A 144,179-nucleotide genomic window follows, 5' to 3' on the forward strand; every position below is an offset into this window, starting at 1 on the left:
TTCTGGTTCCAGATAATTATCTACATTTTTAAATGCTACTGACTTTTCCTCTCCCTGCCCCCTCTGAAATGCATTCAAATGTTTTTCCTGGGGGGAAAAAACATAATTACGTAACTTCTGCTAATGAATCATTAAAAAAAAAAAAAAAAAGACAATCTTCCAGGCTGATAAAGATTGATTTTTCCTGCTGGAAATCCATGAATATGGCATCTCTTCATGAGAAAACATCTTCACTCTTGTACAGAACTGAACGAGCAGTTTAAATATTGTGCAAATTGTTTTGTTGGCATGCATAAAAAATAAACACTTGCTTCAGAATAGATCATTCTCCCCATTGATCTAAAATTGATGAATGGTTTAATATTTGGCCTAAACCTTCTTGCGTCCCAGTTTTTTACATGCAGAAATTGAAGATGCATGGCATATAAAATGCATTTTTTATATTAAGAAGTTAATGACATCTAATTTCAGATGCTGATTTGACTTGGACCAAAGCCTCAATCAAGTCCTCAGAAACTTTTGATGCATTTCCAGAGAACTTCAGCCCTAATTAACTTTTGGACCTTAGCAATGTAATCTATGGTAAGAATGTTGGACAGGAAGCTGAATTATGAACCAGTAGGCACTATTCTTCTCTGGAGAAGTTCAAATTTGCATAAGACAAGTCTATGAAAGATAAGAAGTTTCATCAGAGAGTTTATTCTTGTCTAACTGACGCTTTCCAAGACTGCCTCAGAATTATTTTTTTTAGAGTCTTAAGAACTCCCAGCCTGTTTTGTCTGGTAATACTTTCCTTGTAAAAGAGGTACTTATATGCTGATTTCAGTGAAAAAACTGGTGCATCAGCCATTCCCCTTTTCCATCCAAGTAAAGTATGAAGGAGCATCTCTAAGAAATTTGTATTGCTTTCTTCTATAAAACGCATACTGAGTTTTTTAGAACTGTAATGAAAAAGTTTTATTTAGAAATGTAGAAAGACTACATCTTTTGGTGCATCTTTCTGATGAAGAGGTGAATTTGGCTGCTATATGTTTAATGGAGCACTAAAGAAAGAAAAGGCATTATCTACAATGTTTTGGGCAAGTAGTTAGTAAAACTTACTGTCCCTTTGAAAAATAGATGCATGAAGCTTTGCAATTTATGAGCACAATTGAGTCTACATGGCTAATAATAGCAAGTAAATCTGGCATAATCCCACAGATATGATACATAATATATTCTAGATATATAATTGGCATGTACATAAAAATGGTAATCAGATACAAAATATGCATTTAGTTTAACAAATAAAAATAGGAGTAAAACTGTTTCTCTATCTAGGAAACAGATGGAAATAAAGTCGGTATATGTTTCAATCAGAAACATATTTCTCTGTGAAATACATTATGAAATACAATATTATACAAAACTGTTTCCATTATCTAAGTTATCAGTGCTATGATTTTTATAAACAACTAGAAATAGTTCTGTAATTGTCAGCCTTAGACTTTGCAAAAATTCAGTGTAAATGAACAATGTAAATGATAATTGAGGGCTTTTCCTGAGATGGAAATAGAAGATATCATTGCGCACTTCAGTAAAATTTGTATTATTCTTCCCTTGAACTTTGAAAACAAGTGAAAAACAAACATTTTGACTTCTTTTGTCTGAGTGGCCTGAAGCATTCCTCCAAATCTAATGCATTTTAATCTGAGTTTCCTTTCCCCATAGATCTGATTTTCCAGAACTTTATAATCCTTAAGAGTTTCACTTACAGAAGTACTGTGTTCATAATACCATGGTATCTTCATAGCTTTATTTTTGCTCTTTCCTCTTGCAGTTTCCATTATCCAAAGACAATGAAGCTTCTCATTTTATTTCTCCAGAGGAGGGAAGGATCCTGGATCACAAAGACCTTCTGTGCTTTTTCAGATAAGGATAAAAACATGGGTGTCTAGAGGCAGGATGGTGGTCTTTATAAATTCAGGATCAAACTTGCAATAGTCTTTACAAGAATAAAATCTTAACAGTCAGGGATGTAAATACGTAATGTGTTTCCTGGTGTTACATTTTGTGGTGTTACCTGCTAGACAGACATCTGACTTGCTTTGAAGTAGGTGTATGGAAAGTTTGCACGTCAGACATCAAGTTATACTTTCGCTTCTTGGCGACTGAAGGACACGAACTGTAACATCACTAACTGTGAGACAGAGGCCCTAATGAACCTGTGTGAGAGCCTGACCTGCCACTGCTAAGCAAGAGAATTCTTACATCAGTGGTCCGTGGAGTAGTGCAGAGGCAGGCCCATCGGGCATGGCACGTATTTGTGGCAAATGTGGGGTTTTGTGCTGAAGCAACTTTCAGGTTTTTAAACAGCTTCCTAGGGATCTGTCGTGGTCTCTTGTGTGTTAAGAGCCCTTGGAGTTGTTCAACATATGCTCCAGAAGTAGCATATAAACACCTCGGTTTGCTAGTCTGGATTTGAGTTGTAGGGCAGAGAATTTCTGAAATTTATTACTAGGTAGTGCGTGGCACATTTTTTCTTTCTATGCCTGATCTGTAGAGGGCGTATGTCTGTTACAGCCCTGTTCCCGGGAACCTGGCTCTTTTAACAGTCATTTATGCTCGCATTGAGTTGCTTGAATCTTTGGCTGCTGTGAAAAATAGCACCTCTTACACAACCTTTGAAATTGTAATTAAAAAAAAACATTGACTAAGAAGGCTTCATTTTTAAGTTTTTCTCAAAATGTAACTATGCTTTACATTAGTTCCTTACAGAGCTACGTAAAAAATCCTATAGTACAGGCCTTTGAATGATTTGCCTCTCATTATATATGAAGATGCCGTCATACTGTGTCTGCAATACAAAACGTGCCTAACACACTTAGTATTAATAAACTTGTTCAAGTCTAAAATACGTGAAGTTTTACTTAAGCTGGCTCTCACTATTGTTTTAGATCTAAGCCATCAGTTTGACTGAATATCTCAGTAGCCACTGCTACATATCAAGACCACACATCGTGGCCAGTGCGTTGCTTTGCTGCCAAAGTTGAACACTTCGGAGAGTGCAGTGGGTTCAGCAGCACTGATGTGAAGCTGTGCAATGTAATTCTGTTTCAGTCCAGCAGCGGAACTGATTTCGAGCGTGCACGCTGGTGGCACGGAAGAGTCGGTATTTGCACAACTTGATTTGAAAGAAAAGGGTGCAAGTAGGCAGGTGAGTGGTGCACTACCACGTGTCACAGAAACAAGGGGAAAAGTCTCTAAAAATCCCTGAGAATGTTTTTCAGATTTCATAATGTTTACCTTGGTGTTTTTATACAGACATTGCTAATGCACCTCCTATATATGAAAGAGAATTTATCAATAGTATAAAATCACACATTTGTACAGGTTGAGGATATCAGGGGGTTGCTACTGGTACTCATTTTTTTTATTAAGTATAAAGTTTGGTAGGGTTTTATTGTAGTACGTATATTCTCAGAAAAGAGCATATGTTTATGCATTGTGGTTTTTCTGTAGTTTCTCATTTAGTATTGCTATTTTCTCTTAGCATGAAGTAATTTATATTTTTACATCTGCTCAGAATCTGAGTTGGATGAAATTCTGAAACGGTAATCGTTCATTGCGTTTGCATTGATACTAAGGTAAAGAACATTTTGGGATACCATTACCAAAGGCTTGTTGTGACAGCAGTATAAAATGGCCAGGCTGCATAGTTTCACTGCTAAGTGAATGCCATTTAAGTAGCGAAGGACCAATTCTTGGAAAATTTATCCTAAAAGTAAACCTGACTTTACAGAGTAGGGCTGTGCAGCAGGAGGCTCCCCCTTTTGCACAAGATGCATCATTTACAAGATGCTGATCCCTTACCTTGGCAAGGTCCTGACCTGGAAATACAAGAGACCGTGTCCTCGCAGCCTGCGTAGTTACCTCTCTGAAGCGTAATGCTTCCCCGCAGGCAGCACCGTGACTTCAGTGGTGGTCTCCACCTTACAGTTGTGGCACAGAGCATTTATTTTAAAACTAACAGATCCAATAGCCCTACGGAGAGCACACCTCCACAGAGGTGAGAGCCGTGATGAGAGCCGTGCTGGGCATCAGCCCCGCAGCCCCTTTCCAGCGTAGTTCAGCAGCGTGTGGTCATGGCCCTGCATGGCAAGGTCCTGGAGCTGAAACCGGCCACGCTCACTTCGCTCGAGTTCAGCTCGCGTTCCCCTCCGGTGCCAACGCCCCGAGGGACGCATGAGGCTCCCCTTTTCCCCTTTTCCTGCTCCCCGTTCCAAGGCTGGTGTCTCCATTTTTTGCACAGCTTATACTCCAGCTCCATGGGGCAGCAAGTATACTTGTATTTCTGTCGTACTCTACATTTAAAGGTGATAAATTGGGTTACAAACCTAAGTAGGATTTATTTCTGTGAAATTCACAGTGTTGTGATCTCTGCTGATGTTGCACCGAAGACCAGCTAAGTAGCTTGATCAGTCACACGAGGACAAGTTCAAAGCCACCCGAAAGTAAGTGAGTGCTTATATTCCTTCACTGTTCTACAAGTATCGCAGTTTATCCCAGTACAACCTGCCTTCACAGCAGGTGGGATGAGAGTAGCGTGTCAGCAGGTGATAGACTGGGGCTGCAAGGTGGAGGGAAACTGGGCGCCAGTTTGCCCGTTAGCACAGACAGATGAAACGTGCCTCAGAGACCAATTTCCTCTCTCTCCTTCTTGTCCTGCTCATCTTTCTGTGCACACTCACGCTCTTCTGGTACCGCACACCTGCCCACGCAGGGATCCTTGCGGGGTGTGGAAATCCAAGGTACCTTCCAGTCACGCAGCCTGCCGGCGGCTGGGGTCCCGCAGCGCTGCCTCGCCTTTCTGCCTGTGGGGAGGACACGCTGCTTGATGGCTGCGCTATGGAGGAAGATGATTTCGACAAAGCCTCCGCCATCCCGTTACCTCCGCGAACCCTCTCCCAGAGGTTCTGTGGCGATCGGGCGAGTGCCGCGGAGAGCAGCGCGCCCCGTCGCGCTGCCGGGCCGGCCGCCCCCGGGCCGCGGCGGCTGCGGGCTGGCCCCCGCGCGGGGGCCGGGGCGGCTAGTCCAGAGAGTACGGTAGGGCGCGCCCCGCCCCCGCCGCCGGGAGCCGGGCCGGGGCTCGGCGGCCACGTCCCACGTCCCCGCACCGCGCCGCGCCGCGCCGGGCCGGGCCGCGGGCGATGTGGGCGGCGGGCGGGCCGAGGGGCGAGCGGGCGGCGCGCCCCGCGCCCTGACCTCCCGCGCCATGCGGCTCTCCTGCAAGGTGGCGGCGGCCCTGCTGTGCCTGGGCAGCCTGCTGCTGCTCTATCTGCTGGCGGGCAGCTCCGCCGCGCCCCCGCGCCCGCCGCCCGCGCCCTCCGCGCCCGCCCGCCCCGCCGCCCCGCTCGCCCGCCGGCAGCCGCGGCTCAGCCGGAGCCCGCCGCGGAGGAGCCCCGCCGGGGGCAGACTCGCCAGCGCCAGGTAACGGCGGCGGCTCCGCCTGCGGGCTCCCGGACGGCGCCGGGACGCGGGAGCTCGCCCGGCCCACGCGTGACCGGCCGGCGCCCCCCGCGCGACCGCCCCCCCCCCCCCCCCGGTCCCTGCCCGCGGCGGGGAGCCCGCCAGGCCCCTTCCCCCCAGCTCCGACCCGCCCGCTGTCAGGCGTGCTCAGCCCCACGCGTGCCCGCGCCCCCCGACCCGTGGGTCCCCTCTGCTGTGGGCCATCCCTGGCGTCTCTCCGCCGCCCGCTCCTTCGGGCACTTCCCTTTCCCAGACCGTTTTTCCCTGGCCCCTGCGGGTGAGTGGCGATTAGGAGCCCTCCTGCCAACTGCTCCGGCTGTAGAAGCATGAACTGTTTCCCGTGTGTTTTCACTTGGAGCGTGGTTGCCGGAGATGCCGCGAAAGTGCGTGGAGGTGTTCCCTCCGCCTCTGGTCCCTGCGTCCGAGCGGGGCGATGCCTCCTCCGTGGGTCTGTGCGAGGGCGGCCTCCGAAATAGCTGCTTTTCCATTAGTTTTGGCCTTGTTTTGAAAGCTGACGTGGGGAATGTGGTACTCGCTGGCTGGAGTCCGTGAGGAGCTGCTGTCAGTCTCGGGAGCTACACTGGGGCGAATTTTTCATTAGTGCTACAGGGAAAAGAGAAGGCGGCTGGCTATTTCTGCGTGGTACCGCCAAGTTCCAAACTTCGAGGCACCAGCGGATTTTAAGCTGTTGAGCTTTTTGTTTTGAATGCTTTTTATATGTAAATTCATTTAGCAGAACTTTAAAAAAGAGTTGGAAGTCATGGTGTGTTGTGTCCCCTCTTGCACCACCTTTACAGGCAGAATATTTTTTAAAAAAACTGTAATTACTTCAGAAAAAGATACGGGCAGCATGCTTTCGGTGGGTGGAGGACTGCTTCCCCCTTCGCATTCCAACTACATTATGGTCAGTGTGACCTCATATATCTAATTAACTTGGTATGTCTTTGTGTCTTTGATTCATGATTTCACAGAGATGTTCTGAATGAAAGACTATTCCTGTTTTTTGAGCTCTTATTCCTTAACTTATTAAAGCAGTTGGGTTCTTACAAGCATTGTTACCCTACTGAATGCAGGAGATGTTTACTGTGGCTGAGAATGGATCATGGATGGAATTCAAATGCATGTATTAAAGCAGGATTATTTCCACTAGCAACTGTACCTCCTGAAGTCATTTTTCTTTAAGGCATATCTCTGCGATTATCATGGAAATCAAGAACACTGAAGGAAGGAGCCCAGAAAGTATGAAACTGCTAGAAAGTGTAAACAACTGTTACATTTTAATGAGCTTTTCAGTGAGCATCTTCATGTTCCAAAATTTGACATTATCTAACTTTTCTATTATTTATTGACTTTGCAAGTACTTTTTATGAGGTCTGCAACACAACAACAAAAAAAGAGAGGAATGCTGTATTTAAACCATGCCTTTCCTTCAAATTTTTGTGTGTTTGTGGGGTTTGGTTGTTGTTTTTTTTTTCCCCTCACATCTGCTGGCAGGGCATGATCCTGCACCATGATTGGCACCAGCAGGAGTCTGTGTAACTGAGAAGCACAATTCTGTGGGTCCAGTTCTGCCCCTTGCTGAAAGATTCTGTATTGTGTTAGTTACTACTAAAATAAATTTTATTTAAGTGAGGGTATCCATAAAAAAGAGGGTTGGGGGGGGGGTGTGACATGACGTGGTCCAAGTCGAGGAGATGCTTGCCTTCTTGCAAAGGCAGAAATACCCACCAACGGGTGCCATTCTGGAACGAATCACATCCATTCTCGCATGGTGAAGACATCAGGTGTGGGATCTGCTTGGCTTAAAAAGCCTGGTCCAAAGTGCACTGAAAGCAGTGTGAGGTTGTTTCCAGGGGGCTTGAATTTGGAGTGGAAAAAACAGACAATGATTTAACTAGTTATTCATTTCAGGAGTCAGTATCCCCATTGATTTAATAGGCTTTGCTTATGCATGTGCTTATAGTGAAGCACATCCAATGTAACATGCTGAATTGGGGTTGTTACTGCCTATTCATTCCTATAATATAAATAGTTATTATTTTAGTTTCTCCTTATGAGCAAAGGAAGATTTTTTTTTTTTTTATTTGATGTGAGAGATCACATATGATCTAACTGATTCCTTCAGGGTAATAAAAAATCTGATTATGACTGTGTAAGACCTTGTGATCTGATCATGGTGTATGTGTTTATATGTAGACTGCATGATTGATTCAAATAACCTTAGTGAAGTTTTGTCTATGTGAATGTAAAAAGTTGTTTTAAGTAGTTTTGCCAAGTTGATTTGTGTAGTTTCGTCAGAAGAATGCAAAGTTTTGGCCTGAACTCAGAAATAATCAAAGGCGTTATCTAGGATGTGCATTCGCTTTGTAAGAGTCAGTCACGTTGCAGGCAAGGTGAATTGTAGTTTAACTGGGATTTTGTAATAATACCGCTTTCTGTAGTCACATGATGATAATAATAGAATACATTAGTTTTTAAGTTTTAAGAAGCGCAGGTTTCTTCTAATTAAAGTAGTTATATGTGGTAAAAGCTTAACTTAGTCACATATCATTAGCTGGCTGGTACCTAGCAAATGTTAGTAAATAGATTCATGTGTCCTGCTTTGGTCATGAGATAATTTTGGCAAATTTAGATGAGCATTGCATTTAAGTTTCTGGTTAGCTTTGAAAACTGATTTTTTATGGTGGTTTTACTGATCCTTCCTCTTGGAAGTAGCAAGTCCTATGCCTTCAGTAGGATTTTTTTCATATGAAGAATTATTAGTATGTGCCAAACCAATGTGTGCGGAGTATCAAAAAGCAAAAGGGTTCTTTTACACTTGAAGGGCAGATGTGACCACACTTTCTATTAAACCAGCGTGGCAAGGCTTGGGAAGTGAACCTTTGCCAGCACATTTAGTTCCCTGGAAGTAACTTTTCCAAAGCAAAACATCTCTTATATGGCAACCTGTCAAGATACTTTTTCTTTCTTTGCAGCCTGTGTGCACGCACGTGCAAGTTTGGCTGGAGTTTGATAGCCTCCAATAACATGCTGAAGGCCCAAATACCTCATCCTTGTCTAACAAAGAACCCACTTGATAAAAGAAGAAGATATAAACATCCATTCTGGTTTTGAGTGTTTTTCTTCCCTTTCTCTGAGCGGGGGAAAGAGGTTGAAGCTTCAACAATTTTTTGATTGTTAGCAGCTACAGTCAGTTTCGTGCAACTGCACTGAAGTGAGAAAACTTTACTTAAACACATTTAGAGCCTTTCTAATTTATATTTTAAAGTGTGCGAGAGAATGTGTTTCATATAATGGAGCCACTGTTGGGACATTGACTCAGTGTTGACTGTCAGGAAAGGAGCCTATTTAGTGAATCACCAGTTTTGATACATTGCCTAAATCTAACCTTGTTTATGCTGCAAGAGTAAATGAGATCATAATATGAAGGAGGTTTCAAAAACTAACAACTATATTGCATTTTGTAAGAATCTGCATGTATTATCTTTCTCTCAGGAATAAATTTGAAGGCTTGAATAGATTAGCAGGCTCTGTAATGAGATGGGAATTCATTATTTTGAATGGATCTGGATTGATTTAGACAGGTTTTGGGTTAATTATGTTTGAGACACTTTGGCTGTGACTAATAAGAAAATTGCATGTAATCTAAACTTTAAGACCTAGAAATGTACACTATTGTGCTTGAGCACTCAGGCTTCTTCTGCTATGTCAATACCCATGCCTGTCAGAAAAAAATGTATGCAGTAAATAAAATACTATTGGGCAACTGGATGGGAGTTGGTCTGTATGGTCAGAAGGCCTTTGCTATAAACATTTTATAGTGCTACATCTTACAAAGTCTTTCTTCAGCTGTTTCATAGGGATGTATTTTGCAAGTATTCTGTGATGCTTTCTGTAGTGCTTAATCTTAGGCAACAGTGCTTAATTTTAAAGCCATATAATAGAACAGCAGGTAAGGGAGAGCAGGAAGCAATTTTCTCTGAACAGATGGGTAAAATAGGGAACAGAGCAGAGTTTGACATGTTACGTAAGTTAGATTCATAATATATTGACAAGCTACACTTATGTAGTGAAATTAGAAGGATATCAAGACAAGAAAGACCTTGTGTACAGTTTATTTGTTCTTGTCAAACATTAAACTTTAAGGCCCAGGTCACGGTATTGTTTTAGATGCATTTAAACATTTAATTTAAGTCATAAAATCCACTTACAGACTCTATCCATAACCAATAAGTTGGACTATAAATGAATGAATGTGCATATGAATGTTAGGAAGAATTGGCTAATAATAATAATTGTAGTACTTTGTGGATCTATGTGCTTTTTAATGTGCTTGGAAGTCTCCTGAGGTAGGTAACTTAAAACTGTAACAGCTGTTCCCATTTTACAGGTAGGACAACTAAAGCATAAAGAATTAATGACTCGCCCAAAGCTTTGCAGGGGCTGACTTACTGAAATAGAGCCAAAAACGGAGCTCACGTACCCTTCAACCAGTACCTGAGTACTTTTCTATGTCAAAAGTCTGTTAATGTCTTAGGCTGATAACCTAGCACTATAGTCTTTCTGGCTTGCCAGCTGTTTTTTATTCTATGTAACAAATTTTATCCTTTGTACAATTTACCACAGTACTAACATACTCCATCATTTAAAACAAAGTATGCGTCTTTCATCTGTTCCATTTGTTGTATTGTCTAGTAACATCTGAGCAGGTAGTGTTTCGGAAAACTCTTAGCTTCCCAGTATGTTTGCATCAACCACTGGTAACTACACGATAAACAAACATCTGGAATTAGAGGAGATAGACTGTATTGAATCAGGATTCAGTGTGTACCTTATATGAAACCTCAGCTTAAAGAAGGCCTTCCATTAAGCAGTAAGAAGGCTGTTTGAACGAGAAGGCTCCTGGTGCCCAGCCCGACCTACCCCTGGTAGAAAAGAAGTGGCTGCTCCACTGGTATGAGCTAAGTTCTAACCTCCAGTTTCTCTCTTGACAGCACGTGGTGGAGGCCCTCTTATTTTCCAGAGGGGATCCAGATAAACCCGCATAGCCATTTATTCTCTGTAGAGCAGAAGCATCCTAGATGCTGTTGGTCAAACTGGAACCGTTCTGGTTTGAAGACTCTGGCCATGTCCTGCAGATCTTTAAGATGAATATCCTTGCATCCAGATGTTATTTCTGCCCGTCCCTTCCCTCCCTTCCTGCACTGTATGTACGTGCATGTATAAACAGAGGAGGGGAGTTGTTCTTTGCTGTAATCTGCTCCTGTAATCTGCTCGTTTGCCTTCCTAACAGTTCCTTTACACCTGCCTGTTTTCAGACTTTTGGATAATCATAGTAATTTTGTAAAGGCTAAGCTAAAATTGCTGTTAAATGCATCCTGCTATGGCACTCTTGTATCTCCCTTTCCACCTCATCTTTCTTCCCTCGGTCCTCTTGGTTTCCGTATGTACTTACAAAAAAGATGGAAAATGTTGTGTCTCAACATTCTTCTGTACCTCGTTGCTGCTCTCCTCACTAACTGTTGCCCTCAGTGTCCTGGACTGCTACTGAGGTCATTCAAATACTACCTTGTGCTCCTTTTCTCGGGGATTTTTATTCCTACTTAGGCCATTGCAGGCTCCTGAACCCCTTCAGCCCAGGCCTTCAAGACTCGCAATTACTCATCTCCAAGGCTCAGCTTTCTCCTCCACTCTCTGGGGCTGGGAGGGTGTCTGTGTTGGCAGGCGGGATGTCTCTTGTCATCCATAGCTCCCATGGGCTTACAGGGCATTCTGCTTTCATCCAGGGTTGCTTCTGCTGAGTCTCTTCATTGCAAGTGCTTGTCTACATATACTGGATTTTTCACTACAAAATAGCTGCATAATGGAGAGTTCACTGTGGCTAAAATTTGCAAAGAAAAGGTGTAGGGTTTTGAAATGATGCCGTAAAAGCTTAGAGTTTAGTCCCTCTCCCAGTGAATTCCATTGCCACAAGCTATATCAAAGCAGTTCTCATCCTGCATATGGCTTGATTTAGAGACGCAATTAAGAGGAAGCATTAAAGAGATAGGGAGAAGGGGGGAAAAGGGGAACTGTGTGAGCAGCTAATTATTCACTTCAATAATTCAGTGGTTTTTACACTAATAGGTTGGAAAGTAAATACCACTTCACATAGATGTAGTATTCCATTATTTATACACTGATGAAATTGGGCTTTAATTAAGACTAAAGCCTAAGACTTTAAACCCTTAATGAAACATGTTGCTTTGTATAGTCAGTAAAGTACCATTGGCTGGTATTCCTTAACACAGAAGTGGATTACTCTGTAGTATAGAGTGCTGCTGTTAATACAGAGCAGTATTTTAATGTCTGGAAAAAGATAATGACAGCTTTATTATCTGTCATTTTTCTCTTTATTTAGAACTTTTGTTTCTAGTATTAACTTTAGTGATTAATTGTATGTATGTAATTGTGTGTGCTAAGAAGAGGCAGGGATTGATGTTCTCTGTTCAGTGATACGTCAAGAACTGGTAGTGATCTATGATTAGCCTTTTGAACTCTCCTATAATGATTATGATGCTTGTAATCTAGTTGCTTTGTCAGCACACATCCATCTAACGGAGTATAAATACGATCCGTGTTGGAATGTGAATAGAATACGGTAGAAGCATTCCTGGAGGATGTGATTTTACCTCCATACTGATGGGGGGTGGGGCACACAAATCCAAAAGGCCATATTTTCAAAATGTCTTCAAGTCCCCGAAAGAACCCTGATTTTTCTGGCTAGCAAGTAGCTTCAATGTGCCTTTTACATGCCGATTCCCCTATAGTCTGGCTAAAACTTATTTAAAGCTCGCACAGATGGGTGCTAAGTGAAAAACCCATAGTTTGGCCCTTGACTGCTTGTGGAATATAGTCTGATTCATCTGGGACATGTGAATATGTTTGTTTTTAAAAATCTCTGTTTTAGCAAAATCTCAGGGATTCCGTCGGGTGAAATGGAGAGCAGTCCTTTGAAACTATGCCAGTACCTTCAGGCCAGGATTAAGGCATGCATTTTTAACAACAAAATTAATTAACTGTTAGAATAATTTACATATGGATGGAGTGGATTTTTTTAAAGTATGGATGTCTTCTTCCAGTCTAGCCAAAAGTAATGGGCCTGGTAATGAAGTTACTGGATGTAGTTCTGTAATCTGCATTGTGTTAAAAAGTTGGCTGGGTAGTAATAAGTCCATTCTGGCTTCATAACCTCTAAGCAGGAAAAAAAAAGCTATCATTTGCACAGAGCAAGTTGTCTCGTTTCAGGTGCTATTGAATTAATTTCATCTGTGTATGTAGTGCAGTGATTTATGCAAATCCAGAAATGTAGAAATAACAAGGAAATTTCTGAAAATAGTGTATTTCTTTGTGTTGTAATTTTAACACTCTTGATTTGTACCATTGACAAAATTGGCATGACACTTGCATGTTTTGTGGGTATCTAATCAGAAAAAAACCCTCCTGCTCCTCTACATAATGAAGGGGAAGAAAAAAACCCTGATATCTATTAATGCGGAATTCTCTTCGTGTTTACTTCGGTATTTTTGATATGCCTATTTATGATTTTTCAGGAAGCCTGGAGAACAGAAACATTCAAAAGAGCCTTCATCTTCGCAATGCATGCATCTGGCAGTTGTGGCATGTGGGGACCGGCTGGAAGAGACGCTAATCATGCTGAAATCAGCAGTTCTCTTTAGCAACAGGAGGCTCTGTTTTCACATTTTTGCTGAGGATTCCCTTAAGCCTGAATTTGAGAAGAAGGTGAGTTTCTTTGTCATTTTGTAAATAAATAATTTAATTATAAGCTGCAAATCTCTGAGCAAAATTACATTGAAATCAACAAGTAGCAACTAAGCACTTTTTTACTGTGCGCAGTTTATAAATTCCTTATGGATGCATTTTTTTTTTTTTTAAGCTATATAACGTGTAGTGTCTAATTCCTCCCCCCATGTCTTTCAGTTAAAGGAATGGCCTTCCTCATATACAAAGAAGTTTGAATACAACATTTACCCAATAACCTTCTCAGTAGGAAATGCTCAGGAATGGAAAAAGTTATTCAAACCATGTGCTGCCCAGCGCCTTTTTCTTCCGGTAAGGCACCTGGATTTCTGAGTAGGTCGCTTCAGGAAACGGTTAATTCCACAGAAAGGAAGCTTTGCTGGTGTAATATTAAAACCATTTTCAGGCTGAAACATCTGTTTAAAGATATTTTAATCTGTGCTTTAGCCACTTAAAAAAACAAAACAGAAATCCAGCCTTGCTGTTTCTCCCGCTAACAAAGAATGTGTGTTTCTTATTTGTTTCTGGTTCCATTAGCCTCTCAGACTCTTAAGACTCAGTGCGAGAGCTCTTTCAGGGGAGATGCTTTCAGCGTAGATGCTTCATGCCTTCCATAAATAACATTCTTTTCAGCGTGCAGTCATCATATCCTCTTTTCCCACTATCTCCCTTTCCATATGTTAGCCCTTAGACTGATGCTTTCATCAATCCCTTTTCCTTGAGTTTTATTTCTTTTTCCAAGACTGTCAGATTTGCCCGTAAGGTAATAATTCCAGTGTGCTCAAAGTCAGAGTTCATGCAAGAGCCCTGTGTATCCTGGGATCTTCAGGTTCACTGAAAATTTGTATTCTTTACTGTATAATACAGTGTCATAAACTTGGAAAATATTTAAGGATGCTGGAGAGAAAGAAGGTGTTGATAACAATTTTGCATATGCAGAAATAGCAGAAATTGAAACAACTTTTGCATAAAGCAATTTCTGTGGAATTGAGAACATATCAAAAAAATCTTGTACATTGCTATTGACTGGGGTGACTCCAATAAAGTGACACGCTATTCACATGATCCAGATTTCTTCATTGCTGTCTTATGAGAAATGGGGGGACAAAGAAATCTTTACTTTCTCAGATGGAAACAATCAGGAGACAGCTGCACGTCCAGATACGTAGACTGAATACATATGTGAGAAAATATGTGCTGTCAGCAGTTCTGTTTATCTGCCATTTAGGGGTAGACTATCAAATGCACAAAGGCCAGAATGAGCTGAAAGTAACTCCAACTTCAGCAGGGATCCTCTGTTCCCTGAGTAAATATTTATATCACCTGGAAAATAATCCCTAAGCGTTAGCTTGTTCAATCCAGATTGTTTGTAAGGATGTACTCAAATGAGGTTGTTTTCACTGGGTAAACACAATTCTTTGTTCTTCCTATTTCTGTGGTATTTTTTGTCATTTTGGTAGGCTCTCATCACGGAAATGGTTTCCCTTTTATTTGTCTGATTTATCTGATGACAGAAAAGGGTTATGTATTCATGCTGATTCCTTTAGGCTGGGCAGTGCTTTTTTGGTTCCTTTTTTGTCACTCACATGTTGCCAAAGTTCTCCAGTAACTTCTTGTAAGGAATATTAGACTGTTGCATGTTATCTTAGCAAAACTAGGAGGCAGCCTGTACTGTAAATGTTTGTTTCTCTTGGGGCAATTGCAAAATGTTGTGTGTGGTCAGGCTGAGGTTTACGGCTTTGAATAGGAAGGGTTGTCCAAGAGTAGTTGCAGCTGACACTAAGTTGATATGGATATAGTAAAGAAAACAAGTTGTAGTAATAGCTGAGGTGGCAAGTGTCCAGTTGGACTTTTGGTACTCAAGTTTGCAGGCTGGCAGAACCTTAGGCTGTTCCTGGGTAATTTCAGCCACCGTTATTTTTATCGGTGCTTGATAACTAGGTTCTGCTGTCCCCTTTGAATGAGACAGCACTTCAGAAATTCAGTCTGCACACAGCAGGAGCAGAGGGTTTCTAGTGTTATTGTTTAGAGAACTATTTTGACTTGTATTTTAAATAAATACCAGCAGGATGTCAGTATGCTTTTTTTCTTATCCTTCCCTGTCCTAAGCATTTTCTCCTGCAGCGGCATAAAATGTGACTGGATTTAGGGGGGACTCCAGGAGAGCAGTAGCTGAGTTTATCAGCGGTTTAGCCCTCAGTTGTGCCAATTGTCTTGCTCCTGATAATGCTAAGCCCGAGTGGAATGTGAGTCTTTGATTCACAAGTGCCTCTCCTGCCAAAGAAATCTTTTTCCTGCAGCACCAGCAGGCATGTGAAAGTGGACAGGAGGATAGGAGGAATGTGTTCAGGGAAAATTGTGTCAGAATCTTTCAATGGTTTTACTCACTGATAAAACCAGAGCTATGGGATGTGATCCTGCAGCTTGTAGTAATGAACTGTTTTGTTCTGGGTTGATCTACACATTCCCAACTTGTTGAATCTGCTCGGGTTACTGAAATATTAAAGAAGACAGCATCCTACATTTCGTAGAGGCATTCTGTGCCATCTGATCATATGTTTGCTGCTTACATACAGGGAGAGTAGATTGAGCCTCCATGTAACCCCACAAGTCTAAACCTCTCGCTGCAGTCTACTACAATAACCCCATCGAGGGGATTTGCAAAGGCAGAATAAGGAAGATGTGGATCTTAACATAAGCACAAAATGAAACTTGAAAAATAAACTAGGAGGGTAATGCTCTCAGCAATCACTTGAAACTGTTTTGTAATACTAACATGGATGTTAAGACACCAGGTGAAAAACTGTCTTCTGGTCTCACGAATGTAGCATACCACAGAGCTGGCTCACAGCTGTCTCTATATTGCTGAAGTGATTTTGGGATTATTTTAGTTCTAATAGTAACTAACATTTAGAACTCTTCTCAAAACACTTAATCTACTTAGGAGCTTTTAAGGTAGATTAGCAATATCCCTGTATTATAGGTGTCCTCTTGAGTACGCTGAAGTATCCAACCCAGTGGATCAGTGGCAGCACTGGGAATAGATGCCAGCACCTTTATCTAGACAAAAGTCTCCGTCTCTGTTGTAATTTGAGTTAATTCCTTACTACGATTAAGTTTAGTAACTTAACTTCGTGGTACGGCTACATTAGCATCAAAATTTGTGATTTGTCCCTAATTTTGGATAAAGCTCTGATAAATTGCCATGCTAGCCATTGCAAACCATTAGGTAGCACAGCTTCACAATACACCAATATGTGTTTACACAGGAGTGTGTTATTACTTGCCAACCTTGCTAACACAGGGAGAATCTATGGAGACAGAAGTTGTGAAATCAAATTACAGATAATTGAGTATTTAAGTGAAGTGTCAGGCTAAATATAGCAAGTTCTGTGCCGAACTTTTTGACAGATTTACTAAGAATGCTCTATATAGCTGCAAGAAAATCACACTTCTTTTAAGCTGTAAGCGCCTGTAGAGTGAGGAAGAAGACAAGCACAGTCACGCCATATTCCTGACCATTCGTCTCAAAAATCACAGTCTGTCAGGTATGTCTACATGGTTTGTGCTAGCAAGCATGAACTCAGACTACCAGATACAGTCTTGGATTGCTTATGCTCCAGGTCAGATGCATGTCATTTTTAACCCGCGGTCGCGTCCCTCTGGTTAGCCCTCCTGGCAGGCTCGGCGCGCTGCCAGCCCCAGCCATGCAGCGCCTGGTTCAGCTGGAGCAAGGTCTCTGGTACCACAGGCTTGCCTTGTGGTACTCAACTGCTGTTGACATTGAAAATCAGCAGAGTCAAAAATTCATTGTCTCCTCCTGTATGCTTTTGAATAAGTAAAAGCTAAATATTATTTTAAAGGGCTGTGTAAAGCCTAAAATATTTTTTTGAAAACTCTTATTTAGTTTGGGAACAGAGCTACCTGAAAGGAGTGAGACATTGGGAATGCCGGAGTTATTTATATGAAGTTTATCCCCAGTGTAACTCCAGTGAAATCCCGGGAGCTATGCAAGAAACTCTTACAGCCACAATTTCTGAAATTACATTCCTCTACCTGAGGTGAAGTTACATGCACAGCCAGAAGGGGATGTGATCAATTCAAAATGTCATGTGTAGGTTTTAAATAAGTCTTAACGCTTCACATATGAAAGAGAAAAGTGTGAAGGGCTTAAAGGAAGTAGCACAGCTTTTCTTTTAGCCTGTTGGGTGTCACTGCAGGGCAAGGGAAGGAGAGGGAAGAATCTTCTGACAAACCAGAAAGGAGAGCATGTGAATCCTGAGTGGAGGAATACAAGATGGAAAGCATGGGGTCAAATGCTGGTAGGCACCCACTTCACAAAGAACTGGAATACCTGCTTGAATCCATTTATATATAGGAAAATTATTACAGTCCATTGACTTCCACAGACTTAAATTTATGTGTATATTTAAGGTTGCTGAAAGAACAGTTTTCTGCGGGAAGAAGCAATGCTCTGGCTGTCACTTGTGCTTGGGAGGAGTGTCTATATGCACCTATTAAACTTAACCCGCTGCTGGAAAATGCCTGAACTTGTCTCTCCACCAGGGCACCCTTAGCAAAAATCTTCCGTGGTATACAGTGTGCTGCGGATCCCTCAGGCAGAATCTAATAGCTTCTGCTCTCTTTGTATTCATGGGTTATTTCCTGCCTCAGACTAAATTTTAGGGTGATTGGTTTTTTTTAATATATTTTGATTTTATGTGACTTCATATAGTAGGTGCCTATGAATTAGGGCTTCTAGGTGCTGCAGAATAATATACAATATCCAGGATATCCTTAAGCTGAAAAAACCTTTCTTCTTTTCTACTGTCTGTCTGCTATTGATTTATTCTTAAAGTAGCTGTCTTTTTTTTACTTGTTTTTTTTTTCAGTACTGGACTCCAGGATACTTAACTTTTGCAAGTATTTACCTCTGAGCTCTTAGTGTGTTATTGAACTATTTGTGTCACTCATTTATTGATACTTCCACATTCTGTTTTGTATTTTTTGTGGAAAAATGGTGTATTGCTATAACCTTCCATCCAGCAGAGTGATCTGGATTGTGTTGGACTTGTTTACTTGGAGTTTCTTGTAAGCATAACTTTTGTTTAAAATGCAGAGACACTTGCCTTCTCCTGCTTGTCCTGCTATGTAGGAAGAACATGTAGTTATCATGTCAGAAATACATGTCAGGAATTTGTTAAACTTGGCTAAATGTCAGTCTGAATCTGAAAGTGTTCAGTCAGGTGAAAAATCTCATTTACGTCCGTACTCACGGATTTGGTGTCTTAGTGGATGCCTGTTGAGCATGCTTAAAGGTAATTTTTTCCCCCCACTTATTCAATATCTTAATGTTGTTCACTCTATTTCACAGGTCATCTTCAGTCACAATACATTTCAATTTATGTAAAATTCAATTTCTTTAGTAGAATTTATTGTTACCTGCATAAATAGGAGAGTTTGTCATCAGTATCATTGCGATTGGATGAGAGAGTGATCGTTCTGTTCCACAGCATGGTGAAAATCAATAGCCTTTTGGATTTGCTTTTCAAAGGAAGAAAGAGAGAGGAATAGGGCTTTTGGCTGAGACCAAAGTAAGAAAATTTCAGTCCTTCAGGAATTTTTGGGCAGTTTTAGCGAATAATGAAGAAGAGCAACAAAAATGCAGTTGGTCAATTTTAGCTGATGGTATTTATTACTTAACAAACAACCTTACAAATAGCTGGTGCAAACATCAAGGGAGTTTTCTTGGACTGTTGAAGCACTATATAATTTGCCTTATTAAAATTAATGAATGAGCAGGTCGGGATTTGGATAGCCACAAGGGGGAACATTGTCAACAAGAATAGATTAAATATCCTGGATCTAATTTACAGTTTGTACCCTTCTGACTTGACTAACTTTACTGTGGTTATTCCTGATATGGAGTCTGATAACAGAGATCAGAATCTGACCTGATGAGTTTTAATATGACATTTCTATTTACCAAGCAAATTTTGTTCTTCAGGAGGATGCATATACCTTTTTGTGATTTATAGGGTTTTCTTAATTAATGTGAAACATTTGTATATATTAATACCGAATATAAGTCTCCTAGGAGCACAAGGTTGTAATAGGAAAAACAGTCATTAGAAAGGCATGAGGAAACATGATACCAAATGGAGATGACGAGTTTTCTGTTACACTAGCGTACCCTTTCTGTCTGTGGAGGAAGTTGTATGTTACATCAAGGTATGTGCTAGCCAATCCAACTGCGGGATCAGGATCCAAATTAGCTTTTGTGACTGCTGGTGAAAGCGTCTTTCATACACACACAGAGCAGCAGATTCATAAGATACTATATAGTATATAATTTTCAGTAGCAGTCCTTTCACAATCTTTGCTACACCGTGTGCAAAAATTACATGTTTTTTACAAATGGTTAATTTCTTTTGTACAACAATACCACTTACAGATCTTTAAAAGAACTAACAAAGCTATGTAAACATATATTCTTCGTGTTTTATTTCTGAACTGATACTAAATAGGCCTTGCAGGCGTTTTTTGTTTCATATGCAGGTATTACTTGTTTCATATGAAGGTTAGAATCCAACTTCTGTGGTCTGGTAGCTGTTTGGCTGTGCAGTTAAAAAAAAACCCAAACCAAACCAACCAAACAAAAACCAGCAAGCCAATACCTGATAACTGTTGTTCCTGTGTGTAATTACATTTAGCTGATAAATCAATAACCTCTTTCAAATTATCGTTTTAAAATAAAAGTACCTTTTGCCAGTAATCTTCCTTTTTGTTGTCTATTTGGTTTCTTTTTCTTCTCTTCCTCTCCGTGCTGTGCAAACACAAAAGGTCATTTTAAAGGATGTGGATTCTCTCCTTTATGTGGACACTGATGTTCTCTTCCTGAGGCCCATCGATGACATCTGGCACATCCTGAAAGAGTTCAACTCAACACAGCTAGCTGCTATGGCCCCAGAACATGAAATACCAAAGATTGGCTGGTATAGTCGATTTGCGCGTCACCCTTATTATGGGACAACTGGAGTCAATTCTGGAGTGATGCTAATGAATTTAACACGGATACGCAACACTCAGTTCAAGGTGAGAAGAAATACAGCTGTTGCAGAAACTAAGGATTGATGTATTTTTCCCGTCTTGTAAAACTTAATATAAAATTACATAAAGTTTGTAATATAAAGAATCTGAAAAATATAGAATATATATAACTGGATACTAAAAGCAATTATAGTGAAAATGATCATTAAAACAAGTGAAACTTCCTCAAGAGGCTGGAGCACTGAGAACTTGCAGATGAAGCAGTCTGTTAGTGGTAGTAAAAATGGCTTCTTCAACATTTCCTTTTCCATTGAAAGATACATGAAAGAATAAACTCAAGGATCTTCAGTGCAGTCACTGTATTGTTTTTAAAATGGGGAAGCTTGATGTAAATATCCAGAGAAATTGGTAATTTTTTGCATCTGCTGTAAATAGACTTTTGTATCCTGCTACAGATCAAGTGACTCCATGAATTGATATAAATGAGAAGGGAACATTTTCAGTGACACCTGACATCTCCCCTCTTTTGCGAAAGGCCTAACTTGGAAAATCTCTGTTTGCTTCATTGAGCACGTATTCTCTAATCTCTTTAAGTGGTCTTGTTCCTCAGTCAAGGCCTGGGGTTTCCTATGCCGTGACAGGAACAGCTTGAGTGAAAAAAGCCCTTGCTTTTAATATCATAATTCCCAGGGAAGATAATTTTTTGTCTGCATTTTTCCTCGCTTTTATACCTCAGTTTTCACCTTGTCCCTGCATTTTTGCATTTTTCCACTTTTTCTCCCTCCTGTTGCTCAGAATAGGAAGGTTGTGAATAGCAGGAGCTGACATCAAAGGCAGACCCAGGAGACCTTGCTTTCCTGTTTAGATAAACAGCACAGTCAGCTCTGCTGTTCCAGCCCTATCCAGGTCTAACATTTCTTGTCAGTCCTTCATTTTTCACCTAGGTATCTGACATGGCTTAGCAGAATTACAAATATGTGGGTGCCACACTCTGAGTGATAAACCACATCGCTGTTCACGGTATTAACCCATTGCTTCTGTTTTTCTGCCTTGCAGAACAGCATGATACCGAGTGGTTTGACTTGGGAGGAAATGTTATATCCATTATACCAAAAGTACAAAAATTATATTACATGGGGAGACCAGGATTTACTAAATATAATTTTTTACTTTAACCCAGGTAAGTAATGATTCTTGGAGTCATGATTATCTGTGTTAAGAAAATTTCTTGAACTTGAAAAATGAAAAAAAAAGCGCTATTTGTTATTTATAATATGCATAATGTACTCTGGCATGAAGTTAATGTGTAAGTGCACCTAGGATTTACAACCTATGAAAATACTTCTGAAAGTGGTGCAGGTAGTGGGGCTCAGACTTGGTTCCGCTGAATATGTAAATCTGTTTTCTGGAGGTTCTGAGAAAATAAGGAAGTATAACATTAATGATCAAATGCAGGAATGAAGTTCAAGTTGCATGTGTGCTTAAGAGTGTCACTGGACCAGAGCCTAGCTGAAAAAGTGTTTTTGTTTCATATGTTTATCTCAATGTGAAACTGCCAAACTTTCTCCAAAGCTATGCTCTATTTTTCTGAAATTCAGCTGAATTCTGATATTTATGCAAATGAGTAACAAAGCTAATATAATAAGAAAAGGGACACAGCCATTGAAGTATCTCCTCTGAAACTGTTGCCCTCCCTACTTTCGCTCCTTCACTGAAAGTTACTTTTTGAGAAAGACGCTTCCAGCCTCTCAGCTATATGATCCAGGCACCAGGACGGTGTCGTCTATATTCTACTGTTCAGAATTGTGCATTTTCTACTCTTCTGTATTCTGCGGGCTCTGGGACTATGACGAGCTGTGGAGGCCTTCAAGTCTCTCGAAACCTTGTTTTCAGAGAACAGATGGCATGACCCACCTGTCCTAGTGCGGACCAGCCTGACCAATATATATGCACTTGTCAGCCCAGCAAAATGTCATATCTGATTCCTGCCTGTCACTCTTGCACAACGCCTCTATAAACAACTTGTAACCTTTTTGGTTTGTCCTTCATTTCCTCTTGAATTGGAGTCATATTCTCATGAGTGTGTATTTCCACGGAACTGGCAAGTTTTGGCATCTTTATTTTAAAAGGATGTGACTTCTTCCACAAGTGCTGAGGCAGTTTCTGGAAATTCAGCCCTTTGTAAGTGTTTTGCACTGATCACACAGAATTAACTTCAGGCACTTCCAAAAACAGTAACATCTGAGAAATGCAAGGATTTCAAAACTGTAGCAGAGTACGTGCTTCCCAAAGAAGCCGAGAACCTTATTTCATGCTTCTGAATATGCCGAGTACCCATTCTTATTTGCTTTTCCTTGTTTCCTGTGTGACCTTGTATTCCCTCAAGTGATCATAAGAACAGAGTAAGTTTGGATTTATCTTTATTTATTCTGTTCCCTGTTCTTTTTCTCTAAGGAGTCATAGGGTAGGTAATTGGATATACCGAAATCCAGGCAAATAAAAGGAGAGAGCAAAAGCAAAGCAATAAGCTAACATCTGTTTACTGCAGACAGATGTCAAACATCAGTGTCTCTGGTACACCATGTATTACCCTCAATTGTAGGGAAAAAATCAAGTGGAAGAAATCTTCATTATGAAATCATAAATTAATTTCCAAAAAGAAATTAATGTTATGGGAATAGGATCTACTGGAGGAAGAAAAAGATGAAGCTGGATTAGTTGTGAAGTCAAACTCAAGCTGCTAATTTAAGCATGGAGGAAAAAAACAGAGATTGCAAAAATAGGTTAATTTTGTGATGAGAGCATTCTGTATTAAATCCACATGTTGAGACTCTGTTCTGCACCATAGTCTGTCTTTTCCTTGTAACTGGTAAATAATTTTTTATGAACTACATAACATCAGACTGCACAAGAAAAGAAAACAAAGAACTGGATATGATTAAAACAGAAAACTAGACCTTCCTGAGGTTTTAAACTGCTGGATTGTTGAGGCTGGCCTGGGGAGGAATCAGTGAAGACTGCTGCAGGTGGGTTTTTATAGATGCAGTGCATTGGCTTAAAAATACACAGAACTGTGTTACCTGGGGCCTGAAGAGATGCACCCTTTTCCCCATCTCTGAAGGCTGTTCTGGTGATTAACGGATCTGAAGGCTCGCAGAGCAGCTAGAGCTTGACTTCAGCCGTGACAGCAAAAAATGCACAAAAGCATCACGGTGAGGAGAAGATCAAGAATACTCAAGTGACATGTACGAAAGCTAATAAGCACCTGATGACATCCTCTCCCCATAGTGACCTGCTGATGAGCTGTACTTGCAAACATCTGTTCAGGGTTACCGAAAGGATCCCCCTTAACTGTAACAGGGCTTGGATCAGGCATTCCAGCTCTTCCTGCCCTTTCAGCAACACTGGGGAGCAATTCTGAATGTGTGATAGGTCAGACTGAATGGAAACCACTTACAATCTACCCTTTCTGGAGAAGTCTCCTGCTAGAGAGGCCTTCAGGGAAGAAATGTTTCAGAAACTTTTTCTCCTACGTCTTCAAGAAACACACAGGACCAGCTGCAGACTTCCTGGGAAGCTAAGAAAGACCGAGTGGAGAATTTAGTCTTCAGTGCTTCTGACGTGAGCTGCTGGCATAGTGCAATGATTTATTGTACTCCATTTCTGAAGCAAAAAGGTCACAGGGACTGGCGTGATTTATTGTAAGCATATTGCAAATACTGTGAGTGCATAGAGAAAGTTTAAAAAAAAAAAAGTGAGAGAAAGGAGGTTACAACCCCTTTTGAGAAATTAGGCTCATCTTTAAATAACCTGAAATTAATGGATGACAACTCTTAGGACTGTGCGTAAAATACACTACCTTTTATACCCTGCTGTATCTCAGTATAACAAATTGTCATAGCCTCAGTGAAGGCTTCAGCAGCAAACATTGGATATACTTTGCAAGCTTTCCCATGCTGTCTCCAGAAGGATTCAGGATTTTGCATAACCCGCAATGCTGTGTGTGCTTCCCTAATAATTTCTGTAACTCCGGAAACTTCTTACTAGGGCAGGGGCCCCTGGATAGTGCCACCTGGTGCATATACTCTCTGGGTTTATTCTGTCACTTTTAGCTTTGTAAAATGCTCTCTTGGTTTATGTTTGCACCCAGTCTTTGTGTTGCCTTCTCTTTCTGTTAGCTCAGGTCTAACAGTGCTGAGATACGTATAGTCATCCCCTGAGGAAAGGAAGCTTCTATGTCTAGCTGCTGCTTGGGATATTTGCAAAAGAAGTAACTGAATTTTTTTCTGATCATCAGTCGCAGCTTTTTTACAGAAGCATGGTTTAATTTATTGTAACTCTTGTTTGATGTGTCTTTTGTTTTTTCCTCCCATCTCCCCTGACCGACATTGGCAGAGTGTCTCTATGTGTTTCCATGTCAGTGGAACTACCGGCCCGATCACTGTATGTACGGAAGCAACTGTAAAGGTGCAGAAGAAGAAGGTGTCTCTATTCTGCATGGAAACAGAGGTGTCTACCATGATGACAAACAGCCTACATTCAAGGCACTCTATGAAGTCATACGTGATGTAAGTTGTCTATCTCGATAGAGGCAGTCCTTTTATTTCAATGTAGATTACTGCTTTAACTGGGTCACTCAGACTGCTCTTCCAGCAGATCAGGCTGAGCATAGTTGTGCTTTGTGTACACCCATCAGACAAAATAACAAGGTTGCTTTGGCCTCTCCTGTCTTACTGCATGCGTATATTTGAGATGATTTAAATGATTCTCCTTCATATTATAGTAAACTTCTAATCAAAAAGGCTGATAAATTGGTTTTGTATAATACTGGAGGTGGAAAAAAGTGTTTGAAGGGAGTTCTTCCTGCTGGTACTGCAGCTCTGGTCCATAAATACCCAATGAAAGCTTGTCCTCCCTGAGCACCTAGCGCCTCTGGGCACACGGAAGGCAGAAGTTTGCATGCAGACACAGGTCCGTATTTCCACTCCGAATGTTGAATGTGTACAACTCCACTCTCTAAAATATATGTTTCCTTACAGTATCCCTAGGTTGGTAAACCTCCTTTAAATACAGACTCCAGAAATACAGTTTCTGGGAAGTTGGCTATTTCAGGTAATATGCCCAGACAAACTTTTCTGAGAGCGAGCACTCTCAAGCAGACCAGTGGTTGAAGTTGATAGGCTTTGATGGCACTCTGGGAAGGTGAGGGACAAGTCATTGCCTACCCGTATAAGGTTTTCTCTTACAGAAACTTCTAAAATGTCATTTTTTAACTAGTGAAAACTAATAATTCTTTTTTTTCTTTTCTTTAGTTTCCATTTGAGGACAATCTCTTCCAGTCTTTGTACTACCCTCTGCAGTCTAAGTTTCTGGATACAGTGCACACTTTATGTGGGAGAATTCCACAAGTATTTTTGAAGCAAATTGAGAAAACTATGAAGAAGGTGTATGAAAATCGTGTCATTGTCTATTTGGGGGCCAACCACAGATACTAAATGTAGCTATATTTTTATGCAGAGTTTTTCATTCTTGCATCCTCCTCTCATGAAGCATATAAATGAAGAGTATGACCGCTTTTACTGAAACTCAGACTTAAAATATTTTCCTTATCCAATTTCCTAATAGCCCCTGAAATTACAAAACCAGAAGAAATCCTAGAAGTCTACCTAAACTGTCCTTTCTTAGGCCTTTTGTTCTCTTCCTACATTTCTCTTGGTTGCAACAGGGAGAGTTGATGATTCTTACTTTTATTTGATGAGTTCAGTTTGGTTATTTGTTTAAGAACAGCTGTATTCACTGTAACTTTTTTGAGGTTGTGCAAAAGCTTGTACTGAATTTAGGCTTAACAAAGAAGTTACGGTATCAGCTATGTAGCATATAGGGAATATAACTCTTGAAATGATAGGGCAAATATTCTTGACTGTAATGAGAATGCTGAATTACAGAAAAGATCACTCTTGTGATAGGATGAGTTAAAATTTACTGTAGTAAAGGGAAAGTATTTGCTTAAAATGGCACTTCTGTCTGAAGGTACGTTACCTGCTATTCTTCACATGTAGGACCTAAGATTTCCCGTACTTAAAAAGATTAGGGGAGTAGAAGTGCCTATTTACTTTGTATTTTACAGCACTTTTTGTCTAGTGGTTGTCGTTTTTCCTCTCTGCTCTTCAGTAGTTTTGTGAGGGCTTCTCATGAAGGAATTAGAAGGAAAATAATTACAGCATAAATAGGAAAACAGTGTACAAGACATGGGAGGGGGATGCAGTGGAAGCTGTGGCACCTGGCCAGCTAATGGAGAACAGAAAGAGAATCCTTTCTGGTGTGGAGTACAGTCATGTTCTTCCCTTCCAGTCTCTTAAGTTTTAAGAATGTATTCCCTAACTTGGTAATACTAATTACCTTAGACACAGTCCAAGAATATTGTGAATGAAGAGTACAAAACAGGTACTATTGATCTGTTTTCCTCTTTAATTAATCCTCTTTAATTGCTATTTACTGCACAGTAACAACGGTATGCCATCGAGAACCGTTCTTCCATCCCTGTGTTGGGAGACTGAGAATGCTGCCCCTGACCCCCGCCTTTTCTGCTTCACCAGAAACCTGGGGCATAGACATGTATTTCTGCCTGGTACTTTCGTTCCTGGAAGTAGAGTGTTTTATGCTAGGATCATAATGAATAGCCTCAAAGTGAAAGAGGACACAAGATGGCTTTGATGTTCATTTAAAATACTTCATTTAGTTTAGATTTCGAAAGTATGATGATCATGTTAGGATATGCACAGACAAGAGCTTATTAAAACTCGCAATAGCTGAAAGGTGCTTGGGTCAAGTCACTGGGGAATTGGAAAGCGAGGACACTCTTAAAGAGCAGTGATACAAGAGCAGACTCCCAGAGGGCATTTTCTAAGTGTAAGCCCTGAGGGGTGTGTGTAGGTGAGTGCTTGAAGAAAATGGCAGAGAAAATTATGTTACTTTTCAAGTCTGTTCAGCAAATTAGCCATTACTTGGAACTACTCGCTCCTATATCTAATAGGCAAAGTAGGAGAGGGGTGAGGAGTGTGAGATAACATGAAGCTTTTCTCTGATGAAAGGAAAACTGATACAGATTGTCTATCTTGTACATGTAACATACATTTATTAGAGATAAATATTTGGGGTGTGTGGATGAGGGAAAGGATATGTTTCCTAAGTTAAAAAGTAGGATTTCTGAAAAATTGCAGTTTTGGGGGTTTCTACCCTATTCAGTAAGGGCTGATGCACAGTTTCATAAGAAAACAGTCTCCAGAAGAAAGTCCTTTCAACTTGCACATTCCTTGTATGGCAGCTCACGAGAGGAGGGAAAATACAGACCTTGCTGGCATCTCAGGCTGCCAGATAAACAGGCTGTGCACAGGATGAAGTGCCAACAAACTTTTTCCGAACACTAGAGTGTGAAAATGTCTGTGACACATCCGTGAGCATGCTGTGTGACTGACACAACATGGCCAACAGCATCACTACAGAGTCATCTGAGTACAGGAGGTGTTAAGATACAGGCTTGGACTAAGGGGCGTGCAGTCTTGGTCCTAGCAATTTCACTGCCGGTCTGTGCTAGTCCTCATAGGCATGACAGACAAACAGAAACGTCTGTTGTTTGCGCCTCTGTGTGCTGCAAATTCTGATCAACAGTTTGTGCGTGTTTCTGGCGTCTTTGCCACATAAGTGTAAATTGACATGCAAAGGACAGAGGCAGCTCTGCATCTGTTTTGATTGAAAGCCTGGAATTTCATAGTGGGACCCAGAAAGGCATTTAAACTTAAGTGTAAACATTACTGTCTCTCGCAACTTGCCTTAGTATTTTTTATTTTAACTGAAGTTTTAGTTGCCACTTAAAAAGAACAGTACGTTTCTAGCTAGAGAGGAAAGTTTGAAAATGTAACCCAAGTGAACCTTGAAGACTTCCAGAACCAGAAGGCAATGAAAGGAAAAATTCAGCATGCTGTTTTAAAAAGTTTAAGATAATGTAAGCCGAACATACAAGGGGTAAACCTTTTCGGCTAGCAGTACTGAGAACTTGTAAAAAATACTAGTTGCTTTTTGATCTTTGTTTTCAAGTATCAGGGTAAAGCTGACTGTAGGTCAAACGAGGACAGATGAGACGCACGCTGGGCACTCTGAATTCCTCATTTCTATGGTATCTACAAGGCACAGAAAGTTGCAGAGCAAAAGTTTTGTTGCCCAGACAGTTGCAACTCTGGTGCTAAGGCTCTGAAGTTCAGGAGGGTGTGATTGTGCAAGCTATGATTCAGCAGAACCCTGCAACTATGGGCACATTAAAATGAAGGAATGGAATTCATTACAAAACAAAGGCATTCTTGCATATAAAATGATTAGAGATTAAAACAGTGCTTTTTATGTTTACAGGAGGTGCTACATTAGGTTTAGAAAGAACTGTGTTATGTTCTCAACAGCTATTAAAATATATTAAGTATATGCTTTAACATGAAGACTTTTGTTAATGTAATATCAACTTGCAGGAAGAATGGGGGAGGTTCCCCCTTGCTGTGCTTTTTCTGAGGAAAAAAAGCTATAATTTGAGCTCTCCAAAGTGTTTTAAAACAATTAGGTAACTTTGATTTTTTTGTTGTTAGAATTATTAATTTATATTTTATTACAACTTCCAAAACCATGTTATATTTTGGTTTTAACAGTAGTTGATTCTAATATTAATCTTATTTAGAAACGAGTTTTCATTCATTTCGTATTTCATACTTGTGGTTAATTATCCTTCATTTATTTTAATAACGGGATGTGTAAATACTTACATAGACTTTATATCGTCATTTCCCCTTCCTCTCATGTACTTTAGTTATTTTCAATGGTATAATGTAACCAAAACACCTTTGCTAATGTAACACCTTGAGCAGTGTCATCATAACACAGGGGGAAAACCAAAATAGTTTTCTTTAAATGAACGGAAACTCCAGCACACGGAACGTACTGATAACAAAGGAGAAGAATGCCCTGTCACACTGAGAAGGAGACAGCAGGGTACGGCCCAGAGAACTGGGCCCGGGTTATTGGAGCATAAGCCCTAACCCAGCAAATGTTTGATACTCTGAATTTTGCCTGTGTAGTCAGTAGGCTTCTATGCAATGCATAAAGTTAAGCATGTAACCAAGTCCTTGCTGTATCAGCGTCAAATATTCAGGTTTTAAATTTGCTATGTTATACTTGAACTTGCTGAAGATAGATAAATAGGGGCTTTATGTTAAGAGCTGCTGAGCACCTCCTTTTAGCCCAAAGCCACTGAAGATAAGCGTCAGGCTACCAGTGCGCATTCTACAACAACGAACTGCCAGAGAGGGAAGCATTTGGTTGCATCATTTATATAATGTGAGAGTTTTTCTAGGCTATTTGCCCGCATATTACAAAGCGGGCTTAGATAGATAGCTTCGCTATCGTTTCACTTACAGGTGGAAACTGGAAACTGCTCTCTGTGTGTTTGTGTGTGTGTGTGTGTGCGCGCGTACACAACAGGAGCGTGCGTGTAAGGAATTCTGTACCTTTTCGCTATGACTTAATTGCTTGTGTATTTTTATTTGACAAGTGCACCAATTGTTTATAGCTCCCAAGGAGGCCTAGCAGTGCATTTCTGTGTTAAGATCCTTTGGCTTACACTACAAATAAATGAAGTTTTAAGCAAGCTCTGCATTTTGATAATTTTCTTTTAAATATAAGATTTTGTGTATGCGTGTGTACTGGGTCTGGTTGAGATGGAGTTTAGTATTAGTGATGTTATAGTGTACGTATACAGAGTATGTCTGCATCGAGCAGAGAAAAATGTTCCTCGAAATTTTACTCTTACCATAGTGAGAGAGTATTAGATTGGATATGTTACTCAAAGAGACAAATACATACATTTAACTTTCTTCAAAGTGCTAATGCGTCATGCTGCAACTCTAGTTGTGTTACAGTGACCATAGATCAGAACGTGGTCTCCCAGGAAACTGAAGTTGTACCTTTTACTCTTACTTTTTACTGTTTCTCCATTATCTTCTGCTCCTTAGAGGATTTGGTCATTTAACATCATTTCCCTTCCCTTCTTCTTGTATTTAATTTTATTTCTTTGACACTCTTGTATGGTCACTGCTGCAATGTCTTTGGTTTTGCTGCGACATCTCTATGTGACAGAAATTTGTGAGCTGTCTATTCAGCCAAGCCAGCTGTTCACCTGGTGATGAAATTTTTTTCTCACTTTCTCAACTTCCTTAACTGTATGGGATGTTGGGCTCAGTCACACTCTCTTTGAAGTCAAGAATAAAACTCCCATTGATATTCATGAGAAAAGGTAAGGCCAGCTGTAAAACAATAGTACTCTGTACGGCGCTGCTTCGTCTCTGCCCTGGGAGGTGTGTGGTTGTGTGGTGGTCGGTTACATGTTCCATAACCAAACTGGTCGGTGCCCTTCTGATCCAAGATTTTTCACTTGCAAACGTGGCTTCAGTCAGTATTGTTGTGGGGAGAACACACAGTTTTTCCAGGGTACAGGCTAAGCAGAAGTAACACGGGCACAACAGCAACCAGGATGGGCGTTTACCTGCTGCTGGTGACTCGGAGGAAGGGACCTGAACCGTGATTTCTCACATCCCCATTGCCATACTGCTGGATTCGTTACCTCAATCTAAATCTCGTTGGCTGCAGCTCTCTTGCTTGGAACAAATAAACTCTTCACTGAAGCAAGGCCTTGGAGCTCGGTTGCCCACAGCTGAGGGACCTGCGTACTGGAGTAGTCTCTTTCTCCCCTGCCCTCGCTGATGTATGCACATGGGTAACGGTGGCTCTGACTCCAGGAGACACCTCGTCGCAGTCTTGTGGAGCACGAGTCTAACTGGAGCTCAGCTAGGGTTTTACATTCATCCTCCTAAGTGTGATCCTAGTGGAGATAACTTCTCTGCATGTTCTGTGACATTTAGAGCTGGGAATAAAGTACCACTAACTGAAAAAAATGTGAGACTTAATACTAGGATAAATCTTGACACTTCATCATCTTTAGCACAAGCTGTTGATCATTAAAATAATTTCCTTCCCACTGCTTCAGGAAGAGATTCCTCTCCTAGGAATCGAGTACCTGTAACCACAAGGAGCCAACTTTCAGAGAGTGTTTTGCTCCTCTCCATCAGATACAGTCAAATACGATGCTACTAAGTAGACACTAAGGTACCCATCCAGAGACGGTAGCCATCCGTGGACGGCACAGGTCCACGGGCTGTCCCCCACACTGGGCTGGAAACATTCCCCCGTTGTGCTCGTGAGGCGAGTGCGTATCTACGCTGGGATCCGTACAGACTGCAGCCTCCCGAAGAACCATCGTTGGCATGAGATGAGGAATTGCTATTTGTGCTTCAAAAGAAATAGCAATGTTTGGAAATTTTGCTTTCATTCTGGATTGGAATAAAAAACAACCTGTCAACACTTCCTTTGAAATGAAAATTGATACAAAACACCAAAATGAGAATCAGCATTTAAGATTAACAAAGCACTTTGTAATGTTTTCTTTTGAGGTAAAATTTTGTTTTGACTTTTACATTTCTATAAATGTACCATAATTGCTTATGTTATTTTGTGAAAACTACAGTATAGTCCAAAAAATGTGTAACAGTGTCTTAGAACTAAAATATTTTGGTCATACTGAAATAGCGATGCTGAAATGACATGGCCCTTTTTTTAAAGAAGTGTCATCGGTTGACCTGTTCCTGCAGGAACATCTTTCCCGAATCCTTCAGGAACAGTTTCATTCCCTGCTGTGGGGGTTAGAGCTGTGCAAAGCCGGCGCCTTCCCTGAGTACACACCTTTAGAAAAAGATCTCCCTCCTCTTCCGCTCTACGCTTCTCAAGGGCAACTTGTTTTGAATACTGGCTTCCTCACACCTGAGGCTCCAGGTGAAAAAACAAGTTTGTTTTTAATATCTGAATGATCTTGTAGTTTGTAGAGTAGTCTCCGAGAAGTGTTCTGTCCTAGGGAGGGACTGGGAGGAAGGTGTGAGAAAGCAGCTTGGAAACGAAGCTGCACTGGCGCTGGCTTGCCACGGGCTCTTGGAGTAGTAAGAGAAAATATGTGGGGCCTTATGTGTTAGTCTAGGGGTTAGACGCTAACTTAGGTAAAGCCTAGAATGCTTATCACATCTAACTCTTCCTTTTTTTTTAATCTGACTGTGAGTACTCTTTGAAAATAAACTCCAACTCCCACAAATACCATTTTTATGTTTTCAGCCTTTTCTGGACTAAAGGCACGACATGGGAGCTGTTCTGATCTTCTGATACTCTCAAGTCTTCCAGATCTATTAAAAGCCTATCAAAGATTTTTAGTCATTTTCTCAGAGGAGGGACATAATTTGTCTTGAAGTGGCTATGATGTACCTTAAAGAAAAAACAAAAAACTTTTCCATTCTGAATGGTTCAGAGACACGCAATTTTTTAGTGTCATTTTATTGTACCACACTTGAGTTTCTGCAGCTATAAACCAGAAGTCAAAACAAACAAACAAACAAACCCCCTAACATCCTTTTGTAAATCCTTTGATGTGTATTGATGTACAGTATTTTCTGAAGATCCAAGTGGGTCTCAAAACATAGGATTTTCCCCATTTTCTTATTATCCTCACTATTCTTTGCTGCATCTTGCTTGCTTGGTATTGTACTGAATCGCTACAGATTCTTTCAAAGCACGCTAATCAATTTTAGTTCAAACTGAGTTGAAATACCTTACAAATTGCTGTCACACATCAATGAATGAAATTAGTGTAAGTCAGGTTAGGTCAAGGGTCTCCAGGTACCTAATCTAGGCTTCATTATTGAAAGCAGAAGTATCTGCTGGTCCTACATCCTCCATCATTTCAATCAGTATTGGGCCTATTGATCTGTGCCCAGGGGCTGGACAGTCGATAATTCTGTGGAAACTTTCAAAGGTCTTACAGCCCTAAACCTCAAGGATCAGGTTTTGTTGTTTGTTGTGGAGTTAAAGACCTTCCAGGGCAGTGAGACAAACTGGCCCAGCTGAGCCGAGACGAGGAATCCTCCGTTCCTCTGCTTTCCCCACGTGCTGATGCTTTTTCCCTGCAGGAGCTGGCCCGGCCCTGCCGCGCCAGGAGAGCCGCTGATGGTGTGGAGAGCTAGCTGTGCAAAAATAACCTTTTTCAACTGGATCGACACGAAGGAAGGAACAGGAAATGCGGGAATGCCCTTCTTGGGTAGTGCACGTGAATCCCTTAAAGATCCATCAGAATCGGCAATATGATATTTTCTGCCCCCTTTTTTTTTGTTTTTGTCTGCAAAGAGTGTGACACAATTATGTTGCTGTCACTTGGTTTCTAGTTCTAATTTTTGTTGGTATTTCAGGAAGATGAGAATGTGGCAGTACATATAATTATGCTATATAACTTAGATGTTACTTCTGCGTCTTCCTTCAGGATGGATGAATATGAACGTAAGTCTTATCGATGCTCAATCTGAGCTTATGATGTGTAAGATCAAGTAAGAAAACGGAGATTTGTCCAAGCGCATCAGGCAGAACTGGACTCATTGTAGGCAGGACCTGGTCCTGCTCTCTTTGAAAACTCTCAAAAAATATGGTTTGCAGAAGTTTAAAAGAAATCTAAAATGTAAATCTGAACAAGGCTTTGTGTAAGTTTAGTGCAAGAAGAAAACCAAAATCTGGATTGGAAAACAATTTCTCATCATTCTTTAGTGAAATGTTTCAAACCATCATATCTCCTTTCCTACCGAGGTGATTTTTTGTCATTGTTGGTTCTCAGTAAATACTCCACCAGCAGCACTGGGAACTGACACAAAATGAAATCATACTCTCTGTCTGTTTTTATTACAAGGTGTGCCAAATAGCGTACAAAGAAGAGTAATTATCATTTCTGTTTCACGAATGAAGAAACGCAGGTAGGACTGCCTAACTCATTTGCTTGAGATCCCACAACAAATCAGTGATGAAACTACCTACAAGGTTCTGTGTATTTTAGGATTATACTTAAATGTTTCTCCTTTGAAAATGGAAGGAAAAGATTACTTGCTGTGAATTGAAATATTTTTCAGTTAGTTAAGGAGATGTGGGTTTCAAAACATGCAAACCTCCCCTAAGCTGAGCTTCATCCTAAAATGCATTTGAAATAATCTTTGTTACCATACAAATATATGTCATTCGTGCGCTTTCTTTGCTTTATTTCCATAGAAATAATTGCGGTTTGTATTTTGTTCCTGCTCCGGAGGAGATGGTTTTACTTTCCTCAGAAACAGGTAGATATTATTTGCATATGTTCAAACATTTTCCCTGAAACAACACAAAAAATACAGCGTTTGCATTAAATCTACGTCTGTCGTTGAATTTCCAGGACATCTTGATGTCAAAGTTCAATGTCTTTTTTTTTGGGGGGGGGGGGGGGGAATGTTCAATTTTAAACGGCTTTCCTATAGAAACCAAAAAGGTTTTGGAAGTATATATTATTTGAAAAACTGGTCTTTTTTTCTCTAAGGGTGTGTGTGTGTGTCTTTAAAAATGGAAAGCATTTTCTCTTACAGCTCCTGTGGTAGGAGGGTAGGAGGAGAAAAGACAGAATGTGGCTTTATTATTTACTTTCTGTAAGTTGCGGAATTACTCTTTTAAAAATGAAAGATTCCTGTCTCTCTGAAATACTTTTTCAGTGCAAACAAAGAGTTTTTATAGTGGGGCTGGTAGATTTAGGCACACATTCTCTATCAATGAACAATATCAAAAAGAGGGCTTCAAGAAAAAGAAAAAAATGAGACCATTTCTGGTGTGTCAGTGCATGCAAGGATTTGAAGGCATACTGAACTGTAAAACTGAAACTTCTCCATGAATTAGAGTCAAGCTTTTCCAGATCAGAAGCATTGCTTTCCACAGCCTCCTAGTATCTTTGAAACCTTCAGTCATATTGTCTTTTTTTATGATTGTCTGTGTTCTGTCATTTGAATTAAAACCTCTTTCAATGCAAAGATATTTTTCACCAGCACATAACATTTTGTCTCTCTTCCAAAAGTTTTGGCTTTGTCTGGCTAGCAATAAGGAAGCAGGCCTGAGCCCACGAAGGGCAATGATTCAGTTAAGCTTATTGAATGGAGTTACTGGCAAAGTGGCAGACTTAACACCATTGTGCAGTGTTTCTTATGCATCACGCATATACCTGTGTAAACTATAAAATGCTGTCGTTTTTTAGAGTTAAAATAGATTTGCCATCTAGTCTGACCAAATGGAAAGAAGTAGAAAAGCTGCTCAACGATGAAAAGTCAATGTTAACGTACAGTTGGTTCACTTCTTGTGGATTCTTCCACAATACGAAACAAAGATCTTCCTTCAGCGTCACCCCCAACATACCATAGTGATAATTTATTTAATATACTAGAGATACATGATAAATGCTACACTTCAGAAAAGTCCACTTTTTTTTCAAAATAAGAAATAAAAGGATCAGAATGAAACCAGAGGCGTTTTGCCCTATCAGGTAAATCCTGCAGAAATTGTCCTATTAGCTTCTATCTCACTTTCAGAGACGAGATCTGAGTGGTGGCCCCCAGCGGCTTTACCCATCCTGAGCGCAGGGTCTGTGTTACACAGCAGTGCCAAGGAAATGTGTAACTTGCAAATAGCAAAGGTGCCCAAAGTCACAGGGCTGCGAGCACGCCTACCGCATCATGCAGTGCAAGAATCAAACCTCACTTGTTATTTTATGAGTGCAAAGAAGTGGCTCTAAAGTGCTTAAGAAAATGATTGAGTGTGTTTTATTCTATTACAAACTGTTAACTTAGTTTTGCATTTCTGTACAGAAGGTAGTACAAGAATTTAGAAAAAGCTTTTTTTTTTTTATTTCAGCAACTTGCTTTTTTAGTGAAGCAATGATATGTTGTCCCAGTTTTCAATAGTAATTCTAGGTATCTTGGGAGCAACTGTATTTTTTTTCTGTTTTGAAAGAACAGGCTAGCAGCACACCTTTTCAAATTGACAATTATACAATTATGGGCTTTGTTTTGTTGGGTTTGGTGATACCTGTAAATGGAATGAGATGTTGCTTAGGGTGATTGAATTTGCTCTCCTAGGGTTTTTTAAGTAGGTTGTGTCACTGCAGTAGACTTCAGTATGCATGTTTATGCCCCTCTAGGTTTGTGTTGGCTGGTGGGATTCTTTAAGAGCAATCATGCTGGGAAATGCAGTTCCTCGGGAAGAGCTGAAAATTGAGAGCATGTGACCAGCTCTGAGAATTATTACAAAGAGCAAGCTGTGCTGGGGATGTGAGCTAATGGGGTATCTGGGGCGAAATGCAGTCAGCTGGGGTATAGAAGTTATTTAAGAGAAGCTCTGCTCTAGGAAAGGTCTGGTCTCTGCTCTTCTGAAGGTTGCAAAGGTAAGCTAGTATTTTTGTTACTTTAACTGGACTTTGATACCTCTTTTAAAATAATAAAGTGGAACTCAAGGAAAAGGACATAGGCTAACCTGTAATCTGATTCTATTGCCCTTTTCTGGTGTTGGTGTATCTGAATACAGGCCTCAGTGTTTCTGGTTTCAGCCCATATCCACTGCTTGCTGGGAAACCTTCCTGTCCTCTGCCAGCTCTTTTCTCAACACAGCTCTTTCCAAGTTGAAGAGATTTTTCACTGATGTTTTGGGGGAGGATATTGTTAATGCTGTAGAGAGCATATTATTGTCTAATTATAACAGCAAACTAATGTAGTTTCAGTTAATATGGATGTCCAGTGCTAGAAAGGTAAGCATGCTACAGAAGGCTTGAGGCAGGGAGGGTCATGGTAGCAGAGCTGCAAGGGCAAGATGGCCAATAATGAAAATAGTTAACAGTGTCCTTGCCTCTATGATAAACAAAGTGGTAAGAAGAAAAACAGCAGCTAAATTCACTATGGTTTTCATGCCATCTCATGCACTGGGGTTTGTTGGTTTGAGTTTTTTTGGGTTTGTTTGGGTTTTTTTTCTCCCCTAGAGGTTTGGGCAAGTTATATCTTCTTTGTCTCTCTGGTCATTTGTTTGGTTAATGGAGTTAATGATGCTGGCTGGCTGCAAGGGAACATGTCACACAAGAAACACGTACAAGAAAGTATAAGTGCCAAGGCCTAAGTATTGTTGTTGAGATTTCTCATGTAACTGATGTCCAGTGGGGAATGCCATTTTCCTTTTAAGAAGCTGAGAATCAATCCGTGGCACAAAAACTAGCCAATTCCCTTGTGAAACACTCAGAAGTAGTAGCACTCCAAAGTTGCACTTAAGCAAACTTCTAGCTACTCATATTTGGTCAGAGAGAGCCCAAAAATACTAAATCCGAGGTATCTGTACCTGCTGTAAACTATTTTTGAAGTGTATAGAAGAGATGCTTTTCCTAAGCTCTCTGTCGTGCCACGGCACAAGAGTGCAGCAGCTCTGCTCTCCTCACGGCTATAGCCACGACGGCAGCTCAGCTCTCCGCTCAGGCTGGAGGGGTGACTCGGCCCCCTCCTCCCACAGGCCGGTTGCAGGATTCCTACCATTAAAATCCACGTTTGGCCCTGTCAGGTGCCTTGAACAACAAGGCCTGTCCCAAAAGGTCCGTTTGTTAAACCCTGCTGCCGCTTTTCCCTCAGCCTGCTGACCAGGTAGAGGGGCTCGTGGAGGTTTGTTAGCTCCCCTCTACTGGACCACAGCCTTCACGAGGAACCCAGGACTTTCTTTGAAAGGTCTACTTATCTTAACAAAGGTTTTCACTATAGTATGAAACAATAATTTTGTACAGCACATCTGTAAATATGAAACCTTAAATATCGTTATTAGTATTACGTAGTCCTCCAGCAGACAAAGACTTGAAAGAGTCTTGATTTTATAAGCCATACATTTATAAAATAAAAGTTGGGGGTTTTCTATGATGCAGTTGCCAGTGGAGACCATTAACTGCACATCTTGTGGATCCTTTCCTGCATGATAAAATCAACGCAAGGGGTCAGAGAAAGCAGCTTGGGGCACGGGAATGCTTGCTATGGGTGCCAAGTTCGTCTCTTAGCCATTTGTGGTGGTCCACAAACTGGATCATTTTGCCGTGACATTAGTAGCATTTCTAAGAAATGTGGCCACGTCAGAGGTTTTCTGTTGTCAAGTTGGCACCTGGGAGAGTGGAAAAGTGAGTACGGCCACTGGCATTACGATCTTTTTAGGGACTCCTCTGAGACGGTAGAGCAGAGTCCGCGTTTCTGCTGTAGGCAGCCGATCCACTCTGGCTTGCGATCAGCCCCGTGCTCTGCCAGGCCGACCCTGGCCCAAGAGCTGCAGGGGACGGAGGCTGGACACCGCGCACACGGTGCCTCGGGAGGAGGCTGGGACACCGTCCAGGTCTGTATCAGGATTTTACCTAATCGTAAAGCACCGCAGATGTGCCAGCTCACGTATGCCTAGAATAACAGTTGGCATCGATATTTGGCTACCTTATTTACAACTTCCTTTTCGTGTGTGTTAAATTAGCGGTTCCCTTTCCTTCCAGGAACAACCATCGCGCATCCCTCAGCCCTACCCAAGCGTCTGGGGCCAAGCAGCCTGTCCGCGGCGGGCTTGCGCAGGCCAGGGGCGACGTTGGCCGCTCTCCACCGGGCTCCCCTCCCACTTCGCTTGGGGACCCCTTCCAGAACAGAGTGACAAGAGGCTGCCTGGACTTCACCTCCCCTTCGTCAGAGTGGTGGTGAGAGCAGGGATCCTCCCCAGGGACGCGGGTCCTGCGTGCCGGGGGAGAGCGGCTGCTGGGCTTGAAGGTGCACAAAAGGGTGGGAGAGGCAGGTGGTGAAGGAGGGGAAGACAGCTCCTCCCGGAGAATAAAAGGGGGGCAGGCATATCTGTGCGGGAACAGGTATTAGATTTGAGGGTGGGGGAAGAGCAGTCGGCCTCAGCCTGAGGCGGGAGGAAGGCGCAGAAGCTCCCTGAGGGGCCGGGGAGGCCCCGCCAGTCAGGCAGGAGCTCCGCGTTCCCTTCCCCGAGGATCTGCCTGGCGGGGCCGGCCTGAGGAGGGCGGCAGCCCCCGGCCCGAGCAGCAGGAAGGCTGCGGCTGGAGGCGGCCCGGCTGAGCCGCCCTCGAAGCCGCCCCGCCGCCTCCCTCAGGGCAGCCCCGCCCCGCCCCGCGGCCCCGCCTCCCCGCGCGCCCCCGCCCCCCGGCGGGAGGGAGGGCGGGCTGTCGGGGCCGCGCACGGGGACGGCCCGGGCGCCATGTTGGAGGGTTGCTGAGCCCGGGGTCTCTGTGTGTGCGCGGCGGCTGGAGCCCGTTTCCTGCGCGGGGCGGGGGGGGGGCTGGAGGAGGGGAGCAGCGCGGAGCGGGGGGGGAGACGCCCAGGCGGATCATGGATGTCGAGAGGCTGCAGGAGGCTCTGAAAGGTGGTGCCGGGGCTTGCCGCGGAGAGCGGGGGGTGGGGGGGGGAGCGGTGTCCCCACGCTGAGGAGGAGACGGGGGTCTCCCTCGCAGCTGAGACCCTCTCGGGGGAAGGGAGCGCCCTTCGCTGAGGGCGGCGGCTCCCCTCCGCCGGGGGCGAGGGTGGGGGTCCCCGTGCTGTGGGGAGGGGGGCTGCTGGCGTGGGAGGGAAGGGGGTCCCACGGAGCGGGGAGAGGCCCGGGGGCTCCCTGTGGGGAAGGGGAGGGGAGCCGCTGGTCCCCGCTGCCCTAGCGATCCCCCCGGGCTTGCTCTGGGCTGCCTGAGGGGGAGCGGCAGAGGGAGGTTAGTGACCCCGCCGGCCCCCCTCCTCCTCCAGGCCCGGGGCTCCCCTCGCCTGGAGTGCCCTCGTCGCCCCCCGCCTGTCCGCCTGCCTTCCCTCCCTCGGCCGTACCTTTCCCTTTTCTCCCTCCCCGGTCCGCTTCTGTGCTAGCTTGCCTTGCTGGATGCAGCCCGAGGAACTCAGCCTGTTTCTCTGCTGCAGCTGCTCAAAAGAAGTTGCAAATCAACTTTTGCCACTCAGATGCATGCAGTTTCTCCACAGGAAAATATTAAGTGTTTTACAGGGCTGGGAAGCTGGTGGAGCGCTTGGGAACAACTAAAGCATTGTGAAAGCATGAAAATATTTTTGTGGGAGCTGTACCGATCGTTAAAGCAAATAAATCGCTAATTAGTATGAATTTTTATTCTGTCCTATCTTCTTTTACCATTCTTTTTGTCATTCTCGTACCAACAGATTTTGAGAAGAGAGGAAAGAAGGAAGTGTGTCCAATACTGGATCAGTTTCTTTGTCATGTTGCTAAGACTGGAGAGACTATGTAAGTGTGACTTTTCTGGTGATCTTCAGTTGTAGCTTATAACACTTCTGCGTTTTAAGTCAGTGAGATGCTACCTGGGTTGTCTTTTTGTCTGTAGATTGCCTCCGTGAGCTAAATAAGCTTGCCTTAGTTCCCATTTAATTTGGGATGGATTAGTCTTGTTTGCCCGTAGTTAGTTTTATCTAACAGGGAGACTTTTTGTATAGGCTTTGCTCAGAGGTATCTGTCAGGTCTTATTGATCCTGCTCAATACAGTAAACCTGTTGCTTTTTCTGCATTTTATGTGACATTCAGTTTTTTTAAAGGGAGAGTTTAGCTCACTGTTGTAATGTCTCTTGCATGCTGTTGTAATATCTGTTGTATACAGTATCTAATAATATTATTTACCTAAAGATATGAGTGGTTTAGATTATTTCTTTCTAGTCTTTGTATACCATGCTGAGTGATGATTGTGTCTAAATGCTTTTGATGAAGAGGGGAGAATCAGTAGGTGCGTTCTGCAGGGGAGACGTATGGGAACTAACTAGCTGCTCTGAATTTCCGTAGTCGCTCGTTTTTCAGCTGGCCCCAGAGTTTCACTTTTCCTGGACTTTCTTTCACAGATCACCCTCGCGGATTCCCGTCCGGAGGTGTGAGGTAGCTGGAAGGAGCCGTGTTGCACACTCCTTGGTGGGGATGAGCGCTGGTGCTGCGCTGGGTGACTTCCTTGCGGGATCACTATTTGGCAGGAAGGGGAAAGGCTTCCCTGGGTGCGTTGCCATAGAGTTGCTCACTTTCTGGCTCCCAGGCTGTCTCCTTGTTTTTGAGGCCTAGTGCCAGGCTACAGGCTTCAGCAAGAGATATGTGCTTTTACCAGTGTTTTGTTAGCAACCAGTGATTGAAGGGGCTTTGTTTGGGTTTCTAGTATCCCTCTAACTTGTAAGAGGTTTGTAGGTTTTGGTGGTTTCTTTTTTTTTTTTTTTTTTTTTTGTAGCTTGCTAGTACTGCTTGAATTAATGGTTTTGAAAGAAAAACAAGTTCTGAAATGTACTTTGCTCTTTGAATAGAAGGCTTTGGCTCAGCAGAAGTATACAGCTGTAATGCTTAATATTTTGTTCTAGTACTTATTTTAGTATGGGCTTACTGTGGTGTGTTTTGTCTGTATAATACGTTGAAAATATTTTTCCTGTTCTGAAATATTTCTTCAGGCTGTTTTTATTGTTTCTGCCACTATTACATATATACCAAAGAAATTTTAAAAAGTGATTGCACAGGGGCAAGTTCTTGGGAAAATTCTTCCCTGTGTGAAACTTGGAGAACGAATAAACTCCTGATTTTATTTCCATTTGGGAAATGTAGTTTTTTTAATTATTATTTGAATGTTACAGACTATTGCTTAAACCTGAACTGGTATCTGTCATTTAGAACTTCATGCAGACCTTGGCCTTCTGTGTTTCCAGGGTTTTCTTTGGCTTTTTTTCAGGTCTGTAGTTTTTTTCAGCATTCTTGAACCTTTCAGTTGCATTAAAAAGCATTGGATGTGAACATCAGAAGTATCTAATATAATCTGGAGACAGACATGGAACTACTGTTCCATAATGTTTAATTTGCTTCTCATTATCTACCAAAGTCTGTATTTCTTCATCCAGTATGCTTCTGTTTTCACTGATGTTTTATGTATCAATGTATCAGGAAAAAATGAGTAAAAATTAAAATCTCATGGTAAACATTCATGTAAAGATTGGTAATATGTGTTATAACAACTTAATGTATTTTTAAGCTAGTACAGCTTGACCACTGTAAAAGTGTTCCTGAATACACAAACCTACCAAAACCATGTTAATTCAAAATGAGCTAAATATTCTTCATTTCCAGTTATGCAAAAGTAACTTCATTTAATAGAAATCTAAACCAGTAATAAATAGATTGCCTTGGAATGAGAAGATGAAATCTAAAATAGTAGTTTGTAGTGACATCTATTAGGATTTTTATGAAGTTCAGAGTTGTTTGGAGAAAAAAAAAATTGTGAAGTCAGGGGTAATTACACAAATGGTTTGCAGACTTATTTATTGAAAAACAATGAGTCTTATTCAGTCACAGCCTGTTACTTTAGGAACAAACAAAAAGTACCCATGTAAGTGAGGACCAAGGCAAATGAGGACAAGTGAAATGTGAAGTATTTTTGCTTTGAGTTACTGTTGTTTCTGGGAGAGTTATATAGTGTTCATGGGGGTTCTCTCAGCTTTTTAACTTACTCTGTGATGAATACTGAGTTTTAGGTGATATACTGCAGGCTACATCCTGGGTTAAATGTAGTGTTCTCACGCCCCACACCCCATACCTCTTCTGGACATAGTTGCGGCAGATCTTGTAAACAATTAGTAAACTTAGTTTGAAAGGGTGCTAATGAAGTAAATTAAAATGACTTTTAAGGTTCTCATCAGAGCATGATCGTGACATACATAGCTTGTTGAACAGACTGAAAGCATGGGCTGATGTAAGGCCATTGGGTACCTCCCTGCCCCCATTTGTTTCACTGTGCTTATTCATCTGAGTGAGTTACGAACAGGTAGATGCAGGTTTAGGTTAGGCTGTAATTTTACTAGTATTTCTCTTGGCAGCAGTCTTGGCTAATGCAGCCCTTGTGTCACTGTTCCCCTTGTGCTTGTTCAACTGTTTATGTAGCTGCATGGTATCCTAGAGCAGGAAACTGCATGCAGTTGTAAATAACTTTCTTTTTGGCAGTACTGTTTTTTAACAAGGTTCAGTTCATTGATCCAGCTTGTTTTGTCCATGTTAACTGGTATGTCAAACCCCAGCGCAACTGAAGAGGCGGTGCAGGGGAGGAACAAAGAGTGAGAGTTGTATAAGCCAGCACTGCAACTATGATAAGGCTCTTCAGAGTGTGTCTTTATTGTAATTAAGAGTCTTTTTCATTTACAAGGAAGGTCTGGAATAAAAATGTTGCTAAATTTGGTTACATTATCAGTGTAAACTTAGTTGTGTTATCAATACCTTGCAGTAAAAGCCTGATCATATAATCACGTGTGTTAACTTAATCTATTTGAAGTTTAAGCTATCTTCTTGTGCAAAGTTAACCATTCACATAATTGTTCGCGAGGTTATGCCTGCATTTACAAAAGCCAGTCTAAACTGCCTTTATTATTAAGTGAACAGAAGCAAAAGCTTGATTGCTTGGCTACTTTGAAATATTTTTGTTTCTTAATGGGTGCTGTGGTAAGACTTAGCCTTCGGTGAAGTATAAAGTTTATGGTTCAACCTTTTTTTAATCTTGTGTTCAGTCTTAGGACTTTTTTTCTTTTCAGAGGAGTGATGTACTCCTTAATTGACTTGGCTTTTTACTAAGATACTAACATGGAATTTCCTTAGTGAGACCAAGTATAGTCAGGGAAGATCATTATAACCTCTGTTTCTCTAGTTTGTGAAAGATCAGTGCAACTTGCAAAACTGAGTAAAGCAAAGAGATAGGAAATTTGTTAGTCTTAATACTTCACTGTATCTGAAAGACTTCTTTAAAAACAGGGTGTGTTTGTGTGCTTGTTCTTTGCATAAGAAATCCACTTAGCTATTTTTTTCTGAAGTAGAAATGGCTTTAAGAGATAGTACAAAAGTCATAGCACTACAATTCTAGAAGTGAAATTTTTTTTTTTTGTTCTTGTGAAGAATTCTTGAAGAATGGATATGAAGATCACTTATCAATTGTGATCTTGTGTTTTGTATTTAAAATATGTTTTCTCTTACCTCTCAGGAAATTCTCTTGGATTTAAAATCTCTCTACCCCTTCAATAGCAAAAATGTTTCTAAACCATTTATTTAGGTACTTCACCAAGAAAATCCAATTTTGTTGGACTGGAATGGAAAACTAGAATTTTCCTTTGGTTCTAAAGTTGAAAATAAAACTTAGAAAACAAAAGCAATCAAAAATTTTATGTTAATTTTCTCTGCATTTCCCCCACTCCTGCCCTGGGCAGGCAACCTATAAAGCACAGTTTTAATGGCTTACTATAATGGAAAGTATAATACAGATGCTTACTGACAGTGAAGGAATCCAGAAATAAGTAGCAAAGTACCAAAATCTGGAGAAATACAGTATATAGGCAGAAATGATTAACTGTAAAATAGTTCTAAGATTAAGAAGAGAACACTGGCCTGGCCAGGATGTAATGCATTTATACCAGTTCTTGCTCTGAATGCAGTATAAACAACCATTAAAATACATTCTGGTTTTATTTCTTTGGGTAGTCAAATTCTTTCCTCAGAATTTCCCTGGAAGATCTGAAATATTAATTTGCACCTCATGTAAGCCTGAAGACAGAAGTTGTCTCTTTGCTAGTTTCCTTGAGGACCAACATATGTTTTTCTGCAAAGTTTCTTGAGTCAAGTTTAATACATGTGATTGTAGAGCAAATATGAACATCTATAGTATCATCATAGAATAAAGCAAGCTGGAAGGGACCTGTGGAGGTCATCCAGTCAGATGCTGTACTCAGGGGGAGCTAATTCCAAAGTTAGTTTATGTTGCTTAGGGCTTTGTGCACCTCTTCTGAAAATCTCCACTGGTGGCGGTTCCGTAGCCTCTGTTTGGCTCCCTGTTTCACTGCTTAACCATGTGCACTGGGAAAAATGTTTCCCTTGGAGCAACCTGGGACCACTGCCTCTTACCCCTCGTTTGTGCACCTCTTGCCTGTACACGGTTACCCCTTCAGTGGTGACAGACAGCAGTTAGATTCCTCCACCATAGCTGCCTGTTTTCCAGAAGACATGCTGCCTTAGCTTGCTGCCTAGGTCGTGTGCTGCAGCTCTGTCAACCATTTTAGTGGCCTTCGCTCATCTCACTCTTTCTGCTCTCTTTTGCATTGTGTGACCCGAAACTGGACATAGTATTGCGGTTATGGACTTGTAACTGCCAGGTAGAGGGGTATAATCACTTCCTCTGATATCGCTACTGTGACTCAGTGTGCGGGCAGCCTTTGTCACAGCAAGGCCACGCTGACAGACGTTCAGCTTCCTGTCTACCAGCGCAGGTACTGGCCCCAGTATTGACTCTGAGCAACAGCACTTGTAACGAGTTGCAGTTAGACTTTGGACCCCATTGATCACAACCACTACTCTGTAGGCCTGATGGTCCGCAGAGTCAGTAGCTATCCATCTTGCCTACAAAGATGCTGTGGGAGACTGTGCTGTATGTTTTGCTAAAGCTGAGTTAGCAGTGTCTGCTGGTCTTCCCTTACTGACAGAGTCAGTCAGGTAGATCAGGGACAATTTGCTTTTGGTAAATCATATAACCATAAATGTAAGTTACATAACTGTAGTTCTATCAAAGGTAATGGCAAAAAATGTTTTTTTTGACCCTTTGATACTGTTTCGTGTACCTTGTGTAGCAGTGAACATTTTTTTTCTTACTACATTGTTTGAACACTTTTGGATCAGTTTAGCTTTTATTTTGTTACAGCAGTGAAATAGTTTGTCAGCTGTAGAAAAGATGTGAGTGGAGATACAGTAGCAATGAACATGTATAAGTCACTGTTCTCAGCTTTAGTGTTTTAATGATGTATTCTGAACTCTTGTATAGTAATTTCCTTTCTTATGTTACAAATACGTAGATTTTTGTAGCCATATGTCCTTTAGCTTATTTCACATGCTTAAATTTAAGTCTGCTTTTTTCTATAAAGTATGTTCTCTGACTTTATTCAAGTAGCAGTTTTGTTGCTTGACATGGGTATGCGAGTATTTTTTGACTAGTTTGAAAATTTTGTTCTGATTTGGAGCCAAGTCATTACCTGGAAATCTTTAGTACTATTGGGGGAATGTAATTCCTTATGTTTTTTTTTTTTACATGAAATAAAACACTTCTCGTGTTCCTGCCATAATAAACAGGGTAATATTTTCTGAAAGACGTCTGCGTGCCTTTGTTAGTATAGGTCTCTTCCATTTCCATGTTCTCAGTAAAGCAAGAGATGTGAGTAAACTTCCTTGCATTGTTTCCTACTATTATTCCTCACTAACTCCCTTCCACTAAGTGGCTGGAATTGTTCCCCACTAATTCCCATTCCACTGACACTGTTTTTTCTGTCTCATAATCCACTGATGCCTCCAAAGGACAGGGATCTCGGTTGAAAAGCCTGCTGATTTATCTTTGTCAAAGATAGTTTAGCTTGCTGGCTCTTTTACCTATACTATAAAAAATTATCTGTGTGTCAAATGTGCAGTTGTAGTACTTCAGAGGAATCAGTTGTGATAGATGAAATCACTTGCTCCTTAGGAAATGCACACTTTGTAGTGGTGTATTTTAAATGCTGTCAGTTGGTATCTGTTGGGAGTGGGGTTTACAGTACAAAGGTCAGACTTTAACTACCATTATAAAATGTGCATGATGAACTGATCCTAATAAACTTTAGTCTCTCTATAGCGTACACACGTGAGGAAAGACAAAAGGCAAGCTCCTCATAGCAATGCTAACTTTTCAGTGTAATTAGACTATTTTAACCGCAAATGTAACTGTATGCGCATGCGGACTTTCATTTGTAAGTACATCTTTCTTCCCTGTTGCTATATACAGTCTGTTCTTATCAGCACACTCCCTGCTAGTCTTTTTGCAAACAGTTCGCTGTTGCTTTGCACAGAAAACCACCCCAGCATTTATTCTGTAGCAGTTAATACGGTTGTGTGTGCTTCTGATGATCACCTTTAGTAGTGTTCTGTTGGCATCCTTCTATTCTTCAAGCTCAGTTCTCCTGCATTGCTTAATCGGATTTGTTCTCAACCTCAGAGTTTCTATCAGTTCTTACTTTTACCTCTTAGTAATGTTTCTTCATAGCTGTAGTGGCTACCTCAGTGTTACCTCCCTCTGTCTTTTCCAGTGGGCCTTAAGTCTCCTGTTCCATGGTGGCCTTGCTCATTACTATTTCATTTGAAGTACTTTCCCAGATGTCTGGGTATTGTTCCACTCCATATTACACTTTACAGTAGCAGGACGTTCTTCTGTTTTGACCTTGTAATCGATGAGCCTTGCTCCCTCTTCCTGTCTGCAGATTTTGGGAAGCTTCATGCACATGTTGGGGGGAAGGAACAAGGCAATGGTGCATGCAGAAGGGAGGATACAAAGCAGTCTGGTCATCTTGAGTGGTGGTGGGTTATCAGGTTTGTGGATAAACCAGACTGATGCTGTTTTACCACAAAAGCTGGTGTCTGGCAGGTGTCAGTTTTGGAAATAATGCTACTTGAAGACAGTTACAAGATTTCCATGATGGCTGCAGCTGATGAGGCTTTGCTCAGAAGTGGTAAGAATGTGATGATGCAGAAACACCTAATGCCTGTGTATTAGGTCATTGAGGTAGGGTACACCTTGTCAGCCCAAGCTTAGTGTGTGTCAGCTGAACTGCCCTGTGTAGAAGCCAATTGGGTGGCTTTTGTTTCCGGTTTTGGAAAGAATTAGTAATAGAAGTTCAATTTACCTGGTCCTAGTAGTACTGCTTTCAGACCTGAGTGAAGCCTGTGTTTTTGTGGGACAATGCATGAACTGGCAAGCATAGGAATACAATGCAAAGTAAATTCAGATCCAGAAGTAGTTGCAAAGGGTGCATTTTCCTTAATCTGGTTTCCCAGCTTTATTGCTCAATATAGTAAAGATATGATAGTGGAATCTCAGTGTGGTCTACAGCTCTTCTGAGGTAACCTGTGGATCTTTATGCACTGGTCACTTAACAGTGATAGCTACACTTACCAGATGAGTTAAAGCATTTCTGTTGTTTATTTGGTTTTTCTGTGCAAACTGGTGATACCTGGAATGGCTTCAGTGTCCTGTATCAGTAGATATGTGCAATTTAGTTTGTGTCTGGAAGAAGTGATATATTTATATATGCAATTATCTAAACATTAATTTTATATTGCTGAGTGATTTTTTTCTACAGGTAACTCCTATAGAGATAGTAATTTTAACTTGCTGCAAGTTCAGGAAGACTTTTAAATATGCTTCACTTATTGCATAATACTTTTCTTAAATTTTGACTCCTGGGCTTCTGCTATACAGGTTTATTGAGAAAGTGTCATCTGTTTAATGTTTCTGTATTCTGCCTGCATCAGCTCCAGAGTACTATAGAATTATATTGCGCCTTTGCCTGGAGGATTATTTTTCTGTGCAATATCTCTTGAGTGGGATGCACTCTGAATTGTGCTATGGAATTCCTGCAGAATCTCTATTACACAGTGCACAGCATCACTCTGGAAACATGCCTTAGTGAACACTAATCTGTTCAGTCAAACTTTATCTGAAATGGAAATAAGCAAAAGCTAAGAATAATCCACAGAGTTGTTAAGAGTTGAAATAAATATGGTTGTCTAAATTTCAACAAAATGTCCAATCATGTTAAAGGTAGATCTGGACCATGTAAGTGGGTTTGGGGAGGTATTTTGACACAGATAATGCCGATCTGCTATCGACAATCTGTTTGGCTAGTGCTATTCAAATGCAGCTACAGTTATCTGTGGTAGAGCAGAGGAATATAAATGTTCTTAGGGCTTGTGTGATTGTAACTTGTGAGAGAAGTCAGATACATTTCCCTCCTCCTGAACTTTTTGTGCTAGTTGCTTAAGTGATACTGCTTCCAATTCTAAGGTGGTTGTGAACCTCCTTTAATTGACGTTTAAAGATTTAAAATGAAATTTCAAGTATATGGTCACATGCCTCTCTGAAATAATTATTTCTAGTATAGTTTGTTGTAGTAATAACTGGATCAAAGTCTTGCATTAAGTGTTGCAGAAATGTGTAGTAATCTCGCCCCTGTCTCGAAGATGCATTCTACAGAAATAAGGCAGATGTGGGCTGAGAAAACAGTTGCTGCACACAGAGTGATTACTGAGAGTTCTGACCGATTCTGTGTGTTTTATAATTGTTATGTAGGAAATATTATTTAGAAGATCGTTAATCAGATTGAAAAGTACATAAAACTCAAACGATTTTAAGATAATCTAGTTCAAAGGGTGCTAACTCCATTTTTTACAAAGGTAAATGTAATAATTACACAGAATATTGGTAAAAAAGGCATCCAGAACTAGAGAAATAAAATCTGTTGGGGTAAAGCATCCTGTAAAATATGTGACAGCAGGAAGATACTAGGTCTACATATATTGTGGCATAAGTTTAGTGTGGTTTGCTGAACTAGTGATTTTTCTGCATAATAGGAAAAAAAGGTACCTAAATTGTAAACAAATTAAGTATAGTTGATATTGCTCAGATGCGAAGACTTAGCTGTTATTTAATGCTTATTTAAAAGTCTGTCAGACTTGGAGACCTTTGTAGGTGGTGTGCACTTTATAGGAAAGTCAGTATCTGGGGTGATCATTCTACTTGTAATAAAACTTGAGATTTGTAAGAAATGTTATTTGAATATCAGCATAAATTAAATTATATGAAGAATAAGAAATCAGAGTAAGGTAAGAATTTACATATTGGTACACAGTGCAGGAGCACAATAAGTGGAATAGTTCAGAAAATACACCAGTTTATTCTTATCAGCCAAAGGTAACTTCAAGTAAATTTTCAAGTGGAAGAGGGAAATTTAGTGAAAATGCCATCTACTTTTACTTTTACTTTTGTCTTTATAGATAAGCCACTGCTGGTGGTTTGTGGAAGTTTTGAAGGCTTTCAGTTACTTTGTGTGTATTGCTTTCCACTCTGCTAGAAGGAATTTAATTCTTGAATGAAGAATCTGTTGTAATCTTGTACTTTCTTGAAAAATTCTGAAGCCCTAGTTCAGATTTTTTTCCTATTCTGTGGAACAGCTGTATTCTGTTGGAGTCTGCTAAATATTTATCAGCAGAGATCAGAATTAGTCCCTTGATGATTACAGATACTACTCTAATGTCTTCATCAGCTGTCTGTTTCCATAACTAAGTCTTAATCTTTGTTGTTCCTGGCAATAGCAGTAGTAATTTGCAAGTAGTAGAGAGGTGAATGCTCATACTACCGAAGCAGATGTAGTTCTGATGTATTGCAGTTTCCGTGGCTCTGGAATGAGATCGTCATGTTCACAAGAAGGAGAGCAAAGACTTAATTTAGGCTGGCAACAATCAGCGAGTGAAAATAGAAAAATACCTTCTGTGCTTGTGGGAAATACCAGTTTTTCCTCTTTTGAGCTCTTCAATGTATTTTTAATCAAAGTGAAAGGTAACATGAGGTCAAATCCTACTAAAGATAAAATGTGAGAGTGTTTTAGTTTTACATGACTTATGAGGTGAAAGTGAACAGGATGCTCCCCCAGGAAGAGTGCTTGCCAGCCTGTTTTCCTAACAGGATTATACCGTTTACAGCAAAGCAGTGTTCCAGTAAATTCACCGTGCTATATCACCTGAAGTTTAAAATTCATTGCTCATTCAGAAACACCGATAAAGAATCTAGCACTTGCTTATGGTTTTAATTTAATGTTGGGTTGAAGGGTTTGTCTGCTTGCCAGAAGCATTTAAGAAACTAGTCTGCAGTGATGCACGGGGGATTTTACTGTGTAAATCTATTGTCAGTGTTTGAATTTCCTGTGTTAATCTGCACTGTGTGGATGGTGAAAATAGCAACAGTGTGCAAAATGATAACACTAAAATTAATTGCATCAAAAAAGTATTAAAGTAAAGCATGGGAAGTAGAAAAAAAAGTTTAAAATTCAATGAATATTTGAAGCAAGAGTGGAATTAAGTAAGGTACGTTCTTTTATCTGGTACGTGGGTGCAGCTGCTTAAAGGAATGGCTCTGCTCTCTACTAGTCACATCATGCATCTTATTCTTCCTTATCTGTAGCATTAATTTTGTGGTTAGATTTGTGATCTGCTTCACCTCCCTGTGTGTGGGATCACAGGAATGCGTGGGAGCAGCAGAGCAGGCTCGCTCCTTTTGGTGTCGACCAGGTATAAGGTTAAGGACGTGGTGGGGCAGTGCCCTCCTTCTCTGCACCGTGGTGAAATCCCTGCTGAACTACAGCATAGCTAATCTCCGCCCCCCCCCCGGTAATGGGAGTTCAGTGTTGCCAGCTTTCTACCCCAGAATTTTTCAGAGGTATTTTCTGAAAAAATGGAAAGCCATTTCTCTGCCATTGAGCACTCCTCATTAAGAAGCAGTCTTTGTTATTTATGTAATGAATAGTGAAATAGTAATTCCTGTACAAAAACTAAAATGTCAAATGGCAACAGGTGGGTTTTTTTGTATGAAAATGCTGGGGATTGTCTTTTACAGGCAGTTCTAACAAGATTTTTAGTTTGTGCACCCTGTTCTATGTAACTGTTTACTTCCAGGTGTTCTTGTTTATACCCAATCAATAGATCTGAAATTAGGATGTGCTAAGTAAGGTAAAGATTAAAACAAAACAACAGCAACAAAATAATAGGAGTAGGCTCTAGCTACTGGCTTTCCATCCTGAAGAACAGAGATAACCAAGGAAGGAGATGAGTGAGAGGAAGAGTGGCCTCAGTCTCCTTTCCCACAGGGGACTGCGATCCATCAGTTCCTTTGCACAGCTTTAGCTGCTGACTCTGCTGGAGAGGATCTCTGATGCCTGCTCCTGTTGCTGTGCGGTGCCAGGGAGTGGGGCTGTCAGTCCTGGGCAGGCTCCTGCCACTGAGTCCCAGGTGCTGCCGTTTCCGCAGCCTGGGGCAAGGGAACCACCCTGGGGCTTCTCATGCCTGGGGATAAGTTCTGTGCTTTCTGCTCTCAGAGATGAGCCCTTGGTTTGAGAAGTGGAATATTCTATCTAGTCAACAATATTCCTGTTCGGATATATCTTGCATCGAGGCTGTGGAAGAGCACACTGGAAAGGTTGCCACCTTGCACACAGGTTTGAATCGGATATGGGATTGCTGGGTGCACTTCGTTTTATGTGCCTTTTGACTTTTCAAATAGTTTTGGAGATCCCATTGATAGACCGTAATAGAAAGGAATTAACTTGTTTTGGATCAGACTTTAATTGTGGTTCTGACAGCCTGGGGAAATTACTGTGTCTTAGAGTATATCTTCATCTTCTATGAGCTCTAGAGCAAGGCACAAAAGACAAGAAAGAAGTTGGCAAGTTATTTCACTTAAAAACACCTGTTTCCTACTAGCAAGTCTCTGTGGAAGTGTAATCCAAGTCAGCAGTAATTGGGGGGGAAGCTAATATGTGACTCATACCTCTTGTTACATGTTAAGTGAATCCCTCTGAGATTGTCCTCTGGTTCTTTCCTTCTGTGTTCTGAGGACTTTGCCTTAAAATCAGTTTAGTGGAACATGAAGTGTTTGCATCCTAAATATCCTATTTGGTACTCTTTTTTAATTTCTGCTTGTCAGAGAGCTAATGGTAGGAGGGGGGTGGAGAGGGAAGTGCTCCCTTCTTTTACTAAGTTCTGATGGTTCTTTTATGGCCTGTTCAATGAACAGAATCAATAGTAGATCTACTTTGTTTTCATTTTATGTTCTTTGTGGTATATAGCATCTCTCCAAAACAGATGGCATCCCTTAAAATTTAAACCAAGTAATTTTGTAATGCACTTAAACACTGTGAAATCTGAAGACAGACATCCCACCAGGACTCCTGGGACTCTTAATGTTTTAAGTACATAGCTAGGTCTCTAGAAGCTTAACATCCCTTCAATATAATGTTTTTCTTAATTAAACCTGTAATCTGTGAGGCAATTCCGGAAAGATTTATGAAATAATTGCAGTACCTTCATTTCAGGAGGTAGCCTTATTTCAGGCACGCTGAATTCTTCCTCATGTTCTTCAGTTAATTTTAGGTTTTGTCCTGCTTACCTTCCATGGGTCTTATTGAAGTTTGAAACTTAAAATCCTGTGTAGTTTGTCTAAGGTGTGTAAGCCATATGTACTACTGTAGTGTTATGTCTGACATTTTAATACAGTTGCTGAAAAGGGAGATGGGTAACTTACCCTAGTTGTCTTCTGCACTTGTGGAGACTTGCAGTCCAATCTACGCTTAATGTTCAAGTCGTGCAGTAATGTTGGGCATCACCGTGTTGTAGCAAAGCCTTCCAGTGTACTACTAAATACACAAGGAAGAACTATATCACTTGTTCAACATGGATAGTTTTTCTCAAAAACACGAGGGAAAGCACTGTGTTTGTATGAAGGAGATGGGGATATTGCAATTACAACTTTGTCTCCTTTCCTTGTTCTAGTTCTCTGGAAGTTAATGTTTTTCTGTGATTCTTCCAGATTGCAAGACTTCCCTTTTAGTTTCAGGTTCTTAAATGGCCTTTCGCTCATACTTATGTTACTTGGTTTTTAATGTTTGTCAAATCTTGCCCAAACAACTTTGTTAGACATTTCTGGCTTTTTGCTCTTTTTGTTGAAATTTTAAGTCTCCCAAAGTGAATATACCAAATGGTAAAAGAATCAAATATAAAAACTTGTCCGATGGTTGGAAGAAAATATCACTTAATTCTGACATACAAAAAAAATAATCTCCACAGTGCAAGCTGTTGACAGAGGGTTCTCCTCTTTCACAATAACCAGTGCAGTAAGGGAGAAAGCTGCTTTCTCAGTTTCATCAGTACATTTTCATACAAACATTTTGAGTAAGCAGGAGATAAGGGAATGGGGGAAGTCTTTGCACTCTGGAAGTGATAAGATTAGATTATTTCCATGTAAAATGCAAAACATGCAAAAGTGCATGTTTGAAAAAGATGAATTCTGTGCAAATCATGTTAGTAGAGAAGCAATTGTACCTTGCAAGCAACTTCATGCTAGTAATTCTTCTTTTAAATCAAAGCATAGCATCAGATTACTTCAACTGCTTTCTGTGTAAGGTGACCTCTGTCCCGTGTTGAAGAGCGCTGTTTATCAAATAGAATTGGTGGATTTCTGAACTTGGTCGATGTTGCTTGGCAAACTTTGATTGATCTGTAGCAATGGATTAGTCCCAACACAAAATCATGTAGTTCAAGTACAGGTGTGAAATAGTTTGCTTTTATTAGAGAGCAAAGTTTTAGGATTGTGTTCTTCCTTGTTTCTGCTCTGGTAATGCTAGGTTATGTCCCTTGTCTAAATTAATCTTTTTTTAATTCTTTCTTCCCTGTGCAATGGAGATATTTTTGCTGCCTCATCAACTTTCACTGAATAAGTACGTTATTGTTGTACTGTTCTGTCTGTAGAGTTTCCTTACACTCCTTTGTCTGTCTTCATAGGGCTTAACTTTCTTGGCTTCACTTAGTAATTCTGACCCTGTCCTGGGGTTTTGTGTGTTTGGGGGGGATTTTCTTTTTTTCTAAGTTTTTTTTTTTTTTTTTTTTTGCATAGCCTGTCATTTTATTTAATTTCTTCTTGCTTATTTCATGTCTTCCCCCACCCTTTTTTAGCCTTCTCTCATGCTGCCTCTAACTAATACGTAAATGTTCTCAAAACTTGCTTATGTTTCCCATATTATCAGCTGTTTGGTCAGGTGCTGTCTGCTTTCCTGTTTCATTTCTGTAAGACACAACTGAGTGTCTTCAAACACTGAGGTCTCTTCCATCCATGTTTCTCTGTTACGTTTCTAGTTTTTTCTTAAATTGCAAGGTCAGGGGCTTCATTCTGGTACTGTATTATGGTGTTAAACATCTTTTCATACCTTAAAGCACAGTTGTTAGCATATATTAAATCTAGGACGTAGTATCATCTATTTAAGTAATGTACAAAGGCTGAACTGTTGGACCATGTGTTGGCTTCTATGCTTTCATCTGTTGCTTGACTATTAAAGGTGCTCTTTTAAAAATTTTAAATGTTGCATTAAACTACCAGCATTGACATTGGTCCTGGGAGATTTGTGGTTCTGCTATGATGTATCTATCTATCTATACAAGCTATAGTTCTGGAAGTGTGCTGTGGTTGCTTCTTTTCAGCAATTCATTACTGCATCTGGTGGCTTTTTTCCTTGCTAGGTGCTTTTGATGGTGCAGGAGCTGGTGGGAGGGAAGCAGAGGACTATTTAAGAAAAAAAGCCGTCTTATGATGATTTAGAGTATCTGTGAAACTACAGGCTTGTTAGCCCAGGGGAGCTGTCTTTGTACAGGTATATTTACACAGGATGACCCAGATATCGTAGTGAAAGATGCTTTAGATATACATAAAATGTATATAATTTCAAAATTGCCATTTGCTAGAATGAAAGTACACTGAACCGAAACACTTTAGGATCAACGAATTTTTTGAAGTATTGTTTCTGTAGATATTTTTAAGGATCACACAATGTTCATAGGAATTTTTTTCTTTGAGTGGCTATAGAAGAGCTCTCAAAGTTGCTAGCACAAATTCACAAGTTAGTGTAGTGGACAGGAAAAGCATGGTTTAGAAGATGTAAGCGTGCATTTAGAAAAGGCTGATTATGCACAATGCTGAGTGGGAAGAGCAAGTATTTATAAACAAGCCTGCTCAGAAGAAAGCATGAATAGTATTTTCTCCATGGAAAACTTCTTCAGTTTGGTTTCTTTACAGAGTTTAAAGTGTTTGTCAGTTATTTTCCAGTGTATAAAACTTAATGAGGTTCTCCTTACAGCCATGTGGAAGAGTGGTGTTTAGCTTCCTTTTGGTTCTTGATTTGACTACAGAAGGTATTGACCAAACTTTGCTCATTTTCAGTGTCTCCCATTTTGTAACAAAGCACCTAAAACAGAGGTCTTGCATCCTAATGCTAGAGTTGTTCTCAGGGAGTTTGTGATACATGTGGAAGATTTTTCTTTTCTTGAAAACAGATACTCACCATTTGTTTATCTCTTCTCACTACTGTTGTCTGGCTTTCTAAGTGGCCAGTCTTTCAGTGTGTGCTGATAACTTAAAATTTCTAGATATGTAGATACAGATTGCTTTGCTAATTAGGAGGATATGCCACTTTTAATCTTAATTTTTATGTTGTATTGGCTTAACAGTTCTACCCATTATTTAGGAACTAAATGGTTTTCTCTATGGATGAGATGCAAGTTTCAAGAGTTTAGCTGATACCAACTTCTACATGTTATTTGCACAGACTGGTAAAACAGGAAAGGTAGCTTTCCTCTTTTGACACTCACTTTTGATCACTTCCACTGAAGTAAATGGAAATTAAGAAAATCTTACTGTCCCTGCAGAATTTTTTTTTTTTCTGGTCAGAAGCGAGTTCATTATTTAACAATTTCTTTTTTCAGATATGCAGCCAGGTACTTCTCAGTTTTGTAGACTGATTTGAGTGTAATCTTTTATAAAGAGTTTAAAAAGTGTTCAAACTTTGCAGTATATTTTCACAAGTGTAGTTAAGTTTCTTTAACAAATATACATAATTAAGGTTGCTTGAAGTAAGATTCTTTTATATAAATCCTTTATTAATCCACCTTGTGTATTATGTTTCCTTTCTGAGGACTTGTTCAGAGTTAGCTTAAACTAGAGGCATAGTACACAGCTGTCTTAAAGGTAGACTGTCAGTGTCTGATAACATGGTGGTAGATGCTGCTGTTGCTGAGGCAGGGACCGGCTGTGAGGGAAAAGGAAGCAACTGCAGTTCTGGGTGAAAGCAGAAGGAGCAGAAACCTGGCAGGAAGGTGGTAACTGAAGGATGATGTGCCGAAGTTGGAGATTCTTCACCCTAGGATAATGATAGAAGAATCATGCCTAAAAGAAACCAGTGACCAGCATTGTAACCTCCAGAAACCTTCCTCCTTCTTCCTGCCTTCCAGGAATCCACTGTGTTGCCACTGCAGGACTGAATTTTGCCTACATGGTTGAAGAGTCTGGAGCTGACTCAGTCTTTTGTGGTGCAGATAATATTTCCTGTTGAGCGGCTGGAGTTCCCATGTAACTTACTGGTACTGGGATAAAACTGTTCATGAGAAACCATTTGCATAGATTGAAAGTGCTTCAAGACCATCATCTAAATGGGAGCATGGTTTAATGTCTAAATTACAACACTGAGGTCAGGAGATTATGGTCTAGAAGCACAAGACACCTCTGACTTCGAAGCAGTTGTTTATGGTACGAACTGCAGTTAAATCTATGATTGCAATGTGAACGTACCACTTGCTTTTAACCAGTTAGCTTTCATGCTGCTAGTAGTGCAGCCATAGCCAGGGAATTCAGCAATGTTGAAAAAACCTGCTTGAGAAACAGAGTAAATGTCTAAACAGCAAGCCTGTCCGGAGCTCCTGCTGCTGTGGTTACGCTGCTTCTAGCAACAGCTTGTTGGGTTGATTTAAAGCTGGTGTTGCTATGTATGGGTTAGCTGTAGTCAGGCTTGTGACTGCAGGATGAGTTTATCCTTAAACTCTGCTGCTTCTGTTTGTAAGCTGGGCTGTGTCACCTGGTTGGCAGTCATTTATCAAGTGTTTCGAAATACAGGATGAAAGATGCTTTTTATGTCAGTATTGCAGTGTATTGCAGATGCAAGTTCTTAGCCTTTTTATAATAGAATAAATACTAATTAAAAGTACTTGGGTTTAAAACAAGTGACAGTTTTCTAGGCTTCTGTATAGGGGCAAAATGTTGCATTCTTTATTTTCTGTAGCTTCAGCATTGTAGAGAGGAGCTGGTGGGTACTGCTTTCAGGCAGTAGCTTGCCATTTTACTCTTTGTATGTTGTTGGTTTATTTCAGCAACACAACACTGATGGGTTAATGGTTTATGAAAAGATAAGTGTTACTATTTAGCAAGAAATAAATAACAATGAAAACAAAACAGCTCAAGTTTTAAAGTGTGAAAAAAATAATCTAAATGGGGTTATCAAAGAATGTTTAGAATAATAGTGGAATGCCCTTTCATGAGGCAAGTAAAGCTCTTGGGATGCTCTGTAGGGAGCAATCCTACTCTGGCAAGGGGTTATTTACTGGGTCTTTTCTGTCTGTGTTTTGTGATGTGCTTATGTATTAAATCTGTGATTTTTTTATGAAAGCTTTGGTCTCATGGTAGCACTGCAGAGTTGAATAGGTTTTTAATTTAACAGTTGTAGTAGTAATGCCTAATATTGTACATTAGAAACATTATAGTATTCTGCTTTGGCTGTATAATGCTAATTGGAGCAATAATCCAGCGAGACTCAATGATGCTGTTTCATCTATCCATGCCATTCCCTTTTGGGACCTTGTTTCTTCTTTCTATTTTTGTTTCTTGTTTTATTATTATTCACTAAGTCCTGCGTTCCCCTCTGTTGTGAGTTGCTTAATGGTTTCTTGAGAAGGAAAAAGGAGATTTGCTTTCCTCTTGGGATTTCTCCCAATTCTGGCAAATGTGTCACCCCTAATGAAAGACAGGGGTTTGTGTTTGAATCTCTGTAGATAAACCTGAGCTAAGTTTTCCCCCTTTTGGTCTCATAATTATTTCTTTGAGACCAAGGAGAAAATTAAGGCAAAGATAACATGGCACTGGTTTTCTGGTGAAAGTAGGCTAATATGACTTCACTGGCCTGTGGTTTTATATTTGGTAGTACTGGTGCTTGAGGATAGCATGCAGGACAAACATCGTCACTTTGCTGGGGAGTCACCACATGTAGTTCACAGCACAAATAGTTGTGTCAGCCTGACAGAAGGTCAGATGTTATGTGGGGCTGAAAATAGTCAGGGCTGTTTAAGCTAGCACTGCTACCAAAGACAGCCTGTAGAAATACAGCCTTTGGCTAAACAGTATGTCTTTCAGCAGGAGCTGAAGGGCTGTCCAGGGGTTCAGATTTTGTTTGATTTGAGCTGGTTCATTCCAGATTGTATACGTTTTAGAGAAATGTCAAAGATAACCTCCTCTCTTTATTGTTGGTTTGTTATTCTCTCTTCTTTTTCTCCACTAGCATCTCCATCCTGTAACTGTGAAAGCTCCTGCATCATCATTAATAGAATAAAATTGATAGTAACTGAACTAAATCAGTTGCTTTCAAGTTGCTGCCTATGCTGCTAAGGAATGCACTAGCCAGAGGAGGCTCAGAATTTCTTCTGCGACTGTTGTGTGGGGTGATTGGTGTAGAAAGGCTTTCTCAGCAGTTTCCCACCTTGTCCATTGTGTGCAGTGTGGGGGACTTGTGTTCTTTAAAATTTCAATATATAGAACTCTGTAAATGATAAAACTTTTAAGTCGTAAGGCTGAAGGTAGTTTAGAAAGATCTTAATAGATTACTTTGTTGTGGGAATGTTTTTCAGGAGTCAGAGTTGCTTTGCTCAAATACTCATCAGCAAGTGCTAACTGTGATACAAAATAGATTGGCCTTTCTGAGAAAAAGAGGTGCTACTAAATGCTTTTACGGTGCATGGATACTGAGCAGTTAATTACAAAAGGCCTTTCGGTAAGATTTTGTAACAGAAGCAGATAATGCTGTGTACAATTGCTGTATGGTTTCCAGACTTGAAACACACTTCTTTCTTTTTTCTGTTTCTTCTTTTCCTTTTTTGTTTTTTGTTTTTCCCCCTCCCTTCTCTTGTGAGCTCAGTGAAAACTTCAGGTGGCATGTAGGCTCACTGATAAGTTGTATAGAATGCATGCATGTTTCACACTGAGGTTTGAATTGTAAGTGGATATTGGTTCTTTAAGGAAATGGCTTACCCTGTTGTTCATGGCAATTGACTTGTGTAATATTGTTCTACTGTAATTATTTAAATAGTTTTCATGCTTTAAATTCAGGAAGAAAACTAATACTGCATTACTTGCCTCATTTAGCTTAGGAATGGCATACCAGTATGAATGTTGTTTTGCAAACTTAAAGTTACCCTGTTTTTCTGTGGGTTTAGGGCTGACTTGCATATGTCTTAATTCTTGTGTTTTACGCAGGGTTCAGTGGTCTCAGTTTAAAGGCTATTTTATTTTCAAACTGGAGAAAGTAATGGATGATTTCAGAACCTCAGCTCCTGAACCAAGAGGGCCCCCCAATCCAAACGTGGAATATATTCCCTTTGAAGAGATGAAAGAAAGAATCCTGAAAATTGTCACTGGATTTAATGGGTATGTATAATTTGTTTTCTAAAATCAGGATAACAAAAATATTTTCCCAGTTTTTAACTTAGTAGTTTGTAGTATCTGTCTGTGACTATTCATTTTGCCTCCTCAAATAGATGAGCAGAAGCAAATACATACATTGGAAATATATTACAGTAGTTTCAGAACTTTCACTTTATTCTGTCTTTGAATGAAAATTACGACATCCTGTGACATGACAATCCCTTCAGTTTTTTCAATATGTAGTTAGTTTTTAAGTAATACCCTTCAACGAAGCATGGTATTACTATGTGCCTTTAACAAGTAAAATAGATAGTAAAGTCAGATTTCTTTCAATATATTTTGAAATACCTAATTGAAAGAAGTCTTTTGGTGTTCAGTTCTTAATTGCTTTGTGGCAGTTCAGTAGCTGTTGAAGAAGTAATGCCGTGATAAACATGGCACGACCAGGAGGCAAGGTATACCTGGTTTTGAATTGTCAAATTGTGCCAGATTCAAGTTTATAGATTGAGTGATATTTACTAATTGAGAGACTTGTGGTATTCGATCTATTGCTGACAGTGTCTTGGATCAAAGTGTATACCCTTTGTTGGTTTTGTAATTATGGAAGTTTTGTTTCCTTTAAAATAAAGCTTCTGATTTTTGGGGTTTTTTTTGTCTTTTATTTGGTGTATCTTTTTTAATAGCTTATATAATATTTTTCTTGTTTCTAAACTGGGTTACATACTTATCATAAGCTGAGTCATCCTGCTTGTGGGTCTCAATGCTTGCTTAAGAGAGACTTTTTCAGCATTTTTCTCAGCTTGTCAGTAAGTGGGCATACTATAAAGCTTGCCTCCCAGTTACCCTGAAATTTCAGATTTGGAGGTACTACTAACACATCCTTAGTATCATATTTTGATGCTAGGTTAATAATTTTTACTGTTATTGGTCCGTACTACTTAATTTATTTGCAGTTTAAGTGTCTCTCTTATAAGTCAGATCTCAACTCCGCCCCCCATCCCCTCAAATTGCTCTTGTGTAGGATACTTCTAAGAATGTGAAATTCAGCTTGTTCTCAGATACCCAATATTTATACCGGGCTGCTTCCCTGAAGGAATTTAAAAACAAACCTATTCTTTATGCCTGAGTCTGCCTCTCTCCTGCCTCCCCCAGCTTTTTGTTAATGCTTCACTGCCCACAAAATTTGTAATGTTCTCACATGGAGACAGCTAATGAATGGGCTGCTGTTATCTTCTGTTGTTCCAAAGTGTACTAAACAAACCTCTGGGTGACCAAGTCTGGAGTTTACTCTGTGGCCGTGCTGTTTTGATCTGTTGCTGTAACACTGAGTGCTCAGCTTCCTCGTACTTTGAAGTGAACCACCCAGTCTTTGAGGAAGCAAACTGTGTACATTAGTTACCCTAAAGAAAATAATACCTTAGGATGTTTCAGAATCTAGGATTGTAGAATAGTTCATTTAGTAAATCCTACAACTGTTACAGTGAGGATATGATTGTGAAAGCTGAATTGTGTGGAGATGTTTCCAAAAAGTAACAGCAGGTTTTGGTTTGTGCAATTGGACATATTCATGTTTCTTATTTAGAGTTGTCGATGTCATTTTAGGGTACCGTAGTGGAGAAGGAAGCTGCTTGATCTGACTTCATTATTAGGATGCTTTTATTGGTGTTTGTTTAAAAGAGTGAGGGGAAAGTTCATTAAAACTAGCTAATTTTTTAAACTTAAAAAGAAAGGTCAAAGAAATAATGAATGAAGAATGATTCCTGTTTTGGGGTCTTTCTAGATGAAGTGCCTTTTAAAGAAGGCACAAACTGGCTGTTTTAACCTTACTGTGTCATACTTGACATTGTGTAATATGCTTGCAGAGCCAGACTCTCATGCTGTACTTTAGAATTGCTTTGGAGTAGGAACTTCTTAAAAGACTTGCAATTTTCTTTATCCTTTGCTAGTGAAGCAGAAAGTTCCAAGGTAAGTTATTTGGGATCTCTCATGACAGAGGATTCTTCACAGCATGAATAAAATAGACATAAACCAAATTTTCACTTATGTATTTTTTTGCTACAATTTAATATAGGTGTTGTAAGTAATTTTCCCAGATCCCTCGTGAATCCTGTCTATATGATGAATTTTTGGTTTGTCATTCATTCTGAACTATAGTGCTAGAAGTGCAGTTTTGAGTGTGTTTGTATAGAATTTTAAGTGGTTACCTTAAGTAGGCAGATGAGGACTATTCATGCAGCTCATGTACTGAACTAATTAAATTTCTAAGCATTTAAGATCAATTCTCATGCTGCTCACAAACTTTTACATTGGTGTAAATCTATACATGAACACCAATTTCAGTTATTTCTATTTTAAAATCACGTTGTTAAACTATTCTAAAATAATAGTTTTACCAAAAAGAATTCATGAGGCGAAGTTAACTTTGGGTTTTGCCAACTAAAAAAACTTAAAAATGTTGAACGAATTACATGCAAAGGAGGTGATAGTGTGATGCTTGGTGCCATCTGCTGCTCAATAAACGAAGTTCAGTTTACTGTGGAAAATTTTGGAGGGAAATGAACTGGCTTTGGCTTTTGTTTAAACCTTTTATAGCTGAGAGTAAAATAGGAAGGCAACTTTTACTTCTGGAGTTGGTTGCAGGCTGCACACTTTCTTAAGTATGCTTATTCCCCAAGTAGCCAGAACAGTATTGATGTTCACAAAATACTTCATGTCGTAGTACTCCAGGTGTCCAGTTAGGTACAGTGAAATACAAATTAGCCAGACAATGATTCTCCAGGATGTCTTACAGATTTGGCTGTTGAAAAATAATTTAAAATTCTGTGTATTTTTTTTTTCCTGTGAAATAAATTGATTTTGAATGGATGGTCTAGTCTATTAAAAAATTACAAAGGGTCTTTAATTATGGGCTTTTCAACCCAAAATCAAAATAGCCATCAATGAGAAACAATAGGTACAATTAGTGCTGTATCTGTGTGGAAAAGTTAACAGATCAAGTCAATTCTTTGTGTCTGAGTTAGGGTTGGGAATTTCGTTAAAAGAAGGCACTACCCAGAAGCCGAACATCATGAAGAATTTGAGTGTCAGAAAGATTACTGGTTGACCAAAAGTTGCTGAACAGCAGCACTATTTGATTGATACTAAGGAAGCTTTAGGGAAATTAATAATGACAGAACCATTGTCAAGCTTAAGAGCCTTCATGTAATAAACTGAATTAAAAGGAACGCTTGTACCTGGTTTGTTCTGGTTTGTCCTTATCAAATTTTGGGGATGGGGGAGGAGGAGATACTTCTGGGTCAAAATAGGGAAGTGAAATGTATTTTGCCTGTGTGCCATAACACTCGGTTTCTGCCAGTTTCCTTGCTTTTAAGCAATAACATGTCAAAATAAATGTGTTAGAAATGCTGCTTACAGCATTACTTTTTGCAAGTGTTTTTAATATATTTAATACTTTATCAGCTGTATTCTAACTGTCCACAGCTGATTGATGGAGATTAACTTCACCATCTTTCTATTCTTAGAAGTCAAATAAAGATAAGTTAGTATGGTGTAATTCAGGGTGAATAGCAAGGGAAGGCATTAGCTAGTAGGGTAACTGTGATACACCTGCTGTGTTTTTGTCAAGTAGCTGTGTTGGAACTAGGGCTAGGGTGGTTGCATTGTAGCCTACCTCCTTACTGTTTTCCAGTTGAGGATTGTAACTTCCTCAGTAATGTAATATACAGACAGTTCTGAAAAAAATTAAATTGTTGATACTTGGTCACTCTCCTTCTGATTACTGCTTGCTTTTAGTTTAAGTGACATGTCATGTAGTATGATTAATGATAGCTATGCTGACTTGTTTGCACTGAACTAGTGGTAGATCTGTGCATCTTTTAAGATGTGGCTTTTTAGCTAATGAACTAAGCTTGAGATACATACTGTGTTAGCTAATGAAATAGGCTTAAGATACTGTGTACTGAGTTCCTAGGAAAACAATAAAAGTTTAATTTTTTTACAAAAAATTTACAGCATAGGGATATACACACACACGTGTATGTGTGTATTGATATTGCTCTGCATTTGGTGTATCAGTTGTGTTCCCAATCAAGAAATGGTTCTTAAGTATTGTATCAAATACCCTTCTTAGTCGAATTTTTGAAATGTGTATGGCTTCAACTTGAAATCGTTAACTGTAAAAATGCATGATTCTTTATTATTTTATTGACATAACTTTTAAAGTGTTTTGCTATTTTGTCAAAAGTTACAGAAGTTTTGTTAAAATGTGACACTGAATTTGCAATGAAAGTGTATGACATCTCAGGTAACTGGTAAATGTATGTAAAGTATTGCTTTTCTGAAAGGTTGGTTTCTTATTTAAGTAGGCATGAAATTGAGTGCAGAATTATCAGAAAACAATGTGTGAATGTGATGCTTGTGGATTTATATATCATACTCTGAGTCTAATTATTTTTACTGAGCTGTTCCCTGATAGATAAGCATGCTGTCCAGTTGTAGCAAAATAAGTGTTTGTAACAGCTAAAGCATAATGGTTCTACTAATTCCAACATTTAATGCTTTTTCTGTAAATGTATTTTGTAAAATGTGAAATAAACTACAAGTTGAGAATTTTTTAGCTCTAGTGTGTATGACTCAAATTTGTTTTGAATCGCTTACCATTTCTGTTCTACACATTTGAATAATAAATACAGTCTTAAAATACCTTACTGTTGATGATCTGATTTCCTTTTCATTGCTCTAATGAATGTTTGAGTTGTGGGATGACGTATTTAGGATTCTACTTAAGAGTTTTGTGGTGGTAAGCACAAAAGACAGTGCTTTGTTACCTCAGTGTATGAGATAAGGAAAAATAAGGCCTCGAATTACTACCCTATATTGCTAATGATAACAAATTTCAGTACTGTTTTCTTTCTTCGCAGTACGGGGGAGGAAGCAATAATGTTATTGCTTCCTAGTAGTCATACTCATTAAAATAAAATTAAATTGTTATAAATCTATTTCATTGCAGCATCCCCTTCACTATTCAGCGACTCTGTGAGTTGCTGACAGATCCTAGGAGGAATTACACGGGAACAGACAAATTTCTAAGAGGTGTGGAAAAGGTATGTATTTTTCTGAGAGAGAGCACAGCTAAACAGTCACAAGTACCACTTAAATAATGTCTGAATTGCTCCCAAAGGTCTGTTGGTTTCATTATGGCTCATAGCCATACTATAGCTAATAGCTACTCTTAAGTGTATGAGTTTGTTTCATAACATCAAAAAGAAGTTTTAAAGCAACTTATTTAAGACATAAAAATAAATCTCAGGGCTGTAACTGTTGTGTTTCCTCATCACTGGGCAGTATTCAAACTGTGGTTTGTGGAGGATATGTCACTTTTTATATTGAGTCCTAGCTAGAAATGATCAAATAATCAGCTGAAATCAGTTGAGTTTTTTTTGATCAGGCATTTCCTTCCACATTTGGGTTCAGATTAGGTCCAGTAGGTGAAGGAGAAGGGAGGCCCCTTCCCCCCAGTGTCTTTTGTTTCACTATTAAGTCCTCTTGTGTAGAGGACTGTGCCTTTGTAAAAGCATACTGATGTCATTTAATGCTATTTTATAGCTTATGTCAGAATGTGGGATCTTTCAAAAGTAGGTAACAGATTTTCAGGATGTAGTTCCACATAGGATTTTCTTGATGGCAAAATTGGCTTGAGGTTCCTACTTAGATTATTCGGTTGAAGAAAGGTTAGCTTGTAAATGGATTGGTTTTCACTGCTATAGTGGATGCAGTCAGATCTATTCTTGCAAGTTAAGATGGGAAGGAGATGGTCAGGAATAAAAGATGAGACAGGGATTTCACAAAGCAGTTTCGTAGCCAATGACAAGATCTGTGAAACCACACCTCAGGTTTTATGGAGAACCCTCATTAAAGTTCATCTGGGTTAATTTTAGCTGGCCCTGTGGTAAAAGCCCTGCTGTATAATTGGGCTAAGTATTGATTTGAAGAGAGGCACTTCCCTAATTTTTAAGCTAGGTTTCTAGATCTTAAAATTGATTTAGTTTGCAGTGCCATTCAGGAGGGAGAGGTGGCTAAGCAAAACGTACCGAATTAATCATTATTTCTGCCCTTTTGTTTATGCGGGGCCAAAATAATTTAACATTTGAAATATGGCTGTGCCAAAAATAGCTGATAGTGCTTGCACACTTTTGAATGCAGGACTCGTGTACAAATAGAGCATTTCTCCAGCAATTCAGAAGGTTTTCAGCATTTCAGAATACTTTGCTTTCCAGAGATGCTTCAGTTAGAAATTACAAACACTTGGGCCTGAGGCTTAATGTGCTGGTCTCACTGTGACGGTAACCCACTTAGGGAAACACTGACTTTTAGTGTAATTATGGCCTGACCTTGTGAAGAGGGAGCAGTGGTACTTTTTATGTATCTGTCATCTGTTGATAGCTTTCAACCCAGTTTTCTGTAGAGATACTTTAAGAAATTTGACCAAAATCCTGTAACTCTTTAAGTCTTGGGGTGTTGTCAAGAGCTGAAGCTTCTGTATCTGAAGTCTTAATATGTTGTTTGTGTATTACAGAATGTCATGGTTGTCAGCTGTGTATATCCTTCTTCAGAGTAAGTATAATCTTTTTCTTGAAACTTTAAGCTTTTGTTAGTAGAGGGGGGAGAATGTGCGCATCTGTGTCTAATATGTGTAATTGTATCCAGAAGACAAACGTGTGGAGTTCAGTTTTCATTATCAATAGTTAAGTCAACAATAGTGATAGCGGTCTTCAGGTGTTACATGCAGTAATTTGGAAATGAACAAACAGCTTTGGAATTGGGTATATGGTACAGTTCAGTATTATCCCTGAACGCTAAGCTGTTATTTTATACCATAGCTGGTGGTGGAAAAAGTGGATACCCCTTGATAACAGTCGCACTGTAAATTCATATCCTAGCCTGTTTCCCTAGTATAATGTATGGGTAGAGAACCCCTTGAGCCTGAAAGTGGGGGACTGTTTAAGTTGAGGGGGGAATTCTGTGCAAACAAGCTTAAAGTAATTTAAAGTTCCTTTATTCATAACTTTTTTTTTTTAGGAAAAATAATTCCAATAGTTTAAATCGGATGAATGGTGTTATGTTCCCAGGAAATTCACCAGGGTACTCTGACAGGTAAGTTTAGTTTCAGGAGTTAACTTTTTCTGGATAAAAGCAAGGTGGTTCTGAAAACAGCTGGTTCAGATCCCTTATTACCTATTCTGATCCTAAATAGGTGGCCTCAAAAATGGGGTGTTACATGGAGTACTGGGTAAAGGAGGGTAGAGGAGGCATGAGCATATACATGACGTACTCTGGGGTTTTTTTGGTCTTTTTGTAACCTTATTGTTCATATTTTTTTTGTTATTTAAAGCTTTTATCATAGTTTGCATGTTGTAGGCAAGGAATTTTTTATTCAATATAAAATAGCAAAGTACCTGATCTTTTTTGTTTGTTTGTTTTGGTGATCTTTTAAAACAAAGTTATAGCTGCTTTCTACCTGTTAGGAACAAATTACTTTGCTAAAAGGATGGGTTAATTTTTTATTATTATTTTTAAAGATCTAATGTAAATGGTCCTGGAACTCCCAGACCGGTAAATCGACCGAAGGTTTCTTTGTCAACTCCTATGACAACAAACGGTTTGCCAGACAGCACGGAACATAAAGAATCGAGCTTGCAGCAAACAGAAGATAAAAAACACAGGTTTGTGAGGAGTAATGTATTTTATTATTCTCAGTTTTTTTACTTTAAAATATTTTAAAAGAGAATGCCTAAGGTATGCATAATTAAGTTACTAACGTACGATTGTCTGCTGCAGGATTTGATGTGTACTTACTATTGTTTGGGCTATCTAGGTAACTATTAGCTCAAGTTTCCACAGTTGCAGTAACACACCTCATAAGTGCATGGGATGTATGGTAAAAATGAAGACTGAATAATAGAGTTCAGAAATCCACGGTTACCATATTTGTGTCAGGATGTCAAACTATAACCAGATATGATATTTTGTAAACGTTTGCTGCTGATTCTGACAGTAGGAGCTGTCAGTAATTTGAACCCACCAGAGTAGTCTGACTGCTCTGCATTTTCATCAACAATCGGGTGAAGGAGGAGTGATGGCTTTGAGGTTTTGTTACGTAATAAGTGAAGTGAGTTCTACTGTTATCTCTTGTAGGGTGTTTAACTTAAAGTAGCTGCTACATTGTTTTTTAAAGTGTGACAAGATACAGAATGTTTTTCTTCAATAAAAACTACAGCTGCTTTTGTTGTTTATAGTGAATCACCAGCATCTGAATCAGAAGGTGCTCAGAGCAGCCCAGTAAAAAATAAGCACTCTGAAGATGATCCTGCAGAAGCAGAAGGACATGAGGTAAAAAGACTTAAATTTGACAAGGAAGGGGAAGCCAGAGATGCACCTAACCAAACTGCCTCCAGTGAAGTTTCTTTAGGCATGGGGGAAGAGACAGAAACATCCTCTACATCTCAGGATAAAGAAAAAGATGCTGCTTGTGCCAGACAGCACTGTACAGAGGAAGAGGAGGAAGGTATTTCAGATTTTATTGTCTTTGCTCTGTGCATTTTCCAAGGAGTTGGGATTTTCTTTGCTGGAGGCCAATGCTGTTGGGATTGCTACATGTCTCCAGTTGTGCATAAAGATGAACTGCTTGTTTGTACTTCAATTTTGCATAATTTAGCAATTCTGTTATTTCTTCTTTTTTCTTTGTCCTAAATCTCTATTTAAAAATTTATAAAATGGTACTTTAAATCTTTTTAAAATCTTCCTAGGCAGTAAATTACATGAGGGTGGTAATGATGCTCCAAGAATTCCATAATCCCTACTTCAGGGTGTTGTCAGATGTTCTCATCTCTTCTCCAGAAGGGGGAGGGGTCACATCTATGCTTGACTGTCTTTATTATTAATAAATTACTGAAATACCGATACAAGGTTAGGTTCTTTCACTGAGGAGGCTGAACAACAATATCTGCAGATCCTCTTAGAACAGTGAAAATTATCTCACTCTAAGGCAGGCCCTGTACCTAATTAAAAAAAAAAGATAACTGCAGTTAAGAGACTGTTCTATTTTTTACATATCCTCCAAAGTTTCCTTTTAATATTTCTTGTGGCTCCTGTATTTGTAAAATGTTCCTCTAGATCATGATGGATGTACGCTTGAAACAGTGATGTTTTCAACATTTCCAAAAGACTGCTTCTGAAGACAAATGAAGGAATGTGGGGAAGCAAGAGAAAGTTACTTGTTAGACCGTGTCTTTATCCACTGAAGCTTAATTAAGTGACGCTACCTATTAAATGAAAAAATGGGACTTTCTTTTATGGTATACTAGGATAGTCTGGCTATCCTGATGAAGTTGGCTAATACTTTACATCTTCTAGCAAAATTGGGGATTGTCAGTTTTTCTTGTCCTTGGCTGTGTTGCAGAAGTCTTGCTTGGCATAGCTGGGAACGGAGAGTAGCAGGATTAAGATGTGTTTAAAAATGCCTTAGTAATACTGTACTTTCACCGTTTCTAGAGTCCTTCATGTCTCCCAGAAATGTTGGTCCAGACAGAAAAGATCAAGAAAAAGACACTGAATCCTCAACTGTGAATGAAGAGACCTCTGAGGAGAGCAATCAAATGGAGGAGTCTGATCAGTCTCAAGCAGAGAAGGATTTACACTCAGATGACAGTGAAGTTAGTGGATCTGCCGGCAGTGGAGCTGACTGCAGTGAAACTGAAGAGTTAGGGTCCTATGCTAGTGAAACTCCAGAGATTTCATCAGAGACCCCTATGGAAAACAGTGATGAAGCCACAGAAGTTGCAGATGAACCTATGGAGCAAGACTAATTTAAATACTTAGATGCAGTATTTTCCATAAGGCTCTGGTTTTACACTGTATAAATAATTTTATGTAATAAAGTGGACCTTTAGTTTTACAAAAAGCAGCAGGTTGTAAAATAAACTTCTCCATGGATTGAACCTTGAAAGAGTTGTACATGGTAAGAACTGTGAATACCAGCTCCTTCAGGTCCTGCTTACCGCTGAACTTTCGTTTGGTCAAATCAGTGGTTTGTGTATAGTTTTTTTTATTTAGAATAAAAGTTTTTAAACTGGAAGGTAATTATAATTTTGACAACTTTTTTGGAGATTACCACACCTAGTTGTATGTAAGCAAGAAAGCTTTTTGTCTTGTCTTTTTCTGACAGCTATAGCAGTTACTTCATATTTTGGTTACAGTTTCAACATTTGACATGTGAAATATGGGGTTTCATGCTGGTTTCCAGATTTTTATTTGAATACACACTATGAAACCTTATGTTGTGTGTTTTTAAAATGTGTTACATTTCACACACACATATATGCACGCATGCACACGTATGTGTACCCTCACTATTCTAAGGGGGAAATGGTATATTTTTCTGTTTCTATAAAAGATAAATACAGCAAATACTTTTTCTATAGGAAAAGACTAAGTTCACCTCTCAAGGCACTTTGTTTTGCCTCTGGAAAACAAAACAAATGAAATCTGGCCCATATGAAACCCTGGAAATATTAACATTGTTGAAAACACCAGAGTAAACACATTCCAAGAGAACTGTTCAGATCACAACATTTTTGTATACTTCTGAGGTGCCTGAGTGAAAGGATTTCATTTATTTATGAGAAAATGTGCTTTATGTTGAGAACGCTGTAATCAAAACGTTAGCTTAAACTTTTGTAGAAGAAATGTTTGAAAATATGATAAGAAAATATCTTGGAAGAAATGAACAGGTACTTGCCTTTTTGAGTCCTCCTTGGAGCATTGTGAATATTGTAGAGAAGTCTCAAAATTATTCGAAGGTATGCAGATGGCATCGGTATGATCACACCACTGTATTGGAAAAATTAATATATGACCATAGTTTATGTACCTGAGCTAAACGACCAAAACGTTTAGGGGTGCATAGAAATCACTATGATTTGTATAACATTTTGGAAGTGAACTAAATATTTTTGAACATGCTACTTTGACAGCCAGTGTTACATTTTTTTTCAGACCAGCTCAAAGCACAAACTACTGCTTTAAACTCTCGATATTTTCCAGTTCCCATATTTAAAGACATGCAAGCTGCAACCTCCCAGTCACAATTACTGGCTGCCAAGTTTATACCTGTTTCTTCAACTGTACCTTTTTGATATTTAGAATTTTTAAATTTCTGTAAAGTAGATTTTTGTAGATTGTAATGAGTGCTCACTGCCATTGTGAAACGGTATATAATTGTATAATTTCTGTGTGTAAACTGAATGCTTGGGCTTTCAATACAGTATTCATATAAAGCAATAAATATTAATGTTATGAAATATCTGAGTACATTTTTATCAGAATTGTCCCTCTTCGGTTTTAAGTTCACATACCTGAAGTACAAAAATGACCTCTAAAATGCATGCTGATAGTTTCTTGTACTACATGGTATGCTTTGTATCACTTCGGGGGAATCTAGATTTTGATTAATACTGGAATAATCTGACTCAGTTGGAGTATTTATGAAGTTATTTCTTGCTGACGTTACCTATCAAGTTCTAAGCAGACAGGATTCCGGGAGATGCTTGCCAAAAAAAAAACCAAACCAAACACCCTATTGATTGAGATCCCCTTACAGAAGGAAAATTGTACTTTGACTCATCTGCATTGTGCTTAAGGGTTGGATGTGTATTATAAAATTAAAGGACTGAACCAAAATGTTGAAATTAGGAAAGTTTAAAAATATAGTGACATCTTACTTCTCTTTGTGTTTTTTTTTTTAAATATTTTGCCAATGAGAACAAAATTTTAAAATTTCTAAGTTTAGAGATTTCTGAAATTTTCTTTAGACTGTTTATTTGTGAAGATATTGTCAATAAACTTGTTCTTTAAGCACCTGTGACCTTTCAATATGTTTGTTTTAGCAGCACTAGTGCCACTATTGCAAAGACTTGCAGAAGAACTTTGAGGTATGGATCCATTTATATATCAGCAATTTTTTTTTTTTTTTGCAAGGGTTAATAAAAATTGAAATCATGCTTTAACATCACCATAAGCATCTTGATACTAAATACATACCTACATTTAGAGATTGCATTTACTAAATCAGAGAAGATTCTATCTTTTTTTTTTTCTATGTGGATTTAAAAAAGCCAAACCAAACCTACTGCATTTCTAAGCAGCCATATTTTGTCAGAGGCATTACACGCCTCCAGAGAGACAGGCAGCTGCTTTTCTCTGTGTGTGGAGGTGTAGCATTGAATCTATTTTCATAGCTTGTATTTTTCTAAATCTGGATGCTTTAAGTTCCATAATTGTGTACACCCCAGAGCGTGTTTCCATATCCAGCCATTGGGGCAGAATGGGTGGTTCTGCTTGCGTTCCTGAAGGAAGTGTGTGGTTAAACCCCAGAAAACCAGGCACCAGGTGCTCTACGGTGTTCATGGGTGTACTGCCTATTAAATCATCTATTATATGGGACTAGAAATAGAAAATGTAATGGAGTTTACTTTTCAGAATACAAGATGAAGGTCAGCCCTTAACTCTGCTCTTGATACCAAAATAAAAAAGTTGCTATTCCAGGAAAGTTGATTTCCTTAAAGTATCTGAGATGGTCTGTCAGCCTTGATTTTTAAACCTCAGGGACTACTTTAGTGCTTGCAATAGAGATGGCTTTTTAATATAGCATGTACTTGGGGTTATAAAGACTAGTACATTGAAGTTAAAATGTTCAAAAAGAGTCTTTGAGTTGATTCAGTGGACGGAGCAGAAATTGCTGGGATTCGGGGTTCATTTATGCGCAGGAACTTCTGCTGGGTGCTCTCCAGCGCCCACCCAGGAGCATTGCCCGGGGTCCCCAGGGCAGCGGCTTTACTGTGGGGAAGCCTTGCATCCTTTTGTCCCGCAAATGGAGCTCGGAGCCCCAAAAGCCATAGCCCTGCACAACGACCTCTGGGTTTGCGTCCCTGCCTACAGCTGTCCGGGACTGCATAACGTTTTGGGGCAAGGATTATTACTGCTTTCTGTGGTGCTAACCAGGTCCAGGACAAATTCGGATTTCTTCTTTAAATCCTCTTGAATCTGCTGCTGGCTTGAACAAAGTAAACTTTTTTTTAATAAAAAAATTGTGTTCTGAGGGTTTCCAAGGCTAAGGCACCTCTGGCTGCAGCACTGAGTCGCTATTGCTTTTTATAAACATTTCAGCAGGAAATACTCCTAGCTGAAAAAGTAAATTGGAATTGCATTTCAGTTTACGCCTAGCCTAGGGGATGCAGGAAAAGGGCTGAAAAATATTGCTGCTGCTGCTGCTTCAGTCTGTGAGAAATTTTGTATGTATGTTCTTTACTCGAGCAGTTTACTGAAAACCTGCATCACGACTCCAGCAAGATTGTCCTGGGTCTGGTACAGAAGAGTCAAGCTTTTATTTTTAGCTTCTTTGTTAATTGTACGTGGGGGGCGATGACAGCTGAAGCCTGACAGTATCCCAGTTATATGAGTCTTCTGTTGCAATAGTTAAGTGGCAACCCAGTGATTAATTAAAAAAAAATTAATTTTTTTTTTTTTCCCAAGAATGAATGCCTTCTATTGACTACAACTGTACAGAACACCCTTCTGCAATCCTTCGGCATTTTTTATTCATATAGTGCATTTCTAGGAAGAGTTTAAAGGTTATTTGCATCTCACTGTGTCTGAGGTCAATGTTTTTCAGTTAGACAAGTGCGGAAGGGGTGCAGGTTACTGAAGGCATCCTAGCTACACCCCTGCCATCGCCAATGAGGCACCCACGTTTTGTCACATAACTAGGAAACTTCTGTTAATCAGAGCTCTTCATCCTCATCTGCCTCAAGGACGTTCATGCCAGCAAATTCTTGGATATAATGTTCTTCTAGTATTAATTGGAAGGGGTTAGCCCTGAAATGTGCATATATAGGCTATACCATGTACCTACACATTTGTGCTCTCTGTACAGTGAATCAGTCTGCTGCTGGGCCTCTCCCACAGACTGATCGTTGTAACACGTTTATGGCATATTTTGTCTTCATTTCTCTATTTGTGACCGGGTTCTGGGACACAAGGCACCTATTGCCAGGATTCCTACAGCCTGTCAAAAATGTTCATGCCAACAACTAACCTCCTGCAGACTTAAGTTTTTCGGTTAAGAAATAATCCTGTGTTTTCTAGCTGAAAGAGGATGTTCAGGTTTCTATGGATAGAAATGGCAATCATGTTTTGGTTCTGAATGATCTTTTAATGCATGTGAACAAGGCACCCGAAGTCATTCCCCAAGTTTTGCACTGTTATTTACCAACTCGCCTGCAAGGTTTGCTGTGAGCTGTTGCATTGTTTCATTTGTCAGTTGATCCTCTGTCCTCACGTTCACTCGGGAAAGTTGCTTTTCTCCATCTACGTTTACTGCAATAAACGATAGACAAAGTTCTTGAACTACTTCGGGCCTTTGGAAATTCTTACCGTGAGCAAGCGGTGACAGAAACTACTCAGGACTGGGCTTTCCCCTGCATTCTTTATTCTGTGGTCCAATTTATAATTGCTGGACCGTGTCACCGCAGGTAAAGATACAAGAAATTTTGAGGGGCACTGTACACCGCAAATTTAGGAGTGGCTCACGCTAGTGCTATTTGATATGTGTGTCTTCTGCCACTGCGATACAACAGGACACTCCGAAGTGTTTAATGGTCCTTACACCTTCGTTCCCGTCCCCGGGTTGCTGCAGGTTCTTGTCAACGCGCAGTGCTCCTGTATGAAATAAGCATAGATGCCGCCGCTCTCCGCAGCCCCGTTCCCGAGTGAGAGAGTGGGGGAGGCGGCGGGGGGTCCCCGGGGGCGGCCGGGGCACGGCGGCCCTGGGGACGAACTCCTGCTGACAGGCCCCGGCCCCGTAGGTCCAGCCCTGGAGACCCCCGCAGGGAGACAGCTGCTGGGAGAGGCTACAGGCCAGTAAGGGCGTCACCGAATATTTAAGATAAATCATCTCAGCAGCAGATTAAGCTGTCATTCCTCATCTTGTCCTTCTCCCCTTCCACGCTATCAAGAACGCGCCCAGTGACCGACTTCCTGCTAGCGATTCTCCGGTGCGTTGGAAGCCCCGTTAGTTTATCCGGCCACCCTGGTTTTCCGCCTGCAAGACTAAACAAGCCCCATCCTCCCAACCTTCCCTGATAGCACGCGTTGTTCTGAGCCATTGCTCTTCTCCCATTTGTCTCTCTCGTCCTCAAATTGCTGTATCCAAATCAGGACGCAGTACGCCAGCTGGGGCCTCCCAAGCAGTGCAAGTCATGCCTCCCCTGTGCTGTGTATATATCTCAAAGTGATATTTGACTGTATCCAATTTGTGGTCCACCATAATCTCCAAGTCATTTTCTGCCCAAGTTGTTTCTGAGCCGGGATGTCCTGTGGCGTATATTTGACTTTGCCTGAAGTGCACTGTTCTGCTCTTGTCTCCCTCCAGCTACGCCTTGCAATCTTTTAGACTCTTTCCAATGTTTTTCTTCTTTTTTTTTTAGATTTCTTTGATTTCTCATCTTGTTCCATAAGGTCTTTACAAGTGCTTCTTCCTTCCCCGTGCTCTGTCTGTACTCTCAGGGGCACTTTATGTTACACTGCTGTCTTGTTAATAACAGCCTGGAACAGACCTGGACCCAGAGCAGGTACCCGTGGGATTCAAACTGATCTTACACTGTGCGTTAGGGCCTTTGGTGAGGGACGCGTACGTTGATACTTGTGTAACAGAAACAGCTCATCCGTGTGGGTTTCACGTGAACTGCAGCAGGCGACAGCTCCGAACTGCAGCTGTTCGGCTCCTGCTGCCGAGCCTGCTCCCACCCCTCACCGTGACACTCATGCTCTCAGACAGCTTCAGCACCATTCACCTCTCACCATCACTGCAGTCTCTTGCAATAATCTGGTAGACAGATGCCCTGGGACCATCTTGCAGCAGATCTACGAATGCTTGTGAGACCGGCCTTGGCAACGCGCTGGTGATAGAACTGATCGCATGAACTGGGAAAGCCGCCAGGCTATCAGTAGCTGCCTCTCTGCCATGGGCTCCGTGGTTGCTCCAGGAGTGCCCCAAAAGTCATCTCAGTCCATTTGTTAATGTTCACACCCCTCTGAACATTGGTCACAAAAGAGGACCGAGGAAGGAGAGCTAAAAAGCAGGATGGGGCAGAGGGGTTTCCTTCAGCATTTGTTTCTTGACCATCCACTTTTGTGCTGTTGAACAATTCAGTTTTCTTTGAAACACCTGATAAGAAGACTCAAAACAGGCTGCAGACTGGCTAACAGCCCTTCTTGAAGTCGTTTTATAATCTTGTGGAGAACAAAATAACGAGTGTAAAAAAAGGCTGATGAGAAAGCAGAGCCTTCCCAGTCAGCAACAGCGACGGATGCGCTGTGGTAACAAGGACGGAGACAGCGAACGCAGCGAAGCCGGGCTTGCGCTGCCGTTGAGGGCAGCGAGCAGAAGGACCTGGACGCCTCGGACAGGCGAGCGGGGTGAGAAAACGCATTGTGCAGGCTCCTTCCCATAACGAGAAGCCTGGGAGCGGAGAGCGCGGAGCTGCCCTCTGGAAGAATCTGAGCCTCTGGAGACGCCGGGCCTCAGGCTGCGCCAGTAAATGGAGACCTGCCTTCCCCTGATGACAGACGGGACCGGGCTGCTCGGCAGAGCGGCCTCCCCGGAGGTCAGAGGCTCTCTGTTGCAGCTAAATTTCGGTCTGCCGAGGGGAGGAGAGGCCTGCGACAGCTGACACTGACCACAAAACCCCTCTGACCAGCGCCAAGACAGGCCGCGCAGCCCTCCTGCTTCCCAGCAGTGCGGTTGCCAACAGCAGGCCAGCTCAGGAGCGCGCTGGCCCTCGCAGATGCCTTCTGAGAGTCAAGGGAGGGGCGGGCCGGTGCAACGGCCCCCCGAGCCCCTTCTGCCCGACGGCCCCCGGCCCTCCCGGCGGCTCTGCCTCCTCCAGAGCCCGCGGCCTCCGCCCCCCAGCAGGCCCCGCAGCAGGAGGGGAGGAGCAGGAGCGCGAAGCCCGTCTCGGCCTCTCCGCGCCCTCTCCGTTCCCGCGGGCGGAGGAAGCGGGGCGGCGGCCGGCCCAGCCCCGCCACACGCTGGGCAGCGGGGACGGGCGGGACGGGCCCCGGGCGGGACGGGCAGGGCGGCGCGGTGCCGCCGGCGGCCGGCAGGGGGCGCCGTCGCCTCGGTAACGCGGGGCGGCGGCGCCATTTTGCGGGCGGCCGGAGGCGCTGGGTGACCCCCGCCGGCGGGGCGCGAACGGCCGCTCCGGGCCCCAGCTCCCGACCCCAGGCTCCCAGCCCCAGCTCCCTGCCCGCCGCGGTGTCCGTGGCCCGGCGGAGAGGCAGCTCCCCTCCGCAGAGCGGCAGAGCACCCTCCGGTGTCAGGCGGCCGGCGGGGAGCCAGCGGGGCACAGCTCCGGACAGCGCCTGAGGTGCGCTGTGAAATGCCGGTGGGGGAAAGGTGAAAGGCGTGACAAGGATGGGGGGGACGAGTTAAATGGGGGGAAACAGCCATAATTACTTTTCTGTATTTACATTGGAAACAACCTTAAATCTTCAGTTTAGTGGGGTGCGATGAGACATTAAACAGAGCTGCTGCAGCCCTGTCAGAGATCCCTGCTCCCAAGTGCTGAGGAATGAACTTGGCTGCCCCGGATCAGGAGATGAGCTTCCGAATTAAAGCGGATTTTTTTTTTTTTTTAACTAACAAACCAGGGATACTTTCATAATTTTAAATCTCGCCCCTTTAAGATTCACACCTTTGCAAACTTTCCTCTTTAACGTGCACCTTTATTTCAAGTGACAGTCGAGCCGTTTCTGTATTAATTTCATGGCTCCAGGAGGTGGAGCTTTAGAATAAACAAATGCTACAATACAGTAAAACGGGCATGGGCCATGCGATGGGGGTATCGGCCTGAAAGATGAGCGTTGCAAAAGTTGTTGCTCCTTCTTGGTCCGAAGTTGGAAAGTACCGTAACTTTGTTACTGTACCTGCAGGCTACAACAGGTTGAAGGTGAAATACCGGTTTCCTCGGGCGGGAGCGATCCTGTCAGGGATTCCACGGCAAGCGGCTGCCAGCGGCCTGCCAGGAAATCGAGGGAAGAGCTACAGCCCGCCGCGCCTGCTTTGGCTCCCAGCCTCCGACCCTGCGCCCTTCCTCTCTGCAGTCCCCCAAGTCGCACACGCCACCGCAGCAACACTGTGGAAGGGGAAGAGGTCTCATGAAATCAGTCTGAGTAACAGAAAGCTTTTCAGCGTGATGTGCTACATAGAGGAGAGGCATGATCGGTTCTCTTTGCCCACAGTGCTTAGGGAAAGGACTTGACGGATTTAGATGACCACAGGGAAAGAGATCAGGTGTTGGTGTGGTTGTAAGGATAAGTGATGTGCTGGAATAGCTCACCCAGCTTTTTCAAAGCCCCTCTACCCACCTTCTTCCCCGTGATGGAACCCAGCCCTATGGTTTGGGGTCGACTAAATGACTTCTTCAGGCAATTTCTACCTCTAATCTCCCCTCCCCCCCCTCCCCCCCCGCCTTATAATTCTACATTTTTGGAAGGTTTCTGTTTTATTGGGCTACAGTTACCCTGAGCTAGTTCGGTCCAGTTAGTGGTAGGAAGGTACGCAATTGAGCATTTGCCCTGCCCTTGAAATCAAAATATATCAAATCCAGAACCTCAAGTCTGAGGCTCAGATGCAGTATCTGGGAAGCTTAGGATGACTCCTGCAAGGAATTATATGGCAAATGAGAGATTAACTGGTCTTCTCTTTCCTTCTCCAGGTAGTTTCTTTTTTATCTCTTATTTTTGGTACCTAAAGCCTTTTCCAGTCTAGTTTCAGAAGAGATGTGATAAAGCTTAGTTGCTTGAAGTGTTTAAGATAATTCTATTCTCTAATGTACTCGCCTTTCAGGATTGGGGTTTATTTCCCTGATGTTCATCATAAACTTTCTTTATTCCATCCCATTTCCCCAAGGTATACTTAAAGGTATACTAATTCTTCTAACTTACATCTATTTTTGATTGCCAAGCCTTTCCCTTTGGGGCTACTCCCCCCAAGTGTTTCATATTTACTCTTTATCTTTACTCACAAGTGAGTCCCAGTGACTTCAGGTGCTCTTTTCTGAACTCCTGGGCCTGTGTTGCATTTTATTAACAACTTGTAAAGATGCTAAGGAGACACGCTGGGTTCTCTATCAAGTAAGTGACTGTTTATGTGTGAGACAGAGAGACTCCTGCTTTCCACTGGCGTCACTTATCTCCCTGGGAATCTTAGGAAGGAGTGACTGTCCCTGTTTACATGGGCCTCTCTCCATGCAGCTACCACACCCAGGATCTTGCCTTCGGATGTTGTGGTGCTGGGGCCTCCTCATACAACAACAGTCCCTGGTCGATGACTGTCTGCGTGCCCTGGGAGCAGGATGTTGATACATGTCTTTTTTCCTGCCAAGGTGACTGCTCTGATCACTGGGCTATCGGGTGATGCACAAACTTGCTCTTTTTTTTTTTTTTTTCCTCCAGACCCATACACCTTTGACTCTTCTCTTGTACAAGGGATAAATTAAAGTCATGTGGATAATAAAAAACTTCTGTTATTATGAGGCACTTCTATTTAATAGTATAATTTACAACAAAATTACTTTAAACAACAAAAGAAATGTCTTGTTTTCTTGGTGCTCTAGGAATATCAGAATAGATCTGTGCCTCTCAGAGTCTTACCAGCTTCTTTCTACTTCTGTTCTTTTGATTATTTATTCCTTTCTGCATTCTCTTTGACTTTCAACTCAGTGAAAAAGCTGTGCTCCACACACCAAAGGCCCTCCTCTTCAGATCTCTCTTTCTGACTGCAGGTCTTGGCTATCTTGTTTAAATATATGTATTCAAAGGGGCCTGTGTGTGGCAAAGACTAGAGCTAGGTGCAGAGCCTCTGCTTAGAGATCTGGCAGTACCGCTGCTAAAATACCCCACAGAAAACAGAAGTCTTGACTGTGTGATCTTTAAGGGGGTTGTTCTCTAGACACAGGAGTTTTTCAGTACCCAGGCATTATTGCAGGACTCTGTTGGTTCACAGAACCCTTAGGCAGGCTTTCTCAATCCGGGTGAATACCCTCCATAGGCACATGTAGCTATCTTGTCTGTCTGTGTATGAACATGGGGAGGTATGACCTTTTAGAGCCAAGTTACTCTGCAGTTGCTAAATAACTAGCTTTTAAACATACATATTTTCTTCCCATCCATTTAAAATATTTACAGTGGGAATTTCACCTTTATATATTCTTAAATTCTTACATAATTTTTAAATAATAAAATGAGCTTCCAATTTAGGAACTTAATTGGGAACATTAACCATGTCTTTGCATTTTCATAAGAAATCTTCATAACAGGGTCAGTATATAGATGTATCTTTTGCAGTGCTTAGTAATAAGCCCTCAGACATTTATAAAATAGGCTAGTCACAGTTTTTGATAATAACACAAATAAAACTAGAAATTTAAAAACAGATCCTCAATGAAAAATTGAGGATTTTGAAAGCAACCCTTCACATGAGCATGCAGTAGGGATCTTCACTATTAACATCTAATTTATTTCAGCTGGGAGTATGTCTGTCAGCTGGTAGCAATACAGACTCATCAGTCTAGCAGTACTGGAGTAGGATAAAAAGAAGCTGGGCCTCTTACAGCTCTGAGAGTGTTGGTGGGTTTTGCTGTTTCTCTGTAGGTAAGGCTAGTAATGTCTGATAATTTCTTTTTAACTCTGCCTTTATTAGTACAAACATAAGCTACTTTTTTAAATTCAGTTAAATCTGTTTTGAGCAGAAGGAAAGCTATGTGATGTGGTGAGATCTGATATGTTAATGAAATGGCTGGGGTACTGACCTAACAAGTGAAAGATGTGGTTTTGGAAGGAGAGAGGCTTCTATGTAAGACTACCTTTTAACTTTAGGGCATAGTGTTAGGTGTCTTCTAACAAAGGGGGGACCTTTAACCTGGGCCTCCTGTCCTGGGTAACGTGGTGCCCTGTGGGAGAGGGAAGGGCTGTGGAGGTGATGTAATGAAGAGCATCCACTCTTTAGTGGTGGGGGAGGTGTGCTCCCCTCTCAGGGGGAAGGAGGCAAGAAGTCCAGCTATGAAATTACTCCAGCTAAACTTTAGCTGAGTAATACTGGACTGACTAGAGTTTCAGATCAAGGACTGCCCCCTGTTTTCAAATGGATAAAAGGAGAAGTGCCTGTTGTGCGTTAGCTGCTTGGACTTAAGCCACTGTCTTCTTTTAGGAAACTGCAGTAGCTTATAGAGTGCAACATCTTTGGGAAACGATATGGCTTTGATCAGCTTTTGCTAATGAGCAAAGCAACTAATAATACACTCGCCTTCCAACAGAAGTATCTTTTTCTCATGAGACACTAGCAAGCAGTTTTGTAGTGGTTTCACAGGTCTAACGCAGGACTGTTGTGTTTACCACTGGGTGACGCAGGAAAAAAGTATTTGGTGATCTCCTTGGGGAGATGAAGCACCAAAAAAAAAAAAAAGTATGAACCACGTGGCTACACAGAGCATAAAAAAAAAAAAATTGATATTGTGGAGGTGAACTAAAAAGTATAGGTGGATGGACAGATGAGGTCTCTTCCAGGCCATGTGATACATCTGTGCTCTCCACAACAGCAGTGCAAGGAATATCAGAGCTCACTATAATGAACTGGCCAGGGCAAGTAGCATATTGATTCTTACTTTCTATGTGGTATCTGGCTTAGATTTCTTTTTAGTGTTATTTTTAACTGTGATTCTGGTCGGTTCCCAACCTGCAGGAATAAATGATCAGATTTTGCTATTTCCAACTGAGCTGTTAAAAAAGTTCATCTGGGACAGTAGCAGCTTCAACTTGTGTGTGCACCCTAAGACAAACTGGATTTGATCTACGAACCATAAAAGGGTCTTTGATGGGAGTGCTGAATTCTTTTGCATGGAGTTGATTAAAAAGTCTGAGAAAAGTCAGCCACCTGCCCGTGGCTAAAAGAATTTCTCCATATAGCACCTTCTGCAGGGATAAATCTCTGTTGCAGCTGTATCATTCTTCTGCAGTTAGTGGCAGACTGCTAGCTGTGGTGTCTGGCACTCCTGGGTGTGCTCAGTCTGAGAACGGAGCTGAACCGTGTGATCTGATAATGCAAGGCCTTGTCCATTTTCATGCGGTAGGTATTTGCGCTTGTGGATGTCTAATGTTTCTCTGGAAACTTGTGGTCTGATTCCAAACGCTGCTCAGCTGCACTTTGCTGTAGCAGTCTCTGCCTGGAACTTACACTGGTATATATATGTTAGTGAATTTATCTTCATCCATCAGGCTGCCTGTTACGGTGTGTGCTTTATGTGTGAATTTGTGGGAGAATGTGCTGCTGTATGGTCTCTCCCCCTTTCCCACCCACCCCGGAATTATTTAGCACAGACTAAACTGGAGAGGGCATGACAGCTAGCACTGGACAGATGTTAAGAGCAGCTGGTAGTAAACTAGCACTTTGAGTGATCTATGGACAAAATCTGAGAGGTTAACCATAAGATCTTTGATCAGGCAAACTCACTTGAAGGACAGACTTGACAGGAACGCAGGATCAAGCCTAACAATAAAAGTAGTTTCTAAAACTTTTTCTTCCTAGCAAGCTTCTTTAATGAGGAATTCCAAGTCTTGGCATGTTTTAAGATTCATGTTTTCTTCCACAAGTAATACAGAGCAAGTGTCTTATACAAATGCATTTAAAAGAAGTGTAATTTTATGTTGGAGTCTGCCACTTTTAAAAATGGAAGTATTTATTTGATGGTGAACTTGTCTGATTGTGGCTGCACGGCCTCCCTTTGGCTGGCTAGTTGTTATAAGCAGCCACTCCAGTGCCTGTGGTTGCACTCTAGATGGAGTTGTATACATCTGGTACTTTTTAAGCTTGTGGGAAGACTGGGCAGTTTTTTTTAACAGGATTATTTAAACTAAGACAATCTTTGTAGAAGAGTAATGAGAAAATTGTAATGCCGGAGAGGGGTGAGACAAAGGAGCAGGGAAACTGGAGATGGGGGAGAAAAGGTATAGGTAGATCAAACAGTTTGTGGGGGAGTGGGAATCCAAACCTCTTACTTCTGAGTAAGGAAGGCTTTGCTTCCTAGAACTCAAAGCATGAAATACTGTTATAACATTACCCTGTCCTTTGCCGTCAGCTGGCATGAGGCTGTTCAAAGGATTTGAATGTGTCTGTGTGTGGCGTTTGCTAATCTAAATCTACTGCAAATGGATGGAGGAGCTGGTTAACTTCTTGTGTGAAAGGTTATTCTGTAGCTGAAATTGCTTTAGGTGGCTCAGCTGTATTTTGTCAATAAAATGTGCCATCAATGGAGGAATTGGCAGTAAAGTAGCTTCTCTGTGCTTGTAAATGGAAAGCACGTTTGAAGGGCAGCAATAGAATATTTGGTAGATGCAGTCAGCAATTGTATCATTACAAAGTCTGTTTTCTGGGATTTAGAATTTGAATGTGTTTAATTGCAATGGGCTGATATGATTTATGGCTTGGATGTGATTCTTTTTCATCTGTTTTGGCTGGTATAAAGTGAACTGTGTGATGCATATGAGTTGCTATGCTAGAGAGTTCAGTGAAGGGAAGAAAACAGAGTGCATTCTTAATGTGTTTATGTATGTGTTGGGAATACACCCTGTAACATCTCTGTAAAAGTATATTGAATGTTTGGGGGGCAGGGGGTGGCTTGGCATGGTATGTGATATCAAGTCTTTTCCATTTTAGGTAGATGGAAGGAAGGATCTTGCCAAGTGGTGAACAACTTATACACTTCAGCAAGTTTTAGTGGTGATTTCTGTCCCCAGCTTAAACACATGGGCCAGGTTGATCCTTGGTGTAGCTCTACTTCCTGAAAAGGCGATCAGAATAACTGTCGATAGTGATGCTGTAGGCTGATGCCTTGTGCTTTTCTAAGATTTTTTTAAGAGCGGGAAGGATGGTCTTGAAGGGAAGACACTGGGAATCAAGAGATCTATATGTGTTTCTTGGTTCTGACACAGACTTTCTATGTGACCTGGGGCAAGCTATTTCTTTCTTTTATTTTTTTTATCTGCTTGCTTCCTGCTTGTCCTGTCTATTTAGACTGTATTGACAGGGGGCCCTACAGGCTTTTTCTGCATGGTGTGTCCAGCACAATAGGGCCTGATCTTGGTTGGGGTCTTCAGGTATTATTGTAGAATGACTGATCTTGAACAGTGTTTCAATGGGTCTTGTCTGCCCACACAAAGCAGGATCCTATTTGTAAAGGACCTCTTCCGAAAGTCGCTGGGGTTGTTTAGCCTGGAGAAGAGGAGGCTGAGGGGAGACCTTATTGCTCTCTACAACTACCTGAAAGGAGGTTGTAGTGACGTGGGGGTTGGTGTGTTCTCCCTAGTAATGAGTGATAGAACGAGAGGAAATGGCCTCAAGCTGCGCCAGGGGAGGTTTAGGTTGGATATTAGGAAAAACTTTTTCACCGAGAGGGTGGTCAAGCACTGGAACAGGCTGCCCAGGGAAGTGGTTGAGTCTCCATTCCTGGAGGTATTTAAAGAACAGGTAGATACGGTGCTTGAAGACATGGTATAGATGGACTTGGCAGTGACAGGTTGACGGTTGGACTGGATGATCTTAAGGGTCTTTTCCAACCTTGACGATTCTATGATTATTGTCACTTAAAGCTTCCAGGTGATCTTGATCAGCTATATCATGTTGGCTATTTCAATCCATGAGTCCAGTGAGGGGTACCTTGCTCGTCTTTCAAAATTGGTCTTTGAAATCATACTGTACCACTAATTCTTCACCAGTGTTTATGAAATGATGTCATTAGTTGATAGAAATATTAAATATACTGTAGCTGGGCCTTGCGAAAACTTCTAATGAGTCAGTCCAACAGTACGTGTGTGCGTCTTGTACAAAGTAATTCAGGGTCACTCTTGGATACCATTTTAATCATTCTGCAAAGGGTTCTGTGGGTTAGCATGCCAGGGTGCTGGCCTGCAGAAAAAGAAATGATTGTTACCACTGCAAGGCAACTTTAAAAATGAGCTGAGACTGCTGCCTTGCTGAGCTGCCACACAGGGCACAGAGTTAAGATCATCTTATTAGTCCTTTTCCATAGGAATACAGATGTGCCCAGGCTTTGCTGTGACTGTGGTTCTGTTGATCACTTCTCTCTGCTGTAGTATAGTGGTGGGAGGGGGCTGGCTTTGTTTGATCAAAATGGATATATTTGGCTGTGGGTGGAGATGCCATTGCCACTTCTGGCTTTATCTCTTCTTCCTGCTAATCTCTGCCCTGAGTAGCAGCAACTCGGGTAATCTGTGACAGAAGATTTGTTTATTTAGCCTTTTTTTAGACTTAGCTCTATTGAAGAGTCCCGAACACAGATGTGCTCTGGGGTATGTCATGCAAGCAAGGTGGCTGTCCTCAGTTTGACATTTTGGTGAGTGCTGTCCTGCCTGATGATAAAATGACAGGATTGTGGACCAGCTGTGTTACCTCACTGCAGGGAGGGGAGCAAGGGGTGGTTTTGTGAAAACTGCTGGTAGATTGAGTATCTGTTTAATACCAAGCAACTTAGAATAAAAATGGTATCTATTTAGACTAGGAAACTGATTCAAGGAATATGGAAATACTAAAGCAAATCCCAATTATATTTTTGCATGAACCTCAGGAAATAAACAGATTTGCCCTTTGCAGTTTACATGTGTAGTAAGACATACTTTTTTTGTTATACATGCTTTTTATGGTTTTTCTTGTTGCAGCAGAGCGTAGGCTTGGTGGCTTAAGGACCAGAAGGATTAATATATTTGGTTTATATTCATGAAGTACCTAACAGCCTCAGCCAGAGATCAGGGCTCTTTCGTATAAGTTATTATGCAGGTTTCTAAAAGAATAGTAAAAAGCCCTTCTACCGCACTATGCAGTTTATCAGGTTCCTACAGCTTAAGACCCAGGCTGCGTTTGAGGGTGTGTGTTCAATGAAGGTTTAAATCAAATGCGAGTGATATTATGTGGGAATATCAAATGAAAAACTAGTTTGATGTCAGCAGTTTTGACCAATGTAGAATAATTTTTAGCTTTTGTACAAAAGCAGCAGCCTGTTTAGTACTCCAGTGACTACTTGGAAAAAAGAACACACTCTGTAAAGGTGGGAAGGAGAGCTTTGAGTAAGTATTTACTCACTTGCAAGGCAAGGTGTTTAAGAAACATAATGAGAGGGATGGACAGACTCTCCCCAAATCACTTAATAATAACTTAATTATCCACTGGAGGAGTGTGTCTAGGTATGTCTGGAGAGCCAAGTGTGTTGAATTAGGCTGAATCTGACCGGCCCTGCAGCACCCTGTTGTGACTTAACCCACTTGCAGGCCAGGGAGGCCATGGTACCCCCCTCCATGTGGTGCTGGTGGCCTAGCATCTTGCTCTGAGATGGGCACCTCATTCCTCTTTGGTTTCAAAAAACTTAAAGCAGGGTGCAGTGGAAGGAGGGAGATCTTTAAGGTGGTTCTGTAATTGGAGAAGGAAAGAGTGAAAATGATGGTCCCATCCAGGAAGTGGGAGAACTGGATTCGGGCTTCCCCTGCCTGACTGGATCAAATCCAAAGCCTCCCCCTTTCTAAGGAAGATGTTTCTCATGCAAGACGAGCTAGTCTAATGGTTAGATTAAATAACATGTCCAGAAGGTAGAAGAGAAATTCTCTTCCTCAGCTGTAAAGGTGTTCAAACCCTGATCTTACTGCTAGTGAAAGACTTGAGCACTGGCTGGAGGCCATGCTTTGCAATAGTCTCAAGCCTACCTCTTAAAACACACTGAAGAAAAGCACTCAAGTGTGTCTTGCCAGAGGGAGCCTGACTCTGGAGCCTGTGAAGAAAGAGGCTTTGACTTTAGCTCTGTTTCTATGGTGTTTTCTCCCATTAGATAAAATAATAAAATAGGAATTTGGGAAGAAGATCTAGAGTCCGGGGTTTTGAGCATCTTGGGTGAAGGTCCTTGTAGCTATGTGGCTAGTGTAACTTGTCTTTTGCGTGTGTGAAATCTGTTTTCTTTGGTCAAGTCAACCTCCTCCTTCTAAATTTGGACAGAAGAGCTGAAGATCCATCAGATTAACCCTGGGTTTCACTCAGTGAATTGGGATCTCTCACTTCAGCGAGTACATGCACCACATGTTGTGTGGAAGAGCCTTGCTGGTATGTGTCTGGTTTGCTTGGAAAAGGCTTGTTGTGTCAAGCCTCCTAAATGATGCATATGGAAGCAGTATCTGAAGGCAACTTCTGCTCTCAATTAATTCCATTTTCACAGTAGTCTTAGCTCACTTGATGCCTTAACCAGGGAAAGACCAAACTGCAGAGCTGCATTCCTATGTTTTGATTTAGCAACAGCTGAAGTAACTGTTATGGAAGCTCATAATCTCTTATTTTGGATCCTGAGATCTGTGCATAGCATGGGAAAGGCTGTGTCAGTGAAGGCTGATCCTTACTGGCATTCACAAAGGTAGGCTTTCTTGGTATTTCCAATTTTGTGGCAATTGAATTGTGTTTTTGATTAGTAAATCAATAAATTTTCCAACTTTGGCCATGTATACCTCTGCTGAAGGGAAAAGGCACTGCTATGTATTGTGTTCAAGCTAACATTGCTGTACCTGACCTACCTCCTTATCTGGCCAAGAAGCAGAGCTGGGTGGGGATAAGGAAGGAGCCCTATGTCTCTTCTGGAGTTTGGACTCTCACTGCCCTTGTCTAAGGGACAAAACAAGGAATTTGATCCAGGTCTGTCATGCCCTGTAACAATATTATCCTGACCTGTCCTGGTTTTGGCTGGGTTAGAGTTATTTTCTTCCTAGTAGCTGGTATAGTGCTGTATTTTGGATTTAGCATGAGGATAATGTTGATAACACACTGATGTTTTAGTTATTGCTGAGCAGTGCTTACATTAAGTCACAGACTTCTCAGCTTCTCATGCCCTACTGACTGAGAAGGCTGGAGATCCACAAGAAGCTGGGAGGGGGCACAGCCAGGACAGCTGATGTAAACCACCAAAGGGCTATTCCGTACCATATGATGTCATGCTCGGTATATAAACTGGGGGAAAACTGGCTGGGGGGCTGCTGCTGGGGGACTGGCTGGGCGTTGGTTGGTGGGTGGTGAGCAATTGCATTGTGCATCACTTGCTTTGTATATTCTTTTATTATTACTGTTGTTATTACTATTTTATTTCAATTATTAAACTGTTCTTATCTCAACCCATGAGTGGGTTGTGTTGTTTGGTTTTGGTTTTTTTTTTTTTCTTCTTTTCCTCACTTTTACTCTTCCGATTCTCTCCCCCATCCTACTGAGAGGGGAGTGAGGGAGCGGGTGTCTGGTGCTCAGTTGCTGGCTGGGGTTAAACCGCGACATGACAGTTAAGTGTTATTTTCGTTGTACGTTTTTCTTTTTTTGTGTACCAAAAGATCATGCAAGAATCTAGGCAGGAGCAGACTGTCTTTCTATGATCCAGATTTTCCAGCCAACTATGCAGGCAGGTCTTGCTGGTTTTCATTTGGCCTGGGGGGGAAACACTGTTAGAAAGATGAAATTTGATACTATGGTGTTCATGAAATAGGTGATTTTTTTTTTTTTTCGCTATTGCTGCTCCTGTTGCTCACTTAATTATAAAACCTGGATAAATGTACCTTTTGGTATAAATATTACTAATGTTGGCAGTAATTGAAGGTGAAACTGGCAAATGTATCTATCAAGCCATTTCACAAAGTAATCATTTATGAACATAGCTCTATTAATTTGTTTAGTCCAATGCAGAGAAGCAATAAAAGTGATTGACTAAAAACAATTAAAACAGTAAAAGTAAATTGTTGTGTGCATTAAAACCTGCTGAGCCTGTCAGATGAAAATTGTAGGTTTAAATGTGAAAATTAAAGCTATTGATTTTAGCTAGTGTGTATGTGGCTACAGAGTTCTAATTCGTTCTAGTTTTCTTAGCTAAAAGTTGCTGAGACAAGAATAAAGATAATCCTAAAACTCATTCCCAAAAAGGCGTAAGCCTTCAAAAAGGCATATATGATAAATATTTATGTTGTCTTGGGAAGATGGGAATGTTTTTTTGGAAGACTTATATTAACTGTCAGTATATTGACACTGCAGAAGTGAATATAAATATTTACCAATAATGGTAACTTATTGTACTTCAAAGAAGGTGAAGAATGAGACACTGACATGAGAGAAAATACAGCATTGATACAGACTAGATTACAGGGCTTCTCGCTTAATTTATGTGTATGACTTTATTGTCATTTTATTTTTATGTGTTATAGTAAATCTTGCATTCAGTGAACTATTATTTTTTAGTATTCCATTAAAACAATAGCACAAAAAGAGTGCTATATCTGGACGGGTATTAAGGGATAGTGGTGGGGAATGAGACTCTGCTCTGTGCATGAGGGCTTCAGCTGCTCAATAAGGGCTACTGCCACGAATCGAATGAGCTAGGGCTTTAAACAAGTATTACGTGTGTTGACTTGCCAGTGTTAAGCAATAGGTCACAGTATTATTTCCTCTTATAGTTTCTTTAGATCTCTTTATAAATCACCCCTTTAGACTGTAAAATGTAATATTTGATGGTTAACTACTTGATCAATAGATAGAGTTTTTTAAATCTTGCTTTGGGGAGTTAAGGCACATGTTCCAACAGCCTTAGTTTTTGCTGTTTAGGAAGCAGACTCTAAGATCTATGACTTGTAAATACTGTATTAGTCCAGACTAAAAATTTTTGACCCTAGCATCGTGACTGCAAGTGAGGGGTGCTGGGGACCCCAGCTGCTGCAGCCTGTGGGGAGCACTGGGTGGCTTGTGTGGAAGGGTCCAGAGCAGCAGCGCTCTGGTGATGTGCCCTGACTCTGGGTCTGTCACGGAGGGAAGCTCATACAGAGGCGTGATATAGTCCTGGCTGAAAGGCAGGGTAGCTGATTCGGGGCACGTTGTTTGACATACCTTCAGGACAACTGCAAATCCAGAGTTATGGGATGTTTGTGGAGCTGGGTGCCTAGGATCAAAGCAGCTGGCAGCAGTTGCGTATACATTACTGACATGAACATCAACTACTAAACTGGCCCCTTCTGCCTCCCAGTCTACTGGGCTGAGAGGGGGAGGGTGGCATGCAGCTTTGAGTAAAGAACTGCATCCTGCGCACGCAGTGTGGCATTGCAGGCGAGTGTTTGTCACACCAAACCGTTTCCCCTTGTGGAAGTAACCTGCTGGAGAGAACTGACTATTGGGATGACAGAAGTGAGAGGGGGAGAGATGGGGAAAAATTTGAATCTTTCTACATGCATGAGCAGCACAGAGTTTACAGGCAATGTTTGTCTCAATAGAGGATTTTTTTTAAATGAAAAATTCAGATACCAGGGCTGATTCATTTGAACACCATGGCACATGTCACAAATTCTTGTGAGTCTGTTCCGCCAGATGAACTCTTTCAGCACATACTTGCAGTAGATAACTGTTGTGGTTTAACCCCAGCCAGCAGCTATGAACCACACAGCCGCTCACTCACTCCCCCCCAGTGGGGTGGGGGAGAGAATTGGAAGGGTGAAAGTCAGACAACTCCTGGGTTGAGATAAGAACAGTTTAATAATTGAAGTAAAATAAAATAGAATGATAGTAGTAGTAGTAATAATAACAATACAATACAATAATAATGTACAAAGCAAGTGATACATGACACAATTGCTCACCACCCCCTGACTGATGCCCAGCCTGTTCCTGAGCAGCAATCCCTTCCCCCCCGGCCAACTCGCCCCAGTTATATACTGAGCGTGACGTCATATGGTGTGGAATAGCCCTGTGGCCAGTCTGGGTCAGCCCCCCTGGCTGTGCCCCCTCCCAGCTTCTTGTGCGCCACACAGAGCATGGGAAGCTGAAAAGTCCTTGACTGGTGTAAGCACTACTTAGCAACAACTAAAACATCAGTGTGTTATCAACATTATTCTCATACTAAATCCAAAACACAGCACTATACCAGCTACTAAGAAGAAAATTAACTGTATCCCAGCTGAAACCAGGACAATAACATAACGGAGAACACAAATAACGTGCGGTCACTACACAGCTGGCTGAAGTTTCTCTTTATGCTTGTCAAAATAACCAGTTCTGCCAACTTGCAGTGGGGTAGGCACATCAATAATAGTGTTACTGAAATGCTATCAAGAAAGAATTAGACAGCTTTTACTTTTAAGGCAGTTTTTTAGTGATTTTAAGCAGTAGCTCCATAATCCTTGTTTAGCAGTAACAGTTGTGTTAGTTTTCAGCTGTTTGTGCTGGCTCAGATTACAGGGGAAGAGCCATGTGCATCTGCTGCCGTATGCCACTTGCAAATAGATACTGTCCTCCAGTAAGATGCAAGTCCCACAGCACCGCAGGGGTACGTCATACCATATGTCTGTTCCATCATGTGTGCGAGTGGCTGAGGGAGGCGAGGGGTCCCTATGAGAGGGTTAACTTCAAACAGTTATAAGGAAGCTGTCAAAAGGGGTGTCACTTCTGGCTCTGATTCAGCAAAGCTCATGAGCATATGCTGAAGTGCTTTGCTGAATCAAGTTCTAGCAGAGAAACTTGTCAGACGCATTTTACCTCTACCTGTCCAACTGTCATGCTAATCTTAAGCCTTCCAGAAACTTCTGTGTAAAGTATATTTTTCTAATAGTGACTCTAACTTTGAAGGAAGGTTTTATAATGTATTTCACTTGTAGACTGCAAGTTAAGCCATACTAATTTTCCCATTTCTGCCTTTTAAATTGATACTGTTTTCCTGGAAAATAATAAGAAACCAGAACCTTTATTAAAAATAACATTAAGCCCTTGTGTCATGCTAACCAACAGCCTGTGTCATTAGCATGCTTATAAAAGCAATACCTTGTGTCTCCAAAGCAGATTGCCTCATAACATCTCTATCACCCCTAGCATGACTGTTACCTCTGAAGAATTTTCAGTTTAGGCAGAGATTGTGAGGAAGAGGAGAGGCAACAACTTGCATGGGAGGCCACTCAGTGAAAACTAAGCTAAAGCCACTTTCCGCTAGAGCGCGTTTCCTTTGTTCTAAATTCTTGGTAATGGTGCAAGTGATGACTGGGAAACGTAGTCTTCAAATGCAAAGGGAAAACAAACAGCATTCCAATGAATCTGAAGGAGTCTCACTGCACGTACCACAAGTGACAGCTTACTCCTGAAGTAGTTCTGTCTCATTTTCCATTAAATAATGAAATACACTGCTCAGGCAGTGATCCTTGTAGATGATTAGGACAAATATGTGTGACCACAAATGAGCACTACCTTTCATGAGTATGCTATAGCAACGAAGTGAGATAGTTAAATTTTATGGTCTTACATATGTAGCACATGTCCTGACCGTGCATTTATATATAATAATTTATTCACACTGATTTTATTTTCATCAGTCTTAAAACTCAATGTGTTCTGTGTTTAGCATTATCACAAGAGGAAACTATTCCCTTGAAAGCAGAAACCTAGTGAATTTTCACGTAAGCACCACACTAGCATCTCCTTCCTTGTGGAGACGGTAGCATTCAGCAATTCCAATTCTGCTGGGAACTATAGCATGGCACCATTATAGCAAATAATTTGAGTGGTTATGTGCCTAAGTACTGTTACTGGCAATACCATGCTGAGCATTTGAGGCAAAGCAGGTGTGATTTTTATCTCTGGTTTAAGAATAAGAGTGTTTCTTGTCCTGTCTATAAAGATGTGACTTGATCAGGACCTAGTACATAAATATATCTAAGTGAAGACTGGTATAAAAAAAAAAATAAAAATCACCCACCTGTTTGTAAAGGGAGAAAGAATGTGATATATGAAGCTCCTGTCTCTTCCTGTGCAAAGCAGAGCTGTGCACCCAGCCCAGGGTGTCAGTGAGGCAGATGGTCTGGATAATGACTATGAGGTAGTATCCTGTTAGTACGAACGTGAAATTGTCAGGCTTTTGCAAAGGGGAATGTCCACGCTGAGAAATGCAAACAGGTAGAGATGGATTTTCCCTAAATGGCTTGCTGGAGGCTAGAAAAGATGTTCACTGCACTACAACTGGGATATTAGAAGAACTGTATTGACTCTTTTCCACGTGAACCTCTGACTGTTGCTTAGGAAGCATGCAGCAATTAAGATTAAATACTCTTTTTTAAACTGGATGTATCTCAACATCTTTAACATATTGATTCTGACATGTATTCTGTTTTGTACTGCAAGCTTTGGTCACCTGCAGAGATGGTGAGCTTTTTGAGGGACTAAATCTTATGATTCTAAGCACTGTGGAAATTCTTATCTGGAATTGCAACTCATTTTAGTATTGAAGTTGAGATGCAACAAAAGGTGCTCTTAGTCCTGAGCCACCTTCCTATCCAGAAAATAACTTAGATATTTAGTTCCCAGCCCGTACCCCACAGGTTTAGTCGTTATCTAGTAGAGAGAGGAACACGGAAACTTTTTGTAGAGGCTGATCTCACTGCAGTTCTGTGCTGTGTGGCTGTCTCCTGCATGGGCATCCCTCTGACCAGGATCAGATGGACTACAGGAGGATTTAAGTGCGTTGTTGTCTGTCAGTTTGATTGCTGAGGCTCGCTTCCCTAGTGTCCTGTGCAAGAGTAATTAATATCATTTATCTGAGCTTTGGGGAAATGATGTATACCTTCTTGGTACAGTGCACAAAGATGTTCTGTAGTTATGTACTTTGGGTCTGATTATTCATAGAGTAGGACATGTAGGACAGAGTAGCCTGCTATATGTAGTCCATCTTGCTTTGGAGTGACTGTCTTCTGTAGACAAACCTTACTTAAATTCATCTCTAGTCTACTGCAAGACTCTTAATGCAACATAGTGCTTTAAAATGTGAAGTTGAAATACAGTAACATAATAACAATGTCTTATAACTGTATTATTTATCTGCACTTAATATGTGTTTACAGACTTTGGTCAGGATTGAAGAACCTGTTATTTTAGGTACTGCAGAAACTTAGTTTTGATTCTTTCCCCTATGTATTGAAAATATAAAATCCAGCTTTGTTACAGAATATTAATACATATTTTTCCTGCGGTTTTAAGTGCAAACTGTATGCAATATATATGCAAATGGCCTTTTTCATGGAAGTAAAATTTCATATAAATAGATAATTAATAATTCAACTTCTGCTGTGTAACGTGTTATGACACTGAAGTGCTAAACAGATTTTAATTTTTAAAAAAACAACACGGACTATAACTTTTGGTAGCATATTATGAAGCAGTGCAATGAAGAAACAGTAAGTCCTAAATATACAGTCCCATTCATACTGAAGAGGTTTTTTGATGAAAATGGAGCAGGTCCTAAAAACTAAGTTATGTATACCATCACCCCTGAAGTTTACTAACTGATCTTAACAAACTCTTTTGGGATATATACTGGAAAGCTTTTACATGTGATTAGCTGTAACTTGCAAGCTAAAATCAAACATGAAAGCAAGATGACTTTTTTTTTTATTTCTGTCAATGTACTGTGTGGTATCTGGATTCACTAGGCTGAAGGTGGGATTAACAGATAAGGTATTACAAAGCTGCTAAAATAAAATCTGCACAGGAGATGGTAGTGCCTACTCTGTCTCAGCCTGGAGAGTCCCAGGCTGTTTTCACTCCTCAGATGGGAACTACAATATTCCTTTTCCTTAAGCTTTGGTTGACTGTGGCACTAGCTGAGGGCTTGGGAGACAATTATAAGATGCAAGACCGCCTCTGTAGTAGGGGTAAGCCCCTGCCCAACAGTTCTGTATTGGTTTAGCTTAGTGTTTGCTTCAGTGCTATATTGACTTGTTCCAACTGAGCACCTGGTCTTCTGTGCATTGCACCCTCAATTATCAAACGGGAAAAATAAAATAAGAATGTTGCTGTGAAGCTGCCTTCCTCAGTACCAGAGCTCTTTCTCCCACTGTACTTTGCTTAAATCTGAAGGATGAACTGCGAGCTGCTCTTAAATTGGCATATTAATCGGGAGAAATGTACGCAAAGCTGGTTTACTGTGTCGCTTCTTGACACTTGGGCTGAGTGCTGTGTTACACTTCATTGTCTTTGGATCCTCTTTTTTTGGTCATCTCAATATACTGTGGAGAAGCTCCCTTCACATCTGCCTCCTTTTCTAGAGTGAATACGTTAGGACTCATCTTGCTGGAAAAATGAGACCACTTCATTGAGTTGAATCGAGGGTTTTGGTGAAAACTTTACTTAATCATAGTTTTGGGCATCATTTCAAACAAAATATAAATCAGGCCACATCTGTTTGAACCAAGGCCCAAATTTGCCTGGAAGATTGGAAAACACAGTCCAAGTTTTACATTTTATGCTGAAATCCAAACTTGCTAGGATTTAGTCACCTTTACAAAAAACTTTGTACAGCTCCAGCGAGACACCTCTTTCAAATGTTTCATTTAAACTCTATGCCATGAGAAGAATTTAACTCCCCCTTTCTCAGGCTCTGCAGGAAAAAAAGTCACCGTGACTGCTGTGTTTGGAATTGTCTGTGCACTTACAGGAGGGATTTGCAGAGGAAAAAGTTTGGTTTACCTTATGGCTGTGGGGAAAAAAAATACTTGTAAACTATTCCAGCCCTAATTTCACATGTGTTGCAGTGGATAACTGTAGCACTGCCAGGAGAGAAAATATAACTGGACTTGATGTAGAGCAAGATAGCATTTCAAGAAATGAAGAGCTGTGTTTCTTCTGGAGGGATGCTGGTGGTCTGGGGGTCCTCCACAGAAGTAATGAAATAAATTTTATATTTGTGTTGAAGCTCTGTGGTTGTGCAGTGCTTCTACAGAGAATCAACAAGGTGTAGAATGAACCCAAAGTTTAATGCAAGTGTTCCCATGGACTTCACTGGCCTTGGGATTTTGCCTAGTCTCTCTGAGGATCTTGTGATAGTAATGTGCTAGAATCCTGTTAGTCCTCTGAAGTACTGAGAGATGTGTTGTGGCAGAGGCATGTCCTGTTTGTGGGGATTTCAGGTCCTGACTTTGGTAGTTAGACATGTCTATATTGGCTTTCAATTGGTCTCACTGGCTGCAGTGGATTTAATTATGCTTGTTTAATGCAGTACTTGATTCCCATCCTGCTTCTCCACCTTACTCTGATAACTTGCTTAATGCTGTGATTAAAGAGGATGACAACTGAGGCTCTGTTGCTCTAGGTTGAATTGGTGAGAAATTTTGCTGATGAGGCTCCTAGAGCATTGCATGTCCCAAAATAAAGTAACACACAATATTGTATGAGCGCAGCAAAATTGTTCAAGAATGGTCATGTAAGAGATGTTCTGCTGTATGACCAATGGAGTTTGTCTTCTGGGGGTGAGGAGACAGAAATCTCAGTAATGAAACCTAGCCCGCATGTATTTCACAGAGGGGTCTTTTGGTTTAGTGTGTTCCTTTGCTGCTTTTTAAAGAAATTGCTTGACTTGGTTGAGTCATTTGGTTGCTAACCTTATGTTCATTCAATAGAATTACTGTTTAGTAAGTCCTTGTGTCCTGGTTTCAGCTGGGATAGAGTTAATTTTCTTCTTAGTAGCTGGTATAGAGCTGTGGTATGGGTTTAGGATGAGACTAATGTTGAAACAATGATGTTTTGGTTCTTGCTAAGTGGTGCTAAGCTGTGGCTAAAGAGTTGCTAAGTAGTGCCCACACTGGTCAAGGACTTTCCAGCTTCCCATGCTCTGCCGGGTGCATGGGGTGGCTGACCCAGACTGGCCCAAGGCTTATTCCATACCACATGACGTCATGCTCAGTATATAAGCTGGGGGAAGGAGGAAGGGGGGGGACATTCGGTGTGATGGCGTTTGTCTTCCCAAGTAACCGTTACGCGTGATGGAGCCCTGCTTTCCTGGGGATTGCTGAACACCTGCCTGCCCATGGGAAGCAGCGAATTAATTCCTTGTTTTGCTTTGTTTGCGTGCACAGCTTTTGCTTTGCCTATTTAACTGTTGAGTTTTATTTTACTTCAATTATTAAACTGTTCTTATCTCAACCCACGAGTTTTCTCCCTTTTACCCTTCTGATTCTCTCCCCCATCCCACTGTGGGGGAGTGAGCGAGCAGCTGCGTGGTGCTTGGTTGCCGGCTGGGGTTAAACCACGACACCTTGGGAAAAGCAGTAGCATTTGGCAGCAGCTCCTGGTCACTTGTCCAGTGTTGCATTTAAACTATCAGACACAAATGATGTGAAGCCTCTGAAAGGGTACGGAAGGTTTCCCTCCCCTGGTAACATGTGGCCTTGAAAAAGCAGTTTGCTTAACCATTTTACAAGAAAAGCTTAAATACAGAAAGACGTCGTCAAAGATTATCTCTGTGGTGCTTTCAGCTGGCTAATTATTTAGCAAATGCTGGAAAAATAATTATTTCACAGACTGTGGTTTTATTTTTTTCCCAGTTCTAAGAATACTTTAGATTTGCCAATACTGGTTTGTTCTTCAAACTATGCTACACATTATAATTGAGCTTTTATTTTTAAATATTTTTTCAGTTGTAAGTTTGGAGGGGAAAAAAAAAGCCTTTGTTTGCTTAATGAAGTTGTCTTTATGGATCCATGTAACATCAGTGCCTTAATTACTACAAATGGATAATAAACGCTTCCCTATATATGAGAATGGGAGACACAGTGTGACTGTCATTAGGAACAATTGGATTTTCTCTTGATAAGTTGGTAAAAAATGTAAATACTACAAATAACCGCCTGAGGGCATGTTAGATAACTATGCCAGGAACCACGCAGCAAAACTCATTTTTACAGAAATTGCTTCCTCTGTTGGAGTTGAATACAGAAGAAACTGAATGCACATTCATGCGTAAGTTGCAATATTTTTTATGTTCTTTGTGAACATATTGCGTTAAGGTGTCTGGTGTATAGTTTTCTTGTATTACTGGAAAGAGCTGGATATTGGCAAAGGAGTGGTTAGGATCCAGTCTTTCCTAGCAAGACACAACTCCTTGGCTTTAGGCAACTAAATCAACCCTGTGTTCCATGGGATAGAGTCAAAAAAGTAGTCTTGTTCTTCCTACGTGAAGCAGCTCGTAAGAAGTCTCTTGTGATCAACCGAGAAAAGGAAAGCTGGCCTTTGCATTTCCCAAGCTTGTTAAGAGACAAACCATACACCTTGCTGGGTGGTGGGTATGTCACCAGCCAAGATGCCAGTTCTTCACGTGAGTTAGCAAAAGCTGAATATCACTCTGCTGTTGACTTCAAGGAATGCAAACAATTCTGTTTGGGGAACATCATGACAGCTTTCATTTAGCAAATATGATTCTTTGAGGGATTTACTTTAAATGAATCAAGAACAGGATTCCCTGTTGGAATCTATTGGATCTAATGGAATTCCTGTCTTTCTAGATCTGTATGGGTGCTGTGAAGATCTACTCTTGATCTCACATTGCTCTTTTTATGCCTTCCAAAGGTGTAACTTCTACAGCATGGCCCAGAGAGGGCCAGCACAGACCTTTGAGAACTTCAGGGCTGTAGGACAAATGGGCAAAACCAGCACAGGGCTGTCAAAATTGCTATACTGCTCATGGATTCCCTATCAATATATAGGAAATTTCAACCTTGCTGGAGTCTCTGTTCACTGAAAGCAGGGTACTGCCGGAAATGCACAGGAGAAAGGGAACAAGATAGCAGAGTGCTTGTGGTTAAAAGCTTGGATGTGATTTGGGGTGTATTTGCTCTGACATACCAGCAGGTGCTCATGGGAGTGCTAGGCAACCTGATCCTGATGTACAAAGGGGCAGATTGCTTGCTTCAGTCTTGTGTTAATCAGTGTAGATGTGTCACTTTATGGTGGTGTACTGGCATTGGAATAGCTTTGTGCTTTGTTGCTCACCTCTCTACTGCTCTCATGGTGTGGTATGCCTTTTTTCATTTGTCAATATGATGAGCAGATCTTCCGAGGACTATGGTGAATGCAAAGGCTGCTCTGGGAATGGTGGCACTTTGTTCTGTTCTTGCATTGCATTGTGAATCTTCATTTTGTAGAAAGCTGCCATGCCATAAATTGAGAAGAAGGCGACACAAGATAAATTAGCTGTACCATCCTTTATATGGAAGATTTTATGATGTATTCTTCCCTGTACAAGACTCCCATCATACTTACCTCTTAAAACGAAGACTGGTGAATAATGGCTTAGGCAAGCAATAAATACATAATGCAATGGCACCTTTGAACCTTGTAGCTTGTGTGTAGGTCAAAGATTATATGGGTTGTAATCATGATTTATGCTTTCAGTCTCTTGGTATTTTTTAGACCATCTTTGCTTGTCTGTTGGTATGACTTTAATTATTTAATTATGCTGTTTATTTTTAGGAGGCCACTACGATCCTTTTGATATTACTACAAAGTACATTTTTTTTTCTGAACATGAAATAACTCAAACTTTGTGTTCAATAAACACAAACTCATTGTATTCAATAAGGCAAGCATATTCAGAAAAATGTGAATAAATATGTCTATGCAAGTGTCTATATTCCAGATTAACAATTTGTTAAAGAGAGAACTTGATTTATTGTTGGTAACAGGCTTAGCAGTTGTCTGTCTTTTAGTAAATAATGTAAACTTACTTCCTAATTGCTGCAGAACAATAATTACACAAAGACATCTTGACAGCTTCTGTATTAATTAATCTCACACTGGTTGATTTGAAAAGTTAACTGATGAATGATGACTATATCTCGGAGCTTCCAAGCTTAATGTTATTTGATGTTAAAAGTGCATCAATCAACCCTTAAGCATAACTTGACAAAATAATTTGATAGTGGCAGATGCTTGTTTTCATGTCTCTGCCTTACGCTGATTCCTTGCTGTACCTGAGGTATAAGCTTACCTAGCTTATGGTGAAGAGCTTTCTGACTGGATGAAAGCAAACGTTGTTGTTTAGCTCTACTCTTTCCTGTTCCTGCCATTTGGCTTGCAGGAATTTTGCTGCAAATAAGCTTGTACAGAGTACTTCAGAGTACCGGTTTTCATACAAAGCTGTGTTCTCGCTCTCACCGTTTCAGGCTAAGCAGCCAGATTCAGTGACAAGTGAGCACGTTCTGTCTGCTGCTGCAAAGCAGCTCCACAGCCTCCATTCAAACACTGCAGATGGGTTGACTTCCCCGTTTCCTTTACTCTGTGATTTGAAGCTAATTGTTCTGTGGAGCAGTGGGTGCTCTTGCCTTGCCTTATTTCTTGAAGGACCACTCAGCATGTAGCTTTAATGCTGTGCCTTGTGCTGATATTTGGCACTTAGTTAGTTCTCACTTGGAAGAAGTTGGCTTCATGGTATGTATGCTCAAACAGTGATGCAGCAGCTGAGAAAGTCAATGTATTCTTCCTTCACTGGTATGCTCTTGGAAGTATGTCACTTCAGAGGTGAATGATAGACATGATCCCTTCCCTCCTTTTTCAGTTTGTGCTCATCAAGCGTGTGTGTTTCCACAAATGTGCATTCACCGTGTGTGATTGTGATGTGTTACTGAAGACCTCAGGCTTTATCTCATTAGGATTTTCTCTGGTACTTGATAATTTGAAGGGTGAAGGCGGATGCTGCTGGCTGCGGGAGGGATGGTGTATTAGGTGCAGCCTGAATGCACTGAGGGGCTGGAGGGCAGCTAAGACTGCTGTCCTGGCACTGCCGTACTGGGGTGGTATTGGCACACCATAACCTCAGTACCAAGTTAAGTTTTTAATCTGCTGCCTCCAAAACACATGACCAAGAGATTTCAAAGGCATACTGTTGTCTGTTATCACTGATATTTTAGTCCACTATTAGCTGTATTAATATAACTTTTACTTTGTGTTTCAGTTCTAATGATCTGTATAATCCCATTAACTGTCTGGGAGCTCAAGCATGGCCTATTGGAAGGAAACCTCAGAAGAGCAACAGTCAAACGTAACATATACAGTTAACAATCAAGTGTAATTGCAAGGAATAGTGTTTGGAATAGACGGCTATACCCCAGGGCGTTGTGGCAGATGCAACATAAGGTTTAATAAACTATAGGTCTCTGTTGCCAGTATTACTGTATAAGAGTAATAATAATACCGAGAGTGAAAACATCCATCAAAAGCTGACAAATCTGATGCAGATTATACATATGCATATACTAAAGATGTTACTTAAATCTGATGGAACTGCTAATAAAAATTCTTTAGTAGTCTTAATGAAACATCATTTTGTGCTTATTACTCTCTTCATCTGAGGTTATTTTTAAGAAACAATCATTTGAGTGTTGTTGGAAAAGGTGCTTGTAATTACAAAAGTAAATAGCAGTATGTTGCCTGATAAATCATAGGTACAATAGCTCTATTCAGAGAGAAGCTTATAGTTAAAGCTTTAAGTTAAAACTTTAAACATAGTGAATATACACACTATTTTTAGCACAGAGGTTGTGTCTTTCTTTTTGTGTATTCCAAGAAACCCTGCTAGACAAATGACTCTTGTTTCAACTTGTGGGTGGCCCAGTTGCAGATGTGTGCTTTTTTAAGAACCAGAAGAAGAATGTATGTATGATTTATAAAGAGTTTGTGTGGGGGTAGTTTTGTTTTAAAAAAAAAAAAAAAAGTCCCCAAACAAATAGCAAGGAGGACATTCCTTTGAGCTGACCCGGCTATTGCTGCTGTTAGTCTCACAAGTACCCCGTTCAGGGGGCTGACCTCTTTATTGGAGCTGGTAACATTGCTGACAGGATACAGCCCTGACTTATGATTTAGGCAGGCGTGACAGCTTTGGCAGTAGCCTGATGGGCCATGTCACCCTTCTTCCTCCTCTAGAATACCCACTCAAATAGTGTTCTAAGATATATTGGTGAAAACAAGTATGGGCATGAGTGGGTGGGGGGAAGCTGTACACGTAATTTTTATGGCAAGACCCAATAAGTGCCAGTGCCAATAAGTCCTAGTTCAGTAAGAACAATAGCAAGCTGCATGTTACATATGAATTTAAAATGTTAATGTTGATTAAAAATAAAGCCTACGGTTCCACTGTGTACATGTAGCCTTTTTCCAACTGTGTTTGTTCTTCACTTACACTGAACACACAGCTTCAGAGTTCAGATTCCAGATTAATGTTTCTGCCTTGAATTTTGAAACGTAAGGTGAAATGTAAACACAGTGAACTGCTCATGTGCTGTGTGCTTTCCCCGAGGTTAGAAGCAGATGCAGGTAGCTGTAGATCTCAGCCTCACAGGTCTCTGCTGTGCTTCCAGCTTTTGAGTGTGTAGTCTTTTTTCCCCTGGTTGGGACTTGTGTGTCAGACAGCTACAGGCCCAGTGAGTAGTGATACCTGGGATGCTCTGGGACTATGCAGGAAGCGAGGGACTGCAAATCATGTTATCCCTGTTTGTGTTTTAGGTTAAGTCATCAAACATGCTGGCCATAATCTGCATGCTTAGGGACTTCCTCTCATGTAATCCATCAAGCAAAGCAAGCACAGGCTTTTCCAGAGCAGTTCTGAACACTTATCTTCCTGCTGATGGTAGTGGGAGATCCAAGGAGACTGGGTACCAATGTGTCTATGCCCCATCAAAGCTGGTTGAGAGACTGGGATTAGCTCAGTGGGGCTTTTATTGGAGCCTGTCACAGAAAAATTGCACTTAATTTTTAAACAAACATCCTATTTGCATTCAAATGATAACGTTTCTGTAAACCTGTTTCAGGTGCTTAAATTTGGCATCTGCTCCAGTGGAGTTAATAACACAAGTAAAAGAAAACCTAGCCATGAGGCTTGCTTAAGATTACCTTAGAGACTGGGTTTGTTCCTTTGAAAATGTATGCTAATGGGTAAGCTATTCAATAAACTTCCACTTTTCTTCTGCATAAAATGTGTGGCTATTGGAGCATTTAGTCTTAGACCTTCCAAATTAATATCTTGCAGAATATTAATGTTGTACATCCCTTTGGGGGGATTTAGACATGGAGAGAGACCCTCTGAAATGAGTCTCTGGATACAACTGTTCCGACTTTCAAGGTTCTTACTCTGAGAGTGTTCAGAAGCCTCAGTCTGTCTTTGAGCCTGTCCTTGTGGTTACCGAGCATTAGGAACTATGTAGAAATGCTTATTAATTGTCATTATTGTCATAAAACTTATGACAGTGCCTGAAGTATACAAAGGTGCTTCCCAATTCAGGAAGGTGATATATAGGCCACAGTAGAGGTTATGTTGGTTGAAGTTAATATTCTTTAAGTGTGTTCTTTGTGTATCTTATTAGATATATTTGTAGCCAATGACCAATAAAACCGACATCGAATTTTGCTGTTTTTTTCCCAAATGTGTGATATATTCACAGTTTCCAAAGAGGGAGGGGTTTGTTTATATTGTATTGCTCTCCTGCAAGAGCTAATATATTAAGCATTTTCCCAAAGGATATCTGTGGTCTTTAATTAACTTTTTTCCCATAGGCCTATAATATAGCATTATACAATATTTGGTCAGTACCCTGCTCTTCTACTCTTGTGTGGGACTTATTGGCTCTCATTTCCTCAGGGAGCATTATGAGTGCAGACAGGAAGAATGCATCAAATGAAAAGTTAATTGTGTTTAAGCCGTGGGTGAGAGGGAAACAGGATTGAGGCTTCCATTCTATTGTGCCTCTATAATAAGAAAAGCTAAATACACAGTTTCTTAGGCCATTAACCCGGGAAAGCATAGGGAAAAAATTACCTCAGTTACAGAAAGGACAAAATATAAAATATGTAAGTGGCCACAGGAAACTTCATACTTTAGTTTGAAAGCTGGTTACAGGATGATGGAGGTAAGAACATGCCTGTATTCGTAGTGATTACTTCCCGAGGAAAGGTAAAATCCTGCCTGCTTCCCAAAGGCCGCTATGATTTGTCCTGTTATACAAATTCCATTGTGCACAAAAGTAACAGTGGGGGATGGAAAAGAGGAACTTAGCCCTTTATGGGTTCATCATAAATCATTACAGAGTATTTCATGTCAGGCTCTGGGCAGCTTCATGCCAAAGCCTTGGCTGGCACCGGCTCTTTTAGGGGGAAGTCAAACGGGGCACATCTGAGACTAGATTGTGAGCCACTTTCAGCAGTTCTGAGTGCTCCAGACCCAGCTACGTGGCTTACTCATGCAAAATCTGTTTTGTGCAAGGACATGAGTTCCCAAGTGGGTGATAACATGAGAAATAGCAGCTGTTTCAGAGCAGGATTTCCAATATCCTTCTCATTTGAGATGTCCCTATTGCTTATAAGACATTTTCACTGGAAAAGCTCCAACTGTCAGCAGCAATTTACCCAGCAAGGGTCTGTTATTTTCTGCTCTAATATGGTTAATGTGGCTTTGTGGAAGCAGGTCTTCAGATGGCTGCTTGGTCTGTGGAAAGGTATTTCCCCCCTGGCTTCAGTGAGATAGTTCTAGACTTTCATTTTTGGGTTTAAGGTTTTATATGAACTAAAAATTGGTGAAAATTGCTGGATCAAAAAGGGGCGTGGCTTCTGACTTAATTCTGTGCTTTCTACCCGAAACACTTGAAGTCTTACCTAGCACTGGAATTTCAGGACAGCTTTGCTTTAATCCAGGTTTCTTTGATACTTGACCATAGTTTACTCAAAAATTCATAAACCAGAGATATTATAGCTTGAGTGTGAGGTTTGTAACTTTAGTGAAAATGGATTATGATTGTCTAGAATTTACCATAAACTTTGCCTGGTCATATTTCGGGCTTGAATGGTAGAGGCCAGCTCCAGAGACAGAGCTTTGTTAACTTCTAGTAAATGGAGAATGGAGTGTGGGAGAAGGTGGAGGTGGGGAAGACGGACCAAAATGCTACTGTGTGATAATTCACTTGAAATTTGATTTGAATATTGCCACAGTCTGTAGGTCACAGACTAGCATTCATTGAGTAAGGGCAGCTCAAGACCCTTCCCAGTAGTGAGCATGTGTGTTCTTGTAAATCAAAATTATTAACTGGTGTGCTGGGATCTAATGTGCCAACTGCACATGGCAAGCTACATCACCATTGTGGCTTTATTACTTGGATGGTTGTAACCTCTAGAGATCCTAATTGAGGTTTCATAGCCCTGTTCATACACTTAATTAGAAAAAATCAGCCCCTGTCCCATGAGTTTAGTGTAGTGTCCAGATTCTGCAAATACCCGCATGTTCTTACCTTCATTAATGAGAGTAATTTTGCTGGAAATTAGTGAGATGGTAATAAAGTAAAATTTCGGCATAATCACGAACCAATCAGATTGAGGAGTACTTCTGTATGCCACAATGTTGTTGCTGTAAGGCCAATATTGATGATGCTGCTGTTTAAGCAAGGCGGATTATTAGTAAATGTGTTCAGTTGTTAGAATATGACATAACTTCTTAGATTCTGCTGTAACAAGCTATGCCCTGTATTCCCTTCATATCTAGGTATAATAATCATTGTGAATTTTACTGTCAATATGATACGACAGGATGTGACTGACACTTGGTAACACAGCAAAACTGATCATTGCTCAGGAACCTTGATTGGCAATCCAGCTAAATAAAAGCAGTTTTCTGAAAGTAGCCTGACTGAAGCAGTCTTTAAAAAAAAAAAAAAAAAAGTGATGGCAGAGAGTATTTAGCTTTTTAATATACAGGCATTCCCACATGCATCAGCCTGCTTTTTTTTTAAGAATGTGTAGATGAAGTACTGAAATGCGTTAAAGCTGCTGTTTCCTCTCAGACAATGGTTTTATTAAGAATGCAGGCATACAGATGCTGCTGTGCCTGACTTTAATGGTTAATACCGAAACAAGATGATTGGATTGAGGCATCCAGGGTGTTTGTACAGAACACATTTAAATTAATTTAGAAATGGTATTTTTTTCATTGAGATAGACATAGTTAGTAAATTTCTTGGATATTTCTTATGTGATAGGCTTTTCTCTGAAGTTGGGCATTATGCAAACCACCATTTTTAACAATTTCTTTGCATATTTTTTTCCCCTATAGCCTAAACAAGAATATAAAATTGCTGCTACGCTTCTAATCTTGGTGATGGCACATTATAAAAAAAAAAAAAAAAATCTCCTGATACCAGATATCATTAACTGTGATTAAAATAACTGGCAATGGCTTGATGAGGAGCTATAAAGCAGCATTTTTAATTACCTTCTCAACCTTTAGTTCTTTTAACAGGACACTTAGATCAAATTCAGTATCAATGTAACTTACATGTGCAGTTTCAGGTAGAATTAAAGAAAGATGATCACAGCTTATATTCATTCATGGAGAGATCTTGGAAGACTTTGGAATCTTTATTTAAACTTTGAACAGGATTATTTTCTTGTGTAGATAAAGGAGATGCATTTGAGATGAGTACAGTTCTGCATGGATGATGGGGGGGGAATTAATCCTACACGTTGATTTGTGATGATCTGTAACTTATGACACTGAGTCAATGTCTGGTTTTACTCAGTTCTTATACGGAAACTCAGGCTATCGGCGTAAGTACACGGTGTGAATACTGGATATACAAGTTCAGTAGTAACTAGACTTGTATCTTTCTACCAGCTGAATGTCATGAGTGCCATAGAAGCTATCCCTGAAGAAGCCTTAGTTAGAATGTCATATCACTTTGCACCAGGTTGCATAGAAAACATTCAGCAATATCGGAGATCGGAGCTACGTCATCATTTGGTTTAGCTACATGTGATAAATGTATCTATGAACTAATTAATGATTACATGTAAGAAAGAGAGAAAAGTTGTGTATATGTACTTAAAAAGGAGTGAAACAATTGTTTCCATGTCATTGGTACTGGTGGGGAGGTGAAGGTACAACTGTGTATTTTTGACCGTTACTACTGGAGAACTCATCCAAGCCTGAAGTAAGTTCCTTTGTTAAAGAACCTTATGCCGAGTTACGCAGGCATCTTTGCTTGAGCTATCACTAGGGCAAATCCACCTGTCAACAAGCCAGTTTTGTTGATCAATCTTTAACACTTTGCAGAGCTTGCTAGTGGCCAACGTTAAAATCCCAGTGGAGATTAATTATTAAATATGTTCTTTTCCTTACTGGAGATTTATAGCACTTTGTGTGAGAGAACACCTAGGTCTTTGGAGAATGGTATGATGCCAAGTGTCAGTTCTGTTAAGATCCATTACAAGACGAAGATTCATGCTGTGGTGCAAATAGTACTTGAAGTCTCCTGCTACATATGTGCCTGTCTGTAGCTAAATATCCCTCTGGAGACTGGCTGTTCAGTTGCTACTCTCCTGATGCAGCTTGTTCCATCTGTCACTGATGCTTCAGCACTTAAGTGACACATCTGAAATAATAAGGGCCCGGATCTATTCTGACCAGTTTAGAACTTGTCAGAACTCTTCTGGCTCCTAAATTTAGGACCTACCTGAAAATAATAGTAGTTGGGGAGAAAGGGTCTGTCCTCTGCTAGGAGCCTTTGAGCACTAAACTTACTCGGTAAAATAGTGCTCTGAAGGCAGCAGGGCTGTTATCAGTACCTAAAGGAGTTTGTATGTGGGTCTATATATGGATTTCCCAACGTTTTGAACTTCAAGGAGAATTTAAAGCATCTGCATCTTTCATTATCTCAGCTCTGCTAAAATATGAAGGCTTTTATGCTGTGGCACAGTGCTATTTTATTACAATTTATTTTTCAGTAGACCCCAGGAAGCAGAGGAATTACTTTCAAACAGTGTAATTTATGGTCTAATATTTATATAGGACTGATTCACAACTAATTAGGTATCTGTGCTTGTATTGAATTTCCTTTTAAAGAGCAATAACTTAAGCCTAAAGAACATGCTGTGGAGTTTCATCCATTCCAAAGTCTAAAAGCGTTTGTTTTTCAAAGTAAACAATGGATGACGCTTATTTCCCTGTATGTAAAATAATGAAGAAACTTATGTCTTTTTGGATACAGAAGAACATAGGTTCACTTTTTTTAATGCTCAGCAGCCACCATGTCCCACTGCAAGCAACACTGATGTTCTCAACACTAGCTACGTTATTTGGTGCTTCTATGAGAAGACAAACTCTCTAGAAAAAAAAAATGAGTTTGGAGTTCCTTAAATCTTGCCCTGGGAAATTTTTTTTCCCCCTCCAAGTTACAAAATCCACACACCTCTCTTGTGACTGCTTTGTACTTGACAGACTTTCCTTAAAAATGGCAAAATGAGAGCAACTAGGACTTCTAAAGAAGCTGTTGAAGAGCAATAGTAGGATGGGTGCCTCTCCAATGCCACCTGCAAAAACTGAGGCACCTCTTAACCACTCTTCGAAATCTGGATACGGAGAGTTGCAAATGAACTGTAGCAGATGTGGCAGGAAGCATTTCACCCATTGCCCCAACCTTCTCTTCCCCCATGCTCCCACAGTGGAAACCAGTTCTGTCCCACATAGCAACTGCTTTGGCAGTACACGAGCCTTCCACTAGGCAGATGGGCAGGTGGCAGCTTGACGTTCCCAAATGCACTGCTGGCAGGAGCAAATAAAGACTTGATGCATCCGGATGGTCTGCCTGAGCTCCCCAGAGACAAAGAATGCCAGTCTCGTGATGTCATGTCTGCAGAAAGATGCTACTTCAAAAGCGTTTGTAGTGTTTGAGACCTGACTGTTTTCAGTTTGTACTATCAAAATTGATAATTAAATGCCATTCTTTAAAAATTTCTGAAAGATTCTTCTGTTTGGTATGAGATCATGCTTAGTTATAATACTGTGCTATTGCTTCATATTATAGTGCTACAGGGTGGATAAATTGCCCAAAGGGTCGTCTTCCTTTTGTTAATGGTAAGGTGATTTTTCTTGGTTACAGTATTAGGTAGGCAATATGTTCTTTTGTTTTATCAGCCTTATCTGACACTAATTAAATTGCTGACTAAAGGCTGTGTTTTGGAAGGGAAGAATGGAGACTTTCAGAAGAAGGGCAGGGATTTGAAGCCAAAATTGCAATGTTCCTTTTCTAATGAAGGTCAAACTGTTTTTTCAAAGGTTCATAAATACTGTAATTTGGGTTCTTCTATAGAGAAGAGATTGTGCTGGATGCTGGCATCTTCTCATTGGTTTTAAAAAGTATTCAATGAATGGAATTACTTGGCATTGGGACAGGATTGTATACTGTACAGTATACTGCATTTCTTCCTCTTAATCCTTTAAGATAAAGTAGGGATGACTTAAGAAATTAATTTGGACTTTGAAAACTTTAGCAGAATTGCAACGGTGTTGTGAATGAGATTCCAGCATGTTAAGTGTGTGTTAAGACAACTTGAATAACAAGCAATGTCAACGTCTGCTTAATGTTTAAATAGTTTGCTAAACAGGAATGAATTGAAGCTTGTGCACAAGTGTGAACTTTTTTTTTTTTTTGCATCAGAATTTCAAAAATGAGTACAGTTATTTCTGTTAAGAGCTACCTAACTGTGGGGAGCTATTTGAGGATATTGAATAATTGCTGGTGTTATTTGACTAGTGTTAATATTTGTCTTTATGTATAGTTGGATACTTTCATATTGTTAACTTGTTACAAGGCACTTTTTTTAAGACTGGGGGAGGGTGTGTGTGTAATTATGTAGCCCTGAGTCTGTATGGCACTCTAATCCAAATCAGGCATAGGTGCTGTCCTAACAATTTCAGCTCCACCTCGAGCACTGATACTGTTTTGAGTATAGTTAGAGTAATAAACTGTTTGCTTTTAAGAATTGTCTGAAGAGGTTGCAGATTTGTGGAAACATCTTTATATATTGAAAACAAAACAAAAAAACCCACCTGCTTGCTGCAAGCTAGAGTGAACTGGTGTGTGAACAGTTGTTTTGGTTGGGTTTTTTTTTTCCCCCACTCTTTTTAAATTACATAATTCATAGAATCGTTGAGGTTGGAAAAGACCCTTAAGATCATCCAGTCCAACCGTTAACCTAGCACTGCCAAGTCCACCACTAAACCATGTCCCTAAGCACCACATCTGCCTGTCTTAAATATCTCCAGGGATGGGGACTCAACCACTTCCCTGGGCAGCCTGTTCCAATGCTTGACCACCCTCTCTGTGAAGAAGTTTTTCCTAATATCCAACCTAAACCTCCCCTGGTGCAACTTGAGGCGGTTTCCTCTTGTCCTGTCCCTTGTTACTAGGGAGAAGAGACCAACCCCCACCTCGCTACAGCCTCCTTTCAGGTAGTTGTAGAGAGCAATAAGGTCTCCCCTCAGCCTCCTCTTCTCCAGACTAAACAACCCCAGCTCCCTCAGCCCCTCCTCATAAGCCTTGTGCTCTAGACCCTTCACCAACTTCGTTGCCCTCCTCTGGACATGCTCCAGCACCTCCATGTCCTACTTGTAGTGAGGGGCCCAAAACTGAACACAGTATTCCAGGTGTGGCCTCGCCGGTGCCGAGTACAGGGGCACTATCACCTCCCTGGTCCTGCTGGCCACACTATTCCTGATAGAGGCCAGGATGCCATTGGCCCTTTTGGCCACCTGAGCACACTGCTGGCTCATGTTCAGCTGGCTGTCAATTTTTATGCTTGGGTTGTGAATTACCAGAGCAAATAATGTTCTGCATCCAGTTGGAGCTATAATAATATAAAGCATACCACAGAATACCCATTTGAATTTTTCCAATGGTTTAGAAACCTGTGGAGAATTTCACATGTTGTTCTGGGCAATCGTGTACCTGGCAAAACTGATGATAGCAGTGCCTGAGGTTCTGGAGTGTCTGCTGCTGCTTGGCAATGTGTGTGCCTTAGGAGGGGCAGATGAGCCCAGCGTTTGGTCTTGTTACGAGGAAGCTGGAGGGTGAAATTCCCAACTATCTGTGGAGCTGTCTTAGGAAGCAAAGAGAACTTAGTGCTTTCCCTTCTCCTTTAAAGATTGCAATGAATAGGAAAATACAAGTTTGCATCTGTAAACTTTGAGACTTTAAAAACCACATTGCTATGGCATGATTTTGGGCTTCTAGTGTTGGAATGGAATGAAAGAGTGATGTAGAAGACAGCCCTTAATAGTCACTTCCCTAGCAATTATAGCACTTGTATACTAAGTGAAAGACCCTGATTCAAGTCCCTGCTCCAATTAATATTTAATATGAGTTTAAAAAAAAAACCAAAACCAACAAAAAACAAACAGGGCTGAGGAGGGAGAAACCCTGAGTGGGACATAAGAGAATAGTCATTTGGCTGGTGGTTAACAACTGAAGTATTCTACATCTGAAGAAAGTCTCCCTGGACTAATGAAAATATTTCTCACACATTTGCATGACTCTTGCATCAGAAGTTTTATCCCATTTCTGAGAAGACTTGTACTATTGAAATCATTAGGCTTTCAGTAGAAATGTCTCAGCCAAACTGTGCTTCTCTGGCCAAAAAACAGAAGCCGTTTAGCTGGAAAATTCTTACCTGAGTCTGTAAAGAAAATGGTAGTGATGTTACTAAGAAGAAATCTTAATACTGAGACAAAATTTTTGTCCATTTAGAGGCTTCCCCAGTTTTAGTTTAATGGTTATTAGATAGATTTCTACCTACAAATTTTTTTGTGTGTTGACAGTGTTTATTCCTGCTTCTAAAGAGCATTTGTGTTTGATTCTTCCAGAGCTTTTACCTATAAAATCATAGGTAAGGAAGGGTATCCAAGAAAAGTAAAAAGTAGGGTGACAAAACCATAAATGATGCAATCTGAATTTTTATTCATAATTAAAAATATTTTCTTTCTACATTTATTTCACTTAACATTTTACAGAGCTGCTGATAATGCCTCTCCTTTCCCTGCACAAGCCTTTTCAGCACCCTGGACGCTCGGTCAGCTGAAGCCTGTAGTTCTCTAGGTTTGTCAGCCTGTGAGCTAGCTGCCTAGTTCAGGTATGCTTGTTCGTGCTGCAAGCACACTTGCCACTTACTGTACAGACAATAGGCTCAGAAACCTGAGGTCAGATTTAGTGTGTTTAGGCTTAGTGTTTAGATGTGGATATCTGTGTCAATTATAACCCTCAGAGACTACAGAGAAGCAGTATAATGGTTTGGGCAAGAAGGAACAAAAAAAATCCACTGCAGCAAAGGCCAGAGAGTATTCCTCACCACATAGCTTTGCTCTGCTGACCCCTAAATGCGCAGATGTGACCATATGTCTGTATCCAGCAGCCTTACGCTTGTCTATTTTCCTGTTGCTGTCACTGGCTGCGTTTGCTGCTCTTCTAGTGCTTCATGTTCTTATGATCATTCTGTTAATCGTTCCCTAAGATCAGATAAAAAGGTGAGAACAAAACATGGTGTTCAACCCTTTGTGGTTAGGGACAAATCCTTAATCAAACACTAACTGAAATGGTTGAATCTGGTGTTAGAAATATGGTTCTTGGAAGGTAAGAGTTTGTTAAGGGTCTGTCAGGCATGATGGGGAGGCATGATACTAGTGGTGGGTAAACAAACAAAAGAACAAAAAAGGAGGAAATATGTGGAATTTAGGGGGTGACACTGTCATATGTGGCAGGTTTATGAAGACTGGTAATGCTTCATCTACACTTTGTGTGGTGCTTGCAGGCTTTGAGGGTCTGCTTTCCGTTACCTGCGGCGCTGATGAATGCATAATTACACATAAAGGCATCCTATAGGCATTTGAGATACCAGTTCTTGCTGCTATTATTTAATGCTGGGGAAAGCTTTACTCTGCAAGAGATTCCTTATTAGCATGTTTTACTTAATTTGTTCTTTGTTATCAATTTGCTGTCCTGCAATTACTCCTGCAAATTGTTATCAATTTGCTGTCCTGCAATTACTCCTGCAAATTGTAGCTTGGAATTTGCTAAAAGCATCTATTGCTATAAGCAATCTCTATACTGAGAGATAGGACAACTCGCAGAGAAGCAACACACAAGCTCATGTGAAGACTGAAATTTTATTTCAGGACAGTGTCTGTTGGCTTGCACCATTTCTTTTCTGATTACATTATCTAAATCCATGTCTCTTAGTATGTTATTGTTAATTTCGGTAATGTATTGAGTGAAGATTAATTTACTAAATATCTTCAGTCTTTAAGTATGAAATCAAAGTTCGTTGTATTCCAAATCCAACCTTGGATGTTACCAACCTACAGATGAAATATTCAGTAGCGCTTACGCTATACTGACTTTTAGATTTGGGCTTTTAACTGCCAAATAACTTCTGAAAAAAGAGTTTACACTGCCAAGCTACTGAAATTATTTTGAAGGCTTTTTTTTTTTAAGAATGCCTTCATTAAATACTGTAGAACACTTGAGATCTGGACAGTGTTGTCAGTGAAGACCTCTTCCTTTCTATGATGATATTAAGAACACAGGCAGAATGAAGAATGATATTCTCAAAAGTGCTTGAGATAATCAAATCCCCAGTTCCTATTGAATTTCAGGGGTACTCGAAGCAGTAAGGTATTGGGAAAAACGTGATCTATAGCTAATTACTGTGGTGCTATTGATAACTCAGTTGCTATTTAACAAATTCAGCCACATTAGAATACACACTGGTGTTGAAGAGACTTTGCCTCAGTACAGTCACATTGTAGCTGTCTGTAGGAATGTCATTGATGATGATGTAAGAGAGAAAAAGGTCCAGGTTTCAGTTGTGGAGTGGTGGTTCTGTGTCTTAATAGTGGTTTTGTACCTTTCAGGTGATTTACTCCCCTTTTGGCAGAGTAGGCTGTAGAAATGGAGCCAGTGTAATTAAGCATCTTCAATGTTGTATTTCTTACATAATCATCTGACTCTACAGGCACTTCAGAGCTCTTATAACCTGCAAGCTTTATTTCATCACTGGCTTTTTTGAAATGAAGAACGCTATTGTGCTCTCTGGAAAAAGGTAATTGGTAAAGCTCGGGAAGTCTCTCGCAACTGTGTCAAATCTCTGTCTGTTGTTTTGGATGTGATCACTATAGCAGGATTGCCGTGGATCACTTTCCTGTTGGCAGTCCCTCAAAAGGCACAAACATCTAACTCTGTACCTTCACATCAAGCTCACCAGAGCTTCTTTGCTTGTATACAGAAAGAAATGAATTGTAGAAGATTATTAAGTTGTTGTTTGGCTGTTTTCATTGGAATGATAGCATGAACTACATTATCCAGCTCACCTCTTCCTAGTTTTACTTTTTCAAGTTATAAAAAATAAATAAACATTTATTTTTTTTGTTCCCTTTCTAGATTCTACCCACAATCTGTTCTGAGGCTACACGTTCATTCAGACAGATCACTTGACAAGCCAGTTTTTCAGAATTTGCTCCCATTAGTTATACTCTGTACAACTACAGTGACGTTTGACGCTGTTTCCTCCATCAAAAAATAATTTTGGAAGTATGAATTTCAAAGGGGGGAGGGGGGAGATTTTAGGAACTTTATGTATAGAATACTGTAGGTGTCCTCCTGAGAGGTGCCAAAATATGAAGTGTCACAAAAATTCACATTCAGGCCTCACTGATGGCCTTAACTTCATGAATAACTGGTATCTAAAACCTGATCGGGCTGTAGGTGCAACATACTCATAATTCTGGCTTTATTAGCTCATCCCTAGCAGATGCTTATGGCAAGGCTGTGATGAGGCCTTGTGGGTTACAGCACCAGGGAGATGACTACTTATGTTGTGGTTCTAGGGGAGGATTCTTGCCTGATAGAGTACTTCAGAGAAAAAAACTCGAACTTAAATGAAGAAAAGCAAACAAAAAAACCTCAACCTGTGAATCTTTCTTGGATGTCAGCAAGGAATAGTTTGTGTGGGGGAACAAATCATTTCATGGGTAAGCTTTTGTCCAGATGATCACACGTGCATGGGTTTGATATGTAAAAGCTATTTATTTTCCAACTGCAGCATTTGCTCAGCTTCCCAGACTGTCAATGTAATCTCAAGTAGGGTTAGGTCTCAGCAGTGGTAGAATGGTATGTTCTATCATTCGTTGTATTTTGTAACTTAGAGAATTTTTAAACTCTTCTTAGCCAACACAAACTGTAGATTAGTTTAGAAAGGCCATTATGGGGTGAAACAGGCTAAGAGCCATAAAAGAATAGATTTGCATTTTTCTCTTTATGAAAACAAACATGATATTAAAAAAACTAGTTAAGGAAAGAAATAAGAATAATGAATAAGAGAATGACCCACACTGTCTCAATAAAAATACAGAAACAATGTAGTTTATGGCAACTTTAATTAAAGGGAAATGGTGAAAAACAGAAGAGCAAGCAAAGATTTTGCTTGCTTAAATTGATACTGGCAGACATGCATCTTTTTTTGTTTCAAAGGACCATGCATTGACTGAAGAGTGGTGAAGTATGCTCTGCATAATTTGGATTGAGGTTACAATGAGAACCCTCCTACTTGTGTGTATTAGGCTTAGTGGGCTAAACAAAAGGGTGATATTTATCAGGATTTAGGGTTGTTGCAGTACATGAGAGGCTGGAAAAGCTAGCTTCTCTAAACAGCTCCAGAACTGGGATTTCATACTAGGTACCTGCATACTGTTCTGTTTCTGGCACTGCTGAAAATGTAAGGTCAACTGCTGATCTGTGATCTCAAAAGGAGAACGGAGGACTTGTGTTCCTTACAGAATCGTTTTGTCTAGTGAATCAAATTCTGTGGTATCATGGGTCACACAATACAATTATTGAATTTGTAGCATCCGAAGATGTTCCATAAAGGTGTAATTGCACAAAGGTTCATGTGGAGTCTTGGAAAAGGAGAGCAACTAGAAAAGTGAACGTTAGTTCCAGAATAAGCAGAAACTGCACCAGACACTGGGGCTCCTACAAAAGAACAGCTTTTCTCTGTCAGGGTTTTCCACTAGGGGAATGGAAACGTTCAAACTGTGCACATGCAGAAGGTCACCACGGCAGTTGGGAGAATGAGATGAATGGTTTTACAGCTCTGTTTTTCTGTTATGTTAACATTTTTTCCCAGTTCTTTCCCACTTTTTGCTTGGCTGCTTGCCAAAGGTGCTGCCAAGCAGAGTAGAGTTATTAAGATGAGATCGCCAGTACAACATTTTGTAAAGAGAATGTGCGGAATGAGATGTGTCTGCCTGCCCATCAGCAGGTACTTAGCTGTAGTGTGTGTTTTACTGCTTATAGAGCTCCTCAGGATCTTGGATAGAAGTCAGGCTTCTTTGAACAATCAATGTCCTTTGAGACATAACATCACAGTACTTATCCTCCATTAGCTGTGGATTTCTCTTGTACTGAGGTACTTGGCTGACCTCTAATTTAATTTTCTTGGTAGTTCAATTGATTTTTTTTTTTTTTTTTTTTAAAGAACTTGTATAGACCCCTTTTTGTGTCAGTTCAGAGGTCCGTGAGTATTTACCTGTTTACGTCTTTGTTGCTGTCTCTGAATGTCTTGCTTCTCACCCTTTTGCTCTTTGGCAGTCTTTACAGGACCTTCATTTTGGCAGACACAACCACACATGTGTGACTTTGCTGTTAGTTTTTCTTCACTGATTGATACAGGGAAGTTAAACAAAATCAGCTTTTGACTGCAGTATTCTTAGCACAGATTGCATGCACTATCCACAGCCTCTCTGTTTCATGGGGTGTAACCGTGAGGTCTTAATGGTATATCTCAATCAGTTTTTATGAAGACCAGAAGGAACTGTTGATCACTTAGTCTGACTTCCTGTGCAACATGGCCAATGGACCCTTGCCTATCAATCTCTGTATTAAGGCAATAACTTCTGTTTGGGCTCTGACATACCATTTTAGAAAAACATCCAGCCTCAAATTCAAGACTGCCAAGGAAATAGAGATTAATCTTAGTTACATTATTTTCACTATTATAATCTTTAGATTCATACAGCTCAGCTAGATAGACAGTCTGGTGCCACCTCTGAAGGCACAGTGATCAAAGGAACTCAGGCCCTAAAGTAACATAAGTAACATCAACATATTTGGAGAATTAGTACATAACCTTGTCTGAGGAGGACTGATAAAGGTGAGTGGCACAGCAAATTGGCTGAACTAAAGCAAAGTATGAGTCATATTTTTCTCTTTCATAGGTATGGTCTAGTCTGTATTTCTGTTGTAAGAAGTACCGCCAAGGTAGTTCACCTCAAGCTTGAAGTGCAAGCTGTTAAGATTCATGGCGGCACCTGATCTTGCAAATACCTGTTCCACAGAAAAGTGCAGAGCAAATTATATGATTGCTGGTCTATGAAGGGCGGTGTCTTGGCAATGCAAAGTACAGAGCTGCAAACGTATGGCAAGAATTACAGCCGTCTAGAAACATGAAAATAGATTTGTATCTCATCCAAAAGAGTGCATTTCTGTTGGAAAAAAATGTGGTGGCTTCTGTGCTGGTTTTGGCTGGGATAGAGTTAATTTTCTTCACAGTAGCTAGTGTGGGGCTGTGTTTTGGATTTGTGCTGGAAACAGTGTTGATAACACAGGGATGTTTTTGCTATTGCTGAGCAGCGCTTACACAGAGTCAAGGCCTCTTCTGCCTCTCACCCCACCCCACCAGCGAGCAGGCTGGAGGTGCACGAGAAGCTGGGAGGGGACACAGCTGGGACAGCTGACCCCAACTGACCAAAGGGATATCCCATACCATATGATGTCATAGTCGGCATATAAAGCTGGGGGGAGGGTGTTCAGAGTGATGGCATTTTGTCTTCCCAAGTAACCATTACGTGTGATGGAGCCCTGCTTTCCTGGAGATGGCTGAACACCTGCCTGCCGATGGGAAGGAGTGAATGAATTCCTTGGTTTGCTTTGCTTGCATGTGTGTCTTTTGCTTTATCTATTCAACTGTCTTTATCTCAACCCCTGAGTTTTCTCACTTTTACCTTTCCAATTTTCTCCCCCATCCCACTGGGGGGGAGTGAGCAAGTGGATGTGTGGGGCTTAGTTGCCAGCTGGAGTTAAACCACGACACTTCTCTGCAGTCTGTACTGGTGTGCTTCTAAAATGGTCGATCATGTGGGAAAACACATTTATACTAATGCAGATAATTAAACACTGAAACAATGGGGTGATGTGGTTGCTTGATGGTTTTAGATGAAGACTGAAGTTTTTCCAAATAATATGCTGTGGATCAACTGGAAGACCTTTGGAATGGACTGACACATGGCAACAGCAGTTCTATTGTTTTTTGGCTATGTGATTGTAATACCTGAATATATAGCTATAGAGGTATAAAATGTCTATGTATAATATCTTGTGTTTAAATAAAAGCAATTCTCATTTGATTTCAGCACAGATATACCATATAAGCAGTGATATATTTTTTTTCATGCCTGCTATGTTATCTTCGTGACTGCTGTGTGAGATGTACATGAATAATATATCTAAAGACTACAGAAGATATAGCACTTCTTGATGGAGAATTACATAAGAATTTTCCTTTGTCTGTCTTGGATAATATATAACTTAACCATTCAGTTGATAGATGAATTTAGGGTGAGCCGGGTTTGTTGAGTAGGTTGAAAATCAAAGAGCAATCATTTCTACACCCCCCCCACCCCCCAGCTTCCAGACAATGATCCATGAGTATTAAATCTTTCAGTTTAATTATGCTATGAGTTGCAGGGGGAAAATGTGCACAAAGAAATCAAATTAGGTCTGTGAGGCATTATCTTTCCTGTAGTAGTGAGTGAAGGAGGCTCTATGTTGTGTTTGTCGAAGATGCACATAGGTATGCATGCTTGCAGATGAATGTAGATGTTTAGCAGTCTGTCCAAGCTGTGAGGTACAAAGAGGCTGAGTCTGGTGTACCTGAGCCGTGGATAGTGGCAAACAGAAATACCACTACGCACACACTGTACGTTTTTCATTTTCCTTAGTGTCTCTTAATGGCAGCTGATTGAGAGGGTATTGGTCTCAAAGGATTCTTGCCTGATGCACTATAGTAATTTTTATGTAAAACAAACTTTCTGTTCCTTCTAAATCAAACTTTTGGAAGGTCCTCAGTCAATCACAAGATTAGACCTTAGACAACATTAGGGGAAGGCTTAGATCCAGAAGTGGCTTCAGAATTCATGTTACATGAAGCTGAGCGTGGCGGCAGACCTCTGTGGTGAGCAGCCAACAGAGAACGTGATGGTGATGCTTATGAGCCATGCCTCTATAAGGGTCTATGCTAAAATCACTCCAGCTAGTAGCCTAATGCCAGTTATACAGAAGACCAGAAAAACAAAAGCTGAGTGACTCTGATTTGGTTGATGTGCTAAGTGGGATGGCTCTGATTTAAGCAATGAACCTCTTGTGAAGAATTAGTACAACTGGACAGTGTTCTCTGCATGAATTTGGCTGAATGATGCTGATTTTTGGCTGGGTATTTGGCAAAGATGGAATGAAAGTGCTATGAGCCAGGTATGCATAGCTGTCCATCTGCAGAATTTTGACGTGTGCCAGTTCCTTGACTTAGACTAGGTTGGTGAAGTGGTTGTCAGAGCTAAGCTTCCATTTACTTGTCTCTCTCTCTCTCACCTATTCTGAAGTGGATCTCTGTATGGCTTCAGAACTTCAGACCTGGCTGCAAGTTTTTGTTGGTGGTGGTTCAAATGTTGGTGACCATTTGTTCACCAAATAACCACATTTTTTTGTGCTGAAAGGATTTGCAAGCTTAGACTAATGCAGGTGTCATTACAAGTCCCTCCAGCAGATGAACTCAACATTTTAACTATAAGCAAACGTTGAAAAGCACGCTGGGGGTGGGAAGTAATGCACAAGAAATGATATTTTAAAAGTTCTGGATTAAATATCAGTTGAAAACAAAAGTACATCAGCAGTACGTGATGTAGAAGCAAAGAACAGCCAAGTTAAATGCTTTTTTTATTTCTGCCCTCACTGAAGTCCATGGAACTGCTCCTGTGCTTCGAGTTATACATGCAACATGTAGGCCTGTGTGACCAGAGCTTTATGTAATGGGATGAGGCTCCTTTGTGAGATGATAACGTGTTCCCTGCCCCCCGTGAAAAAGCCACTGTAAAGGAATGGTGCCACACAAGCTGGTAGAGCTTTTTTAGCTGATTTCTCCTAGTACCCGTCGCTGTGTTGTCTAATATCCATGTTTCCTGGTTACTAGGTCTGGTCCCGAGTCTGTATTTCTTGAACCATTAACTAAAACTTAATGGTCCACATGTATACAAAACATAGTAAAAACCAGTGCAGTATCTCTTCAAGTGAGTTTTGTTTAAATGTATTACAGGTAACTTAATATCATTTAGACTATATAGGTGGAAATATTTAAATGGTCTAATATGCTTTTAGTTATGCTGCTTACTGCACACGTTAAATGAGAAGCAAAGCCTAGGCTATTTCACCTTTTGTTTTTACTACTTTATTTGTACCTTTATGCCCTTAGAAACTGATGAAAGTGAATGCTTCATTTAATGCATGTTTGATGTTTAATTCAACATAAATCTTTTGTATCGGTCTTTGTGAAAGCTGCTTGAAAACATTTCTGTCAGGATTAGGTCTTGGAGTTTGTGATTTGTTTGCTTTTATAGCCCATTATGTCAAGTTATGATCATACTTTCATCTAGTATTTTATGTATTTTTGGTTCTCCTGACTCAAAAATAAACCCTAACAAAAATCTAAGAAGTTATTCTTGTAACTTAAAATATTCGTTGTAGCTAACCAGACTCCTTACATAAAGTTTTCTTTTCTGGGGGAGTGGGGAAGGAGTGATGATTTTTTTAAAAAGGCCTGCTAACTTTTTTTGACTAAATGATTTGATTTTGCAAAATTGTCGTGATTCCAAGGAGATGCCTCTTGCTGAACATAGAGCAGCCAGTGACTGATCAGCAAAATTCAGTAGGGCTGTTTAATGAGGGGTGAAGACAATACGAATGCAAATCTAGTGAACAGTTGCTTTTTCACAGTTGGTAGGCTGTGTTGCAGGTGCATTTTTTTAATGAGGGTTAATTTGTCTCATGTTTTAACCTGACAATACTTGGCATTTTTAGTATGTAGGCTTACTTAAAGAGGTAAAATGGTGGTTTTTTTTTTTTTTTTAATGTAAGATTGGTATTTGATTTCAAGTAATCTGTTAGTGCTGAATATTAACTGAAGTTATTCAAAACAGTCCTATTACTTAAATTTTTGTAAAAGAAAAGCCATTTTGATTATTTTGACAAATTGGAGCAAGGCCAAATTCTGCTCTCTTCCTTGGATATAAATCTTGAGAGACTAAGATAAAATTGAAAAGATTGCTGTTGATCAAGATTTACTGAGGGAGAACCAGAACCAGGCTTGAGTACAACAGAAAGTAATAAAATGGTCTTGTAGTAATGCTCCTCTTTAGCATTATTATTCAATATTAAAACATGTTGTTTGGTTCAAGAAAACATCAATTTGCTGCAGGGTCCCAACAGCTTTTCCAGCTGAGCAAGGGGGAAGCTGCCCGTTCTTTAAACAGGTCTCCTTCAAATGAAGGACCTGCAGCCCCTCCCAGAGGAAGGAGCTGTCAGACTAACCCACGCTGCATGAATGGGCAAAAGCAAGCTTTACAAATTTTCACTTGGGTCCCCCTTAGTTGCTACTGTTACTGGCTAATGGGATCCAGTTGTAAGAAGAAATACACTGTCCTGCTGGGTAGCCTACTGTCAGACGAAAACCAGAAGGGGTTGCATGAGTATGAGCTACTGGCCTGGCTTAGGTTTTAACAAGATCATCCTATAAAGTTTGCTTTGCAACTGTAAAGAAAAAGAAAAATTACATTGAGCGTAGGCAAAAGAAAAAGCTAGCTTTTCTGCAGTTGCTTATTAAGCATCATGTGTAAATTATCCATTGTTATCCTACTGTACTTCATAGCCTTTTAAATCTTATATGCCTCTTGTATTGACTTGTTTTCATCCAATATGAACTCTCGTGAATGTGGGATGCTGAAGTACTGGGTCAGAAATCAATTCCATCCTTCTGAAATATTACCTCTATGCCAGTGACTTCTGCTTCAGGGAATCTAGTTCAATACCCTATCTTACACTCATATAGATTACTTCTTTAGCTTTCTTATATCTGGAACATGCAAAGGGATATTTCTACTATTGTAAAGTAAATAACACCAAAAAATCAATGTGTGAAAAGGGTCCTTGATATCTCTGGCAATTGGTAAAGGAATTTAGAGCTTTTTCCCTCACTTGAGATCTGATCCTGGTGAATAATAACCGAAATGCACGATTGCCATGATATTTATACAATAAGCCAATGACTTTAGTTTGGTCCTTAATAGATACTCATGGAAGAAAAAGCAGCATAACCTCTGGCATCTGAGTTGACAGTCTCAGTGAGGAGGCCAAAAAAAATCAATGAAGATATATTAAGCTGTTCCTCACACTTCAGACACAGCCCTTCTGGTTCAGCAAGTAGGTGGCACAGGATGGTGAGATCCATGTTTTCCATGTTACTGCAATTGCACGGATACAGAACTGCTATAAGGATTTCCATATTAAACAGGTGGTTATCTCATTCAATCACTAAGTTCTCTTTAGAAGTAGTTTTTTATAAGAAAGTGACTATGTAATAGAATAATGCTAGGTTAGAATAACAGGATACTACGAAGGGATAGTTTGGTACGTGTTGCTGATGGTGAGGTACAGTGTTATAGTAGGATAATATTGTGGAAAATAGCAAGATATGGTGGATATTTGCCAAGGGTTGTACTTATGTACTTATAAGGTTTTTTTCCTAATTTACTCAGAACCATTATTGAAAATGATCCCTCAGTTATGTCAGGAGACTGGTTTGAGCAGTACCTTTAGTGTTTATGTCTGCATCTACATATATGTATGTTCTCTATCAATCAGAATTACAGTTAGCCTTACTTGAGGAATCGTACAGAGAAGATGGTGCATGTGCTCCAGTCTACATTAACAACTGAAGTCCTCAGGTTATGCAGAAAGAACCAAGAAGGTTCTGTGGCAGAGTTGGAGCTTGTATGAAAACTTGAGGATAAAGGGAGTTTTGATCAGTTGCAGGGATTAAGGCAGAGGAAGCAGTTCAATAAGGCGGGATTTTGAAAACGTGGGTCTGTCTGTGCCTCTGTTTTTCAGAGAGATTCATGCTTCTAGATTTAGACCTCCTCTCCCTCCTCACAGACTCAGTTCCCGCAGTGCTCCTATGGTCTGTGAGGCCACAAGTTGATGATTTAAAATGATATGAAGTATGAAGATACTTGCTTTTAAGGATTATTGATCAATCCAAATTTAACTTAAAAATGCAATAAACCAAAACATCCACGTAACAGCAATATTTGAGTTAAGAACCATGACTTCTTATGGCTGTGACTGTAGCTCTGATGTGCAAGATACCAATGGAGAGATGAGTGTTGTCAGTACCGTGGGTCGGCGTGGGCTGTAGGGACTGGCAGTGATGATCCGAGAAACCAAACAGTGGACTCGGAGTGGCGCAGGGTTGATGGCAGGACGACTGCATTTTGTGTGCTCCCCTCCAGCTTCAGCGCTTTCTGATGCGACTGCAGAGCTAGCTGACTTGGGTATTTCCATAACACGCTTTTCTTTGGGATAGGCATACCTAATGTTTACATGGGGAATCAGCAGTTTTAAAGAAGCTCATTTTATCATAGAATCACTTAGTTTGAAAAAGACCTTTAAGATCATCAAATCCAACTGTTAACCCAGCACTGCCAAGTCCACCACTAAACCATGTCCCTAAGCACCACATCTGCTTGTCTTTTAAATACCACCAGAGATGGGGGCTCAACCACTTCCCTGGGCAGCCTGTTCCAGGACCTGACTACCCTTTCGGTGAAGAAGTTTTTCCTAATATCCAACCTAAACCTCCCCTGCTGCAACTTGAGGCCGTTTCCTCTCGTCCTATTGCTTGTTACCTGGGAGAAGAGACCAACCCCTGCCTCTCTACAGCCTCCTTTCAGGTAGCTGTAGAGAGCGATAAGGTTTTCCCTGAGCCTCCTTTCCTCCAGGCTAAAAAACCCCAGTTCCCTCAGCCGCTCCTTGTAACACTTGTGCTCTAGACACTTTTGTGGACTCCAAAGTACTGTGATAGGTTAACTTCTTTCTGTCTAGTCAGGGGAATGATACACAAATCTCACTTCTGACTGAAACCAAATAAAAATCATTACTCCCCTACAGCATGTGGGATGCTGACAATAATTTCAAGAAGCATATCCATCAAAACAAGAGTGTAGCTTTAAAATCAGATGATGATGAGGTCCTGCTCAGAATGGTACTGGACTTCCACATAAAATATTGATGCTATGCTTCTGATTTTAAATAATTAGGTAATAAGTGGGGTGACACTTAAGGTACTCCCAGTTTCACCTGGTTTTAAGAAAAAAGGTTTGTTTCATAGCCTATAATTCTCTTATCTTTACTTTGCAGATGTAAAATTTAAACTTTGCAGTATCATATCTATGTTCTTGAAAGATATGCTTTTAGCGTATGATGTTTTATGTGCATATATAAGAGTGGATGCTTCAGGTACTCTACTTAACCTTAATGTTTCATGTAACACATTTTTAAGCTACATACTTGCTTTTTATTTTGATTAAATTTCTGATGAACTTGCTGGTGAATAGTGATTTTTAGTAGAGAGTTCCCAGAGTTAGTTTGATGTATGATTAATAGCACATATTCCACAGTAGACTGCCCTACTGCTCATCATCTAGCTTATTTTGATTAAATGTGGAGTCAAGATTTCTCATTAAGCAAAGTTCTGTCTTTCTGACTTACAATCTGCTTAGCTGTTTTCTTTTCCTCTTTGTTTGTAGGACGCTCAGATGTGGCTTAGTAAACAATGAGGATATTGTCTGTAATCAGACACCTGTCCCTTCCATTACAACTGTTGTCATGTTTTTCATCCCTTATACAGAAAGTATTGGCACTGTAATGCAAAAAAAAAAAAAAAAAAAAGCATGCCCTAATGCGTTCTTTAACCCTTTTGGGGAAGGTGTGCCAGCTAGCTGATCAAAATACTGAGCTTTGGAAATTTTCACAAACATAAGGTCACAAAGGAAATAACTTGCACATCTTAAGTGCATTATCTTTGGAAATGAAGGTTAATGTGGTTTGTGCTTCAGTGTTTATTAAAGTTGTTACGGTCACTATATATGCAAATGGATCGTTGTTTGTATTAGCCTGTATTTTTTTTTTTTAAAGTATCTACTTAAGGAGAGACAGTATGTGATTTTAACCTAACCATTTTTATTGTTGGTGATAGAAGTTTTTATATACAAATCTGGAGGTTTTGTTCCTGCAAGTAGAACGTTTCTGCAATTTTTTTTTTTCTGGTGCTGTTGTGGACCAAAATGTGAGGTACTTGGCAACTACTGTTCCTATTTGAGTGGAAGCGCTGAGTACCATGATTGTTTTTTATAAAAATGGTATTTAACTCTAAATGACTGTTTGTTTTTTTCTTACTGAAAGGTGTTTGTTTTGAATCATGCCAGCCTGAAATACAAAGACCATTTTTAATACAGTGGATGTTGCAAATGAACACCATGAATAAAACTAATATATCAAGGCTTCCTCAGATGCATCCTCTTTTTTTATCTAGAAGTTCTCTCTGGCTGGAATTGGAATAGATATATTTTTACACAGACTGGGATTTGTGGATATCTATAACCCCTGTCAGTATTCCTGCAGATGTCCACAGGTCCTGCATAGTGGGTCTGAAATGCTTTGTGCGTGCTATATAGCTCATGCGTGTATGTGTCTGCGTAGGTAGACCCCAACAGGCGTACAGTAGCTCTGCTGGACAGTTCTGCAGTGGCCAAGCTGATTATCTGTGTGTATGGAAACAGCTTCAGCAAGAGCGACTGGTAAGAAAGGGGTATGCGTCATGGTTAAGGCAGTTATCTGACAGAGGAGACAGACAGGTTCAAGTCTTTTGCCTCAAACTAGATTTTGGTGTTATGAGATTTTTATTATTAAAAACAAACAAACAAACAAAACCACCCAAAAAACCCCAAACCCAAAAAACCCAACCGAAAACCCAGACAGAAAAACCAAACAAAAAACCACCTCCTCCTTCATTCCCACCTAAGCTGCAGAAACTGTCACAGGGTAAGAAAATAACTTCTTTTCCTAGTTCTAGGTCTAGGCAATCCTGCATTACAGTTTTCTTATCTCACACCCACCTGCATTTGTGCTGCCACTCAGATATAAACTATAAGCTACTGGGAAGCAGACTGTCCTTTTACTCTCTGCTTGTCCAGCATGGCACGCAATGGGAATTGATGTTTTGGTGGGAAATTCCTGACCAGCTCTTCTGAGGGTAGTGCCTCTTGTTTGCCTTTTGAATTTCTACAAACCTGAACTGTGTTCTGGTTGATGCATTCTCTGGTACTCAATGTTTTTCAGAAGTGTAATGCTGTACAGTTTCATGCATTGCAAGAGGACAACTGTTATGTAGCTTTGCCTTGTGGAATGCTGTAGGTGCAACTAAGATCATAAATCTCCTAGATGACAAAACATAAAATCTACATGGAAGATCTAATCTGTCCTGTTCTGACTGATAAAAAAGAAGGGTCGCTAGTGGGTAGTAAATTAAGATGCAGTATAGAAGTTTTACCTGGAGGTGCTAAATCATTTGACCATATCAGGCTCATAGGACTGTCCTTGTTAATAACTACAGTGCGGATTATCTGCCATTGGGCTAGGAAAGAACACAAGGGGAAGGTCAGCATTTGCTGAGCCTTTCCTGTGTAAATAATGGCTTTTGCAGATCCTCGTGGATGACTCTTGTCACTTTTGTGATTACACAGTTTTTCATCAGGATATTATTAAAGTGTTGGGCAGCGCAGCAGGGTTGCATACCTTTAACAGCAAGGCAGTGTAGGAGATGAGTGGGCAAAGAAAGACTTTCTTCACTTTGGGGCAGGGCAGGGTGTTTTTTGTTTAGATTTCCTAAATCCACAAAGAAAATCACTGAGCTGCATAGCTGCATAAATGGATAGTTTACCCATGTATCTGAGCCTTTGTGATAAAGGCTGTTCTGAACTTTCTGCTGGGCATCCTCTGATTAATATATATATGTATATTATTAATCTTCTCTAACTTTGGTTACAGAAATACATTGAAGTGTCGGTGTCCAGTAGGCTTGTTCCCCTCCACTATAACCAGTGTCACAAGGCAAGTCCCTGAGCTCTTGCTATGTGTGCAAATGCACAGGTGCATGTACGTACGACACACTGTTAATGGTTGCAAGCCTGACTCTCCATAGATTTTGTTTATAGTTCTCCCTCTTCACTTTAAAATTGAGTTGTAGCATTTGCCCTTGCAATTGTATTGAAATCCTCACTGCAACAGACTGTTCCCTGCTGAGCCCAGGCTGCATGCATAAAAGTAAAGCAGGTGGTGAGCATGCTGTGACTTGAAGGGTTTAGGCAAAGGATGGATTATATATTTCATTGAAATTTTAAGCTCCTTCTCCCTTCTCTTCTTCCAGAAGCTGGAAGATCAGATGAATCCTAAAACTAAAATCCTAAAGTGTATGGCTGAAAATCTCTACTTCAGCTCAGCAATGTGCTCCTCCCTACCCCCCCCCCCCCCACCGTATTTTACAAAGGACTATATTAAAATCAGAAATTCAACTTTAAGATTGTTGATGAAGAAATCCATTCTTTGTAAAACAAATAAGTGTGTGCGGGGGATTGTTTGTTACATAAAGATACAGTGTTTTGGGATGCAATTAGGCAATTGTAATTGAGGAGGGATAATCCAAGCATTCTCCAAAATCTGATACAGAATGACCTGTGCAGAATAAAAGAGCTCTTCTGCATGCTATTGCTTTGTGACTAAAAAAAAGCTGCACAGGTTAATGGGAGTCAAGACCCTTGCAAGTTTGCTACTACTTGCTGGGTTAATTTAGGCCTCAAAGTAGCTCACAGCACTGACTTAGCTCTGCTCCTGCTGAAATCAAAAGGGGTTGGGGTTAGGGCAAAGCTAAGTGCCTTTTGAAAACCTCAGTGCTGGACTCTTGGTGCATCTATCCAACCGGTGAAAAGAGAAGCATTGTGCTATATGAGAGGTAGGTTACTTGGAAATGTATGGTTGGAAAGCGTGTTACCAAACAGCTTTGCTGAGAAGAGATGGTAGGTTCCTTCGGTCATCAGAGCAGAAAAAAACATTCCAGTTTTGGTGTGCATTGAAATTTTCAAGGTAATTTTTGCAAGTTATTTTAACTGACTCTGGAGGCAATGGAGCAAATATGTTATTAGGCCTTTTGACTAATTTACGTGCTAGAAGGAAAGAAGGCCAGAAATTGTGGAAAGGCTGGGCTTCATGCCATGTTCTGGCTCTTCCAAGCCCCAAAAGGACATGGCTAACCAATGCCAGCTTGGGAGTACAGAATGAGACCCTGGACCAGCAATATTACAGTGGGGGAAACCACTGCAGCGGTGCACAGCGTCGCAGTTTTCTGTGAGATTGTGTGAGTTGTTGTTCATGGCAAGGAATCAGGCAGCCAACTGCTTTATGAGCTGCTTTGTTGCTGCAAATGGGAAGAAAAAGTGAGCTGCTTTTGCTGCTGATCAGTGAGGTGACAGCTGTTGGAGCTCTGCCTGGGAGGTGTCAAGGATGGAGCAGAAGGGTTATCCTCCTGGGGTTGCAGCTTGGGCCACATCCAAACAGGCTAAAGTGAGACACAAACGTAGTTTGTCAAAAGTATGGCCAGAGTTCTCGTGCACAAATCTTAACTTAATTTGGGGTTGGCAATGGAGTATACCAGCAGGAGGGTTTCACTTGGGATCAATATGGAAGGTTCAGATTGCTTTGGGGGCATTTTGCTGCAGAGGAAGGAAGTAAAAACTGTGTCTGTAACTTCAACAAAGTTGTCCGCTTGAAATGTCTTGTGGAAAAAAAAAAACCATAGAAAAGTAGCTTGTTTTATATATACAAAGCAGCGTGTTTGGAGTTTCAATTTTTTTCAGGCATTTCTGCTATTAAGTTTTTTAAAAAGCAATGTTATAAAATTTTGAAAATAGTAAATAGCAAGTGTGCTTGTGTGGAAAGGGAAGGTGAGAGGTATAAGGAGAGTGAAATTGCTTCAGCATCCAATACCATCTCTTCCCCTTCTTGGGCCCCTTCATTCTTCCTTTTGGGATGGGAGATGCCTCATGGCGGCTGCTTTTGTGGAATGAAATCAAGGAGAAAGAAACGAACACCTACAAAATAATCAGTCGGTGCCAGGTCAGGATGATCATGTCACTTCATGTGACGTCTTTCCTGAAAACCAAAAGCAGTCAAAGTGAGATTGTCTGTGGCAGATGGATTCATCGGTGGCATCCAGTTGAATCCTGGCCTTCTACTGACCCCCCCTTCCCCAGCAGCATCATCGGTGTTTCAGACCAGGCACGAAGGAGCAATGCCAAGCCAGGGCAGGTATTATTCAAGCACTGGCAGCTGCAGGGCTCTTTGCCCTCCTTTGGCAGCTGAGCTGATCCCCCTAGGGAGGTTTGCAGGGCTGTAAAGGGGACGGGCTGCTCTAGGGCTGGCTGGCTAACGTTAACACCCAGAGCTCTGTTTTGCTTTGCTTTGCGGTTTAAATAGACTGGTATTAGTGTTATAGCTGTGTTCTGTGCCTTGTAGCACTATTACAATGAATAATCTGTCAGCATTTTCAGGAAAAGGTGTTAATTTCAGGCAGTTACAACTCAGCAATAAAAATTTGCTTCAAGCAGGAATATGAAATACAAGTGCTTTGTAGCGGTGTTAATATTTATGTGCAATCTTTCATAACAATGGCTTAGCAATTTAAAAGTGATTTCAGCTTAACTCTCTTCTGACTGCACTTCAGAAGGTTGCTTTTCTTACTGGCTATGCAGGCACCAAGTATGTTTTGTGCTAAGGATGACAGTTTGTCTACAGGGGACAGTCATTTCTGAGTCAGCTGAGAATCCAAAATTATGGATACCAGCAATCATAGCAACAACTAATGATTCAGTGTTAAAACTTCTTACAGCTTTCATCACCACAGTATCTCCCCATTGTGGCTGAGCAAGGATCCTTTGGGGGAAAAAAAGCAAAAACGACCAGCACATGCTACATAGAATAAATCCCTTGCTATTCCCTTTTTTACTCCAGTGAGAAGTTTGTTTGGCTGAGACTTCCAATACATTTGCTTTCTTTGGGAGTTTTCCAAAGGTTTCTGTACTTATTCTTTAGTTTGCATCACATTCTCCAAGTTGTAATGCTGATTTGGTGTCTTTACATGTCAAAACTGCAGTATTTTTTCCGGTGTTTTTTACAAAAAAACCTTTTTTTTTTTTTTTTTTTTTTTTAATCTCTTGCCATTTTGAAGAAAATGGCAGCAGTCAATCTTTAAGAGAGCCTTACATTGTTAAGGACTATTAATTGCATAGAGATTTGTTGGGCAGAACCTCAGCTGTTCTCCAGTATGGATATCTCTGTTTAAGCCAGCAAAGGAGCTCCGTGGAAGATGCTTTCTCCAGCCAAGAGTGTCTTACAGGCTTAAGGAATCTTTCCAACCTTGACTATTATTTCATATTATTATTATTAATAGTACCTGAATTTCAAGTACAGTAAGATTTGGGTGAGATGATGTTTAGTTATTTCTTACAGTAGTGCTATGGTCAAAGCTGAGACTATGATGCAGGCTGATATATATTTAGAGAAAGAGCTTAGCTCATAAGTAGTGTTACTGACTAATTGCAGTCAATGGATTTTTTACATTTTCAAGCTGTGAAGTGGCAGCCTGTTTCCAAGGATGCTCTGGCTGAGTTTGAGCAATGGTCTCCCTGCGCAATAACACTGAATAAGAACACACTGCTCATGATCTGCTTTGCCTGGACCATCTGGTAATGCCTCCAGTGGTGGCAGCAGCACTGGGCGAAAGTTGTGGTTCATCTCCCAGAAGTCTGGAGGGTTAATACAATTTACTGAGAAGTCAGGTGTCTCTTGGCAAAATTTGCCATCGTAGCTTCCAGTTTTGCAGACGACTATGTGGGATAACCTCAGAATGGCACAGGAATCTGGTTTTGTGGTCCCATGTTTTCTGTTAGAGAAGCAGCTTCTGAAGAGCCACACAGCCCACAGGCAGCTGTTCTGGTTTTGATGGGGTCACCTGTACAGATGGCGACCTGTGGTGTGTTTGGGGTTTTGGAGGTTGCTCTACAGCTATATGACCCCCAAATTTGGGGTGGGCAAAATATCTTGCAACCCTGTCTCTTTCAATTTTGTTCTGAACTGCTTGGCACATTCCTTTCTCTTTACCCTTACCATGTAGTAAATCTTGCTCTTGCTGACAGCCCTGGTAATTGCCTTATGTAGAATGAAAGTCTTCCGTTCTCTTTCTCTATTTTTATAGTATGCAGCCTGCCACAGCTAAGTTTAAAAGGACAGAAAAATTCATGGTGTTTGCAGTAAGAGCATGTTTTATGCTTGCCTGCTGCTAAAGTAGAGAGAATACTGCCCTGATATGGAAATGTCAGGGGCACAGGCCTGTATCTAAGGCAGTAAATGTTTCTTTTATTTCTTATTCCGCTTTATGCTGGTTGCTATTAATTTTAAACTTTTCTTGGCATTTGCAGCAATAAAAGGGTAAAATCCTGAGGCTTTGTTCTTGTGCTCGTGAACCAAGCCTTCAAACTTCAAATGAGACTTAGGCATATCCTGCTTTCAGAGGCAGCTGGGAACGCTTACAAATAGACCTAAGCATTGGGACACCGTTGCCTTCAGGCTGAAGGCGTTATCTGTTTCTGATGAACTCATAAAGAGCATGCCCAATGTGGATGAATACAGGCAAATGTCTAAAATTGTTATATTAAAAAATCTATCTTCCAAACTCTTATGATACTGGCTGGATGTGGTCTTAATGCTGCTTTGTGGTTTTTAACTATAGCCCCCTGTGATGTGCAGCAGCTGAAGAATGTGTCTTTGGCTACAGCCTCCAGTGCTTTTGTATAACCCAGCGCAGAGGACATGCCTTCAGTGTGCTTTGTGTCTTGTGATGTGCAGCATCCCGAGGCCCCCGCTTGCACCGGAGCTGTAGACTCTCCATGTTGCAGGAGATCTGGTAGCGTAAGGTTCAGCTCCAGTCATTCTGGTTTGTGATGATTCATTTTAAACTTGGCCTGACTTTTACAGAGCAACCTCAGAGCACCCAGGGAAAACAATGACATGCTTGCTGCTCTTGATCTTATGGATTGATTTGTGTATGTCAGCATTCTGAAGACTATAATTCAAGCTCAAATTAAGGAATACGTGGTGTTTGGCAGTAGGACATAGGGCTGGAAAGATAAATCCAATTGTATTTAACTGCTAGATGAATTTCCACAGCCTTTGATTTAATCACTGGAGTATTGACAGGAAGGTTTGGCCCAGTACTTCCCCATTTAGCTGTGCTATTTAGTTATTAGACTGGAACAGCAAACAGCAGGTATTGTCATGTTAGTGAAAGGCATCCCACAGCAAGTTCTGCCCTGGCATGCAGCCTGAACAACGAAGAAATAACAATTTGTTGCTTGACCAAAGACTGTTCATGAAATTGGGCTAGCTGAAAAACAAAAGGCTCTGTATTCATCTCTTGTGAGTATGTGATAGACTGTGTTCTTTTGACTGTGAGAATCCCGGTACTGCTCAGGGCTTGGCACATGTGAGCCCACTCTAACCTGCAGTGTAGGCACAGCTTTAAATGCTGATACTCTCTGGACAATACTGCCCTCAGAAGCTAAGAGTGAGACCCAGTTTTGTGTTGTTCATCCTCTACTATTGTATTAATTTCAACCCTGTAAATAAGTATTTGCTATATAATTATGTAGCTCTGATGAACGTGATTTTACTGTCGAAGTTTTCAGGAGACCTTTAACCAAGATGCTGCTATATTATGTCTTGGGAGGGGAGAAGAGGAACATTCCTCTTTCTGAAGTGGTATTTCTATTCTGTTCTGTATAAATAAGCCAAAGAAATGCTCATCCTCATTCTGATATTACAGCAAAGAGGATTTATATGTGAAATAAATCTTCATAAATCTTTTCAAGGGTGCCTAAATTATTTATGGTTGGTTTAGTTTGGTTTGCATGCCATATTGCTCTCTTCTGTTAAACAGTTTATATGCCACCCAGCTTTTCACATTAATCACTGCAGTATGTGCTCAGTTATCCCAGCTGAAGAGCCATCTATTACATTCCAGTAGCCACAGCCAAATGATCTAGTTTTTCTGTTGGTTGTTTTATCCAATGGTTCGTAAACCCATGGCTGTTATTACACTAGCAAAAATAAGTTTTATTATATCACATTGATGCATTTGTCATGTTCTCCTCTCTTTTCTTAGCAGAAATCATGGTTAAAATGGGGGTTTGTTCATGAATTTAAAATTTGTAAGTAATAGACTACAAAAGCTGGCTTGATTAAAGCAGGTAGGATTGCCCTTTGCTTTCAGCCTCCCACCCCCTTTTGGCCTCCACTTCTTTCCCAGCCTTCCACCCCCTTTTGCCCTCCAGTTTTTTGCAGCCTCCCACCCCCTTTTGGCCTTGACTTTTTTCCCCTGTTTCCCACCCCTTTTTGGCCTCCACTTTTTTCCCAGCATCCCACCCTTCTGTCAGCCTCCCACTCCCTTCTCAGCCTCAGCTCCCCAGTGGGCATCCCACCCACCTCTTATTTTCCCACCCCTCTGTTGGCCTCAAATCTTTCCTGGGCCTCCCTATGTCCTGTTGACTTCAACTCGTTCCTGGGCCTCTAACCCTGCCGTCGGCCTCAAATCTCTCCTGGGCCTCCCACCCCCCTGTCAGACTCTTACCCCGTTTTTGTCCTCAACCCTTCTGTGAGCCTCCAACCCCCCTGTTGGCCTCCCACCCTTCTCTGCCTCGTACTGCTTTCTTGTTGTCAGTTGTCTCTGTGGTCTCCCACTCCCCTGTCAGCTGGCACAGCTCCATGAGCCTCCCACCTCTCTGTTGCCCTCTGCTCACCCCTGGGCCTCCCACCTGTCTCTCGACCTCAACCCTTCCCTTAGCTTTCCACCTCTCTCTTGATCTCCCACCCTTCAGTCTCAACTTTTTCCTGGGCCTCCGAGCCCCCTGTCAGCTTCCCACCTCTTTCTTGACCTCAGTTCTCTGATGGGCCTTCCACTCCCCTGTCATCCTCCCACCCCTCTCTCTGCCACTGACTCTTCTCTTGGCCTTGACACTCCCCGGGCTTCCCGCCCCTCTTTCAGCCTCAACTCTCTTCTTGCCTCCCATTCCTCTCTCGGCCTCCTACCCCTCTTTTGGCCTGAACTCTTCCTTGGGCCTCCCACCTCTATCTCATTCTCAACTTCTCCTCTTTTTCAGCCTCCCAGCCCTCTTTCAGCTTCAACTCTCCCCTAGGTCTTCCACCTTATTTTTTGGCCTCAACTTGCCCACTTTTTCAGCCTCAACTTCCCCCCTTGTGGTCTACTACCCTGTTTTGGTCTCTGCTCCTGCTCTGCTTCTGCCTCCCCATATTTTTGGCCTCCCACGCCCCTGCTGGCCTCTTTAACTGCCGCCCCCCTTTTTTCTGGCCTCCTGCACCCTTTTTGGCCTCCCAGGCCTTTTCAGCCTCAACCCTTCTCTTTGTCTCCCACCCCTTTTCAGCCAACCACCTATTTTTGGTCTCCCTCCTGCTTTTTTGGTTTTGCATGTGTTTTCAGCCTCCAGTCTGTCTTGTGTCTCCTACTGTGTTTCAGTTTTCTCCTCTTTTTGGTGTCTCACTCTTTTTCAGTCTCCATTCTGTGCCTCCCACTCCTTTAGGTCCCTACTCATGTGTAAAATGATCCAAAATGAGCATTTGTGACACAAAAGCCTCTATCTGGCATATGGACTGAAGTGTGAATTACCAGGGTGAATTCATCCCTCAGCCTGCTTCGCTGAATGGGTGTGGGCCCTGTCCTGAATTTATTTGTCTCTTTATGTGTAAATAGGTCCCTAGTACTGCAGTTTAGGCTGTTCTCCAAATCAGGTTATGATTGGTTTTTTGGGAGAGCATCCAAAATCTTACAGACATTGCAGCCTTTTCTCATTTTGGTTGGACAAAAAATAACCTTGAAAGAGTCACGTCTTTTATGGTGTTATTAGCACTGAAGTGTGGAGACTGGCGTAGGTGTCCTCAGCTGGCTGGGGTGAGCTGCATGGGGGTTTGTCGGTGTACCCAGCTCTGCCACAGCTCAGCACTTTGTGTGGAACCTCCCGAGAGGAGATCGGAGCAGCTGGCGTCAGCTCTTTGCAGTGGCAGCCTTTTTCTCATGGCGCTTTCTGGAAGTGGGGTGGCTTCCTCCCGTCCAGGTGAAGCTCCCTGTGTATGTGTTAAGAAAGCAGGCCCTGAGAGAAAGGCTTTAATTTCTTTACTTTAGTATTAGCCGTGGTGTTGCTTCTCTTCCCCACAGACAAGCGGTGAGGTGTCAGCACTGCTGACTGTGAATCTCAGGTTAGAATTGGCTCCTGTCCCTAAATCTGACCCTGTCTTGCCCAGACCTCTTCACCATGCCTTTTCTAATATTTTAGATAAGTCCTTCTATGGGTCTTTGAGTGCTATGATATCTAACCTTGCTTTAAGATGAACAATAAATGCTGCACTAGGTTGTATATGCACACACAACACGACATATAAGGCATTATTATTGCGTGGGTATATGTATGTGAAATCTTAGAGATGATTTATAGGGTAAAGCCATGTGCAAGTGATGAGGATTTGGAGTTGTACTTTCCTCACGTACAGCTGACAATGTCTTTGAGTCTATTTTGATAGTCTCTTGGGAGTTTGAATTACTCGCCTCTGTGAAACCAAACTGGGACCTTAAGGACAGTGCAGCTGTGAAAGGCTTGTTACTCTTCCCACAGAAGACAGTCCTGGCGCTCCTCTTCACCTGTGACATGCAGTTCAGACCTGCTGTAGTAAAACTGTTGATGTGTTAGCTACTCTCTCAGCAGTGAAGGGGTTCTCTGATAACAAGGTAATCTACAAATACCAAATCAAATACGACTTTTGTGTGAGTGAATAGCCAAAATGATTCATTAAAAATACATGAACACAGATGGCTGTAGAGTAAGAAAGTCACAGCTGTTTGTTCTCTTACAATTCTAACAAGCACGTTTTTAGCTAAGGTGCCTGAACCGCCTTCTAAAAATATGGGAGGGGGAGGACAGGAAACCTCCTGCCTTTAAAAGAAAAGCACAACAGGAGACATTGTTCTGCTGTAATTCACGTGAGGTGTTGCTCTAATCCGTAAAGCACAGCCATGTGTTCATATCCCAAAAGGGCATAATTATTTCATGATAACAGTTCTCCCTAGAGTGGCCTTACTGGTATTATAAAAAGCGTTTATTGTAGAGAAAACCTATATTTTTGGTGCTGGCAGTTAAGAATATTGAACAGTAGTTGCAGCTGAGATAGTGATTCACAGAGATTAATGCAGCTCTTCAGACTTCTCATTAGCTAGACACCACCTTCCAAGCTAGAGGGGGGAAAAAAAAGAACAAAATTCTTTAGATAAATGCTAATAAAAGTATAGAACTTTTCCTAGCACATTCATGCAAGCACCAGTGTTTGTCAGGTCTGAAGAGAAATTATTTGTATTTTTCTTTTAGGAGGCCAAATTGTGGATTTCTCTTTGATCAAAATAGCTGCATCAGTGCTCTGTCAGGTTTTTCCAGGTGCTCTGAGAAGCCTGTGAGGGCAGCGAGCAGACAGCGTGAGTGACGTTTGCTTCTTGAGGGAGGGGTTGTGTTGAAAACCCGCGTGTTGTGGGTGGCGAGCTTGCCACTTTCTAAATAGCATGCAAATAATTGCAACATTGGATTCTGGATTTGTACATCATCTTCTGCAGATGTGTATCCTCAGATGATAACAATACGTTATATAAAACTGGCTCAGATGCTGTTGTGATGCTGCAGGAGAGTTTTCCTTTGACAGGCTTTTGAAAGCATGTTTCAAAGCTCTGAATTTATTATTCTATAGCTATTCTGGTCAAAGAACTTATATGCATGTTTCCTGAAGTTGTTTTGTGTAAATTTTTCAGCTATCACTTAAGCAGTAGCATGTCTTTAGCTGTTTTCAGAGGAATCGCTGTACTTAAGATTTATTTCTGAAACGTTCTTCACCACAAATTACAATCACAAATATACAGAGGAAGAGTGAGTGTAGCAAGCTATGTATTTCTCCATTTTAATACTGGCACTCAGACCTCCAAAAGAAGAAGAGAAGGCATCTCAAATTAAAACAGTGTCAGTGTCTGCCAAAACTAGCATTAGTGGTAACATGAGAAAGCTGACATGACTGGGATTAGTACTACTGTTATTAAGAATGCAGTTAGGAGTAGTATAGAGCGGGGATTCTGCAGCGGTGGTTAGGTTTATAATGCATATGAAATATAAATAAAAACAGATTTATAGCATGTAGTAGCATAGATGTGAGAAGCCTGTCGAGATACTGTTTTAGCAGTCAAAGCTTATTAAAAGTCAGTCTGAAAGAAACTGCTTGAAAAGTCCAACCCCTTTTCCTTTTTCTCAGCTGAACATTTCCTCTCTGTCCTTTAACAAGCAGGATGGATCATGGGCTATGGAAAGTCTTCTGGGAGTCTTCTGAGCGTTTTAGATTTCCTGTGTATTTGTCTCCTAGGACATAGCTCAAAACTTTCCCAAATTTGAAAACCCATTTAATGTAAAATTTGAATCATAATCACAAAGGTGACTATAATATGTAATCAGGAATTAAATGTAAAACTTGGTGTTGACTTACGTTGTTGCTTTCTGTCAATACCAATGAAGAAAATTTAAAAAAGAAAAAGAGAATAGAGTGACTGGAAGGAGGAGATAAAAACAGAACCTTCAGTCTTGTGGTCATAGCTATTTTCACAGTACAAATGTATTTTTCCTGCTGGTGCTGTTTGAGTAATTTAAGCAGGATAATGATAATCCTTGTTGGCTAATCAAGAGAGGTGTGCAGGTGGCAGTGTGAACACCCTTGGGGTCATGTTGTGTTGCACACAGAACTGTGTCACTTCTTTTTATGAGTAAAACGTGAATCAAGAAGTACATACACTCTAAACCCCGTACTGTGTTTGGTCAAGCGCACAATTTTTCACCGAAAAACAATTTGTTGGAAAAAAACTGTGACTGTCCCTGCTGTTCTTTCCTTATAATGTAAAAGACCAGTATTATGATGGAATTAGAAAGTTGGAAATGTAAAGGGATCCCCTCTCGCATTCCCACCTTTCATCAGTGTGCCTGGTGCGGCGGGTGCTTCGTAGCACGGGACGGGGAGCACTGCCTATCATCCTGTGCCAACCCTGAGGCTGCACTGAGAGCTGTGTACTGGTCTGCTCCGGTGCTTTCTGTGTTTCATGATTTGCAAGTGTTGGGTGTTTGGCAGTGTCATTACTCTGAGTAGTAACTGTTGAATGTATGAGCACTTGAGCACCAAGTGAACATGTAGATGTTTTTGAGGACTCTGGGCGGACTGACTGTGGCAATCAGAGCTGCGTCCCACTGCCTGCTCTCAGTCCCTAGTCGCATCATGCACGTTTCTGGCTTTTGTATTGCTACTGATGAATCAAAATCACCATCGCGAAGCAAAGTGCCTGATGTTAACTTGCTCTGCTCAGTTGCTTAGGAGGGAAGGACAGTTCTGTTTAAAATATTTTGTATGTTTAATGGTGTTACCCACTCACTGTGCTGGATTGGATCTTTCTGAAATGTGACCTCATACTCATACCAGATCCTGTATGTGGTGGCAGCATCCTGCGCTTTGTCTGGGCTCATCTTTGTGGCAAGGATCAAACAAAGTTGGATTTTTTTGCTGAATATTTTTCTGTTTGGCTTATGATCAAAAACCCTGAAGATATTCATATGTGTAGGTGTTGATTTCGTGTTTGTATTTTAACTGCTGTAGGAACAAAAGATTAGACGGAGCCTCCTGGGTCAGTGAGACCAGCCCTCTACACTGCAGCTAACATATGTGTATGTCAGGCTTTATTTGCTTGTGTTTTTCCTCTAAATTTCATTGCTGGTAGCAGAGTAATATCTCTCCAAATGTTTTATTTTCAAGAAAACAAAGGCCAGCTCCATCTTTCCTAAATTTGCAAACACTTAAAGAAAAGAAAATCCATTTATCTCCAGACACCAGCTTTCTAGAGTCCCTTAATTTATAGGCTTGTCCATTAAATGGCTGATTAGCTTTTTATCCTTTATATGTGCTTCAAGAGTAGCAGTCTCTTTAAAGTTTGCAGAGATTTCTGTTTGCCTGCTATTATCCTCAGTACTTCACTTGATTGTTTTTATGTACTCTCTTTCTTATTCATTTATTGCCAGGCTAACCATATCACATGCTCAGGGATTTGTTAGAGTGCTCAAAGTTTTTAAAAATTACTGCATGCTTGATTTCTTTGTATAAGGAAGGAAACTGCTTAATTTCCAGCTTTTAAAATCCTCTTCTCCTACTCCTCAGAACCCACCCTCTCTTCTGCCCCAATCTGCTATTTCCTCCCTCTCAGAGAGGAGATGGAGGATGGCGTGCCAGCGGCCAGTGAGGGGGTTGTGTTTGTCCGTGTGGTTCCTCTGAAATGATCAACAAAGTCCTTAGAGATCCTGAGACGGCCAGAATTTCTGAGGTAACCATGTGAGACCTTCTATTATAGTGAGCTCTCCAGCGAAGACTTGAGAGCCTTTTGTACTGGAAGAAGTCGGATAGCTATGGGACTACAATGCAGGATAGTGAGTTTCTCATGAGAGGGAACTCTCTGCAGTCTGTCCATCTGTTGTCTGGTAAGCACCCTCAGTTGCTCACAAAGGAAGAATAAACTTTCCCCTCCTTCCAGAAGTATCCATTGGACCTGCTCAGCTCTTCTGAAAGGAGCCTAACGCCAAACAGCGGACAAACATGCCAAATAGTTACTGTATGTCACTGAGTCACATGCCTCTTTGAGAGGCTGCCTGCGTGCATCGCTGATGTCTTTGTGCTCTGGCATATTGTACGCACAGAGAACAGGTGTTTTAGCCTGTGACTGGTAGATGGTGCAGCAACACAGTTGCTATATATACAGTGCTGAATCAAAATAAAGGAGTTTTGAATGGTAATGGTCCTATTACCTGTAAAACTATGAGGCATTGGACAAAAATGTATTTCACAGGCTTGAGTGTAACACTCAGGTTTCTTACCCTAAAGCCACAGAGAAATCCCACTGCCTGTTGGTCATCTTTTCCTCCAGAAAAGCAATTTGCAAAACTTCGGACGTGTGCCGCTGCTCAGTGCTGATATCGGAACAAGACAGTGGTGTTTATGGAAAACTTTGACTGATGAAGGAATTCTGGAATTGTTTAACCTTTGCAAAGACAAAATTCAGTGATATGCCATTCTCCAGTGCAAACAGTATACATACAGAACTGCATAAGCAAGCGGGTTTCTCTTCAGCTGAGGACTCTCCACATTCCTTATATCCGAAAGAGGTTGGGGTATAAATGCACATGGTGATCTTGGCTTGCTTGAGTCATTGTAAAGGAGTCCTGAATCCTGTATGTTTTTCACCACTAGATTAAATTGCCCTTCCATTCTGGGGGAGGTGGAATATGGTGTGGTGCAGCAATTGGTTTTGTTTGTTTTTAATAACTAGCTTTAAGGCAATAACAGGCAGGCAGTGTCAGCCTGATGTATTCTGGTTTGATTTCAGGCATTACACAAGGGAACAGACTATTTCCACATCTCCCCCTAGAGCTCTTTAGCAACAACAGCAGCAATAATAATAACAATCCAGGTTATTAAAAAAAAAGAAAAGAAAGAAGAAAACATCACCCCAGTTCCCTTAAGGAGTAGCACAAAGCTGTGGTGAAGGTCCATAGGACTGGGCATCTTTGCTCCCAGTGTAAGAATAGTGCACATAAATAACAATATACAACAGTGTTGCACAATAAGCATTTCTGGTGTTCAGGAGAAATAGTTTTGGTTTTTTTTTTTTCAGCTGAGGAAAAATATTAGGCTTTTCACCAAAAAGGTCGTCATCTCAACCCTTGCCTATGTAGGAAAACTCATTTTTACCTGAGCTCATTAGAATAAGCATTGGGAGAACTTGTGGAATTGCAGTGAGTCAGGCTAATGCCCAGGGTGGCTACCTGGAAAAAAGCAGTGAGTTATGCCATGGGGGCTTAGTCTAACCCAACGTGATGGGCTCGGAGGCTTGAGAAAGAGGAATGGCAAATGTCAGTAAGGGAAGAGCTGATGCCTTTTTAATGGGAGAAGGGTCAGTGGGTTGGCGGGAGAATTGATGAACTGCCAGTATAATACGCTGCGTGTAACACCGAGGCAATGCCCTGTACTGTAGTTTAAGAGCATAGTGTCTGTCCCCAGGAAATGGCACAGACTTACCTTTTTGCTGAGTGAGTCTCAGACTTGCCATCTTATATAGCTTTAGCTAGATCTTCCCTTTCTGTATTTCTTTTTTTAATCTAAAATGATTAAAAAGAGAACCTCTAGGCTCTTTTGTGCTGGAAATCTCAAGAGGACACAATTTTGGATTTCCTGGGTGGTTATCAGGTGTTGTGTTTGAACGGTGCCAAAGAGAGGAGGTTAAAAGAGGAGTTCAGGAGAGGGGGAGCAGCGCTGGAAGGAAGAATTGCACAAATCTTTTGTGCTCTCTCAGCATATGTTTGTATGAACATTTCATCAGAGCAGAAATGAAACTTCTCTCATCAGGTTGGAAGAGGGTGGTAGCATTCCAGAAATGTTAAGAGTGTGTGACTTTATTTTTTCCGTTCACAACCAGATGTGGGGATAAGGCTTGGCTTGGACTGGAAAAACATAATTCTCTGAATGTGTAGCCAGGTAGGAAGAGAGGGAGAACATGATATTACAGTGGATGGAGCCAGGTGCAGAGCCATTACCTTCTAGGTTGTGGCAGACATGGAAGGTTCTTCTGACTAAGTTTTAAGCAGTAATCTGTATCCCTGATGTCATCATAAGCAGAAGATATTTTTGCATCAGGACTTACCATGATGAATTGCATTAATTGCAAAGTTTTTGCATTGATTTGGCTGGGTTGACTTTCTCTCCTCAAAGTCTTTGAGGCAATAGTTGCCTAAGAGTTAAAAGAAACCCTCTTTTGCAGTGAATACATGATGGGTATGGCTGTACTGTCAGCTGAGAATTATGCTAATGGAAAGGACGTAAAACAACAAATTTGAAGTGTACGCATTAGTGAGCATGGTCATTGGTTAATTAGTGTTTTAACATGTACATTGTAGTATGATTCAAAGGCCCTTAAAGATCTCTCTGACTGCATTTCCACTGTTAGGCATTTTGCCTTCCATGAAAATGTTCCAGAAATGCAGGTTCCACCTAAAATAGCCAATGTAATTTTTCAGATTGAGAGAATAAAAAAAAAAAAACCTCTTTGTTTCTTTCTTGTTTTAACCTTCTGCTTGTTCTTTAAAACAAGGCATTAATCAATGACAATAGAAACTGCTACTCTTAGGGCTGTCAATGTTTATAGGTTTGGGTTTAATAGCAAGGACATAAATATATACTTTTCATTACATTTTTGCTGTTATTTGCTCATCATCCACAGCATCTGATATTATCATAACTCTTTGGTTGAAGCTATTAAAGTTATGGTTTGTAGCTCACACTGGCATGAAGCAGAGAGAGAGCCATAAAAGCAAAAAGGCTTCATAGATTGAGATTCAACTATTAGGCAGTATTGGTCATTTTCTCACTATTCATGTAACAGCAACTCTAATCTTGGTAGACAGTATTTTTAACCTTCCTTCCTTATCTCCCACCCCGCAGTAAAATTTCTCCTCTTCAACTTAAGCTAAAGTCATGTTTGCCGTTGCAAGTGCAGGATGATGTTTAGCTTGTTATGGACAAGCACTACTAAGCAAAGAAAGTCTGTTCATCTCTTGAACAAAAGAAGCAACTTGATTATGGCTTAAAGAAGAGATTACTTGAAGTTGTGCTTGCAATTGGCCGTTGTGGTGCCCACTGCAGTTCTGGGCTGGGATAGTAAAGCTCCCCTGGGTCACTTATTTAGGAGGACGTTCTCCAATGGAAAAATCTTTGCAGAGAAGCTTTCCATCTTTCTCTATTCAGCTCTGCTTGGGAAATTCCTCCAGGGGGGACCTACCCATGAGTTTATCTTCACTGGGAGGACTCCTTACTGTCAATACTTTGGCCTGTTTACAAGTGAGTGGGTAGAAAGACAATGAACTAATAGAGCTAGTTTACCAATTAAAGATGGCCAATGAGAAAATAAAGCCTCAGTTGAGACTTGCCAGGATAGGAATGATCTGAGATGGTGACTTCATGGGTATAAATCATTCATCATCTGGCAGAAGATGCCTGGCTTCCTTCAGCTATGACTTGAAATTACTAGCAAGAAATTCTGGATCAAATTTGGACCTGACTTTAACTATACTGATTCTTGTGGTGTTGCTAGGCTCTGATAGGATATGTCCTAATCTTTCTACCATAGTGGGAGGAATCCTTATTTACATGGGCATGATCAAAAATCCACTACCTTTAGTGAGTTTTGAACTAACTTTTAAGGACTTCTGGACATTTCATACTCTGTATCAGTTTAAATTTCTGGTTACCCACTGTATTTCAGAATATAAACTTACAAAGAGTACCAATGCTCTTTCATCTATCCCCCTTCAGAACTAGTTGGTCAGCTGTTGGCAGAGACTTACTTTTGCTGGGTTTTCCCAGCTTTCTGCAAATAATCCAGGCTTATCCTTAAATAGCC

General features: G+C 40.8%; 2 protein-coding genes across 4 annotated transcripts; both read left to right on the forward strand.

Annotated features, from left to right (window-relative positions):
• Positions 1–5,254: 5,254 nt before the first annotated feature.
• On the forward strand, positions 5,255–30,043 carry GXYLT2 (glucoside xylosyltransferase 2). Its single transcript, XM_087744982.1, has 7 exons — positions 5,255–5,469; positions 13,101–13,290; positions 13,489–13,620; positions 20,152–20,403; positions 21,415–21,538; positions 24,754–24,926; positions 25,671–30,043. The coding sequence occupies exons 1-7, from the start codon at positions 5,255–5,257 to the stop codon at positions 25,851–25,853; spliced, it is 1,269 nt and encodes a 422-aa protein (XP_087601108.1). The 3' UTR covers positions 25,854–30,043.
• Positions 30,044–38,897: 8,854 nt separating this feature from the next.
• PPP4R2 (protein phosphatase 4 regulatory subunit 2) lies at positions 38,898–72,417 on the forward strand. Of its 3 annotated transcripts, XM_087744272.1 has the most exons (10): positions 39,609–39,747; positions 40,536–40,617; positions 41,220–41,366; positions 60,335–60,505; positions 65,511–65,604; positions 67,077–67,114; positions 67,580–67,654; positions 68,080–68,223; positions 68,797–69,065; positions 70,052–72,417. In XM_087744272.1, exons 1-10 carry the CDS (start codon positions 39,714–39,716, stop codon positions 70,363–70,365), a joined length of 1,368 nt encoding a protein of 455 aa, XP_087600398.1. In that variant the 5' UTR covers positions 39,609–39,713; the 3' UTR covers positions 70,366–72,417. The 3 variants fall into 3 exon arrangements, with proteins under 3 accessions (XP_087600400.1, XP_087600398.1, XP_087600399.1); XM_087744274.1 differs by lacking the exons at positions 39,609–39,747; positions 41,220–41,366 and adding an exon at positions 38,898–39,064; XM_087744273.1 differs by lacking the exon at positions 41,220–41,366 and having other exon boundaries at positions 39,618–39,747.
• Positions 72,418–144,179: the final 71,762 nt, after the last annotated feature.

Source organism: Nipponia nippon, unplaced genomic scaffold (assembly GCF_047370975.1).
Source record: "Nipponia nippon isolate SJK-2023a ecotype South Korea unplaced genomic scaffold, ASM4737097v1 scaffold_9, whole genome shotgun sequence".
Taxonomy (NCBI): Eukaryota; Metazoa; Chordata; class Aves; order Pelecaniformes; family Threskiornithidae; genus Nipponia; species Nipponia nippon.

What these genes read in the sequence shown, in the direction of transcription:
- GXYLT2 (XM_087744982.1), top strand. Translation starts at nt 5,255, where the DNA reads ATGCGGCTCTCCTGCAAGGTGGCGGCGGCCCTGCTGTGCCTGGGCAGC. An exon ending in AGCCTGAATTTGAGAAGAAG is followed by an intron (nt 13,291 to 13,488) that starts GTGAGTTTCTTT and finishes CATGTCTTTCAG; the next exon opens with TTAAAGGAATGGCCTTCCTC. An exon ending in CCCAGCGCCTTTTTCTTCCG is followed by an intron (nt 13,621 to 20,151) that starts GTAAGGCACCTG and finishes CAAACACAAAAG; the next exon opens with GTCATTTTAAAGGATGTGGA.
- PPP4R2 (XM_087744272.1), top strand. Translation starts at nt 39,714, where the DNA reads ATGGATGTCGAGAGGCTGCAGGAGGCTCTGAAAG. An exon ending in AAGGGGAAAGGCTTCCCTGG is followed by an intron (nt 41,367 to 60,334) that starts GTGCGTTGCCAT and finishes TGTTTTACGCAG; the next exon opens with GGTTCAGTGGTCTCAGTTTA. An exon ending in ACAGAAGATAAAAAACACAG is followed by an intron (nt 68,224 to 68,796) that starts GTTTGTGAGGAG and finishes TGTTGTTTATAG; the next exon opens with TGAATCACCAGCATCTGAAT.